This window comes from Pelophylax lessonae, assembly GCF_965119305.1.
Source record: "Pelophylax lessonae genome assembly, chromosome: 1".
Taxonomy (NCBI): Eukaryota; Metazoa; Chordata; class Amphibia; order Anura; family Ranidae; genus Pelophylax; species Pelophylax lessonae.
Genome location: NC_138768.1, coordinates 6,905,176 through 7,049,354, shown reverse-complemented (window position 1 = coordinate 7,049,354; position 144,179 = coordinate 6,905,176). Strand labels below are relative to the sequence as shown.

Here is a 144,179-nt window from a genome sequence, read left to right as displayed (position 1 = left end):
TTAACTTGTGCCTATCTTGTATGATAGTGAGCGTAGCAGTAGTGGTTCAAAACACTGTTTTAATAGGCAAAAAAAAAGGGGGGTAGCAAAAGTCCAAGTTTTTAGAATGACCTTCTTAGCTGCCAGGGTGCACAGGTATACCCATTGGGGTATATGTTCCTTATGTCGGTGATGTGCTGAAGGTCTAGGTGGGCCATTCCATCCAAAAAGCAGTAAGTGGGGAGATTTCTCGATGTTTTGGTCCGTCATGGTTTGGATAAAGTTCAGCACCTGATCCCAAAAAGAAGATATTACATGGCAATGACAGAATCTTTAATTTTTTAATATTTAAAAGAAAAAAGACCAATAATTTTGAAAAAATAAAAATAAACAATATTTTTTCAAATCAGATTTTTTTCATGAATTTAGGCCAAAATTTATTCTGTTACATGTCTTTGGTAAAAAAAAAAAAAACTTTTTTTAGTCAGACAGTGCAGAGAGATATTTCTAGCAGTGTAGGGAGGGTGAGGTTCCTGTGTGAGGTAGGGAGAGATTCATTTCTTTACATCATATCAGACCGTATAGCGCCAGTGAGTGAGTAGCAGTGTAGGGAGGGCCAAGGTTCCTGCTTTAGGTAGGGATAGACTGATTTCTTTACATCATATCAGACAGTGTAGGGAGGGCCAAGGTTCCTGTGTGAGGGATAAATTAATTTCTTTACATCAGATACCAGTACCAGTATTGTACATCGGTCAGTTTCTGCAACATTCTAAAATCTTTATAAACATCATTCCAGAGATCAACCGCAGTAACTTTTGCGCTCAGTTGGGGTTTTATCTATAGGGGGGTCACATACCTGTGAGAATACACATCATTCCCGAGATCTACGGCAGTAACCTTTGTGCTCAGTTGGGGTTTTATCTATAGGGGGGTCACATACCTGGGTGTATACACATCATTCCAGAGATCAACCGCAGTAACCTTTGTGCTCAGTTGGGGTTTTATCTATAGGGGGTCACATACCTGTGTGAATACACATCATTCCAGAGATCTACGGCAGTAACCTTTGTGCTCAGTTGGGGTTTTATCTATAGGGGGTCACATACCTGTGTGAATACACATCATTCCAGAGATCTACGGCAGTAACCTTTGTGCTCAGTTGGGGTTTTATCTATAGGGGGTTACATACCTGTGTGAATACACATCATTCCAGAGATCAACCGCAGTAACCTTTGTGCTCAGTTGGGGTTTTATCTATAGGGGGTCACATACCTGTGTGAATACACATCATTCCAGAGATCTACGGCAGTAACCTTTGTGCTCAGCATAGGCGTGCGCACGGGGTGTGCCGGGTGTGCCTGGGCACACCCTAATCACCCTGTGTCTGTTAGTGTAGGGCCAGATCTCCATCTTTGGCACTGAGGGTAGTGAGATACTTGGTGGAGAGGCGGCTGTGCTGTTGGCTCCAGCAGACAGTGAGGCTTGTCAGAGCCGTCAGGTAATGTTACTGCTTGCAGGGGGAAAGACGAGCTGTCAAAACTCAGGGGTGATGTCGGGGGTGGGCGGGACCGAACAGCTATCAAACACCAGCCAATGGGATGGGGTCTGGGCGGCCGCTTCGTTTATGTGGCTCCGCCCCTTTCTTAAGCAGCCCAATCATTGGCTGGTGTTTGACAGCTGCTCATCCCGCCCACCCCCGACATCACCGCTCAGTTTTGACAGCTGGTCTTTCTCCCTGAAAGCAGCTACATACATGAAAGTGTCACACACACAGTGGGGTACCAATGGGGGGGGCAAGCACTGGGGGGTGTCAGCCGGCATGCTCTGAGATCCCGCATCGCAGTGTGAAGGCAGCTGCAGTGGCAGCTCCTTCATTCCGTGCTGCTAGCGGGGGGGGGCGGAGCCTCAGCGTGAAGAAGGGGGCGGAGCCTCAGCGTGAAGAAGGGGGCGGAGCCTCGGTGGGAAGAAGGGGGCGGAGCTTCAGCGGGAAGAAGGGACGGAGCCTCGGCGGGAAGAAGGTGAGTGCATGCCCATTGCCCAAGTGTGTGTGCTGGATAGGAGGGGGATGGGGAAGCTGCATATAGAGGAATTCATATTTCCCTATTCTTTTCGCAGGCAGACTGAGCGCTTCTTGCAAGTCTCACTGTCTGCTGAATGTGAAACTCCCCCTCTCCCCTGTTAGTGTCCATAAGTGGTGCCCAGTAGTGCCACCTATCAGTGCCCAGTAGTGCCACCTATCAGTGCCCAGTAGTGCCACCTATCAGTGCCCAGTAGTGACACCTATCAGTGCCCACCAGTGTCACCTAATAGTGCCTATCAGTGCCACCTCATCAGTGCCCACCAGTGCCGCCTCAGCCCAGTGCCCAGCAGTGCTGCCTCATCAGTGCCTATCAGTGCCACCTATCAGTGCCCATCAGTGTCACCTAATAGTGCCTATCAGTGCCACCTCATCAGTGCCCACCAGTGCCACCTATCAGTGCCCACCAGTGCCACCTCATCAGTGCCCATCAGTGTCACCTAATAGTGCCTATCAGTGCCTATCAGTGCCCAGCAGTGCTGCCTCATCAGTGCCTATCAGTGCCACCTATCAGTGCCCACCAGTGCTGCCTCATCAGTGCCCATCAGTGACATCTAACAGTGCCTACCAGTGCTTCCTATCAGTGCCACCAATCAGTGCCCACCAATGCCGCCTATCAGTAGCCATCAGTGATGCCTATTAGTGCCCAGAAGTGCTGCCTATCAGTGCCACCTATCAGTGCTGCCAAATCACTGCCCATCAGTGCAGCCTCATCAGTGCCAGTCAGTGCTGAGAACAAGTGCCTATTAGTGCTGCCTATCAGTCCATTTCAGTAACTCACATGTAATTTCACATGTAATACACATCAAAAGGAAAATAAGGCATACATCTTTTTCAAAACTTAGCAGGGATGGTGGAACCCCTCTACAGATATTTGCCATACAATTTAACTTAAGTGCAAAAACTTTTTAGTTGGAAGGTTTACACCAGTAGAGCACTTTATAATTTCTATTTTTTAGATTGTTACACTTAATTTTAAATGTTTTAGTTACTATTATAATGTAAATTATTGCACTGGAAGTTAATTTTCCACCCCCCCATGCTAAGTCCATGTCTTTATGGACCTTGATTTGTGCACTGTTGCGCAGTCACGTTGGAACAGGAAGGGGCCATCCCACAAATTTGGGAGCATGAAATTGTCCAAAATGTCTTGGTATGCTGACGCCCTAAGAGTCTAAGGGGCCAAGCCCAACCCCTGAAAAACACCCCACACCATAATCCCCCCTACACCAAATGATTTGGACCAGTGCACAAAGCAAGGACCATAAAGACACGGATGAGCGAGTTTGGGGTGGAGGAACTTGGCTGGCCTGAGTCCTGACCTCAACCCGATAGAAAACCTTTGGGATGAATTAGAGCAAAGACTGCGAGCCAGACCTTCTCGTCCAACATCTGTGCCTGACGTCACTAATTCGCTTCTGGAAAAATGGTCAAACGTTCCCATAAACACACTCCTAAACCTTGTGGACAGCATTCCCAGAAGAATTGATGCTGGCATAATTGCAAAAGGGTGGGTCAACTCAATATTGAACCCTACGGACTAAGACTGGGATGCCATTAAAGTTCATGTGTGTGTAAAGGCAGGTGTCCCAATACTTTTGACAAGTGTGTATGTATATATATATATATATATATATATATATATATATATATATAGTGTGTGTGTATGTGTACAAAGTGTATATATATATATATATATATATATATATATATATACACGCATGCGTGTTTGAGCTTTGGGGTGCACACCCTAATGCAATAGGCTGCGCACGCCTATGGTGCTCAGTTGGAGTTTTATCTATAGGGGGTCACATACCTGGGTGTATACACATCATTCCAGAGATCTACAGCAGTAACCTTTGTGCTCAGTTGGGGTTTTATCTATAGGGGGTCACATACCTGTGTGAATACACATCATTCCAGAGATCTACGGCAGTAACCTTTGCGCTCAGTTGGGGTTTTATCTATAGGGATGACAGGTCATCCATCTATAGGATTATAGATTACATCAGATACTGTATCAGTGAGAGTATTGATAATCAGTCACTTGCGTACATCTATAGCCACCACAGCTCATCTATAGGGCTAGCAATTACATCATATCAGGTCATTGAGTATCTATTGTTCAGTTCCATATACCCAATATTGATCTGTATCAACATCATGTCCGAAAGGCCGACAAGGAGAGGCCGACGCTCACAGGCCACGAAAAGAGGGCAAGCAGCCTCTGTGTCAATTGTGAAAAGTGGTGGTCACAGTCGACATAGTGCATCCTCTGCGGGCGGAGCACGCCCGTCCTTTCTTTCCGGTGCTGCCCGTGCTATTCATCCACAAGATGTGGAAGAGTTGGTGGACTGGACCAAAAAGCCACCCTCATCCTCCTCTTCCTTTGACACCGATGCTCCCAGTAGTTTGCCTTCCACCGCAGCTGCCAAAGTGGCCCGTTCCACAGGCTCCTTCTCCACAGCTACTCCTTCAGGTGCCCCACCATCATGCACAGAGGAGTCACCGGAATTATTCGATCATAGTGTCAGTGTCATGCTCCTGGAGGATGCGCAGCAATTTGACAGCTGTGATGTTGTTTCCCAGGTTGATGATGATGAAGGGAATAACATGAGCCTAGAGAGAGGGGGTTACAATGACGGACAAGAGACCAGCAGTCATGTTGCCACAGCTGAAGCATATTGCCAAGTTGGCTCCAGTGATGAGGAGGGAGGGGATGATGAGGTCACTGACCGTACTTGGGTGCCTGACAGGCTAGAGGAGGAGGAGGAGGAGGAGGGGGAGGGGGAGGATGCACAACTGCAATGAGGCAGGATGTGCTCCATGGGCCGGCCTAGCAGTAGCCAACCTATTGCGCCACAGCACAGAGCTCCACAGGAGCAGGGTGCTGCAAAATCCCAGCGGACTCCAAAAAGTTCATTAGTGTGGGCATTTTTCAGCACCTGTGCAGTAGACCACAGCGTTGCTGTTTGCAGAATCTGTCTAAAGTGGATCAAGTGCAGCCAGAACACCAGGTGCTTGGGCTTATGACTTCCTGCCATGCAGTCCGTTGGCAACAGCACCTGAAAAAGTCACCATATCAAAACAAGCATACATAACCTTGCTCCTCATCTACGATCTGTAACCCTACTATACCTCATGCCTTCTCAAATACCAGCATTGAGAGGGATGATGATATAACAATGAGTGGCACAGAGAGTTGCACCCAATCTGCTAGCAGTACACCACCGCTTGATTTGAGCATCAGGCATATTTCACTACCCCAGTATTTGAACCGTAGAAAGAAATACTGTCCCAGCCATCCACATGCTCAGCGTCTTAATACTAGCTTAGCATTACGGTTGCTGCCTTGTCAGCTGGTAGACTCGCCTCCCTTTTGCAAATTTGTGGAATGTGCTGCACCACAGTAGCAGGTCCCAAAAAGGCATTACTTTTCACATAAGGTCATTCCGGCTCTCTACCGTCATGTGAAAGGTAGTGTTTTGGCCTCATTGGACAAAGCGGTCAGCAGGAAGGTGCACATTACTGCTGACTAGAGTTGAGCGGACACCTGGATGTCCGTGTTCGGCGGGTTCGGCCGACTTTGATAAAAAAAGTCCGGGTCCGTGTCCCGGACTTTTTCCAAACTTTACCCGGACACCGAACCCCATTGAAGTCAATGGGGACCCGAACTTTCAGGCACTAAAAGGGCTCCAAAACACTCATGGAAAGGGCTAGAGTGCTGCAAATGGCAGCAAAACGTAGTTAAGCGCATGGCAAGTGCTCTGCAAACAAATGTGGATAGGGAAATAACTTAAAACAACAAAAAAAAACCCATAAAAATAAAACAATGTTCTTCATCTGTGAAGGAGGAGGCCCATATGGAGTAGGAGGGAGGTTGAGGTGGTGGTGGATGTGGCGGTGTCATAGGCGTGCGCACAGGGTGTGCCGGGTGTGCCTGGGCACACCCTAATCACCTAGGGAACATTAGCATTATCGCTCTGTTTTCCAGTGAGGAGATGGGAAAGATCTCCCTCGGACCTGCTCTGCCATAAGAGAAGTGCCACACACTTCTATTTCACTTTGCCAGAAGGGAGAGTAATGTAACGGGGCCATATACATGTAGGCAAACACATGCATGTGTATTTAAACTTTGGGGTGCACACCCTAATGCAATAGGCTGTGCACACCTATGGGCGGTGTAGGTGGAAGCGACGGTGGAGGAGGACAAGGTAGCCAACACTGCTTTTTTTTTAGTCATTTTAAATTAGGGTAAACCCCAAAAGAGGGAGAAAGAGCAAAAATAGAACAATGGCTGGGTAAGGTCGGTATCCATCTCTATTCTGCACAAGGTACGGAAAAGTCCTGTGGGATCCATGCCTGGTTCATTTTAATGAACGTGAGCTTGTCCACATTGTCTCTGGACAGGCGGCTGCGCTTGTCTGTGATAACACCCCCAGCCGTGCTAAATACACGTTCAGATAATACACTGGCTGCAGGGCACGCCAGCACCTCCAAGGCGTAAAGGGCAAGCTCAGGCCATGTGCCCAATTTGGAGACCCAGAAGTTGAAGGGGGCAGACCCGTCATTCACTACATGTAGGCGTGTGCACACATACTGCTCCACCATTTGCTGAAATGCTGCCTCCTGCTAAGACGTTCCATATGAGCTGCTAGTGCTGCTGTTTGTTGTGGCGTGCTGACAAAGCTTTTCCACATTTCGGCCATGCTAACCCTGCCTTCTGAGGTGCTGGCGGTGCCCTGGTTGCGTTGGCGACCTCTTCCTCCTCCTCCTCCTCCTCTGCCCTGGCCTTGTGCTTCCACTGTGGCCCTGCTGTCAGGTGGGAATGCCAGCAGCATCGCGTCTACCAGTGTGCGCTTGTACTCACGCATCTTGCGATCGTGCTCCAGTGAGTGAATTAAGGACGGTACGTTGTCCTTGTAAGGGGGATCCAGCACCCAGTAATCAGCACAAGTTAGAATGTGGGTAACTCGGCGGTCGTTGTGGAGACACTGCAGCATGTAATCGCTCATGTGTGCCAGGCTGCCCAGAGGCAACGAAAGGCTGTCCTCTGTGGGAGGTGTATCGTCTGTGTCCTCTGTATCCCCCCAGCCACGCACCAGTGATGGCCATGAGCTGGCATGGGTGCCACCCTGCTGTGAACATGGTTCCATTTCCTCCTCCTCATCCTCCAGAACTGTGCCCCTGCTGGACAATTGTGTCCCTGGCGTTTGTGGGTGCAGGAACCCACCCTCGGAGCCACTTGCAAATGACTGCCCTGAAAGCCTTGGAAATGTTACCTCTTCATCCTCCTCCATCTCATCCTTTGCCAAATCCTCTATCATTATCGCCCGAATCGTTTTTTGAAGGAGGCATAGAAGTGGGATAGTTAAGCTGACAATGGCGTCATTGGCACTGGCCATGTTGGTGGAGTACTCAAAACAGCGCAACAAGGCACACAGGTCTCGCAGGGAGGCCCAGTTATTGGTGGTGAAGTGGTGCTGTTCCGCAGAGCGACTCACGCGTGCGTGCTGCAGCTGAAACTCCACTATGGCCTGCTGCTGCTCGCACAGTCTTTCCAGCATGTGCAAGGTGGAGTTCCACCTTGTGGGCACATCACATATGAGGCGGTGAGCGGGAAGGCCGAAGTTACGCTGCAGCGCTGACAGGCGAGCAGCAGCAGGGTGAGAATGCCGAAAGTGCGCACAGACGGCCCGCACTTTCTGCAGCAGCTCTGACATATCGGGGTAATTTTTAAGGAACCTCTGCACCACCAAATTCAGCACATGCGCCAGGCAAGGGATGTGCGTCAAACCGGCTAGGCCCAGAGCTGCTATGAGATTTTGCCCGTTATCGCACACCACCAGGCCGGGCTTGAGGCTCGCTGGCAGCAACCACTCATTTGTCTGCTGTTCCATGCTCCTCCACAACTCCTGCACGGTGTGTGCTTTTTCCCCCAAACAGGCAAGTTTTAAAACTGCCTGCTGTCGTTTACCCCTGGCCGTGCTGAAGTTGGTGGTGAAGGTGTTACGCTGACCGGATGAGGAGGCGGTAGAGGATGAGGAAGCGGAGTAGGAGGAGTTAGGAACAGGAGGCAAACTGAAGCGCCCTGCAATCTTTGGTGGTGGAAGGACATGCGCCAAATTGCTATCCGCCTCAGGCCCATCCGCCACTGCATTTACCCAGTGTGCTGCTAGGGAGATATAACGCCCCTGACCGTGCTTACTGGTCCACGTATCGGTAGTTAGGTGGACCTTGCCACAGATGGCGTTGCGCAGTGCACACCTGATTTTTTCCCCCACTTGGTTATGCAGGGAAGGGATGGCTTGCCTGGAAAAGTAGTGGCGGCTGGGCACGACGTACTGTGGGACAGCCACCGACATAAGGTTTTTAAAACTGTGCGTCTCCACCAGACGGAATGACAGCATTTCAAAGGCCAAGAATTTTGAAATGCTGGCATTCAGGGCCAGGGATCGCGGGTGGGTAGGGGGGTACTTCCTCTTCCTCTCAAGTGTTTGGAAGATGGAAAGCTGAACGCTTCCACGGGACATTGTGGAGATGGTTGGTGACCCAGGTGGTGGTGTTGCTGACAGATCGTCTGTTTGCTGGGTGGCAGGTGCCGGTATCACTACAGATGTGGATGGAGAGGCCGAGACTGCAGCAGAAGAGGAAGCAGGAGGAGTCAGAGACGTTTCTTGGTTTTGAAGGTGTCTACTCCACTGCAGCTCGTGCTTTGCACTTAGATGCCTGATCATGCAGGTTGTGCTCAGGTTGAGAAGGTTTATGCCTCGCTTCAGGCTCTGATTGCATAGGGTGCAAACCACTCGTGTCCTGTCATCAGCACATTTTCTGAAGAACTTCCACGCTAGAGAACTCCTTTGAGCTGGCTTTGCTGCGCTCGTTCCCTTGCTGCATTGGGCACTAGCAGGCGTAGTGTCTAGGGCACGGCCGCTCCGCTTCTGCACCCTGCTCCCTCTTCTGCTGTGCTGGTGGCTCTGTGCGACCACCGCCTCTTCCTCCAAACTACTCAGGTCACCTGCATGACCTTCATTCCATGTGGGGTCGAGGACCTCATCGTCCTCCACATCATCTTCCACCCAGTCTTCACCCCTGCCCTCCTTGTCGGTCTCCACAATTCTGAATGCCGCAGCAGTTGGCACCTGCGTTTCGTCATCATCGGAGATGTGCTGCGATGGTCCTTCCATGTACTCATCTTGAGAAATAAGTGGTTGGGCATCGCTGCACTCAATCTCTTCCACTTCTGGGGCAGGGCTAGGTGGATGGCCCTGGGAAACCCTGCTGACAGAGTCCTCAAAAAGAAGAAGAGACTGCTGTATGACTTGGGGCTCAGACTGCTTGCCTGATTTCCAAGGGGGTGAGGTGAAAGACGGTTGGACATTGGCTGCAGGTGCCAACTCTGACCTTTCTGCAGTAGACTGGGTGGGAGACAATGTGAAGGAACTGGAGGCACTGTCAGCAGCAAACCAATCTACTATCGCCTCTACTTGTTCTGGCCTCATCACTTCTAGAGGCGTATGATGCCCTACCAAATATTGCTGCAGGTTCTGTCGCCTACTCACACTTGAGGAAGGTGTTTCACTTGTGCGTGTAGCTGGCACAGATTGACCACGTCCTCTCCTTGCAACAGGAGCTCTACCAGCAGCACCACGACCCAGGCCACGGCCCCTATTTGACGGTCTCCTCATATTTCTGTAATTTATGATCTTGCCCTAGAAAGGTGTTTATTGAATAGCGGAACAAAACAACAACAGTATCGCACGGGTGTATCTCACAGTCAAATATGCAAACTATGCCGCAATTTAATTTTTTTTACCTCAAAAGGGTGTATATTGGATAGCGGAATAGGAAAAATGTTATAATACGGTGTATCTCACACGTACAAACACAGACTAGGCCCCGATTACAATTTTTTGTACCCTAAAGGCAGGATGAGGAAGAGGAGTAGGAGGAGTTGGGAACAGGAGGCAAACTGAAGCGCCCTGCAATCCTCGGCGGTGGAAGGAGATGCGCCAAACAAATTTAAAAAGGTGTATCTCACATGTACCGATACAGACTATGCCGTAATTTAATTTTTTACACTCAAACAGGGTGTATATTGAATAGCGGAATAGGAAAAATTTTACAAAACGGTGTATCTCACACGTACAAACACAAACTAGGCCCGATTACTATTTTTTGTACCCTAAAGGCAGGATGAGGAGTAGGAGGAGTTCGGAACAGGCAGGAGGCAGACTGAAGCACCCTCAAATCCTCGGCAGTATGAGATGCGCCCCAAAAATTGGAAAGGTGTATCTCACACGTACCAACACAGACTATCCCGCAATTTAATTGTTTTTACCTAAAGGTGTAGATTGAATAGCGGAATAGAAAATATGATATCAAAAGGTGTATGTATCTCACACGTACCGACACAGACTATCCCGCATTTTAATTGTTTTTACTCCAAAGGTGTAGATTAAATAGCGGAATAGAAAATATTATCAAAAAAAAGGTGTATGTATCTCAGACTAGGCAGCGATTACTATTTTTTGTACCCCCAAAGGCAGGATGAGGAGTAGGAGGAGTTCGGAACAGGCAGGAGGCAGACTGAAGCACCCTCAAATCCTCGGCAGTATGAGATGCGCCCCAAAAATTGGAAAGGTGTATCTCACACGTACCGACACAGACTATCCCGCAATTTAATTGTTTTTACCCAAAGGTGTAGATTGAATAGCGGAATAGAAAATATGATATCAAAACTTGTATGTATCTCACATGTAGAGACCCAGACTAGGCAAAAATTACTATTTTTTGTACTCCCAAAGGCAGGATGAGGAGTAGGAGGAGTTCGGAAGAGGCAGCACCCTCAAATCCTCAGCAGTATGAGATGCGCCCCAACAATTGGAAAGGTGTATCTCACACGTACCTACACAGACTATCCAGCAATTTAATTGTTTATACCCAAAGGTTTAGATTGAATAGCGGAATAGAAAATATGATATCAAAAGGTGTATGTATCTTACACGTAGAGACCCAGACTAGGCACAAATTACTATTTTTTGTACCCCCAAAGGCAGGATGTGGAGTAGGAGGAGTTCGGAACAGGCAGCACCCTCAAATCCTCGGCAGTATGAGATGCGCCCCAAAAATTGGAAAGGTGTATCTCACACGTACCGACACAGACTATCCTGCAATTTAATTGTTTATACCCAAAGGTGTAGATTGAATAGCGGAATAGAAAATATGATATAAAATTGGTGATTTATCAATAGCACATGTGAACAGCAGTGTCTTATATCAGTCAGCTCTGCTGCAGGCTATGGAGGAAAAAAAAAAAAAATCCCCTTTTAAGTTTGTAATTTTTAACTAGATTAGTACAGACTATGCCACAATTTAATTTTTTTTAACCCAAGGGTGTATATTGAATAGTGGAATAGAAAAAAGTGTATAACTTTTGAAATCACTCAATAATAGCACATGTGAACACACACAGCAGTGTATTATCACAGTCAGCACAGCAGCACTGAAGGAAAAACGCTGCACACAACTGACTGATAAAAAATACTTTTTTCTCCCTCCTCCTCAGTGGGCAGAAAGATTGTGTTCACTGCACCCCACCCACAGCAAAATCAATGTGGACCACTGACACCTGCCTATCTCCAGACTCTCCCTAAAAGGATCGATAAAATCGGTCACTGCCGGCAATGCAAACCCCCCCCCCCACACAGCAAAATCGATTGTAGAACACTGACCCTAAATATCTCCAGCCTCGCCCTAAAATGCCTATATCTCGCCCTGCCTGCAGCACTCCGACCTGTCCCTCAATTCTATTTCGGACACAATATGATTTTTTTTCCTGTCTGTCCCTAATCAGCAGCCAGCACGAATTATGTGTGCTCTGTCCCTGTACTACAGCAGAATGACGCTGCGGCGCTCGGTCTCAAACTTATAAAGACTTGGTCACATGCTTCAGATGGCCAATCACAGCTACTAATACATTTGTAGGCATGGCTGGGATGGCTTAAGGCACACCAGTTAAACGCTTGTTGATTGGCTGTTGAAAGCCCGCCATGAAAACGCACCAATACATACAAACCCGGAAATAAAATGACCGAACACGGATTTTTACCCGAATATACAGTAAAGTTTTCGGGTCCGTGTTCGGGTAACAAAAATCCAATTATTCGGTACGAACACGAATAATACAGTCTTTGTTCGCTCAACCCTACTTAAGACACCATAAGTTACTGATTTCATGCAATGTTCCTGCTTCATATTGGAAGCTATGTACTTGGTTACACATGTTATGTTGTTTTATTCTATCTCTTTGTAAATCCCAATAAAATTCCTAGAAAAGAAAGACAGTGTATATTTTTAGCACTGATTACAGTATTAGTGTCACAGGTTCCCACAAAGTGTCAGTTAGGGCCTAATTGATAGTGCCGCTATTTGGCTAACGCCGGGATTTTTGAGAACTGGCAAATTTTAAAGTATGAAATTGGTATTCAACATACCGCCGGCGGCCAATAACGTATAGTGTTTTTTTTTTTTTTTTTTGTTTTCCAATAAAGTGCTTTATTGAAGTCAAATGAAAAAGTACAATAACAACAGTAAAATTGCATATCAAGTAAAGCGCCATATAACAGTAGTGAAATGACATACATCCAATAAACGTGGTACAAAAACATGGCACATACATATGCAGCTTGTATAAACCTAGATGTACATCGAAATAATCATGGAACACATAGGGGGTATGGACTAGAGGGCCCATACCAAGGGCCTAGGCCCAAGATAGGAAAGAGAGACAGAATAGAAGGAAAGGAAAGAAAAAGAAAAGGAAAAAAGGGGAAGGGGGTATAGGGAAATTGGGGGAGAGTACACAAAGGAGATGAGTGGGCTCAGATCAAGTCAGTAGGTGGTGTCTGACCGCAGATCAGTCGACTAATGAGTAATAAGCTTTGTATAGTTGGCGGATAACGTGAATGCTATCCAGGGTCTCCAGATTTCATGAAAAGCTGTGCAATTTTCTTTTTTGATAGCAACGATTTCTTCCATTTCTAGTATCAGTTTTACTTTGTCTGCCCATTCCTTAATTGAAGGAATGGATTGAGAGTTCCAATACATAGGAATAATGGCCTTAGCTGCGTTCAGCAGGTGTCTGACCAGGGAATGCTTATACATCTTGTATGAAAGGGTGTTCACATGTAATAGACAAGTCGCTGCATCCAGCAACATAGAAGTGTTTGTTATCGTTTTAATCAGGTGAATGATCTGTTTCCAGTATGTTTGGATTTTAGTGCATGACCACCAGATATGGGCAAAGGTCCCTTTTTCCTTTAGGCACCTCCAGCACCTGTCAGAGCTCTGCGGGGACCACGATTTTAGTTTCACAGGTGTCAAATACCACTGTGTCAATATTTTAAACAAAGTTTCTTGGATCTTGGTGCTAAGAGAGCACTTGTGCGCAAATACACAAGCTTTCTCCCAAATCTTTTCAGTGAAAGAGCGATTTAAGTCTCTCTCCCATAAATTCTTGTAGACCTCTAGATCCAGGTCAGGGGCATGAGAGATCGATTTATAAGCTTGAGACGTGGTTTTATAGCAGTGTCTTTGGTCCCCGCAAATTTTCTCAAAAGCAGTTGTTGGCTTTGAAAAAAGGGACCTGCGCCTGTTATTCTGCACAAAATTGTGTAGTTGTATGTAGTTCCAGTGTGAAATTGTGTAACCCTTAGGTTTGATCTCATTGAACTCCTGTAGGGATAGCAATCTCGAGTTTGTCAGACAATCTTTCACCCGTAACGGAGTGCTGTTCTGTTGTGTATCTGTTAAATGTGCTTTAAACTCCAGTCCTGGAGGAAAATCTGGGTTTCCGGTGATTGGAGTCATAGGGCCAGGATTGGAAACCAATTGGTGTCCCGGAGCTATTTTATTGAAAATTGATAAGGTAGTGGAGACTAGGGGGTGTTTCTTGACATCAGAAGGATATTTTGAAGGGTCCGTCCATATGAGTTGGTGGGCTGGGTACCTCGATAGGCCTATTTCGAGATTTACCCAATCTTTATGGTGGGAATGGCAATGCCAATCAACCACCCTAGTTATGTGGGATGCTTGGTGATATTTGATGAAGTCGGGCAAGCCTATTCCACCTTTGATCTTAGATAGTTGTAAGAATTTCAGCTTGATTCTGGGTTTTCTGAGGGCCCAGATAAATTGTCTCTGTATGGAGAGAAGGTTGCGGAAGAAAGCGTTAGGAATTTTAATCGGAAGAGCGTGAAACAAATAAAGTAACCTTGGTAAAATAACCATTTTTAAGATGGCCGCTCTTCCGAACCAAGAGAAATTCTTATTATTCCAGCTATGTAGATCTTTCTTTATGTTTCTTATGAGTGGAATAAAATTTGCTTCAAAGAGGGATTCTATTTTAGGGGTGAGCTGGATGCCTAGATACGTGAGGGACTTAGTCTCCCATTTATAGGGGCAATTGCGTTGGGTTAGTGACTTCATGTCTGTGGGTAATGATATATCTAGGGCCTCTGATTTTGAATGATTTATTTTAAAATTAGATAAAAATCTAAATGTTTGAAATTTCAAATTAAGGTTTGGTATCGAAGTGTGTGGCTGGGTAATGTAGAAAAGTAAGTCATCTGCGTATGCAGAAACTTTGTAATCCCTGTTCCCAATCTGGAAGCCATGAATCGCCGGTTCAGCATTGACATGTCTTATTAGCGGTTCTAAGGCCAAAATAAAGAGTATTGGTGATAGGGGGCATCCTTGTCTTGTTCCATTTCTCAAATGTAGGGGTGTGGAGAAAGTGTTATTAACCTTCACTTTGGCAATGGGGTCTGCATACAGTGCTCCGATCCAACCCATCATGTTAGAACCAAGACCCAAGTGGCGACAAGTGGCCTGGAGATAATCCCAGGCCACTCTGTCAAAAGCCTTTTCGGCATCCGTTGACAAAAGTAGCCCTTCTAAGTTGTTTTTGCGTGCTTCATGAATCAGATTCAGAGTTTTTATGATGTTGTCTCTGGCTTCCGGGCCCGGCATAAAGCCCACCTGTTCTGGCCCAATGATGAGGTGTAGCAGGGGTCTAATCCTGTTTGCTAATATTTTTGCCAGCAGCTTAACGTCCAGATTGAGAAGAGAGATAGGCCTATAGTTGGCGCATAAAGTTGGGTCCTTATCCTTTTTGGGGATCACTGTTATGTGTGCTGTTAAAAATTCGGGGGATGGTTTACCGCTTTTGGAGAGGACGTTCAATGCTTTAGTTAGGGGGGTAGTTAAGGCAGATTCAAATGTTTTAAAATATTGAGAGGTCAATCCATCAGGCCCAGGACTTTTGCCACTTTTCATGGAGCTGATAGCTTGTTGTACTTCGTCAGTGGAGATATCTTTTTCAAGATTAGCAATATCCTCATTAGGTAGATTAGGGAGACCGCTCTGTTCAATATATTGGGAAATGAGAGAGGATCTCGAACCCTCAAGGTCTGCTGGGCGTGCTTGCTGTGGTAAATTATAAAGACTCTCATAAAAGGAGCGGAAGGATTCGGCGATGAACCTAGAATCGTGTATCTTATTGTTTTGCTTGTCTCTCAGGCAGGAGATGTTAGAGGCAGATTGGAGATCTTTTAGGGCTCTAGCAAGATATTTGCCACCCTTATCCCCATGCTCTTAGTAAATTGCCCTATTGAAGTATAGGGCTCTTTTAGTTTTATTATTGAGAATACTTGCCAGCTCTTTTCTAGTATCCGCCAGCTCCCGCATGAGAGATTTAGCGAGTGAGAGTTTGTGTTGGGTCTCTAGGCGTGTGATTTTGGCAATAAGGTCATTTATTTGTTTTTCCTTCTCTCTTTTTTTCCTTGCTCCATATTTAATAAACTCTCCCCTTATTACGCTTTTGTGAGCTTCCCAAGTAGTTATTGGGGAAACGCCCGCCGTGGAGTTTTCCTTGAAATAATTTATTATGGAATCTGAGATTTTCTCTTTGATTGTAGGGTCAGTTAACAGGGAGGGGTTTAATCTCCAGTTAAATATTGGTTTACTAACTTTATCTGTGGCAATCGTTATTGAAACAGGAGCATGATCAGATAACGCCGCTACACCAATCTCGGCTTCTGCTAGTTCTGGGATATCTCTCTGAGATATAAAAAGAAGATCAATCCTGGCGTATTTGTTGTGTGGTGCGGAAAAGTGTGTAAAATCCCTCTCCGTAGGATGTAGAGAGCGCCAAGTGTCCACTAGGGTCAATGATCTCAGTAAGGTCCTAATTTTTTTTATCTTTTTGTATGTCACACTGGATTTACCAGTGGAAGAATCCTGAAGTGGGTCCAATGGGATATTGAAATCTCCCCCCAGCACAATGCATCCCACTGCAAAACTCTTCAAGTCCTCAATGAGCTTAGTGCAAAAAGACACATGGGCCTTATTTGGGAAATAGGCGTTAGCTAAAGTTATTGGACGGCCTTTTAGGGTCCCTGCCAAAAAGATATATCTACCTTCAGGGTCCGCGTAGTGCTTGTCTATAGTAAAGGGGGCAGTTTTACTAATTAAAATGGCGACTCCTTTTGTTTTTGCAAGTGGATTTGACATAGTGTAAATCGTAGGGAAATGTTTGTCTGTTAATTTTGGTGTTTTGTTCCCATGAAAGTGAGTTTCCTGCACGAAAACAAATTGGGCTCTACTTTTTCTAAGTTTGTTTAGTAATTTCTTCCTTTTTTCGGGAATGTTGAGACCATTTGCATTATATGAGATTATCGTGGGTTGTTTCCCCAAGTGTGAGAAAGCCATTTTTCACCAGGATATTTCGTGTACAGCAATGGGGAGAGGGGTGGGAGGGGAGAGGTAAAGAGAGAAAACAGAAAGGAAAGGTAAGGAAAATGGAAAAGAAGAAAGACACAAGTCAAGACCGGTTGACTAGAGAAATTCCCTGTCAACTATAGTAATAGGCTTATATTCAGATAAGATATGATAAATATCAGCTGTGATAATAGCCTTTCGGGTAATGTGGAAGGAGCGAAGGTGAATGTCACCAACAGTATCTGAGATCCTATGAATCAAGATACATGTCCCGAACCGAGGGGAAGACGGCTCCTTATAAAATAGCTTATTCAACTCTATTAATTGTGTTCTGCGGCAATGAAAAATAGAAAAAAAAAAAAAATTATGAACCAGAGCAACTATAGTCCGTGGTCACCAAAAATTAAAACCTTGAAGGGGAGGTCCCAGGTACACAACAAAGGTGAAGAAAAACATAGGGAGTAGTCTTTGGACGTCAGGGACAATCAGTAAGAATCCATGTCATCGACAGAGGAGCTCACGCTTTAGTGGTATCTGTGGTGGAAGTTCACAATAGAGTGTCTTGCATGTACAACTGTCAGAATCTCTACAACAGGGGCAAGGTAGACAAACGTGTATACCCTAGCAACTGTAGAATAACAAACAGTACCTTGAGGTGGTTATTGTAGGTGAGGTAACTGAAATCTTCCTCCGTCAGCATGTCAATTTCCTGCTTACCTCTCCTGGGTTGTCCAAACTTAGTATATTTCTGAGGGAGGACTCTGAAAGTGTACCTCTTGAGAATCAGAAACAAAAAAGACAAAGGTGTGTTAGAAATGTAGAAGCATATGATAACTTCGCAAATCACCTCTTTGGAATTGTGGGTGTGCATGGAAAAAGGAGTTAGCAAGCAACAAGATTCTGTCCCTCAGGTAACCATGTCTAAGCACCAAAGGAAAAAGCATATGGTCTAATATCCAACAATAACCAGGCTACACGTTTCAGTCCCACCAGTGTCCTTCAGGGAAGCTCCAATAACATGGACATTGAGGATGGAGGTAGTCAATGTTAGTAAATCTAGCTCACACAGTAAACCATCAGATATGTGTAATTGTTTGCTTGATGCGATCCAACAGCAGTTTCCCTGTGGTAAATTATCAGCCATGGATCTATTAAACCAGAGAACTGTAGGTGAACATAGACATCCTCTGTCAATTGAATAGAGAACATGCTAAATAACTGATAGTTGTTCCAGAAAAGCATCATCTGTAAGACACATGTATTAAAGAGGTCCAAGACTGCCATCTACTGGGGAAAGTCAGAAGTGTCCTGGGAAAGAAAAAAAAAAAAAAAAAAAAGTCCCTAAGTCAAAATTAAAAGGGTGACATTATTCCAGGCTAAAGCTCATCAACGATTTATTTGTAGTTCCTGGGTCTCGGGGTTTTAGGAGGCGAGGAAGACTGAATGTGAGGACTTTTGGTTTTGGTCTTTCTCCCTTCTTTAGTGGAGGGTGATCTGTAACTAGAGGACGGTCCCTCTCGCGCCATGTGGTTGTTCAGTGAGGCTGGCAATAAAAATTCTGCGTACCATTCTGGGAGTTCAATATGATCCAGCTGAAGATTGGTACAAAAAGAGGGCAGATCCTCTGGGGTACGCAGATAGAATTGTTTGCCGCGGTAAGTAGCTTGGACGGCGAAGGGGTATTTCCACCTATATGGGATATTTTTGTCTTTCAATGCTTCAAGGATTGGTCTCACTGCCCTCCTGTTCTTCAAAGTGATTGGTGACAAATCTTGGAATAATGAGACTTGTGCCTCATTGAACAGGATTTGATCACTTTGTCTGGATTTTGTGAGTATTTCTTCCTTCAACATGTGATTTGTTAAACAGCAGATCACATCCCTGGGTGGCATGGAGTCTGAAGGTTTCTGTCTTAGGGCTCTGTGAGCTCTGTCCATCTCTATTGGGGATTCCTGCGGTGTCTCTCCAATAAGTTATTGAATATGGAGGTTAAGGCAGAACGTATATTATTTCCATCCACAGACTCCGGAAGACCTCTCACCCTGATGTTATTCCTTCTGCCACGATTATCAAGGTCTTCCAGATGTCTGTTCATCTCAATCAAATGATTGGAATGAGTGCTTGTAATGGCCTCCAGTCTGTCTATGGCCTTGTCCCTTTGTCTGCCCGCCTTCTCCACCCCTGCCATCTGCTCTTTGAGACTGACTATGTCTGCCTTAAGATCGGTGATCGCAGCTGCAAATGAGCCCTTTATGTCAGCAGCTATAGCAGTCATGTCGTTGAATGTCAATTGTCTGTCAGCAGGTGGTAGATCACTTACTGTGTCCTCCGAAGCTGCCAGTGAATCAGTTTCAAAGTCCTCCTCCATCTCCTGTGACAGTCTCCTCGCCATCTTGGATCCTGTAGTGAGCTTTTTCATCTGTGCCTGTGTCCTGAAGATTTCGGCAATCACCTTGCCGTTTGAGGTCCTGGAATTCCTCGAATTTTTGCCCTGGGAGTTTGGTTTAATGATTCTGCCCATATTCGGCAAGAATCGATGCTCGTGAGGCCGCAGAATATGCAGAAGGAGCCGCTTCAGGTCCGGCAGCCATCCACGCTGCGCGCCAAGCCACGCCCCCGTATAGTGTTATGCCTCGTACACACGCAACCATTATCGGCCGACCGGTCGTCCGTCTTTTGTCCTGAGTTGTGTTTTGTTGGTTGGAATGTGCCTAGACTGCACACGATTTTTCTCGGCCAACAAAAACCTACTTCAGAAGTGATGTCATGTGTTGGTTTACTTTCTTTGTGTTTTTTCTTCTCTGAGCATGCCCAGACTTGCTTATCAGATTTTTGTCTGCCGAAATCTGTACTGACTGACGGAAAATCGGCCGTTGTGTTGACGGCCAACAAAAATTTTATAGCCTGCACACCAGATTTTTTTTCGGACGAAAAGTCGGAGTCGGTTGTCGAAAGCATCATACTAACAAGCCGAAAATCAGCCGATCGGACGTTGGCCGAAAATTCCCGGCCAATAATCGATGCGTATGTAGGAGGCATTAGATTCATTAAAATGCTACAACGTCAGGGCGCGACTTAAAAACAGGTCAGCTAAAAGCTGGACTAATGTTTTGCCAAATTTTTTTGAGTACCCCCAAAAATCCCAAATCACTGTGGAAGGTGTGGGAGATCATTTGGAGATGAATGGCATTTAAACTGTGTCAAAAACTGACCTAGAAAGAGAGATTTCTGCAAAAGTGTAGAAAGTAAAAATAGCTCCTCAAGTCCCGAGCTGCAAGAGAGCTCATGTGCGCATGCGCAACGCCAACTAGGCTCAAAAAGTTACGTTTTCACAAACTTGAGCATGTGGTATGTTGAATGCGAATGTAAAATCCGCTGTATCGCCCATGTAAAATGGAATGAACTGGCGGATTTGAAAAACATGCACATAGTTCATACTTCTAGCATGTGATTCCTTAGTAAACACCATCACATTACCACGTTCTATACACCTTTCCTGCTCAATCATATTTCACTAGAACAATCTTATATATAGTTTTTAGATTGAATCTCAACATTATCTAGGGTATCCCACAAAATATTTAATTGGGAAAGACGTATGGGCAAGCTTTTACATTTTATATCACATTTTACTGCAGGCATATCCCCATACTTGGCTAATTAGAAAAATATGTTAAACAAATATAGCTCTATCTCTCAACATTGCTACATATTGACTTTATGTGGCATCTTTTGTATTTAGTTAATGTCTTTATATTAAGAGTTTGCTGATACACATGCCTATGTCAAACAATAGCAAAAGTATGCTAACTTTTGGAGGGTTGGAGACCTCCAATTGTTGCCCATACAGAGGGCTCATTCTGGATTCAATCTCACAAACCTACAGCAGGAAAGCAGACTCCCTAAGCATTGTGCTATTTCTCAGTTCTTACAACTCCACACTTATTAGGCTATGTTCACATCTAGGCGTTTTTGTCAGTTTTGGGGGAGTTTTTATGCTCTAGGATCAGCTCTCAAAACGCCCAACAAGACAAATCCTATTCATTTCAATGGCCCCTGTTCACATCTGAGCGTTTTGAAGCCATGAGGAAAATGCCCAACGCTCAAAAAAGTACATGAGCTTCTTTTTGGGCAGATTACAGGCGTTTTTCATTGGTCTCTAGTCAATCTACAAACGCCTGCACAAAAAAAGCCTGTAAAAACGCCTGTAAAATGCCTGCATAAACGCCCATAAAAACGCATGAAAAACGCCCATAAAAACGCCTGTAATAGCAACACCAAGATTATTAAGGATGTTTATGAGTGATGAGCATGATTATTGGCTTAGCTATATGTTCAGTCTTCATTGAAACAACAACCTGAACTCCCAAAGAAATGCCCCCCCCCCCCCCAAAATAATTTCAAAGCCCAAATTTTTTGTTCAACTTTAAACTAAAAAATATATAAATATAGATATATGTCTCTCTCTCCCTCTCTCTATCTATATATATATATATATATACACCTACATATACTTTCTTGCTTGTCTAGCTTTTGGGAAGTAATAAATAGGCTAAAAGTTGTGCTCAGGGAATGTCAGAGCTCCCCCCTAAACTAACATCTCTAGGCGCCCTGTCACCAATAACCTAAATAAGCGTGTCCATATCTTGGACATGGGCATTCTTCCAGGGAAGGCTCCTAAAGGGTTTACTCATCTCTGTGTCTATGAGACTTTGAGATGTCGTAATTTTTCCTTAAAAAAAGTGTGTTCACCTATCATAGGCCCTCACCATTTCAAATGCCCCTCCCTCCTGTCAATGAGTATGTATTGTGTTAAGTAACACATAACTAAAGTACTTAGTATACTTTTGTTTGTGGGGGGTGGGGAGAGGATCTGCTTGTCAGATTTGTAATGTGGCTTCTGCCTATGTGCAAAAAAAAAAAACAGCCGCCCCCTCTCCCCCCCCCCCCCCCAAACACTAGCCATGGTGATGTGTATAAGCCTCCACATGTTGTTATGATACTTTGAGGTGGGTATTGAATGGACAATTGACACAATGCCAACATCATGTTGAGGTAATCACCAGTGTGGGTCAACCTATGTCATGGAGCTAGATTTGGACATACAGTGCCTTGCAAAAGTATTCGGCCCCCTTGAACTTTGTGACCTTTTGCGACATTTCAGGCTTCAAACATAAAGATATAAAACTGTAATTTTTTGTGAAGAATCAACAACAAGTGGGACACAATCATGAAGTGGAATGAAATTTATTGGATATTTCAAACTTTGTTAACAAATAAAAAACTGAAAAATTGGGCGTGCAAAATTATTCAGCCCCTTTACTTTCAGTGCAGCAAACTCCAGAAGTTCAGTGAGGATCTCTGAATGATCCATTGTTGACCTAAATGACTAATGATGATAAATAGAATCCACCTGTGTGTAATCAAGTCTCCGTATAAATGCACCTGCACTGTGATAGTCTCAGAGGTCCGTTTAAAGCACAGAGAGCATCATGAAGAACAAGGAACACACCAGGCAGGTTCGAGATACTGTTGTAGAGAAGTTTAAAGGCGGATTTGGATACAAAAAGATTTCCCAAGCTTTAAGCATCCCAAGGAGCACTGTGCAAGCGATAATATTGAAATGGAAGGAGTATCAGACCACTGCAAATCTACGAAGACCTGGCCGTCCCTCTAAACTTTCAGCTCATACAAGGAGAAGACTGATCAGAGATGCAGCCAAGAGGCCCATGATCACTCTGGATGAACTGCAGAGATCAACAGCTGAGGTGGGAGACTCTGTCCATAGGACAACAATCAGTCGTATACTGCACAAATCTGGCCTTTATGGAAGAGTGGCAAGAAAAAAGCCATTTCTTAAAGATATCCATAAAAAGTGTTGTTTAAAGTTTCCCACAAGCCACCTGGGAGACACCAAACATGTGGAAGAAGGGGCTCTGCTCAGATGAAACCAAAATCAAACTTTTTGGCAACAATGCAAAACGTTATGTTTGGTGTAAAAGCAACACAGCTCATCACCCTGAACACACCATCCCCACTGTCAAACATGGTGGTGGCAGCATCATGGTTTGGGCCTGCTTTTCTTCAGCAGGGACAGGGAAGATGGTTAAAATTGAAGGGAAGATGGATGGAGACCTGAGACTGGGACGGAGATTTGTCTTCCAAGACAATGATCCAAAACATAAAGCAAAATCTACAATGGAATGGTTCACAAATAAACATATCCAGGTGTTAGAATGACCAAGTCAAAGTCCAGACCTGAATCCAATTGAGAATCTGTGGAAAGAACTGAAAACTGCTGTTCACAAACGCTCTCCATCCAACCTCACTGAGCTCGAGCTGTTTTGCAAGGGGTAATGGGCAAAAATTTCAGTCTCTTGATGTGCAAAACTGATAGAGACATACCCCAAGCGACTTACATCTGTAATCGCAGAAAAAGGTGGTGCTACAAAGTATTAACTTAAGGGGGCTGAATAATTTTGCACGCCCAATTTTTCAGTTTTTTTATTTGTTAATAAAGTTTGAAATATCCAATAAATTTCGTTCCACTTCATGATTGTGTCCAACTTGTTGTTGATTCTTCACAAAAAATTACAGTTTTATATCTTTATGTTTGAAGCCTGAAATGTGGCAAAAGGTCGCAAAGTTCAAGGGGGCCGAATACTTTCGCAAGGCACTGTAGATGTATATGTATCACCAGAAATGGGATTCTTTGTTCTCCAATATCTAAAAGACGATCTAGCATGTTTTAGGAAGAGTTAACATTTTTGAACAAAGTTTGACTCAAACATACATTGCTCTTTCCACAGCTCCTCCTCCTCCGGGGTTATGATGAGATCAACACCCACCTTCATACCAAACACAGCATCCTGTGTCGTGTCCGGATGAGGCTGCGGTGGAGATTTCGATTTGTGCCCTGTTTGTGGACATGCAGCGGGCTTGGAGTGATATGAAGCATCGTTCTCCCAGACTGCTGCGAAAAGCTGCGGACCAAATCTCCGTTAAGTAAAGATATACATTACATGTGCCCAGATCTGTGATTTTTTTGGGGGTAGGCGGGCCTGTGTTTAGGTATGCAACAATTCCCCCCCTCCCTTTGCCCCCTACCTTTGCCACCTCCATCAAGTGTCTCTTCACAACCTTTTTTACTACTATAAACATTGGTCTTTTAATTTGTCTTCTGGTTCTAGCCACAGCGGACGGACGCGAACCGGTGGTATGTTTGGTAAAGAAGGGGAGGAGGAGGACTGCCACACTGGAGTACATGGTCCCTGGGAGCGAGCCGCTACACCATCTCAGAATTGTTGATCGTAAGCAGAAACATTTTAATTGTAGAAATGTAAATTAGAAAATTTTTGGGGGATAGTGATCAAGACTAATAATGTTGGTGCATTTGTTTCAACCTATGTATTTATATGTAGTTATCTAACACTTCATGCTGAACTGTGCTAGAGCAACATGGTAACAGCAAACTACTCAGGAGTGGAGGTGTATTAGCAATGTCGACAAATTAAAGTCATTGTATAATACTCGAAAAGTGTGTAGATGTGTCCATGGTTCATTTGCCATATTTTGCTAAAAGAAACTTTACATGGTCAATGCGTAAAATCAAGGGCAGATTAACAAACTTTATCATCCGCTTTCTGGAACTCTGACTAATGTGACTGCAGAGTGAACACATGATATTGGGGGGGGGGGGGTGTGACCCATTGTGAATGGATGTTGGCCTCCTGTTTCTAAACATGTTCAATGCAGCTCATTGAAGTAAGTGCTCTTCTATGTGCAGAACTGTAGGGGCATTGAGTATGGTGCTAGCATGTTGAGAGGTTGCTGCCTATTTGTGTCCTAAAATAGTGTGTAAATTGTGATGTTGTTCTTTTTAGAAACAAGTGATGAGGATCTGGAGGCTCAGCCTTCTCAGGCCCAGTGTAAGTAATGTGGATGTGCTGGTGTGTTGTGTGTTTGGTCTAACTTTGAGGAATGAATTTTTGTTTTGTTCTCTTTTGTGGTTGATGTAGCTTCAGCGAGAGCGGAGCCTGAACAGGCAGGCCCAAGTCATGTGTCCCAGGGGCAGGAGAGCCAGGAACATGGGGACCATGGCCAGGACCATGCTGAATTGTCCCTTAGTGATGAGGATGAGGACAACAGCTGTCCTCCACACATGTGTTTGTGTGTTCAATGTGTCCTGGTACTTATAAGGGCTGTAATGTATATTTTTGCCTTTGGGGTTATGTAGTAGCTGACATTGAGGATGTTTGTTGTGGAGGACTGGGGAAGAGGGGCCGCTGCTTACCCAGTCCACTGTAACTACTACCTTCAATGTTTAGGGACTACTTTCTGTGTGCCTTTAAAAAATAGCTGTTGTTCAATGATTGTATTCTTGTCTTTGTGTTTCTAGGATCTCCAACACCATCACCCCATGCAGGGTCTCCCCAATTGTCCCCCACTCCAGGGGTGGAGGATAATTCTTCTCCAGTTTTGTCCGGCTCCCCTGAACCAGACTGTAAGTACTTTGAATGTGATTCTCACATGTATTGTGTGTGCTAGGGTGATGTGTATCTGTGCTAATCTAAGTTGTAGTCAAAGCAAGTGCAGTTTAGCTACATGTGACAGGAAGGTTGATAATGAATTTGACATGGAGGATTGGTAAGGTCAAGGATGGAGAATATACCATGAGGGTCGATGTAAGGGTGGCCATTTTTGGGTTTGGGGAGCTTCTAAGACTGATCAATATTTGGAAGGTTATATTGCACAACACTGTCAGCGTGGAAACACTATTGCTTAACTTTCATGTTTGGAAGGTGGTATTGGGGAGCATTACTGGACATGTTAGTCTTTCTTTGCTTTCTCAAGCCACCCTCCTCTAAATTTGTGTTAGTTTCCCTACAAAGGAAATGGCGTTCTTTGGACTTCTAATTTCTTTGGGGCCATGTTCATTAACTCATGTCCTGATTTTGTCAACACTTAAAATGCGTGAGGCTTGGCTTGAACATTGTGTGTGTTTCACAACATGTCAAAAATGCTCATCCCTGGGAATGTCCCACATTACAGTTCACATTTTGTGTTATTTTTGTACAGCTTCTCATGACCAAAGGCCATCTGGCTCTGTGGCCCAACTCAACATTGTTAATGGTAAGTTATGTGTGCTTTTGCTGTAATGTGTCTACTTAGTAAGTGGAGAAATGCTAACTGTGTATGTCCCCGATCAGGCTTCAAGTAGTTATAAAGGCAGCAGGTTCTTTATGTGAATGCATTCTATCCATTAGTATTCCAAGTGTTTGGTGTGCATATTCCCCCTTAGACTTACCAGGGCCCTTTTCTTACTGGACAAATTTTCGAGCAAACACTTGTCTGGTCCGGACTCCCCCTCCTCCTTAGCTGAGGTGACAGCATGGCAAGATTGCCTCCTGATGCTGTCACCCCCAAACATTGAGACCATCGGAAGGGAGGGGGGCCAGGCTGGCTCACAGCCTAGTGCCTGAACAGGCACAGGGTGCTTGGCTTCATCTCAGGTGCCTCCATAGCAAGCTGCCTGCTGTGGGGTCAATCAACAGGAGGGAGGTGCCTAGAGGGGTGTAGAGGGGCCATTTTAAGAGGAGGATTATGACTGCTCTCGTCCCAAAAAATCTACAGGGGGTAAGTATAACCTGATTTGTTTTGCCCAGCCATCCAAAAAGGAGATGTTCCCAACACTTTGAACAGGCAGGGCTGAGGCAGAAACAACATCTGAGAAACACAATCAGCACAAAAGCATGGAGTACGTATCTTTAAGGCTACAAGCTTCACCCAGAAGCATGAAACTTGGAGTGTACAAATCAGCCTCACCACCATAAAAATTCTAAACTCACACTTTCAGGGGAGTGTGGAGGGGGAAGGAGTGGGTGTTAGAGCGTTTTCATGACTGCCTAACCTACATTTAGTGTGAGTCCATTCCTTGATAAACTTTTTATTCTCTCTTAACACAGCTGTGCTGGAGCAAAGGGGATCTGGGGAGGAGAGGGATCAACCCCTGCCACCACTCGCCATCCGTCTTCCAAGGGGTGAGTCTCTACAATGTGTCTGTTTCAATCTATAGACAGTAAGAGGGAGAGAGAACTCAATCCAAATTCTGATGGTGATAGAGAGAGATGTGTGCACATGTATCGTGGGGACCAATTGAACACACCTTACATTGTTCAAAATGTTTGGTTGTGTTGACATGAAAAGCCTTTTACTTAGCTTTGGTGGAACTGCTACTAACATTCCAAGCCATATTTTGTAACCTTTTGAACAATTTGCTGTGGAAGTTTGAGTTCAGGATTTAGGTTCTATTAAAGCTGGAGCACCTAGGATTTATGTGTGTATTAAGCTTGTGAGTGTAACTATGTAGACAACAGCAATTTATCATATTTGCTCCAGAGTGTTGAGAAAAGCCACCCAATAGACTCCAAAGCATATTTGTTGAGGCACATTTATTACAATCCTTGTTTGCGTCATTTAGCCTCCAGCTAATTATCCTGTCTTTTTCTACCCAGGGCACACCCACCTCACCATGGAGGTGGCCATTAGATACCTACAGTGGTGTGGGGCTCAGCTAGCCCTCTTGGAGAGGCGGCTTGGGGTTGATCCTGACCCTGAAGATCCCTTTATTCGGGAGTATGCCCCATTGGACTGATGTTTCGTCCATGTTTGTTTTTTTAATGTTGCACGTTGCAACACAAGCTACTTTGATTTTCTTTTTTAGAAAAAATATATTTTTAAATACAAAAATGTTATATACAACATTTTTTATAAAAAATAAATATGTATATTTTCTTAAAAAATTTGTTTGTGTTTTTTTCCACATCGAATCTCTTGTGTGTTGTATTTGTTTAGTCTATTCTGAGTGGTGTGGTCTGTAATTGTTTGCAAGTTGGCTTTGGTTTATGTTCTCCATGAGACCTGTATTGAGGCTAAATTTGAAGGGAGACCTTTTTTTGGGTCATTATGTGAACATTGAGTTTAGAAAATGGAAATGTAACCATATGTTTGGAGATAGAGAAGCACATGTGTTGAAAGGCCTACATTAACCAGGGCCCTTACTTGGCCAACAACAGTCCCAAAATACCAGAGATCAAACACAAACTATAAATGTATTGCATCTCAAAAAAAAAAAAACATTATAAATAATATCCTGCCACCCTTAGATTTAAAAAAAAAAAAAAAGTGGCCCCACAATTTGGCCAATGGACACATTTATCAAGAACAAATATATAAAATAAATATCCAAAATCACAAAAACAAACAAAACTAAGGTAGTGGCTGATGAGGTGTGCATGAACCAGGAAAATAACCAATCAAAGTCTGTTGCACCAACGTGAATTTCTGCTCCAGGGTCAGCTGCAGCAGTTGTGCCAGTTGAAGTAGTTGCTGCTGTTGTGTCTGTGGCTGCTGCTGTGGCTGTGGCTGCTGCTGTGGCTGCTGCAGCTCCACCAGGCTACTTGTTGCTGCTGGTGGTGCAAGGGTTGTGAAGATGTGTCGGGACTTGTGCTGGATTGTTTGATGATGTGGGATGTCTGTGTGGTGACAAATAAGGGGGACGGCCTGGGGAGGAGTGAACCGAGAAAGGTGTGGAGGAATGGGAGCCGGTTGGAAGGGGTATTGTGGAACCAGTTCGCAAAGGGGTTGTGCAGGAGGATTGCTCATTGAGGGGTGTGAGATTTGGAAGGGACTGTGAAGTGCTGGGAGTGGCTACAGGAGGAATTGTCCCCTCCCAAGCTGCCTGCCCAGTGGCCAACACTGGCGTCGCCCTCCCACTACCACAACCTGCAGTGGCAGGCGATTGTGCTGTTTGGGAGGGCTCTGCCTATGGGGCATCTTCAGCTCCAACCAGGGGTTGGCGTGTCTAGCACCTGAGTGTCGACACTTTGCCGATCCCGTGGATGCTGGTCTGCTAACCTTAGCAAGCAGTCACGCATATCCTGTTGAACCTGTACCAAAGCTGTCAGATTTTTGGCCATAATTGATACAGATTCCTAAACAGGTAGTTTATCCATTCACAGATTTGGACGGAGCCTGAGCTGATTTTAAATATGTCTATGGTTGCAGGGGGAACCCCTACCCACTGGTGGGGGGGAGGGGGAGGGAACATGTGCTGGAACATGTTAGACACTCAACCGCTAAACGATCGGCCACCGCAGATATACTGCGGCAGGCGGCCGCTCCCAGGTGAAGTGACGTACCTGTACATCACTTGCTTGGGAGGAGCTAGGGGGCGAGCGCGCACCACCGGCGGTGCGCTTCAACCCCCGCTTGTTAGCCGGGGAGCCAGTGCGTGTGACCGGCGGCAGCTCCGATGGCCACCGGTCACTTGCAATCTCCCTCAGCTGAGAGAGAAGGACAGACGGCTGATATAAACACAAGCCACGCCCCCTAACAGTTAGAAACACGCCCCTAGGGAACACTTAACCCCTTGATCACCAATAAAGTTAACCCCTTCCCTGCCAGTGTCATTATTACAGTAACAGTGCATATTGTTAGAACTAATTACTGTAGTAATGTCACTGGTACCCCAAAAAGTGTAAAAAATGTCAGTTAGGGGTCCCATCTGTCCGCCACAATGTTGCAGTCCTGCAAAAAAAAATCGCAGATCGCCGTCATTACTAGGAAAAAAAAAACAATAAAAATGACATAAAATGACAAAGAGTTCCTGCGAGCTACCTCTCAATACCAGATTTTTAAAATGCCGCAAACACTTCACTTCTCATAAAAAGTGTAAATTATCTAAAATATAAAACTGTGTTGCGCAGAATAAAAATCTATTATATAAGATAAACATCTTCAATAAATAAACTGGTGCATATACAAGTTCAATTGGATGAATCTCTAATAATCCTCATCAATAAAAAAATCTGGTATATATAAATAATGATCAATATAAAATGTGCAAAGTGACAGGTGAATAATTCAGTATCATAAATTATATAATAAAATCTAATATACTCTCAATAAATCTATTAAAATCCTCATATAAGTGCGTAGTGCAAATACTGTGCCAAGTACATCAATATGCAAACCACAGTGCTAAACGAGTCCTAATAACGTACAACATGAATTAATCCAATAATGAAGTGCAAAATAAATAGATGAAAAATATTGGTATAAACTTAGTGTCAAAAAATAGAAAAGTCCTTGTGAATCAGTGCAAATGACAATTCCTTGCAGTGCTCAAAACCACCTGTAGGTGGCAGGTGCTCCCCAAGCTAGTGAGTGACCAGAGTGTCACGGATCGTAAAATCTCTGTGCACCCCCTTGTGAGTGGCCGATCACCTTAGAAACGATTAGAACAGACTCATCTATATGGGCTCCTTCTCGGGGATGACCCTGCCAGTGGTTTGTGACTTCAAAACACGATTTAAAAAAGCCCTTATACCGGGAATCTGGTAAATCACTCCATCCAAACCATGACACTCCAGCAGCGGATATTACCGTATTATATGCAAAAAAGAGATCTCCAATAGTGCTTATACCTTTAAAACATTTATTCCAATAAAAGAAGAATCAATGTCAACTCACAATTTTCGGTGCATCCATGCACCTTTAACGAGCAGTGTACAGTTATCCATGCAAGCCTTAATGGAAAAGCGGGAGACGCGATGGCTGTGTATCCTCTCCTCTGCCAATGCAGCCCGACAGTCTCACAATCAGTGAAGCGCTCCGTCCGTCCAGGGCCCCTCCCCTACGTGTGACGACACAGGGACCTCGTGTCTTCCTCAGGGGGACGTGATGCTAAGAAGCAATTAATGTTCGATAATCCTGGCTGATGGTGTCCTGTTCTGGAGGTTGATGTGGAGCTCCTCTGATGACTCTTCTATGGCTGGGTGACTTCTGACTCTTCCCAGCACGGTGACTGGACATGAAGGGGGAAATCTCTCCCAACTCTCGGCTTCTCTTCCTCCTGCTCACAAGTGTCCACAATCAGGGGAAAGTTCCCCTTAAAGTGTCATTCCATCTTGTGGGGGGGGGGGGGGCCTGCAATGTGCAGACTGTAGACATGAAGCTGATTCTGCTCTGACCTGTGTGAGGATCTTCTCTGTCTCTCCTCCGTGTCCCCGATGGAAGATGGAGGTTTCTTGTCCTGGCTGAGAGATGTGAGGGTCGTTCTGTGTCTGCAGCCTCTCAGCCATATAGATGAGTCTGTTTTAATCGTTTCTAAGGTGAGCGCCCACTCACAAGAGGGTGCACAGAGATTTTACGATCTGTGACACTCTGGTCACTCACTAGCTTGGGGAGCACCTGCCACCTACAGGTGGTTTTGAGCACTGCAAGGAATTGTCATTTGCACTGATACACAAGGACTTGAATTTTCTATTTTTGGACACTAAGTTTATACCAATATTTTTCATCTATTCATTTTGCACTTCATTATTGGATTAATTCATTTTGTACGTTATTAGGACTCGTTTAGCACTGTGGTTTGCATATTGATGTACTTGGCACAGTATTTGCACTACGCACTTATATGAGGATTTTAATAGATTTATTGAGAGTATATTAGATTTTATTATATCATTTATGATACTGAATTATTCACCTGTCACTTTGCACATTTTATATTGATCATTATTTATATATACCAGATTTTTTTATTGATGAGGATTATTAGGGATTCAATAAAAATGACATAAATCTTTCCCCTAGCTAGTAAACGCAATAACTTTTGCGCAAACCAATCAAAATACGCTTATTCCGATTTTTTTTTACCGAAAATATGTAGCAGAAAACAAATTGGCCTAAAAAGTTAAACATTTTTGATTGTTACATTTTTTTTTTGAGAATTTCATATAAAAAAACGTGAAAAAATATTGTAATATTTTCAAAATTGTCGCTCTTTTTTTGTTTATAGCGCAAAAAATAAAAATCACACAGATGATCAAATACCACCAAAAGAAAGCTCTATTTATGGAAAAAAAAGGACGTAAGTTTAGTTTGGGTACAGCATCACACGACCACGCAATTGTCTGTTAAAGTCACGCAGTGCCGAATCGCAAAATAGGGCCTGGTCATTGAGCAGCCAAATCCTCCGGGGCTAAAGTGGTTAATACAGACAGATGTGCCATGTAACATGTTCCAAAATTTGAACTTAAAGTATTACCTATGGAGAGTTTAAGGTACTAAAGTTTATCACCATTTCAAAGGTGCAGGTCATTTAAGGCTTGACATAACGGGGATCAGTGGCGGCTGGTGCTCAAAATTTTTTTTTTGGGGGGGGGGGGGGCAAACAGAAAAATGTAATAGGCATTGCTTTGCGGCAAAAAACGCTGTAAAAAATTGCGTGACTTTGAGGTCACAAAAGTGTGAAAAGGGCCTTCAGTACTTAAGGCATAGAGTGCCCCCTTTCAATGCACAGAGACCAGCATGCCCCCTTTCAATGCACAGGGACCAGCGTGCCCCCTTCAATGCACAGAGACCAGCGTGTCCCCTTTCAATGCACAGGGACCAGCGTGCCCCCTTTCAATGCACATGGACCAGTGTGCCCCCTTTCAATGTATAGGGACCTGCGTGCCCCCTTTCAATGCACAGGGACCAGCGTGCCCCCTTCAATGCACAGAGACCAGCGTGTCCCCTTTGAATGCACAGGGACCAGCGTGCCCCCTTAAATGCACAGAGACCAGCGTGCCCCCTTTTAATGCACAGGGACCAGCGTGCCCCTTTTCAATGCACAGAGACCAGAGTGCCCCCTTTCAATGCACAGGGACCAGCGTGCCCCCTTTCAATGCACAGAGACCAGCGTGCCCCCTTTCAATGCAGAGATGCCAACGTGCCCCCTTTCGATGCAGAGATCACTGTGCCTCTTTCAATGCAGAGTGAACAGCGTGCCCCCTTTCAATGCAGAGTGAAAAGCGTGCCCCCTTTCAATGCAGAGTGAACAGCATGCCCCCTTTCAATGCAGAGTGAACAGCGTGCCAAGCCCCCCCCCGAGACCAGTGCACTTACCTGTAGTGGCGGCTTCTCTTCAGTCCCCGGTGTCTCCTCGAGTCCTCAGTCCTCCCGCCTCCTCCTCGGCCAATGGCATGGGGTTTGCCTTTCGGCCAATCAGGAAGAGCATATCGGACCTGCTTCCTGATTGGCCAGGAGGAGGATCCATGTGACAATAGCGAATTTTCATTCGCTATTGTCACACAATGGGTGGGCTCTGGGAGCACTGCTCTGCGCCCTGGGTCCACCCTTTGCTGAAGCCTATTAGAGCCTCTGGCTCTAATCAGGTGACTAAAAAAAAAGCCCCATTGAACTCCATGCGTCCGGCGCCCTGCATGCAGATTAGGGGGCCGGATGCATGGATAGGGGGGCGGCCGCCACTGCCAGGGATCTATCTACTTAGTGCAACCTCATCTTTTATATTCTACCAAATAAGTGGGTAACATATTACATATGAATGCCCTAAAATTAACCTACTGCATCTTTTACTGAAAACAAAAGATTGCATTTGGTAAACCAGTATAAAAAGATCAGAGTAACCTTTCATTGAACCCTCTCACCTTATACTTTATTGTGTGTGGATTTATTTCAGATTTTTTGTTATTTATTTTAAAAGAGAAATCCATGTCCTGTAATGCTTGAGCCATAATGTAGACTGATATATACACTCTATAGTATGTTTCATCATCAGGAAAATATGACCCAGGTGGAAATGTCTCCAAATTGCAGTTCTTAAGAGAATATCCAGTTGTGAGTGGAATAAGGACATTTTTCATTTTGTTTTTTGAAAAGCATTGATATTGAGTTATGAAAATATCCTCCATCAGGGGGTCATTTAAGTGGCTGGAAGGATTAAAACTATGAAAATATTGCTGCAATCCTGTTATGTAGATATAGGGGTATGAGAACACCAAGCTGCAGTTAGTGAAATAAAAAAAAGATGCCCCACTTGTTGACCAAGAATCTGGTAGAATAAATGTTTTCTCTGGGTGATAAGGGACATTATAATACAAAAACTTGTAATAAACCATACTAACTGAGCCACAAATAATAAGAACTTCCGTAGTTGAGGTTTGCAGCTCTGGATGAATTTTATAAGAATTCTCTTTAGACACCAGAATCTTGAATTCAATACAAATTCCATGATTAGATAAATGTTTGCTGAGTTGTTGGATCTCCCTCTCTCCGTATTCATCATCAGATGTAAGGATCCCGACCCAGTTCCACTTCATCCTTTCCAGTAACTTTGCTATGGCCACATATTGCATCTCATCATCCGGAACTGTCCGGAAAAAGTTTGGATACATCTTTCTATCACTCAGTAAAGTGTCTCTGGCTCCATAACTAATCTAGGAAGAAAGAAAGAAAGCCGTCTGTATAAATAATGTGTAACTCTTAATATCTAAATGGAATAAAAGAAAACCTTAGAAAATGTTTAATGTTATTTTTAGAGAGCAACAAACAGAAGTTGTCATCTGAGCTTTTTTTGACAACCTGTGCGGGGTATAGTATCACCTATTCGCAATTTTCAGCATCATTTCCCAGTGTGATGTGCAGTGAGAGTATTGGTAGGTAGATGTAAGGGCACGGGACCATTGTCCTGGGGTAAAGTGCAGATCCAGATCCCGCTCCCACCTCCGCATGGATGCAGAGATCGGAGGGTCTGGCTTGTACAGTAGGAGGTCATAGAACAGGGATATGCCCTTAACCATTTAGCTAACAGAGTGATAAAATGCCCAGGCTTTGAGGGGAGTTTGTCTAGTCTTTAGGGGATGCTTTTTAAGGAAACTATGGATCCTCAATATGGTAAGGAACAAAGAGGGAGGTATGTGGAAGCGGTGCATTAGAAGCTGTGGGGTCAACAGAGTATCTTTCTCATGAAAATGGGAGAGGTCAGAGATGCCCAACGTGAGCAGTTGGGATGTTGGCAGAGAGGGTAGGTGTGCCTCTAGAAGGCACACCGGTAGGGACGATGAGGAATGAGGGACTATCCCATCACACCCCATCTGTATGTCTCCCAACTTCCGCCAAGCTATCAGGGCCTCCCTCAATGTTGGGGGAAGCCCGGAGAGTGGCCAGGGTAGCCAGAGATTGCCCGAGAGTAACAGCCTAAGGTCCTTGGTTGGTGACAAGTGGCTTTCCAGAGATTTCCAAGGGAAATTATTCTCAGAATCGAACCATGTCCTCATTTGATCCAACCTGGTGGACCAATAGTAAGTGTGGAGGTCCGGAAGTTTAGCACCCCCCAAAGCCTTGAGCCGTACCAGGATGGAGGCAGAGACTCTCGCCCTCTTCCCACACCATATGAAATCACGCAAGCCTCGAGAAAGAGCATCCAAGTATTTCTTAGGGAAAGGGATGGGGATCGTCCTAAACAAATAGAGTACTTGAGGCAAAATCATCATCTCATAGGCGGCCATCCTACCCCCCCAGGAGAGTTCAACCTTTACCATAGCGGCCATATCATTCTTTATTTTTTTATTAAGGGGTCCAGATTTGTAGGGAGGAGCTTGGCTACGCGGGGGATAATATTCACCCCCACATAAGGGATCTAGTCCTCAGTCCAAGGGTAGGGGCATTGCTTTTGCAAAAGGGCAACTACCTTCGAGCTGATTCCCACATTAAGCACTAGAGATTTCGAGGTATTCACTTTGTGGTAGGAGATTGCCCCAAATGCCAAGAGTATTTGATGGACAGCCGGGAGGGACTGAACAGGGTTTGTCAGGATGACCACTATGTCATCCGCGAATAGATTGACCTTATGGATGGTATCTCTCACTCGAAACCCCTCCACTCCGTCATCAGACCGAATGGCCTCCGCCAGAGGTTCAATCATAAGATTAAAAATTGCTGGGGAGAGAGGACATCTCTGACGGGTGCCATTGGTGATAACGAACGGACCCGAAGCGATGCCAGAGGTGAGAACTTAGGCCGAGGGGCAAGAGTAGAGAGCCAACACAACGGATAATATGCCAACGGAGAAGCCAAACTTCTACAGAGTCATCCGCATGTAAAGCCAGTTCACCCTATCGAACGCCTTCTCTGCATCCAACGTAAGGAGCAGAGAAGGCGTTCGGGAGCTCTCCGCCAAGTGGACAAGATCTATGATGCGCCTAGTAGCATCTGATGTCTGCCTACCCGGCATGAAGCCCATTTGGTCGTTTTTGATCAAGTGCGGGAGAATGGACTGCAGGCAGGCAGCCAGCACTTTGGCATAAATATTAAGGTCACTGTTCAGAAGCTAAATGGGCCTATAGTTGGCAGGGAGGCTAGGATCCTTGTCTGGCTTGGGGTAGTCATGATGTAAGCGCCTAACATTTCCCGAGGGAAGGTGGATGTTCGTGCAGCTTTGTTAAATACCTCAGAGAGAAAGGGGCTCAGAGTATGATTATGGAGCTTGTAATACTCATTACATAAGCCGTCCGGGCCAGGGGATTTACCATTGGGAAGGGAGTGGATTGCTTTAGAGACCTCCGTCACCGTGAATGGAGCTGAGAGGGACTGCAGGTGGGCTTCAGAGAGGGTGAGGAGAGAAAGCTTGTCTACAAAACTTTGAATAGCCTCGGCACTGGGTTGGGTAGTAGCGGGGTCCTAAGACAAATTGTAAAGGGAGCTATAGAAAGTTGCGAACTTGTTCGCAATGTCTTTAGGGTGGGTAAGCTTAGCCTTGGTCCTATGGTGTGTTAAGTGGGAGATGCGAGCAGATGCCCGTTTTTCTTTGAGTCTGGAAGCTAGAACTTTACCTGCCCTGTTGGCATGGGCGTTATAATGGAGTTTAAGGGATTTGAGGTGGCGATCATAGCGTTCCATGAGATGGAACCTAAGGGACTCTCTCTTTTCGGTCAGATCCCTGGCCACCGGAGAATTGGGATCACGCTTGTGGATGGTCTCCAGCTCACGGATCTCCGCAAGGAGAGCTGTGAGTTTTCGATTGTAGGCTTTGTGCATTCTGGTCGTTTGCTGGATACATACCCCACAAATGTAAGCCTTATGCGCTCCCCACAGTTACCCAGGATCCGAAACCGAAGGAGCGTTGATCTGAAAAAACTCAACCAGCTGGTCTCCAATCATCTTACCCGTGGGAGAGTCTTGAAGAACTCTAGCATCACAACGCCAAATGGAAGTCCGTTCCCTGGGTCCGCCCTCCTCCAGAACCATCTCCACAGCCGCATGGTCAGACCACGTGCAGCTTCTGACGGCCGAGGAGGAGACCTTACCCAGTAAAGGGAGATCCGTCAAAAACAAGTCAATGCGAGAGTATGAACGATGCCTGGAGGAGTAGTGAGAATAGTCTCTCTCTGAGCCGTGTTGGCACCTCCAGACATCGTAAAGTTGTTCCCTGTGGAGAAGGGAGTGCAAAGAGAATTGTCGGCCCTGGGCGGACACAGATGTGTCGAGCCCTGGGTCGACCACAGCATTAAAATCGCCACACAGTACCAGATTACCATAGACATTAGCGGATACTTGCCGAAGAAGCCTGTGAAGGAAGCGCTTCTGGTGGCTATTTGGAGCATATAGCACCACTAGAGTCATAGGAAGTGAGTTGAAGTCCCCTTGTAAGATCAAGAAATGGCCATCCGGATCACAGAACTTGACCTTGAGAGTAAAAGCAACCGTATCTCTGATCACCACCAGGACCCCACGTTTCTTCTCAGGGGCATTCGCAAAAAAGAGGTGAGGAAAGTTCTTGTGGGAGAATCTCGGTTGCTGGGTTGCTTTGAAGTGAGTCTCTTAAAGAGCTACAACATCGGCCCGGCTGGTACACATTTCAGTCCATAAAGAGTGGTGTTTGGCAGGGTGATTCAGGCCGTTGACATTCAAGGAAAGGAACTTAATGGTCATGGTGGATAAAACAGGGGTATATGTATAATCCAAATGTGAGCAAAGTTAATAAGCGGACCGTGGAACAGATAGGGGACCGAAGGGGGCATTCGAAGCAATGAAGAGTGGGAGGGTCAGTCTAATGTCAGAACAAGGACAGAAGGGGAGAGGTAGACCAACGACTGAGCCAAGCGCAGACCAGAACATAAAAAAAGGTCCAAAAGCAGGAGGGACCTGCAACAAAGAACGAGGGGCCATGGGACTGTGATGAAGACTGTGAGGAAACACACTCACCTCTGTTCGAACTCTGACTGGAGTTGGAGCGCTTGCGTGATGCTATCTGCCATTCCCCCGAAAGGGGTGCAGGTGTGGAGGATGCTGAGGGCCGTGGTGACGAATCTGCGATGATATTCCAGCGTCGCAGGAGGGATAGACCTTCTTTCATGGTAGATATGTTGACCGTGGAGCTATTGTGCGTTATGGATAGGAAAGCCGGATGCTTCCACTTGTGTGGGATGTGATGATTCTGCAGTGCCTTTGTCACCATGGCCAGGTTTCTGCATTTTTGTAGCGTATGCCTGGATAAGTCAGGGAGTATTTGGAGCTGGGGGAACTCTCCCGGCAAGGATTGTAGCTTTCTGGATGCCATGAGCACTTTGTCTTTGGTTTGAAAAAAGTGAACTCTTAGCAGGACATCCCGCGGCAAATCTTGTGCAATGAAGCTGGGTTTGGGGATCCTGTGGATCCTGTCAATCTCGAGCTCAGCTGCAAAAGGGAGGGCACTAGTGCAGTGAAGAGGGTCTTGGCCATTTTCTCCAAATGCTGTGGCAACACTGTTTCAGGAACACCTCTGATCTTCAGGTTGTTCCTGTGTGACCTGTCCTCCAGGTCCGCCACCTTGTCTTTTAGCCAGGTTAAGTCCTCCGTGTGGCTATTGTGGGCTTCCACCAGGGTATTAAGGGACAATGTGCACTTGTCCATGGAAGCTTCCACAGTGTCCACTCTCTCACCAAGGTGGCGGACTTCATGCTGCGTTTGGGACAGTCCCTGCACCATGTCAGTGTGGATGGAGGACCACAGGGAATGCAGCATGTCTTTCAGTAGGGAGGCAGGCACAGGCTGGTCACCCGCAGGAAAGACCGCAAAGGGATCTGCTGTGGCTACAGTTTGGGCCTGTGAGTTTCAAGGGGCCGCTGTGAGGTCCATGTGATCGCCATAGTAGCGGTCTGGAGTCCCGGCGGGGCTTCTGCTTGGCAGGGCTCCTGAAAGAGGGAGAGGGGGGAGTAGAGGATCCAGAGGAATTCCCGCTGTACGGGTTAGCAACTTGCCTGAGCGGGGGCGTACCATCACCCGCTTGTCTGCTGGCTCTGTCCTGTAAAGGCCGCATTGCTGTTGCTGACCGGCACCATTTTGCCGTAGACCGGCGGCGCTGGAAATGAGGAATCCGTCCATTCGGGTGAGTTGATGCGATTCCTTTTTCCCCTTCGCCATCTGGGGGGTCACCGAGAGGCAGATAGAGGTGAGTGTGTTGTCCTGGGGGGGTCTGTGGAGGCTGAAGTCCCGGGTGGCTGAGCGGAGCTGCAGAGCTATGCGGCCATCTCCAGCGCCATACGCCACGCCCCTCTCATCTGAGCTTTCTATGATAGATCTATAAGAAGATTGTAGTGGTGATTTTATTTCACCGGACTAAACAGATGAAGATGGAAAAGTAAATGTAATATTACATAAAGGATTACCGCCATCAGTGAAAGCTGCTAATATGACATAAAGGGGGGAATTTATCAAAACTGGATCAACCAGAATCTGTAGCAGCTGTGGGTGGCAACCAATCAGACTCTATCTTCAGCTTGTTGTGTTAAGTTTTGAAGATAAAAGATAGAAGCTGATTGGTTGCCATAAAAACTGTCCCAGATTGTGGCTGCTCCAGTTTTGATGAATTCTCCTCTAAGAGTTTTTCCTCCTGTAATCCCACCTAGGGGGTCTCCTGCTCATCAGTTACTGGACAGACACTCCCACTGCAAGACTGATTTTGGCTTTCGCTGGAGGTGGACAACCAAGTATAAACCAAATTACCAGCTCAGCTCCTGAACCTGTATACCCTGTATGGACCAGAGCAATGTTTACATTTCCACCATGGGTCTGTCTATTCAACCATAACTCTAATTTCTTCAGATAGCAAAGTAACATACTATACAGGTTTATATATATATCTGTTTTTGGGCTAAAAATGTTAAAATGTCTTGCAAAAAATATGTTATAGACAAAACTAAAAAAACACTTCCATCTACTTTGATCCGTCTTTTCAATACCTTCCTTGCACTGTGTACAAACATTGTATCAATCCCCAAAAACTACTTTACCAGAAACTACAGTACATAAAGGATTCAGACCTACAAGGCTTGATACTCTATATACTGTATACAGTATATATGATAGAATTATGCAGTGCTTCCACTTATACTATATATCCATACCACCACCATGTGCACAGTAATCTCCCCGACTGCTCAATGGAATATGAAATAATACAAAAATAATCAATAACAACAAACTTGTGTTAAAAGTCCTCTTTCAATTATATGTGGGATTCAAAGATCTTCCGATAGATAGTCTTCTCCTCACAACCCTGGCCTGGTAGTTTTGGTGGTCTGCAGGTGGGAGGCTTATTAGAATCTGGAAGTCCCTTTCAAAAATAAAGGGGGCCTCCAGATACCCCCCCCCCCCATGTGAATGAGTAAGAGGGACATAGTAGTAAATATTTATGTGGGGGGGAGAGAACGTGTCACAATTAGGGTTGAGTGAACCTGAACTGTAAAGTCCCAAACTTGAACCCGGACATTTTACTGTATTTCCGGGATCGAGTTCGGTGTTCGGCAATTTAACCACTTGCCGACCGCCGCACGACTATTTACGGCCTGTGAGGCTCACGGACCCCCCACGTGTGTGCCCGGCGGACCCGATGTCCACCGGGCAGTAGCGATTGTCCGTTACAGCGGGAGAAAGGCAGGCCGCTAATGTAAAAAAAGCCGCCTGTCATTCTCCCCTGTGTAAGAATGGAGATCATACGGTTCTGCTATGTAGGACCGTTGAGCTCTGTTCTTACACCTCAAGCCACATCCAATCACAGTTAGAAGCACGCCCCTAGGGACACACTTAACCCCTCCCTCTCAAATAAAGTTAACCCTTTCCCTGCCAGTGTCATTTTTACAGTAACAGTGCATATGTATAGCACTGATTACTGCAGTAATGTCACTGGTACCCCCAAAAGTGTCAAAAATGTCAGTCAAGGGTCCGATTTGTCCACCGCAATTTTGCAGTCCCGCAAAAAAAAAAATCGCAGATCGCCGCCATTACTCGTTAAAAAAAAAAAAAATGACAAAAATCTTTCCCTTATTTAGTAAACGCAATAACTTTTGCGCAAACCAATCAAAATACGCTTTTTGCGATTTTTTTTTACCAAACATATGTAGCATAAAACAAATTGGCCTAAAATGTTAAAAAATTTTGATTTTTTGATTTTTTTGGGGAATTTCATATAAAAAAAGTGAAAAATATTGTTATTGACGCTATTTCTTTTTTTTTTAGCACATGATCAAAAAATCACACAGGTGACGTCAATTTCATTTAGGTACAGCATCGCACGACCGCGCCATGGTCCGTTAAAGTCACGCAGTGCCGAATCACAAAATAGGCCCTGGTCAGGAAGGGGGTAAAATCTTCCGGGGCTTAAGTGGTTAATGGCGCGTTGAAAAAAGCTGCAGAGCAGCCAATCAACAAGTGTTTAACTTGTGCGCCCTTAGAAGCCATCACAGCCATGCCTACTAATGGCATGGCTGTGATTGGCCAGTGCAGCATGTGACCCAGCCTCTATATAAGCTGGAGTCACATAGCGCCGCACGTCACTCTGCTCTATCTAGTGTAGGGAAAGCGTGCAGCTGCTGCTTTGAGGGAGAGAATAGGACAGAATCTTGAATCAGAAATCTTGAATCAGAACAAACCTTTTACCCTGCCCTGATTCCAGTGACAGAGAAAACTAACTGTTATCTGTCTGTTAGTTAGGTGGGCAACAGCGGCGGCCATTTTATGGAATCTCAGTGCACCAGCACTGCATATGTGCTTTTGTGACATTCTAATCCAAACTTGAAATACTGCAATAATAATCTGTTTTTTAAAAAACACCCATTTTTTGCCAATACCCTCCATCTGGGGCCTCTGCCACATCAGTCAGTGTGCATTTTAAGCTACAATTACAGCTATAATTTTGTGTCTTTTAAAAAACACCCTTTTTGGGCAAAATACTTAATATTGCAGCCTTTGCTGCATCTGTCATTGTGAGATACACCCTTTACACACTGTTGTTCTATTCTGCTATTTAAAAACACCCGTTTAGGGCAAGATCCTAAATTTGAGAAATATGAGGAGACCGTCAAATAAGGGACGTGGCCTGGGTCGTGGTGCTGCTGGTGGAGCTCCTGTTGCAAGGAGAGGACGTGGTCCATCTGTGTCAGCTACACGCACAAGTAAAACACCTTCCTCAGGTGCGAGTAGGTGACAGAACCTGCAGCAGTATTTGGTCAGGCCTAATGCGGCTCTATAAATGTTGAGGCCAGAAAAAGTACAGGCAATAGTAGATTGGGTTACTGACAGTGCCTCCAGTTCCTTCACATTGTCTCCCACCCAGTCTCCTGCTGAAAGATCAGAGTTGGCACCTGCATCCGATGTCCATCAGTCTTTCACCTCAGCCCCTTACAAATCAGCCAAGCAGTCTGAGCCCCAAGTCATGCAGCAGTCTCTTCTTTTTGATGACTCTGTCAGCATGGTTTCCCAGGGCCATACACCTAGCTCTGCCCCAGAAGACGAAGAGATTGAGTGCACCGATGCCCAACCACTTACGTTTCAAGATGAGTACATGAGAGGACCATCGCAGCACGTCTCGGATGATGACAAAACACAGGTGCCAACTGCTGCGGCTTTCGGAATTGTGCAGACTGACAAGGAGGGCAGGGGTGAAGACTGTGTGGAAGATGATGTGGAGGACGATGAGGTCTTCGATCCCACATGGAATGGATGTCATGCAGGTGACCTGTTGTAAGATTCTGGTACCCTTGGTACCCTTATTTCCCATTTTCCTTCTCATATTGCGTCCCACCTTTTTAGTTAGGTAGAATGCATATACCTTTAAGCCGGATGACATCATCGCTGAGCGCCGCTCTGAGCGGCTATTTCAATCGCCGGCTTTCTCTCTCACATTGTTCATTCTAACCGCATGGTTAGTTCGCTCAAGCCGTCTGTGAAGCAGCCATACCTGATGTCACTCGCTCCTGTATCTCGCTACCTGAACTTGTTTCATTATCTGATCCTGTATCTCGCTACCCGATCACTCTTGGCATACTGCTTCCACTCTTCATTGTTACCGCATGTTTACAAGCCTTGTCTTATGCTGCCGGAGCCTCCAGCTATTTTCCTTTACCTGGAACAGACCGGAACCTCGCTACTGATCCCGTATCTCGCTACCGGATCACTCCCTCACTACTGGACCCCTCTTCTTACTAACCTTACTAGTGATAAGTACCCCACAGGGGATTCCTCCATAACTAACTTACACTATCTACTTCTGCACACTAAGGACTGTCACTACCTATGCAATACTAATTCCATCATCTGCTCTGTTATATAGATTGCTAGCTCTTGAGTCTACTACCATATCCTTGCACTGGGTTAGTCTCTCCTGTATGTCATCTGCTGTCCTTACCACCTATTACCATACATGATTGATAACCTATCTGCATTCTACCTATTACCATCTACTACTCTCCTGAACATTACTATCAAGTGCTTATCATTGCTGTCACTGTTCACACCTGTCCCTTCAGCACATCACCTTCATACTGTCATATACATCCTATCACTCCAGGAACATCTTATTGAGTGTGTGTATATCTGTATGCTGAAGCAGACAGGCCCACAGTGATGAGTCTGGAGAGTTGGATCTGGTATTTCAACACATCTCTACATGACTACTGAGTGGAGATTCTGCAGCTGCAAATCCAGCTTACTATAAAAACGCAGGAGCGTTACAGATTGAACGAACCTAAAAAATGGATTCAGCAGAATTACCCACTCAAGTGACACAATTAACACAACAAGTAAATGCAATAATACTTGCTCTTACTGAAGTAAAAGAAGAAAATCAGACTCTGAGACAGCAGGTAACCCGTCTTTCACAGCTTACCACTGCTCAGCCCCCTGAATATAAAATAAACCCTCCTCTAGTGTTTACAGGTGATCGGAAAAAATTTTGTGAATTCAAAAACGCATGTCAAATGCTTTTTTTGCTAAAACCTCGTACTTACCCTACTGATCAAATTAAAGTCTGTACCATTATTTCATACTTAACGGGTGATCCACGGGCCTGGGCAGACTCTCTCTTTGAGAAAGATGATCATCTTCTCAACTCCTATCCTTTATTCCTAGCGGAACTCGCTAGCTTATATGAAGACCCCAATAGGCAGAGTACTGCTGATATCCAACTGAGGGCTTTAAAACAAGGAAGGAGACCTGTTGAAGACTTTGTAGCTCAAAAGATGGACCCTTGATTCAGGGTGGAATGATACAGCTCTGCGAACTCAGTTCAGACTCGGGTTGTCAGAAGCCGTTAAAGACGAGCTCGCCCGAGCGGATTTACCTGGCACTTTGGATGTCTTAATACAACTCAGTATCAACATTGACAGGCGACTGCGAGAAAGAAAGGCTGAGAAGATGGGAATGCCATTGTCCAGTCCTTCTCGGATTTCGGCCGTTGACCCTACTCCTATGGAGGTAGGAACCATACGCCCACCTTTATCGACTACTGAACGAGCCAGGAGAAGATCCAGAAATCTCTGCATGTACAGCGCATCCCCGGATCATTTGATAAGCGTCTGTCCCCTTGTCCGCAAAAAAGAGGGTGAGTGTTCACATGTCCTGCTAGGGGGATTAACAACTTCCTTTACTAATCCCTATCTCTTTGTTCATTTAACATTGCAGTGGGACCAGACTAGGATTACCACCAAGGCTATGATCGACACAGGATCTTGTGGGAACTATATCGATACACGTTTTGCTACTTTAAATAAAGTACCTATTATTTCAAAACCTAAACCTGTCTCTGTTAGTTTCATTAACGGTATTCCGTTATCTTCCGGTCCAATCACCAATCAGACACAAGCACTCCTTGTCACTGCTAACGAGTCTCATATGGAGACCACCACCTTTGATGTACTATCTTCACCCCATTTTCCCATTATTTTGGGACTTCCCTGCTTACACACACATCAACCAACCATAGATTGGAAAACACGAACTCTAACCTTCCCTTCTCACTATTGCGAGATTACGTGTAACCTCCCATCTTATGGTAAGATCCTGTCTGTGGTGTCAGATGAGATTGCACCACTATGCTATCAGGATCTGTCCAAAGTCTTCCTTGAGAAAAATGCTCAAGTGTTGCCTCCACATAGGGATTATGACTGCACTATCGATCTACTCCCTAACAGCAAATTGCCTTTCGGTCATGTTTATCCTCTTTCACAGGATGAACTTTCTCATCTCAAGGAATACTTGGATGAGAATTTGACGAAAGGGTTCATCAGACCCTCTACTTCTTCCACAGCTGCAGGACTTTTCTTTGTCCGCAATAAGGATTCAAGTCTTAGGCCTATTATCGACTATAGGCAATTAAATACCATTACAATAAAGGATCGCTATCCTTTACCGCTCATCCCTGAACTCATTGAACAAGTGCGTGGGGCTACTTACTTCTCTAAATTGGACCTGAAAGGGGCATACAACCTAATCCGAATCCGTGACGGAGATGAGTGGAAGACAGCATTCAGAACCAGATACGGATTATTCGAATATCTTGTGATGCCATTCGGGTTGTGTAATGCTCCCGCAGCCTTTCAACAGTTCATAAACGACATCTTTAGAGACTTACTTGATGTCTGTGTTGTGGTAGATCTGGACGATATACTTATTTATTCTCGATCTTTGTCTGAACATATAAAACATGTAAGATTTGTGTTATCCAGATTACTCGCACACAATCTATACGTGAAATTAAAAAAATGCCTATTTCATAAAGAAGAAATATTATTCCTAGGATACATCATATCCAAAACCGGAATCAAGATGGATATGAGCAAGATATCCTGTATTCTGGATTGGCCTATACCAACAACTCGTAAGGCATTACAGCGATTCCTTGGATTTTCAAACTTCTATAAGAAGTTCATCAAGAACTTCTCTGCTATTGTGAGACCTCTCACACAACTTACAAGTATAAAGAAACCATTTAAATAGTCAGAAGAAGCAAATGGAGCTTTCCGCTTGTTAAAATCAAGCTTTACCTCTGCTCCCATACTACGCCATCCAGACCCATCCCTCCAATATATTCTGGAGGTAGATGCGTCAAATATGGCAGTAGGAGCAGTCCTCTCCCAACGACCAACAAATACTTCACCACTCCACCCAGTTGCTTTCTTCTCTAAATCATTAAGCAGCCCAGAGGTGAATTACCCAGTGGGTAAAAAGGAGTTGCTTGCCATAAAACTGGCATTGGAGAATTGGCGACATCTACTTGAAGGTACCCGATTACCAATACTCATATATACAGATCATAAAAATCTTCAATACCTTCAGACTAACAAAACTCTTTCCCACCAGCAGGTACGATGGTCATTATTCTTCCTAAGATTCAACTTCCTAGTGACCTACACGCCTGCAGACAAAAATAAAAAAGCGGATGCGCTATCACGATTAACTGAAGATAACTACGCTGAAATCCCTTCCATTCCCATAATACCCTATGAGCGTATCGTTGGTGTTGTTCGTTCCCTGAAGGAAGAGATTTTGCACAGTATAGGATTGGATTCACCTCCACCACAACTAAGTACTGATGCAGAAGGCTTCCTCTATTACAACGACAAACTCTACATACCCCCTACTATGTGCACCAAAATCTTGGAATTATCACATGATGTGCCTATGGCAGGACATATGGGTATGACGAAAACCCTTAATTTGCTTACCAGGCAGTTTTGGTTGCCTGATATGAAGACGTCTGTACAAAAATTTGTTTCTTCATGTGACATCTGTGCAAGGTCCAAAATTGACACTACAAAACCATCTGGTCTACTCTGCAGTCTACCAATACCCCAGGTTCCATCGGAAGTTGTGTCCTTAGACTTTATAGTAGAACTACCACCTTCCAAAGGATTTAATACCATTCTAGTGTCAGTGGACCATCTGACAAAGATGGCACATTTCATTGCTATTCGCAGACTACCTTCATCTAAACAAACAGCGGAACTACTAATGAAACATGTGTTTAAATTACATGGAATTCCAAAGACTCTTTTATCCGACCGTGGTTCACAGTTCATCTCCAAATTTTGGCAAGCTCTATGTCAAATACAACGGATTGAGCGAAAGCTCACTTCTCCCTACCACCCTCAGACCAACGGACAGACTGAAAGAGTCAACCAGTGTATAGAACAATATCTACGTTGCTACACATCATACCTACAGGATGATTGGGTGGACCTCCTCCCTCTGGCGGAATTTGCTTATAACAACGCAACCCACAGTACTACTAAGCAAAGTCCGTTCTACTTGAACTATGGGTTTCATCCCACACTTCTTCCACCACGCATCCTACCATCAAGTAACCCAGTAGCCTCTGACTATCTTACTCAAATAAAAGACTCTCTGGGTTTACTTAATACCACCATCTCACACGCTCATAGTCAACAAAAAAGGTACTACGACCTTCGTAGAAGACCTTCTCCGCAATATGCTATTGGGGACCTCGTTTGGCTATCGACAAAAAAAATTAAGGTTAAAGATCCCTAGCAAAAAACTTGGACCTTTATTTCTGGGACCCTTCCCAATTAAGAAACTCATTGGAAAAGCTGCAGTGCAACGCACCTTACCGGCAGATCTCAAAATACATCCCATCTTTCATGTGTCGCTACTGAAACCACATGTTCCTAACCAAGGAATAAGGCCTACCATCTTGCCTCCACCTCCAGTACAAGTTGAAGGCGGAGAAGAATATGAGATTAAGGAGATTTTGGATTCTCGTATCCACAGAGGAAGACTCCAATATCTCATAAGATAGAAGAACTATGGACCCCAAGAGGACACCTGGTTAGATACTTCTGATGTTCATGCACCTAGGCTTATACGAAGGTTTCACTCTAAATACCCGGAGAAACCAGTACTTTAGGCCTTCCGTAGCCGACCTTAAGGGGGGGGGTACTGTAAGATTCTGGTACCCTTGGTAACCTTATTTCCCATTTTCCTTCTCATATTGCGTCCCACCTTTTTAGTTAGGTAAAACGCATATACCTTTAAGCCGGATGACATCATCGCTGAGCGCCGCTCTGAGCGGCTATTTCAATTGCCGGCTTTCTCTCTCAGATTGTTCGTTCTAACCGCATGGTTAGTTCGCTCAAGCCGTCTGTGAAGCAGCCATACCTGATGTCACTCGCTCCTGTATCTCGCTACCTGAACTTGTTTCATTATCTGATCCTGTATCTCGCTACCCGATCACTCTTGGCATACTGCTTCCACTCTTCATTGTTACCGCATGTTTACAAGCCTTGTCTTATGCTGCCGGAGCCTCCAGCTATTTTCCTTTACCTGGAACAGACCGGAACCTCGATACTGATCCCGTATCTCGCTACCGGATCACTCCCTCACTACTGGACCCCTCTTCTTACTAACCTTACTAGTGATAAGTACCCCACAGGGGATTCCTCCATAACTAACTTACACTATCTACTTCTGCACACTAAGGACTGTCACTACCTATGCAATACTAATTCCATCATCTGCTCTGTTATATAGATTGCTAGCTCTTGAGTCTACTACCATATCCTTGCATGGGTTAGTCTCTCCTGTATGTCATCTGCTGTCCTTACCACCTATTACCATACATGATTGATAACCTATCTGCATTCTACCTATTACCATCTACTACTCTCCTGAACATTACTATCAAGTGCTTATCATTGCTGTCACTGCTCAGACCTGTCCCTTCAGCACATCACCTCTATACTGTCATATACATCCTATCACTCCAGGAACATCTTATTGAGTGTGTGTATATCTGTATGCTGAAGCAGACAGGCCCACAGTGATGAGTCTGGAGAGTTGGATCTGGTATTTCAACACATCTCTACATGACTACTGAGTGGAGATTCTGCAGCTGCAAATCCAGCTTACTATAAAAACGCAGGAGCGTTACACCTGTGTGGTTTTAGAGAAAGAGGAGGTGGTCGCACAGAGCCACCAGCACAGCGGAAGAGGGACCAAGGTGCAAAAGCGGAGCACCAATCCCCTAGCCAGTACGCCTGCTACTGCCTAACGCAGCAAGGGACTGAGAAAACCAAAGCCAGCTCAAAGGAGTTCCCTAGCATGGCAGTTCTTCTGACAATGTGCTGATGACAGGACACGAGTGGTTTCCATGCTGTGTAATCAGAGCCTGAAGCGAGGCATTAACGTTCTCAACCTGAGCACAACCATCATGACCAGGCATCTAAGTGCAAAGCACGAGCTGCAGTGGAGTAGACACCTCAAAAACCAAGAAAGGTCTCTGGCTCCCCCTGCTTCCTCTTCTGTTGCAGTCTCGGCCTCTTCATCCACCTCTGTAGTGACAGTGGCACCTACCAACCCGCAAACAGAGCATCTGCCAGCAACACCACCACCTGGGTCACCAACCATCTCCACAATGTCCCATCGAAGCGTTTAGCTCTCTATCTCCCAAACACTGGAGTGGAAGAGGAAGTACCCCCCTACCCACCTGCGATCCCTGGCCCTGAATGCCAGCATTTTATAATTCCTGGCCTTTGAAATGCTGTCATTCCGTCTGGTGGAGACACAGAGTTTTAAAAGCCTTATGGTGGTGGCTGTCCAACAGTACATCGTGCCCAGTCGCCACTACTTTTCCAGGTGAGCCATCCCTTCCCTGCACAACAAAGTGGGGGAAAAAATCAGGTGTACACTGCGCAATGCCATCTGTGGCAAGGTCCACCTAACTACGGATACGTGGACCAGTAAGTCAGGGACGTTATATCTCCCTAACAGGACACTGGGTAAATGCAGCGGCAGCTGGGCCTGAGGCGGATAGCAGTTTGGCGCATGTCCTTCCACCACGAGGATTGCAGGGCGCTTCAGTTTGCCTCCTATTGCTAACTCCTCCTACTCTGCTCCCTCATCCTCCACCGCCTCCTCATCCGGTCAGCGTAACACATTCACCACAAACTTCAGCACAGCCAGGGGTAAACGACAGCAGGCAGTTTTAAAACTTGCCTGTTTGGGTGAAAAACCCCACACCGTGCAGGAGTTGTGGAGGGCCATGGAACAACAGACCGATGAGTGGTTGGTGCCAGTGAGCCTCAAGCCCGGCCTAAAAATTACCCCGATATGTCAGAGCTGCTGCAGAAAGTGTGGACCGTCTGTGCGCACTTTCGGCATCCTCACCCTGCTGCTGCTCACCTGTCAGTGGTGCAGCGTAACTTAGGCCTTCCCGCTCACCGCCTCAAATGTGACGAGCCCACAAGGTGGAACTCCACCTTGCACATGCTGGCCAGACTGTGCGAGCAGCAGCAGGCCATAGTGGAGTTTCGGCTACAGCACGCACACGTGAGTCGCTCTGTTGAACAGCACCACTTCACCACCAATAACTGGGCCTCCATGCGAGACCTGTGTGCCTTGTTGCGCTGTTTCAAGTACTCAACCAACATGGCCAGTGCCGATGACGCTGTTCTCAGCGTTATTATCCCACTTCTATCAAATCGCAAAAGTGAGTCGGCGCTGGTGGGAAACAATCTCAGAAGGGGCTCAAAAGTGAGTTCCCTATTCGCATACGTGTAGTACAATCTTCTTCTGATAAAATATGGTGGGAATTATCATTTACACAATTCTGTAAAAATTGTGAGAATATATAAAAACTGCTAAAATGACCAAGTAAATTCGACTGTGAAAAAGTCTAGTAAATTCCGAATCATAAAGGCTTAGCATCCGGATCCTAAAACAAATGGTGTATTTATCTTCAATATAAATATACAGATACAATTCTGAATCCTAAAATATGTGTCCAACTCTTACAAACAGAAATATTTCTGATAAAAGTTATAAAAAGGTATGTATCCAAATCCTAAAACCAATGGTGTATCCGTCTTCAATAAATAGATCAATAATAGTAAAATCCGAATCGTGACAAGTATGTATCCGAATCGTACAACTTATACATACGTATCTTACCAACAGAAATATTTCTGATAAAAGTTATCCCTTGATAAAGTCACGTGATCTGTGATGCAACTAGTCGGGAGGCATCGGGTGACGTCAACTTCCGGTTTTACGGCCGTGGCCGGAAGTACCCAGAGGAACCAACACCGCAAGAGTGCGGCTAGCTGGATCGTTGTGCCCGTTTTATCTGTATTAAATGTGAGTGTTCCTGTTTCTTCTGATTTTACCAATAAAAGTGAGTTTTTATATACTTCACTATTTGGGCATTATTGCTTCTTTTTCCGGATTATACTGGTACCGCACAAGTAAAAGTGGGATTGACAACTATCGAATGAAAAGTGGAGGTTGGAACCACCGGAGAAGCCCAGTATCCAAAAGCTAGATACCAGCATAAAGCGCCTTAAAGGTGCAGTGAGGTGAGCGGCCACTGCTTCTATACCTACACGGCTCACTTCGGATCACATCACTGGATGTTCACAAGTTTCCTCAGAAATCCACCAATTGTCACTTTATTATATGTGCACCAATGAACTTTCTATTTTCTCCACTGCACCAACTTTAATTGTACCAGCTGTTTTATCACACATGGACTGCTAATTGCACTATATCTATCTACTTGATTTATTTATGTCCATACATTGATTTATTTATGTCCATATATTTATTGATCACCACACTAGGTTGTTTTATTTCACTTGAAGTATTTTTGCAATTCACCTGTATTTTTTATCATTTTCTATGCAATATGGATTTTATGATTTGAATGCACTGATGGATATTTATTAATATTATATTTAATTATTTATTTATTCACCCAGAATTGAATGGTTATCACATTAGTATATATTGGAGTTATTATCTGATTGTGATATCAGATCATCTGAAACTACTTTATAGTGACCACCTATTACTGCGATTTCTATCGCTTGATACTGTGATTTGGCGTTGTATGCCTGAGAGTAGAAGCTGGATATATATTTTAGGATTTGGATATGTACATGTTCTAGGATTTAGACATATATTTAAGCAGCTCCTTGTATATGTTACTCACTAGGGGGGGAACCTCTGGGTGAGTCTAGGATGGAAAGGGACCTGGGGGTACTGGTAGACAACAGGCTTGGAAGTGGCATGCAATGCCAAGCCGCTGCAAGCAAAGCCAACAGAATACTGGGTTGTATAAAAAAGGGGATTCACTCCAGAAATAAAGAGATTATTCTTCCACTCTACAAGACTCTGGTCCGGCCACATCTGGAGTATGCTGTCCAGTTCTGGGCACCGGTCCTCAGGAAGGATGTGCTGGAACTGGAGAAAGTCCAGAGAAGGGCAACAAAAATAATTAGGGGAATGGAGGACATCGGCTATGAGGAAAGACTACAAGCACTGAACTTGTTCTCTCTGGAGAAGAGACGCTTGAGGGGGGATATGATATCAATGTACAAATACTGTACTGGCGACCCTAGCATAAGGAACAAACTATTTAGAGTAAGGGAATACAATAAGACACGTGGCCACTCACTAAAACTAGAGGAAAGGCGGTTTAACCTTAAAGTGCGTAAGGGGTTCTTCACTGTAAGAGCGGTAAGGATGTGGAATTCTCTTCCGCAAGCAGTCGTATCAGCGGGGAGCATTGATAGTTTCAAAAAACTATTGGATGGACACCTTAAAGACCACAACATACAGGGGTATACAATGTACGGTTAAAAGCAAACACACACACATAGGTTGAACTGGATGGACTTGTGTCTTTTTTCAGCCTCACTAACTATGTAACTATGTAACTATGTAACTATGTTATATGATTCGGATACATACTTGTCACGATTCGGATTTTATTATTTATTTAAGACGGATACACCATTGGTTTTAGGATTTGGATACATACCTTTTTATAACTTTTATCAGAAATATTTCTGTTTGTAAGAGTTGGACACATATTTTAGGATTCAGAATTGTATCTGTATATTTATATTGAAGATAAATACACCATTTGTTTTAGGATCCGGATACTAAGCCTTTATGATTCGGAATTTACTAGACTTTTTCACAGTCGGATTTACTTGGTCATTTTAGCAGTTTTTATATATTCTCACAATTTTGACAGAATTGTGTAAATGATAATTCCCACCATATTTTATCAGAAGAAGATTGTACTACACGTATGCGAATAGGGAACTCACTTTTGAGCCCCTTCTGAGATTGTTTCCCACCAGCGCCGACTCACTTTTGCAATTTGATATTGATTGGTATTTAGTGAATTTACCAGGGCTGGCTGCAGGTGGGATAGGATTTTATCCTAATCTCATTATCATCATCAGCTGCAATACATTCCAGGAATTCCTCCTATTTGAATACCCAAGTGACAGCGCACATATCACCCCCCAATCTTTATCCCACTTCTATGCCTCCTTGAAAAACCAATTCCAGCGACGATGGAAGAGGATATTGCACAGGAGGAGGAGGAGGAGGAGGAAGAGGGATAATTTCCTAGGCTTTCAGTGGCTCCGCAGGTGGGTTCCTGCACCCACAAACGCCAGGTACACATTTGTCCAGCAAGGGCACAGTTCTGGAGGATGACGAGGTGGAGGATGAGGAGATGGAGGAGGAGGAACCATGTTCACAGCAGGGTGGCACCCAGACCAGCTCATGGCCATCACTGGTGCGTGGCTGGGGGGATACAGAGGACACAGAGGATACAACTCCCACAGAGGACAGCTTTTCGTTGCCTCTGGGCAGCCTGGCACACATGAGCGATTACATGCTGCAGTGTCTCCGCCGAGTTGCCCACATCCTAACTTGTGCTGATTACTGGGTGGCCACGCTGCTGGATCCCCGTTACAAGGACAATGTACCATCCTTAATTCCCTCACTGGAGCGTGATCGTAAAATGCGCGAGTACAAACGCACGCTGACAAACGCGATTCCGGAGGCATTCCCACCTGACAGCGGGGGCACAGTGGAAGCACAAGGCCAAGGCAGAGGAGGAGGAAGAGGTCGCCAAAGCAGCCGGGGCACCGCCATAACCTCAGAAGGCAGGGTTAGCATGGCCGAAATGTGGAACAGCTTTGTCAGCACGCCACAACAACCAACACCAGCAGCTCATATGGAACGTCTTAGCAGGAGGCAGCATTTCACCAACATGGTGGAGCAGTATGTGTGCACACGCCTACATGTAGTGAATGACGGGTCTGCCCCCTTCAACTTCTGGGTCTCCAAATTGGGCACATGGCCTGAGCTTGCCCTTTACGCCTTGGAGGTGCTGGCGTGCCCTGCAGCCAGTGTATTATCTGAACGGGTATTTAGCACGGCTGGGGGCGTTATCACAGACAAGCCAGAGTCAGTCCTGTCCAGAGTCAATCTGGACAAGCTCACGTTCATTAAAATTAACCAGGCATGGATCCCACAGGATTTGTCCTTGTACAGAATAGACATGTATACCGGCCTTACCCAGCCATTGTTGTATTTTTGGTCTTTCTCACTCTTTTGGGGTGTACCCTAATTTAAAAACATAAATAAAATTAAAAACAAAAACCAGTGTTGGCTACCTCGTCCTCCTCCACCGCCGCTTCCACCTACACAGCCACATCCACCGCCACTGCTCAAACGTTCGGGTCCCCATTGAATTCAATGGGGTTCAGGTTCGGGGTCAAGTTCGGGTTAAGTTCGGGTCCAGAACTCCAACTTTTTTGCGAAATTCGGCCGAACCCATTGAACCTGAACTTCCAGGTGTCCGTTCAACTCTAGTCACAATCAAATAAAAAATATCCTGACACCATCCCCCATTATATCATAATACCCAAAAGAGAGAAAGAGAACCCCAAGTTCCCAATCAAGGAGCCTGGAGTAGGGGAGTGTTTGGTGTGTCATATAATACACAGAAAGGTAAATATATAAAATGTTACAAAATCTTTATTAGTGTATAAAATATGATATAGGTTTGTAAATTACACAATGTGTCAAAATGGTCCACTAGGCTCTACATTGTTTCATTTACAAACCTATATTATATATACACCATATTTTCAAAAGTATTGGGACAACTGCCTTTACATACACATGAATAGTGATGAGCCGAACACCCCCGGTTTGGCTCGCACCAGAACACCACGAACATAGGAAAAGTTAGTTCGAACAAACAAACCCCATTGAAGATGGTGGTAATAATGTTGCGCTAATCCTATCAGTAAAGTCCCAGGTCAAAACTGAATATAGCAGTCCTTCAGTGTCCACTTCAAAAAAAACAGAAGATAAAAAGGTAAAAAGCCACAGGTGTGGCAGGCGCAGCACTATGAAGTGCCTTGTGCGCTGTGGCATTAGAGGAACTTAATCTCTCTGACTTCAGTCTAACCAGACTCTCTGTTACTCTATAAATTCCTCCAATACCGTTCTATGGAAAGCAGTAGGTTTAAAGAGCACACCAAACGCTTAAGATATCTTCTTTATTAACTTCAACTTAACAAAAGCCCATATATGCACTAGCAGCGCTAATCCACCCTTATTCCAAGAGCGGTGAATATTTTGCTCAATTTTATAACGAGTTGTGAATTTAATCAATAATGTTCATTATTGTTGGTCATGCAAACAATGGTGAAAAAAGTCTCTTTCTCCAATGGAATAAAGTGGGAATGGTTTAGCATAGACCCAGGATATCTCCTTCAATTTCACCAAAACAGCCACCAAGAGCCTTCACCACACCGCCGTGCTCCCCCCTAGGTAGTAAATACGTACCCTTAATGAAAAGGTCAAGAGTAGTGTTGAGCGAACACGGACTGTATTATTTGTGTTCGTACCGAATAATTGGATTTTTGTTACCCGAACACGGACACGGACACTTTACTGTATATTCGGGTAAAAATCCGTGTTCGGTCGTTTTATTTCCGGGTTTTGCATGCTTTGGCGCGTTTTCATGGCGGGCTTTCAACAGCCAATCAACAAGCGTTTAACTTGTGTGCCTAAGCCATCCCAGCCATGCCTGCAAATGTATCAGTAGCTGTGATTGGCCGTCTGAAGCATGTGACCAAGTCTTTATAAGTTCGAGGCAGCGCCGCAGCGGCGTCATTCTGTTGCTTAGATCAGGGAGAGAGCACACATCAACGTGCTGGCTGCTGATTAGGGACAGACAGGCAGGAAAAAAACATTTGTGTCCGGATAGAATTGAGGGACAGGTCAGAGTGTGTTAGGCAGGGCGAGTTGTAGGCATTTTAGGGAGAGGCTGCTGCTGAATTTTAGTATCAGAGTGTTCTACAAACTACAATCGATATTGCTGTGTGGGGTGGGGTCTGTGCACTTAGTCCTCCGTCCTGATCTACGATCTCTTCTCAATCCTGTTAGGGACAGAGTCTGCTGAATTTTAAGGTCATTGTGTTCTACAAACTACAATCGATATTGCTGTGTGGTGTGGGATAGGAGATAGGCAGGTGTCAGTGATCCACATCCATTTTGCTGTGTGTGGGCTGCAGTGAACACAATCTTTTTGGGGTGCAGTGAACACAATCTTTTTGGGGTGCAGTGAACGAAATCCTTTTGGGGTGCAGTGAACACAATCTTTGTGGGGTGCAGTGAACACAATCCTTTTGGGGTGCAGTGAACAAAATCCTTTTGGGGTGCAGTGAACACAATCTTTGTGGGGGTGCAGTGAACACAATCTTTGTGGGGTGCAGTGACCACAATCTTTGTGGGGGTGCAGTGAACACAATCTTTGTGGGGTACAGTGAACAAAATCCTTTTGGGGTGCAGTGAACACAATCTTTGTGGGGTACAGTGAACAAAATCCTTTTGGGGTGCAGTGAACACAATCTTTGTGGGGTGCAGTGAACACAATCTTTTTGGGGTGCAGTGAACAAAATCCTTTTGGGGTGCAGTGAACGAAATTCTTTTGGGGTGCAGTGAACACAATCTTTGTGGAGTGCAGTGAACACAATTTTTTGGGGGTGCAGTGAACAAAATCCTTTTGGGGTGCAGTGAATGAAATCCTTTTGGGGTGCAGTGAACACAATCTTTGTGGGGTGCAGTGAACAAAATCCTTTTGGGGTGCAGTGAACACAATCTTTGTGGGGTGCAGTGAACACCATCTTTGTGGGGTACAGTGAACAAAATCCTTTTGGGGTGCAGTGAACACAATCTTTGTGGGGTACAGTGAACAAAATCCTTTTGGGGTGCAGAGAACACAATCTTTGTGGGGTACAGTGAACAAAATCCTTTTGGGGTGCAGTGAACACAATCTTTGTGGGGTACAGTGAACAAAATCCTTTTGGGGTGCAGTGAACACAATCTTTGTGGGGTACAGTGAACAAAATCCTTTTGGGGTGCAGTGAACACAATCTTTGTGGGGTGCAGTGAACACAATATTTTTGGGGTGCAGTGAACAAAATCCTTTTGGGGTGCAGTGAACACAATCTTTTTGGGGTGCAGTGAACACAATCTTTGTGGGGTGCAGTGAACAAAATCCTTTTGGGGTGCAGTGAACAAAATCCTTTTGGGGTGCAGTGAACACAATCTTTGTGGGGTGCAGTGAACACCATCTTTGTGGGGTACAGTGAACAAAATCCTTTTGGGGTACAGTGAACACAATCTTTGTGGGGTAGAGTGAACAAAATCCTTTTGGGGTGCAGTGAACACAATCTTTGTGGGGTGCAGTGAACAAAATCCTTTTGGAGTGCAGTGAACAAAATCCTTTTGGGGTGCAGTGAACACAATCTTTGTGGGGTGCAGTGAACACAATCTTTGTGGGGTACAGTGAACAAAATCCTTTTGGGGTGCAGTGAACACAATCTTTGTGGGGTACAGTGAACAAAATCATTTTGGGGTGCAGTGAACACAATCTTTGTGGGGTGCAGTGAACACAATCTTTTTGGGGTGCAGTGAACAAAATCCTTTTGGGGTGCAGTGAACGAAATTCTTTTGGGGTGCAGTGAACACAATCTTTGTGGGGTGCAGTGAACACAATTTTTTTGGGGTGCAGTGAACAAAATCCTTTTGGGGTGCAGTGAATGAAATCCTTTTGGGGTGCAGTGAACACAATCTTTGTGGGGTGCAGTGAACACAATCTTTGTGGGGTGCAGTGAACAAAATCCTTTTGGGGTGCAGTGAACACAATCTTTGTGGGGTGCAGTGAACACCATCTTTGTGGGGTACAGTGAACAAAATCCTTTTGGGGTGCAGTGAACACAATCTTTGTGGGGTACAGTGAACAAAATCCTTTTGGGGTGCAGAGAACACAATCTTTGTGGGGTACAGTGAACAAAATCCTTTTGGGGTGCAGTGAACACAATCTTTGTGGGGTACAGTGAACAAAATCCTTTTGGGGTGCAGTGAACACAATCTTTGTGGGGTGCAGTGAACACAATCTTTTTGGGTTGCAGTGAACAAAATCCTTTTGGGGTGCAGTGAACGAAATCCTTTTGGGGTGCAGTGAACACAATCTTTGTGGGGTACAGTGAACAAAATCCTTTTGGGGTGCAGTGAACACAATCTTTGTGGGGTGCAGTGAACAAAATCCTTTTGGGGTGCAGTGAACACAATCTTTGTGGGGTGCAGTGAACACCATCTTTGTGGGGTACAGTGAACAAAATCCTTTTGGGGTGCAGTGAACACAATCTTTGTGGGGTGCAGTGAACACAATCTTTTTGGGGTGCAGTGAACAAAATCCTTTTGGGGTGCAGTGAACGAAATTCTTTTGGGGTGCAGTGAACACAATCTTTGTGGGGTGCAGTGAACACAATTTTTTTGGGGTGCAGTGAACAAAATCCTTTTGGGGTGCAGTGAATGAAATCCTTTTGGGGTGCAGTGAACACAATCTTTGTGGGGTGCAGTGAAAACAATCTTTGTGGGGTGCAGTGAACAAAATCCTTTTGGGGTGCAGTGAACACAATCTTTATGGGGTGCAGTGAACACCATCTTTGTGGGGTACAGTGAACAAAATCCTTTTGGGGTGCAGTGAACACAATCTTTGTGGGGTGCAGTGAACAAAATCCTTTTGGGGTGCAGTGAACACAATCTTTGTGGGGTGCAGTGAACACCATCTTTGTGGGGTACAGTGAACAAAATCCTTTTGGAGTGCAGAGAACACAATCTTTGTGGGGTACAGTGAACAAAATCCTTTTGGGGTGCAGTGAACACAATCTTTGTGGGGTACAGTGAACAAAATCCTTTTGGGGTGCAGTGAACACAATCTTTGTGGGGTACAGTGAACAAAATCCTTTTGGGGTGCAGTGAACACAATCTTTGTGGGGTGCAGTGAACACAATCTTTTTGGGGTGCAGTGAACAAAATCCTTTTGGGGTGCAGTGAACACAATCTTTGTGGGGTACAGTGAACAAAATCCTTTTGGGGTGCAGTGAACACAATCTTTGTGGGGTACAGTGAACAAAATCCTTTTGGGGTGCAGTGAACACAATCTTTGTGGGGGTGCAGTGAAGACAATCCTTTTGTGGTGCAGTGAATACAATCTTTGTGGGGTGCAGTGAAAACAATCTTTGTGGGGTACAGTGAACAAAATCCTTTTGGGGTGCAGTGAACACAATCTTTGTGGGGTACAGTGAACAAAATCATTTTGGGGTGCAGTGAACACAATCTTTGTGGGGTGCAGTGAACACAATCTTTTTGGGGTGCAGTGAACAAAATCCTTTTGGGGTGCAGTGAACGAAATTCTTTTGGGGTGCAGTGAACACAATTTTTTTGGGGTGCAGTGAACAAAATCCTTTTGGGGTGCAGTGAATGAAATCCTTTTGGGGTGCAGTGAACACAATCTTTGTGGGGTGCAGTGAACACAATCTTTGTGGGGTGCAGTGAACAAAATCATTTTGGGGTGCAGTGAACACAATCTTTGTGGGGTGCAGTGAACACCATCTTTGTGGGGTACAGTGAACAAAATCCTTTTGGGGTGCAGTGAACACAATCTTTGTGGGGTACAGTGAACAAAATCTTTTTGGGGTGCAGTGAACAAAATCCTTTTGGGGTGCAGTGAACGAAATTCTTTTGGGGTGCAGTGAACACAATTTTTTTGGGGTGCAGTGAACAAAATCCTTTTGGGGTGCAGTGAATGAAATCCTTTTGGGGTGCAGTGAACACAATCTTTGTGGGGTGCAGTGAACACAATCTTTGTGGGGTGCAGTGAACAAAATCCTTTTGGGGTGCAGTGAACACAATCTTTTTGGGGTGCAGTGAACAAAATCCTTTTGGGGTGCAGTGAACGAAATTCTTTTGGGGTGCAGTGAACACAATTTTTTTGGGGTGCAGTGAACAAAATCCTTTTGGGGTGCAGTGAATGAAATCCTTTTGGGGTGCAGTGAACACAATCTTTGTGGGGTGCAGTGAACACAATCTTTGTGGGGTGCAGTGAACAAAATCATTTTGGGGTGCAGTGAACACAATCTTTGTGGGGTGCAGTGAACACCATCTTTGTGGGGTACAGTGAACAAAATCCTTTTGGGGTGCAGTGAACACAATCTTTGTGGGGTACAGTGAACAAAATCTTTTTGGGGTGCAGTGAACAAAATCCTTTTGGGGTGCAGTGAACGAAATTCTTTTGGGGTGCAGTGAACACAATTTTTTTGGGGTGCAGTGAACAAAATCCTTTTGGGGTGCAGTGAATGAAATCCTTTTGGGGTGCAGTGAACACAATCTTTGTGGGGTGCAGTGAACACAATCTTTGTGGGGTGCAGTGAACAAAATCCTTTTGGGGTGCAGTGAACACAATCTTTGTGGGGTGCAGTGAACACCATCTTTGTGGGGTACAGTGAACAAAATCCTTTTGGGGTGCAGTGAACACAATCTTTGTGGGGTACAGTGAACAAAATCCTTTTGGGGTGCAGAGAACACAATCTTTGTGGGGTACACTGAACAAAATCCTTTTGGGGTGCAGTGAACACAATCTTTGTGGGGTGCAGTGAACACAATCTTTTTGGGTTGCAGTGAACAAAATCCTTTTGGGGTGCAGTGAACGAAATCCTTTTGGGGTGCAGTGAACACAATCTTTGTGGGGTGCAGTGAACAAAATCCTTTTGGGGTGCAGTAAACACAATCTTTGTGGGGTACAGTGAACAAAATCCTTTTTTGGTGCAGTGAACACAATCTTTGTGGGGTGCAGTGAACAAAATCCTTTTGGGGTGCATTGAACAAAATCCTTTTGGGGTGCAGTGAACACAATCTTTGTGGGGTGCAGTGAACACAATCTTTGTGGGGTACAGTGAACACAATCTTTGTGGGGTGCAGTGAACACAATCTTTGTGGGGTGCAGTGAACAAAATCCTTTTGGGGTGCAGTGAACACAATCTTTGTGGGGTACAGTGAACACAATCTTTGTGGGGTACAGTGAACACAATCTTTGTGGGGTACAGTGAACACAATCTCATATTTCTGAAGATTTGAGGTTGCTGCCTGTTCTATACTCCTCCTACTCCTCATCCATCCTTTTAGGGGTACAAACAATAGTAATTGGGGCCTAGTGTGCTTCTGTACGTGTGAGATACATACACTTTTTTTGATCATATTTCCTATTCCGCTATTCAATAAAAAACCTTTGGGGATCAATTAAATTGCGGGATAGTCTGTGTCGGTACGTGTGAGATCCACCTTCCCAAGTTTTTGAGGTTCATCTCATACTTCTGAAGATTTGAGGGTGCTGCCTGTTCCATACTCCTCTTCCTCATCCTCCCTTTAGGGTAGGAAAACATTTAATCGGGCCTAGTCTGTGTTTGTACGTGTGAGATACACAGTTTTTTATCCTATTCCGCTATTCAATACACACCTTTTTGGTGTAAAAAACATTAAATTGGGGCATAGTTTGCATATTTGACTGTGAGATAAACCCGTGCGATACTGTTGTTCTTTTGTTCCGCTATTCAATAAACACCTTTCTAGGGCAAGATCTTAAATTACAGAAATATGAGGAGACCGTCAAATAAGGGCCGTGGCCTGGGTCGTGGTGCTGCTGGTAGAGCTCCTGTTGCAAGGAGAGGACGTGGTCGATCTGTGCCAGCTACACGCACAAGTGAAACACCTTCCTCAAGTGTGAGTAGGCGACAGAACCTGCAGCAGTATTTGGTAGGGCATCATACGCCTCTAGAAGTGATGAGGCCAGAACACAGAGAGGCGATAGTAGATTGGTTTGCTGCTGACAGTGCCTCCAGTTCCTTCACATTGTCTCCCACCCAGTCTACTGCAGAAAGGTCACAGTTGGCACCTGCAGCCGATGTCCAACCATCTTTCACCTCACCCCCTTGCAAATCAGGCAAGCAGTCTGAGCCCCAAGCCATACAGCAGTCTCTTCTTCTTTTTGATGACTCTGTCAGCAGGGTTTCCCAGGGCCATCCACCTAGCCCTGCCCCAGAAGTGGAAGAGATTGAGTGCAGCGATGCCCAACCACTTATTTCTCAAGATGAGTACATGCAAGGACCATCGCAGCACGTCTCCGATGATGACGAAACGCAGGTGCCAACTGCTGCGGCGTTCAGCATTGTGGAGACCGACAAGGAGGGCAGGGGTGAAGACTGGGTGGAAGATGATGTGGAGGACGATGAGGTCCTCGACCTCACATGGAATGAACGTCATGCAGGTGACCTGAGTAGTTTGGAGGAAGAGGCGGTGGTCGCACAGAGCCACCAGCACAGCAGAAGAGAGAGCAGGGTGCAGAAGCGGAGCGGCCGTGCCCTAGACACTACGCCCGCTACTGCCCAACGCAGCAAGGGAACAAGCGCACCAAAGTCAGCTCAAAAGAGTTCTCTAGCGTGGAAGTTCTTTAGAAAATGTGCTGATGACAGGACATGAGTGGTTTGCACCCTGTGCAATCAGAGCTTGAAGCGAGGCATAAACCTTCTCAACCTGAGCACAACCTGCATGATCAGGCATCTAAGTGCAAAGCACGAGCTGCAGTGGAGTACACACCTTCAAAACCAAGAAACGTCTCTGGCTCATCCTGCTTCCTCTTCTGCTGCAGTCTCCGCCGCTCCAGCCACATCTGTAGTCATACCGGCACCTGCCACCCCGCAAACAGACGATCTGTCAGCAACACCACCACCTGGGTCACCAACAACCATCTCCACAATGTCCCGTGGAAGCGTTCAGCTTTCCATCTCCAGAACACTTGAGAGGAAGAGGAAGTACCCCCCTACCCACCCGCGATCCCTGGCCCTGAATGCCAGCATTTCACAATTATTGGCCTTTGAAATGCTGTCATTCCGTCTGGTGGAGACGTACAGTTTTAAAAAGCTTATGTCGGTGGCTGTCCCACAGTACGTCGTGCCCAGCCGCCACTACTTTTCCAGGCAAGCCATCCCTTCCCTGCACAACCAAGTGGGGGAAAAAATCAGGTGTGCACTGCGCAACGCCCTCTGTGCCAAGGTCCACCTAACTACCAATGCGTGGACCAGTAAGCACGGTCAGGGGCGTTATATCTCCCTAACGGCACACTGGGTAAATGTAGTGGCGGATGGGCCTGAGGCGGATAGCAATTTGCCGCACGTCCTTCCACCACCGAGGATTGCAGGGCGTTTCAGTTTGCCTCCTGTTCCTAACTCATCCTACTCCGCTACCTCATCCTCTACCGCCTCCTCATCCGGACAGCGTAACACCTTCACCACCAACTTCAGCACGGCCAGGGGTAAACGACAGCAGGCAGTTTTACAACTTGCCTGTTTGGGGGACAAACCACACACCGCGCAGGAGTTGTGGAGGAGCATGGAACAGCAGACAAATGAGTGGTTGCTGGCAGCGAGCCTCAAGCCCGGCCTGGTGGTGTGCGATAACGGGCGAAATCTCATAGCAGCTCTGGGCCTAGCCGGTTTGACGCACATCCCTTGCCTGGCGCATGTGCTGAATTTGGTGGTGCAGAGGTTCCTTAAAAACTACCCAGATATGTCAGAGCTGCTGCAGAAAGTGCGGGCCGTCTGTGCGCACTTTCAGCGTTCTCACCCTGCTGCTGCTCACCTGTCAGCGCGGCAGCGTAACTTCGGCCTTCCCGCTCACTGCCTCATATGCGACGTGCCCACAAGGTGGAACTCCACCTTGCACATGCTGGAAAGACTGTGCGAGCAGCAGCAGGCCATAGTGGAGTTCCAGCTGCAGCACGCACGCGTGAGTCGCTCTGCGGAACAGCACCACTTCACCACCAATAACTGGGCCTCCATGCGAGACCTGTGTGCCTTGTTGCGCTGTTTTGAGTACTCCACCAACATGGCCAGTGCCGATGACGCCGTTCTCAGCTTAACTATCCCACTTCTATGCCTCCTTGAAAAAACAATTCGGACAATGATGGAAGAGGATGTGGCACAGGATGAGGAGGAGGAGGATGAAGAGGTAACATTTCCAAGGTTTCAGGGCAGTCATTCGCAAGGGGCTCCGAGGGTGGGTTCCTGCACACACAAACGCCAGGGACACAATTGTCCAGCAGGGGCACAGTTCTGGAGGATGAGGAGGATGAGGAGGAGGAGGAGCTGGAGGAGGAGATGGAACCATGTTCACAGCAGGGTGGCACCCAGGCCAGCTCATGGCCATCACTGGTGCGTGGCTGGGGGGATACAGAGGACACGGAAGATACACCTCCCACAGAGGACAGTCTTTCGTTGCCTCTGGGCAGCCTGGCACACATGAGCGATTACATGCTGCAGTGTCTCCACAACGACCGCCGAGTTGCCCACATTCTAACTTGTGCTGATTACTGGGTGGCCACGCTGCTGGATCCCCGTTACAAGGACAACGTACCGTCCTTAATTCACTCACTGGAGCGCGATCGCAAGATGCGCGAGTACAAGCGCACGCTGGTAGACGCGATGCTGCTGGCATTCCCATCTGACAGCGGGGACACAGTGGAAGCACAAGGCAGAGGAGGAGGAGGAGGTCGCCAACGCAACCAGGGCACCGCCAGCACCTCAGAAGGCAGGGTTAGCATGGCCAAAATGTGGAAAAGCTTTGTCAGCACGCCACAACAAACAGCAGAACCAGCAGCTCAGATGGAACGTCTTAGCAGGAGGCAGCATTTTACCAACATGGTGGAGCAGTATGTGTGCGCACGCCTACATGTAGTGAATGACGGGTCTGCCCCCTTCAACTTCTGGGTCTCCAAATTGGGCACATGGCCTGAGCTTGCCCTTTACGCCTTGGAGGTGCTGGCGTGCCCTGCAGCCAGTGTATTATCTGAACGGGTATTTAGCACGGCTGGGGGCGTTATAACAGACAAGCGCAGCCGCCTGTCCAGAGACAATGTGGACAAGCTCACGTTCATTAAAATGAACCAGGCATGGATCCCACGGGACTTTTCTGTACCTTATGCAGAATAGCAATGGATACCGACCTTACCCAGCCATTGTTCCATTTTTGCTCTTTCTCACTCTTTTGGGGTGTACCCTCATTTAAAATTTGTGAAAAGAAGCAGTGTTGGCTACCTCGTCCTCCTCCTCAGAGCCAAATTAACATAGGGGCTATTGGAGCTGCAGCTCCAGGCCCCTACCTTTTATATAGGCCCCAGGTTGGCCATATTCACTGTTACCGCTCTTCTGTCACTTGTAAACACAGAAGTCTGGCTTCTATGCTCGCTTCCCCAGGCAGCACCCTCAGAACCTCCCCACACAACGCGAAGGCCGGACAAGGAGGGACAGTTGCCAATGCATGGATGTGTTTATGGGCTTCAGAGACAGCATCCCATGTTGAATTAGGCATGCATGGCTGCACCCTTCCTCCTCTGGGCCCCTTAAGGCCCTTCAAAATCCTCAGCACCAAGCCCATGATGCTCTTAATCCGGCCCTGGTCCTCCTCCACCGCCGCTTCCACCTACACCGCCCATAGGTGTGCGCAGGCTATTGCATTAGGGTGTGCACCACAAAGTTGAAATACACATGCATGTGTTTGCCTACATGTACATGGCCCCGATACATTACTCTCCCTGCTGGCAAAGAGAAATAGAGCAGAGCAGGTCCGAGGGAGATCTTTCCCATCTCCTCACTGGCAAACAGAGTGATAATGCTATGTGCCCTAGGTGATTAGGGTGTGCCCAGGCACACCCGGCACACCCTGTGCGCACGCCTATGACACCGCCACATCCACCACCACCTCAACATCCCTCCTACTCCATATGGGCCTCGTCCTTCAGAGATGAAGAACATTGTTTTATTTTTCTGTTTTTTTTTTGTTGTTTTAAGTTATTTCCCTATCCACATTTGTTTGCAGAGCATTTGCCATGCTCTTAATTATGTTTTGCTGCCATTTGCAGCACTCTAGCCCTTTCCTTTGGTGTTTTACAGCCATTTTAGTGCCTGAAAGCTCGGGTCCCCATTGACTTCAATGGGGTTCGGTGTCCGGGAAAAGTTCGGCAAAAGTCCGGGACACGGACCCGGTCTTTTTTTTAAAGTTCGGCCGAACCCGTCAACCCTAGTCAAGAGCTTTAAACCAAACCCAGTGATTCTCAACTGTCCAATGGCGATCCACCTTTTGATCCCGATACCAGCTTGTTAAATGGGAATCAGCGCCTCCTCATATCCTCTCACATGCAATGAAAGTAATTGGGACCCATAGCGTAACATGTACCACACCAAAATATTTATTGATAAAACAGAAGAATCACACTCACATGGGATAAAACATTTCCAGGCAGAAAGTGTACCGAAGGAAATCACCTGCTCCTCCCGCCATGAACGCTGTCTCCACTGTATCGCAAAGTCCGGGTGACTCTGTATCCGACTTCCCGGTTTGCGGCAGTCTCAGCGGCATGATGTAGGACGCTCAAACGCTGTGCAGGGTTGCCTTGGTAGCCGCGTGCTCACGCTCTGACGCGTTTCGTCATCACAGACTTCAACTGAGGGCGTCCTCTCTATATATTTCTCTCTTCAGTATCTGTACTTTCAATTGTTTAAACACTTTATGATCTCTCTGAGGGGTATATCTGATGCTTAATCAATATTCTTTCTTCTCTATTGCTGTTTGATATAACTTTGAAGCTTGGTATAACTTTGCGTATTTGTTTGAGTTCGTGTTCGGTGGAAATACAAGTGAACACATAACTAGTTCAGTATACAGCTCTAATCACATTACTAACAATAGGAACATGTATAACTGTTAATTACCTATTTTTGGCCATTTGCTTCCATAAACCTGCTCTGTGGATCTGTGTCTGTTTAGATCTCCTTTCTCTGGTGGAATGAGAATGCTGGCTGAGACTTTAGACAAAAAATGGGTATAAGGCTGGCTGTAATTGGCCAAGACTGTTGCTGAGTGTGAGATTGGCTGTGATTGGCCATAAACTCCTTATGGGTAATAAAGTTTAACTCTGTGCTTTCTGGTTTAAATTCTGCTGTGTCTGAGCTTACCTTACAGGCATATAAATGAATCTTACAGGCATATTTTGTCTTTGCTTCTGTGAACACAATATACAACTGTTATATGACATCCAAACATAAAGTCACAGTAAATAACTGCTTTTGTCTCTCACACATAAACATATGCACTGTATTAAGGTTATTAGCAGGTCTAGCTGTATATGCATGTAGGTCATATTAGCAACCTAGGATAGGTTTTAGCTGGCCAGCTACACTCCCACCAAAATTACCTATAATTCTATGTTCTCTATAGTAGGATTTGAATATGAATTTGGGGAATTTTCTATCAGGTTCTCAACTTCCAAGTGTCTTTTATCACTCTCAAGTAGAACAACTAACTGCTGTATAGGACGTTCCAACTTGAGTGGAGTAGTGAGACGTTTTCCATTTTGAACATCTGGCTAGTCTTTCAAGTATGTCATCTTGACACTTGGCTGCAGTGCTCAATGTTTGTACAACCTTTACTTCTGGATCACCTATAGACAATTCGGTGTAACCTTCACTGGGTATGATCTCCTTTTCCAAAAGGAACTCTTCGAGCTTCGTTGTTTATATATCCTAGGACAACTCGTGAGTAGAGTTGATCGGACACCTGGATGTCCGTGTTCGGCGGGTTCGGTCGAACTTGAAAAAAAAGTCCGGGTCCGTGTCCCGGACTTTTGCCGAACTTTTCCCGGACACCGAACCCCATTGAAGTCAATGGGGACCCGAACTTTCAGGCACTAAAATGGCTCTAAAACACCAATGGAAAGGGCTAGAGTGCTGCAAATGGCAGTAAAACGTAGTTAAGAGCATGGCAGGTGCTCTGCAAACAAATGTGGATAGGGAAATAACTTAAAACAACAAAAAAAAAACAGAAAAATAAAACAATGTTCTTCATCTCTGAAGGACGAGGCCCATATGGAGTAGGAGGGAGGTTGAGGTGGTGGTGGATGTGGCGGTGTCATAGGCGTGCGCACACGGTGTGCCGGGTGTGCCTGGGCACACCCTAATCAATTAGGGCACATTAGCATTATCGCTCTGTTTGCCAGTGAGGAGATGGGAAAGATCTCCCTCGGACCTGCTCTGCTCAATTTCACTTTGCCAGCAGGGAGAGTAATATGTCGGGGCCATGTACATGTAGGCAAACACATGCATGTGTATTTAAACTTTGGGGTGCACACCCTAATGAAATAGGCTGCGCACACCTATGGGCGGTGTAGGTGGAAGCGGCGGTGGAGGAGGACGAGGTAGCCAACACTGCTTTTTTTCCAGAAATTTTAAATGAGGGTACACCCCAAAAGAGTGAGAAAAAGCAAAAATAGAACAATGGCTGGGTAAGGTCGGTATCCATCGCTATTCTGCACAAGGTACGGAAAAGTCCCGTGGGATCCATGCCTGGTTCATTTTAAAGAACGTGAGCTTGTCCACATTTTCTCTGGACAGGCGGCTGCGCTTGTCTGTGATAACGCCCCCAGCCGTGCTAAATACACGTTCAGATAACACACTGGCTGCAGGGCACGCCAGCACCTCCAAGGTGTAAAGGGCAAGCTCAGGCCATGTGCCCAATTTGGAGACAAAGAAGTTGAAGGGGGCAGACCCGTCATTCACTACATGTAGGCGTGTGCACACATACTGCTCCACCATGTTGGTGAAATGCTGCCTCCTGCTAAGACGTTCCATATGAGCTGCTGGTGCTGCTGTTTGTTGTGGCGTGCCGACAAAGCTTTTCCACATTTCGGCCATGCTAACCCTGCTTTCTGAGGTGCTGGCGGTGCCCTGGTTGCGTTGGCGACCTCTTCCTCCTCCTCCTCTGCCTTGTGCTTCCACTGTGGCCCCGCTGTCAGGTGGGAATGCCAGCAGCATCGCGTCTACCAGCGTGCGCTGGTACTCGCGTATCTTGCGATAGCGCTGCAGTGAGGGAATTAAGGACGGTACTTTGTCCTTGTAACGGGGATCCAGCAGCGTGGCCACCCAGTAATCAAAACAAGTTAGAATGTGGGCAACTCGGCGGTCCTTGTGGAGACACTGCAACATGTAATCGCTCATGTGTGCCAGGCTGCCCAGAGGCAACGAAAGGCTGTCCTCTGTGGGAGGTGTATCGTCTGTGTCCTCTGTATCCCCCCAGCCACGCACCAGTGATGGCCATGAGCTGGCCTGGGTGCCACCCTGCTGTGAACATGGTTTCATCTCCTCCTCCATCTCCTCCTCCTCATCCTCCAGAACTGTGCCCCTGCTGGACAATTGTGTCCCTGGCGTTTGTGTGTGCAGGAACCAACCCTCGGAGCCCCTTGCGAATGACTGCCCTGAAAATGTTACCTCTTCATCCTCCTCCTCCTCCTCATCCTGTGCCACATCCTCTTCCATCATCGCCCGAATTGTTTTTTCAAGGAGGCATAGAAGTGGGATAGTTAAGCTGACAACGGCGTCATCGCCACTGGCCATGTTGGTGGAGTACTCAAAACAGCGCAACAAGGCACACAGGTCTCGCATGGAGGCCCAGTTATTGGTGGTGAAGTGGTGCTGTTCCGCAGAGCGACTCACGCGTGCGTGCTGCAGCTGAAACTCCACTATGGCCTGCTGCTGCTCGCCGCTCGTCTTTCCAGCATGTGCAAGGTGGAGTTCCACCTTGTGGGCACGTCACATATGAGGCGGTGAGCGGGAAGGCCGAAGTTACGCTGCCGCGCTGACAGGTGAGCAGCAGCAGGGTGAGAACGCCGAAAGTGCGCACAGACGGCCCGCACTTTCTGCAGCAGCTCTGACATATCGGGGTAGTTTTTAAGGAACCTCTGCACCACCAAATTCAGCACATGCTCCAGGCAAGGGATGTGCGTCAAACCGGCTAGGCCCAGAGCTGCTATGAGATTTCGCCCATTATCGCACACCACCAGGCCGGGCTTGAGGCTCGCTGGAAGCACCCACTCATTTGTCTGCTGTTCCATGCTCCTCCACAACTCCTGCACGGTGTGTGGTTTTTCCCCCAAACAGGCAAGTTTTAAAACTGCCTGCTGTCATTTACCCCTGGCCGTTCTGAAGTTGGTGGTGAAGGTGTTATGCTGACCGGATGAAGAGGTGGTAGAGGATGAGGAAGCGGAGTAGGAGGAGTTAGGAACAGGAGGCAAACTGAAGCGCCCTGCAATCCTCGGTGGCGGAAGGACATGCGCCAAATTGCTATCCGCCTCAGGCCCATCCGCCACTGCATTTACCCAGTGACCTTGCCACAGATGGCGTGGCACAATGCACACCTGATTTTGTCCCCCACTTGGTTGTGCAGGGAAGAGATGGCTTGTCTGGAAAAGTAGTGGCGGCTGGGCACGACGTACTGTGGGACAGCCACCGACATAAGGTTTTTAAAACTGTGCGTCTCCACCAGACGGAATGACAGCATTTCAAAGGCCAAGAATTTTGAAATGCTGGCATTCAGGGCCAGGGATCGCGGGTGGGTAGGGGGGTACTTCCTCTTCCTCTCAAGTGTTTGGGAGATGGAAAGCTGAACGCTTCCACGGGACATTGTGGAGATGGTTGGTGACCCAGGTGGTGATGTTGCTGACTGATCGTCTGTTTGCGGGGTGGCAGGTGCCGGTATCACTACAGATGTGGATGGAGCGGCCGAGACTGCAGCAGAAGAGGAAGCAGGATGAGCCAGAGACGTTTCTTGGTTTTGAAGGTGTGTACTCCACTGCAGCTCGTGCTTTGCACTTAGATGCCTGATCATGCAGGTTGTGCTCAGGTTGAGAAGGTTTATGCCTCGCTTCAGGCTCTGATTGCACAGCGTGCAAACCACTCGTGTCCTGTCATCAGCACATTTTCTGAAGAACTTCCACGCTAGAGAACTCCTTTGAGCTGGCTTTGCTGCACTCGTTCCCTTGCTGCGTTGGGCAGTATAAGGCGTAGGGTCTAGGGCACGGCCGCTCCACTTCTGCACCCTGCTCCCTCTTCTGCTGTGCTGTTGGCTCTGTGCGACAACCGCCTCTTCCTCCAAACTACTCAGGTCACCTGCATGACCTTCATTCCATGTGGGGTCGAGGACCTCATCGTCCTCCACATCATCTTCCACCCAGTCTTCAACCCTGCCCTCCTTGTCGGTCTCCACAATTCTGAGTGCCGCAGCAGTTGGCACCTGCGTTTTGTCATCATCGGAGACGTGCTGCGATGGTCCTTTCATGTACTCATCTTGAGAAATAAGTGGTTGGGCATCGCTGCACTCAATCTCTTCCACTTCTGGGGCAGGGCTAGGTGGATGGCCCTGGGAAACCCTGCTGACAGAGTCCTCAAAAAGAAGAAGAGACTGCTGTATGACTTGGGGCTCAGACTGCTTGCCTGATTTGCAAGGGGGTGAGGTGAAAGACGGTTGGACATCGGCTGCAGGTGCCAACTCTGACCTTTCTGCAGTAGACTGGGTGGGAGACAATGTGAAGGAACTGGAGGCACTGTCAGCAGCAAACCAATCTACTATCGCCTCTACTTGTTCTGGCCTCATCACTTCTAGAGGCGCATGATGCCCTACCAAATACTGCTGCAGGTTCTGTCGCCTACTCACACTTAAGGACGGTGTTTCACTTGTGCGTGTAGCTGGCACAGATAGACCACGTCCTCTCCTTGCAACAGGAGCTCTACCAGCAGCACCACAACCCAGGCCACGGCCCCTATTTGACGGTCTCCTCATATTTCTGTAATTTATGATCTTGCCCTAGAAAGGTGTTTATTGAATAGCGGAACAAAACAACAACAGTATCGCACGGGTGTATCTCACAGTCAAATATGCAAACAATGCCGCAATTTAATGTTTTTTATCCCAAAAGGGTGTATATTGAATAGCGGAATAGGAAAAAGGATAAAAAACGGTGTATCTCACACGTACAAACACAGACTATGCCCCGATTAAAAATTTTTGTACCCTAAAGGGAGGATGAGGAAGAGGAGTAGGAGGAGTTGGGAACAGGAGGCAAACTGAAGTGCCCTGCAATCCTCGGCGGTGGAAGGAGATGCGCCAAACAAATTTAAATGGTATATCTCACACGTACCGATACAGACTATGCCGTAATTTAATTTTTTACACTCCAAAAGGGTGTATATTGAATAGCGGAATAGGAAAAATGTTATAATACGGTGTATCTCACACGTACAAACACAGACTAGGCCCCGATTACAATTTTTTGTTCCTTAAAGGCAGGATGAGGAAGAGGAGTAGGAGGAGTTGGGAACAGGAGGCAAACTGAAGCGCCCTGCAATCCTCGGCGGTGGAAGGAGATGCGCCAAACAAATTTAAAAAGGTGTATCTCACATGTACCGATACAGACTATCCCGCAATTTAATTTTTTACACTCAAACAGGGTGTATATTGAATAGCAGAATAGGACAAATTTTACAAAGCGGTGTATCTCACACGTACAAACACAAACTAGGCCCAGATAACAATTTTTTGTACCCTAAAGGCAGGAGGCAGACTGAAGCACCCTCAAATCCTCGGCAGTATGAGATGCGCCCCAAAAATTGGAAAGGTGTATCTCACACGTACCAACACAGACTATCCCGCAATTTAATTGTTTTTACCCAAAGGTGTAGATTAAATAGCGGAATAGAAAATATTATCAAAAAAAGGTGTATGTATCTCACACGTACACAACCAGACTAGGCCCCGATTACTATTTTTTGTACCCCCAAAGGCAGGATGAGGAGTAGGAGGAGTTCGGAACAGGCAGCACCCTCAAATCCTCGGCAGTATGAGATGCACCCCAAAAATTTGAAAGGTGTATCTCACACGTACCGACACAGACTATCCCGCAATTTAATTGTTTATACCCGAATGTTTAGATTGAATAGCGGAATAGAAAATATGATATCAAAAGGTGTATGTATCTCACACATAGAGACCCAGACTAGGCCCAAATTACTATTTTTTTTACCCCCAATGGCAGGATGAGGAATAGGAGGAGTTCGGAACAGGCAGCACCCTCAAATCCTCGGCAGTATGAGATGCTCCCCAAAAATTAGAAAGGTGTATCTCACACGTACCGACACAGACTATCCCGCAATTTAATTGTTTATACACACAGGTTTTCATTGAATAGCGAAATAGAAAATGTGATATAAAATTGGTGATTTATCAATAGCACATGTGAACAGCAGTGTCTTATATCAGTCAGCTCTGCTGCAAGCTATGGAGGGAAAAAAAAAAAATTCCCCTTTTAAGTTTGTAATTTTTAACTAGATTAGTACAGACTATGCCACAATTTAATTTTTTTTAACCCAAGGGTGTATATTGAATAGTGGAATAGAAAAAAGTGTATAACTTTTGAAATCACTCAATAATAGCACATGTGTGAACACAGCAGTGTATTATCACAGTCAGAACAGCAGCACTGAAGGAAAAACGCTGCACACAACTGACTGATAGAAAAAGACTTTTCTCCCTCCTCCTCAGAGGGCAAAAAGATTGTGTTCACTGCACCCCACACACAGCAAAATCGATGTGGACCACTGACACCTGCCTATCTCCAGACTCTCCCTAAAAGGATCGATGAGATCGGTCACTGCCGGCACTGCAAACCCCCCCCCACACTGCAAAATCGATTGTAGTAGAACACTGACCCTAAATATCTCCAGCCTCTCCCTAAAAGGATTGATAAGATTGGTCACTGCCGGCACTGCAAACCCCCCCCCCCACACAGCAAAATCGATTGTAGAACACTGACCCTAAATATCTCCAGCCTCTCCCTAAAATGCCTATATCTCGCCCTGCCTGCAGCACTCCGACCTGTCCCTCAATTCTATTTCGGACACAATATGATTTTTGCCTGTCTGTCCCTAATCAGCAGCCAGCACGTATGATGTGTGCTCTGTCCCTGTACTACAGCATAATGACGCAGCGGCGCTAGGTCTCGAACTTATAAAGACTTGGTCACATGCTTCAGATGGCCAATCACAGCTACTAATACATTTGTAGGCATGGCTGGGATGGCTTAAGGCACACCAGTTAAACGCTTGTTGATTGACTGATGAAAAGCACGCCAATACATACAAAACCCGGAAATAAAATGACGAACATGGATTTTTACCCGAACATACAGTAAAGTTTTCGGGTCCGTGTTCGGGTAACAAAAATCCAATTATTCGGTACGAACCCGAATAATACAGTTCGTGTTCACTCAACCCTACTCGTGAGTCTGTCCAAAAGTATTCTTCATCTATTTTTAACTCTTATTCTTCTTTCAGAAACTTGCTTACTGATGCTGAAACAACAGCTGCTGTCAGTTCAAGTCTTGGTATGTCTAGGTCTGAATACTGGTAGGTGCAACTCTGGTCTTTCCCATAACCAGGGCACAGTGTATTTTTCCTTCTCCTATCACTCTGATGTAGGAGCACTGTCCATAACCATAACTACTGGTGTCTGAAAAGTGATGAAGTTCTACTTTCTTGTACTCTCCGAAATTGTGAGGTACAAAACATCTGGTTATCCAAACTTCTCTCAAATTCTGCAAGTCTCTTATCCAAGCCTCCCACCTTGGCTTCAAATATTCAGGTATGGGTTCATCCCATCCTAACTTCCGTCTGCATAATTCTTGTAGTATTTCTCTTGCTTTGAGGATTACTGGGGCCAAGAATCCCAATGGATCATATATAGAAGCCACTGCGGAAAGAATGGTATGTCTAGTTGCAACTTTCTCTTTAAAGGATGTTTCAAAGAAGAACTCGTCATTCTCTACATTCCATCCCAATCCAAGTACATTCTGAACTGGAAGATGATCATAATTGAGATCTACATTCTTCATTGTTGATGCACGTTCAGAGTCACTGATGGATTCCAGTACCTCTCTGTTGTTTGAGATGAATTTGTGAAGGTGCAGGTTTCCTCTTGCGCATAACTCTTGGCTTTCTTTTACTAGTTTGATTGCAGATTCTGTGGACTCTAGAATTATAAGACCATCATCTACATAGAAGTTTATCTTAAGAAAATTTGCTGCTGATGGGCAATCCTCTTCATTTTTGTTGGCCAGGTACTTCATACCATAATTGGCACAACCTGGAGACGATGCTGCTCCAAACAAGTGTACTTTCATTCTGTATTCTGCTGGCTCAGTATCTGTATCTCCGTCCTCCCACCATAGAAACCTCAGGAAGTCTCTATCTTCATTCTTCACATGAAACTGGTGGAACATCTTTTCAACGTCACACATGACCGCTATGGGATACTTTCTGAATCTACAGAGTACTCCAGGCAGAGTGTTTGTAAGGTCTGGTCCTTTTAGTAGATGATCGTTCAATGCAACACCATCATACTTTGCATAGTAGTTACATAGTTACATAGTAGGTGAGGTTGAGGTTGAATAAAGACAATAGTCTATCCAGTTCAACCTGTGTAGGTGTGTGTGGCCGTAATCATCTCTCATACCCCTGAATGTTCTGATCCTTGAGATGTACGTCTAAGAGTCTTTTGAAAGCCACCATACTTCCCGCAGAAACCACCTCTTGTGGTAGAGAATTCCACAATCTTGCAGCCCTAACAGTAAAGAACCCCCCACGTTGCCTGAGGTTAAAACGCTTCTCCTCTAATCGCATTGTATGCCCTCGAGTCCTCATGCAATCCCTTTGACTGAATAGCTTTTTTTCTAAGCTGAGATCCCCATTGAGATATTTATAAATTGCTATCATGTCCCCTCTCAGGCGTCTCTTCTCCAGGGAGAATAAATCAACCGATTGCAGACTCTCTTCATAATTAAAGTCCTCCAATCCCCTAATCAGTTTAGTTGTCCTTCTCTGGACTCTCTCCAGCTCCAACACATCCCTCCTGAGGACTGGTGACCAGAACTGGACAGAATACTCCAGATGTGGTCGGACCAGAGTTTAATAAAGTGGAAGGGTTATAGTTTTATCTCTGGAATACATCCCTTTCTTTATGCATGCTAATATTCTGCTGGCTTTGGCAGCTGCCGCTTGACATTGTATGCTATTGCCTAATCTATCATCTACCAAGACTCCCAGATCTTTCTCCATTTTTGATTCCCCCAAGGGATCCCCCCGTAACGTGTATTGTGCTTTTATGTTTTTAGTCCCCAAGTGCAAAACCTTACAATTCTCCACATCAAACCTCATTTGCCATGTCGTTGCCCACTCCGTTATTTTGCCCAGGTATTCTGTAGGATATCTGCTTCATGCTGTGCAGTTATTGCTCTGCCCAATTTTGTGTCATCTGCAAAAACTGATATAGAACTACTGATCCCGTCCTCAATGCTGTTTATGAATAAATTGAACAAGGTTGGTCCCAGGACTGAGCCTTGGGGGACCCCGCTTAATACCTCAGACCAGTCTGAGTATGCGCTGTTTATTACCACCCTTTGGACACGCCCTTTTAGCCAGTTCCGTATCCAAGAGCAGACCCTGCTGTCGATACCTGCAGACCTTATTTTATAAATTAAGTGCTTGTGGGGAACTGTATCAAACGCCTTAGCGAAATCCAGGTACACCACATCCACTGGTCTCCCCCCTATCCAGGTACACCACATCCACTGGTCTCCCCCCTATCTAGCTCATAGCTCACCTCCCCAGTATGTTAAAAGATTGGTTTGACAAGAACGCCCATTTGTAAACCCGTGCTGGTTACTGCTGATGATGTTGTTGTCTTTAGCAAACTCTACGATATAGTCACTTATCATCCCCTCCAGAAGTTTACATACTCAATGTCAAACTGACAAAATGGCCGCCACGTCTCCTCCACGTATCGGCGTGCGGGTGGCACTCATGGTGACGCACGCCGGAGGAGACACGGCGGCCATTTTGTTGGTGGTTCTCGTTACACAGCGCTGCACGGAGAGGAACACTCATCGCCAGATACGCCCATTATGCTCTATATTACTGTGTTTTTAACCGTGCGGGCAAATAAATAGTTCCATGCAGTCTGCGCTATGAGGAGTGTCTTGCTTTTTATTCTATGAGCTTTCATGCGGTTGAACCTGGGAGCCCTGTGTCATCTGTGAGGAGGATCGTTTTCTGCACCTAATCATTTGGCCATACTAGACCTCTGTAATAGGGGTCATTCATCTTTGGTAAGAGGCGGTGTGATCAGTGTGTTCTCCGGACCTTTTTACATCTTCTGTTTTTTTTGAAGTGGACACTGAAGGACTGCTATATTCAGTTTTGACCTGGGACTTTACTGATAGGATTAGCGCCACATTATTACCACCATCTGCTTGGATCTGTTTATTATTCCAGATTTGTGTGGCTGCTTTCCGCTCATTTATGTTTTATTTATATGTGTCTTAGCGCAGCAATACTGTTATCCAAACCCCATTGAAGTCTATGGGACTCAAACCTCGAAAATCAAATGGCCCCATTTTGAAGGCTTAAATGCAAGTTATTGCCACAAAAACTGTATGGGGGTCCGGGTCCTGACCTGGGGAACATGTATCAATGAAAAAAAGTTTTTAAAAACGATCGTTTTTTAACCACTTGCCGACCAGCCACTGTACAAGTTGTACAGCGGCAGGTCGGCTCTCCCAGGCAAAATGCTGTACATGTACGGTGCTTGCCTGGGAGGAGCTAGGGGGCGAGCGTGAGTGTGGGGGAGCCAGTGCGGGTGTGAGGCAGCTCCGATGGCCGCCGGCCACCCGCGATCTCCCCCCCGCTGACAGAGAAGGACAGGCGGCTGATGTGTATTCACATTTGTATTCAACCCCCCCGAGTAAGTACTTTGTAGAACCACCTTTCCAGCTGCAAGTCTTTTTGGGGATGTCTCTACCAGCTTTGCACATCTAGAGAGGTACATTTTTGTCCAAAATAGCTCAATATCTGACAGCAATTTTCAAGTCTTGCCACAGATTCTCAATTGGGTTTAGGTCTGAACTGGCTGGATCATTCTAAACACATGAATATGCTTTGATGTAGTCCATTTCATTGTAGCTCTGGCTGTATGTTTAGGGTTGTTGTCCTGCTGGAAAGTGAACCTCCGAACCTCCGCCCCAGTCTCAAGTCTTTTGTAGACTCTAACAGGTTTTCTTCTACTATTGCCCTGTATTTGTCTCCATCCATCTTCCCATCAACTCTGACCAGCTTCCCTGTCTCTGCTGAGGAAAAGCATCACGGTGGGAATGGTGTGTTCAGGGTGATGTGTAGTGTTAGTTTTCTGTCACACACAGCATTTTGCTTTTAGGCCAAAAAGTTTATTTTGGTCTCATCCGAGCAGAGCCCCTTCTTCCACATGTTTTCTGTTTCCCCCACATGGATTCTCACAAACTGAAAACAGGACTTCTTAGGGCTTTCGTTCAACATTGACTTTCTTCTTGCCACTCTTACATAAAGGGCAGATTTTTTTTTTTTTTTTATATTTTTATTGAAAAACAACATGTTGTACAAACAAAGTGCATAATCTAGTAAGGCAACAATAAGGTGTACGTTTTACCCCAAAATCATGAGGCATTTTGAAACTATATGGGTCCATAAGTTCACATATATGAGGGTACAAACGGTAAATACAGACTACAGGACCTCGGGGAAGAAAAGTAGCAAAGGGGGGAAAGGGGGTTGAAACATTCTCGCATGGGACGGGAGGAGAACATCAACCAATAAACATCAAAAAGACAGATACGGATGACTCTGTACTGGCCACGTAACCTGACACAAGCTATAACAGTGGTGTTGGGGGTGGGGGGAAAGAGGATATAGGAAGGTGTAGGGGGGGAGAGTTGGAATACGACCATGAGAATCAGATTGAAATGAGGGAAGAAGGGTTAAGTTACGTTCCTGAGATTGACGTGTATCTTTGTATGTCTTAGACCTTCAGACTACCCAAAGTGTTTGCAATTGAGGCGTGCAGATTCCATTTTGTATACTGGAATGAGGTCATTAAAGTTCTCCTTTCATCTTCGTGAAATTTTTGCTCAATGAATGACTGCCATTTAGCAAAAAATGTTTCCGTGGAGAGAAATTTCCTGGTCTCCAGGTCAGTCTTTTCCATATAGAGTAGGGCTTTCAAGTCGTTGCATATCATAGAGATTGTGGAGGAGACGTTAGAGATCCAGGTCTTTAGTATGACTTTCCTGGCTGCCAAGGCGCAGAGGTAGGCCCATTGAGGAGTCGTTGCAGTCGTCCTTTTAGAGGACTCTGTAGCCAAGCTCGGAGCTTCACAACCGAAAAGCAGAAAATGTGGAGACTTCTCCAGGCGAATGTCTAGGACAGAATGGATAAAGTCCAACACAAGGTCCCAGAACACCGAGATCAAAGGGGCAGATTTGTGGAATGCACAACTAATAGTTGTTGTCACGGAACCATGAACCAGACGTACAACAACAGATAAGTGAAAAATAAGAAGGCTTTATTGAAAATCAAGCTGTAAAGCAAAAGTCCAAACGGATGGCGAAACCGAGGCAGAGTCCTTGCGAAGCCAGAGGTCAGGAACCAGGAGGGTAGTCAGACGAAGCCGGGATCAGGAACCAGCAGGGTAGTCAGACGAAGCCAGGATCAGGAACCAGCAGGGTAGTCAGACGAAGCCAGGATCAGGAACCAGCAGGGTAGTCAGACGAAGCCAGGATCAGGGACCAGAAGCAGCAGCAGTCTTAGAAGCATGTGAACACAGGAGGACCAAGCAAGGAACTGAAGCCACAGACCTCCTATATATATATGAGCTAGGCATCCAGCTCCTCCCAGTGGGAAGGAGGAGCCGCAGGGTGGGAGGCTACAAGAAACCCAGAAACCAAGATGGCCGCCAGCACATGTCAAACGAAGGAGAACAGCAAGAAGGTAAGACCATGACAGTACCTCCCCCTCAAGGGCCCCTCCTCCGCGGAGTAAAGAACGGTTTCTGAGGGAAGCGTGCGTGGAAGGCTCGGAGCAAGGCAGGAGCATGGACATCTGCGGAGGGAACCCAGGAACGCTCCTCTGGACCATAACCACGCCAATGAACCAAAAACTGCACCCGACCGCGGACCAGGCGTGAGTCCAGGATATTGCACACCTCATACTCCTCACGATTGCCCACTTGGACCGGACGGGGCCGAGGAACCGAGGAAGTGAAACGATTACACACCAGTGGCTTCAACAGGGAGACATGAAACACGTTGGAGATCCGCATGCCAGGAGGAAGCGCAAGGGCATAGGCTACCGGGTTTACCCTGCGAAGCACTCGGAAGGGACCAACAAAGCGAGGCGCCAGCTTGGGAGTGGGCACTCGAAGGTTGAGGTTGCGGGTGGACAACCATACACGGTCTCCGGCCTGGTAGGAAGGAGCAGGCGCTCGTCTGCGATCAGCCTGGAGTCTCTGGCGCTGCGCAGAAACCTCAAGGGACTTCTGGATCTGTACCCAAGAAGCACGTAGGACGGAAAGGTGATCCTCCACAGCCGGAATATCCTGGGGAGAGAATACCTCCGGTAACACGGCAGGTTGGAACCCATAATTGGCCATGAAGGGAGACGTCCCAGAGGAAGAGTTCACCGCCGTGTTCCTGGCAAACTCAGCCCAAGGCAGGAGGTCAACCCAATTGTCTTGGTGATCGGAGACATAGCAACGAAGGAATTGCTCCAAGGCCTGATTGGATCGTTCTGCGGCCCCATTGGACTGAGGGTGGTAGGCCGAGGAGAAGGAGAGATGAATCCCCAACTGGGAGCAAAAGGCGCGCCAGAACCTGGACACAAACTGACTCCCCCGATCCGACACAATCTCCTTGGGCAAACCGTGCAACCGGAAGACCTCCCTGGCAAAAATCGTGGCCAACTCCTGTGCAGAGGGTAACTTCTTGAGAGGAACACAGTGGCACATTTTGGAAAATCGATCCACAATCATGAGAATGACCGTATGGCCTCGGGATGCAGGGAGGTCCACAATGAAATCCATCCCCAGGTGTGACCATGGGCGCTCCCCGGTGGCTATGGGTTGCAGAAGGCCCAAAGGAAGGTGCCGAGGAGACTTACTCTGGGCACAAACGGAGCATGCCGCTACATATGCGGCGATGTCGGAACGTAGGGAAGGCCACCAGAACAGACGTGAAACAGCCCAGGACAGCTGATTCTTTCCAGGATGCCCCGCGGTCTTGGAGTTATGGTAGGTTCGCAACAACCGAGTGTGCAACTCCTCAGGCACAAAACATCTGCCGTTGGGTCTCCCAGAGGGAGCACCAGATTGAGCCGCCAAAATCTGCTCACCCAGGGGAGAGGTCAGGCTGGTGCGAATGGCGGCCAGGATCTGATTTGGAGGTATGACCGAAGTCGGAATCGACTCCTCCCTGGACAGGTCGGAGTACTGCCGTGATAAGGCATCCGCCCTGATGTTCTTGGAACCGGGTAGGTAGGAGACCACGTAATTAAAACGTGACAAGAACAGAGCCCATCTGGCCTGACGTGGTGTCAATCTCTTGGCCTCAGAAAGGTAGGTCAGATTCTTGTGGTCCGTCAGGATGAGGACCGGAACCACCGAACCCTCGAGCAAGTGCCTCCATTCTTTAAGGGCCTGCACGATGGCCAATAACTCCCTGTCACCAATCTGATAGTTGCACTCCGCGGAAGACAGTTTCCGGGAGTAAAACCCACAAGGAAGCAGAGGACCCTCTCGTGTTCTACGCTGAGACAGAAGGGCGCCTACTCCCGTCTCAGACGCGTCCACCTCGAGGACAAAGGGCAACCCAGGGTTGGGATGCGACAGAATCGGAGCCGACACAAAGGCGGACTTTAGAGCCTCAAAAGCTCGGATGGCCTCGAGCGGCCAGACCTGGGAATTACTGCCCTTCCTGGTCAGATCCGTGAGAGGCTTGGCTAGCATGGAAAAGTCCCTGATGAACTTCTGATAATAATTGGCGAAGCCCAAAAAGCGCTGCAGGGAGCGAAGACCACTGGGCTGGGGCCACTGTAAGACAGCCGAAACCTTCTCAGGATCCATGGAGAACCCCTCAGCGGAAATGATGTAACCTAAGAAGGTTACCTGGGATCGGTGAAATTCGCATTTCTCAAGCTTACCGAACAGCTTGTTCTCTCGTAACCGTTGCAACACTCGTCTGACATCCAGAATGTGGGTCTCCATGGATTCAGAATATACCAAGATGTCATCCAAATAGACCACCACACACTGCTGCAACAGGTCACGGAAAACATCGTTAATGAATTCCTGAAAGACTGCGGGCGCATTGCACAACCCAAAGGGCATAACCAAGGATTCATAATGACCGGTCCTGGTGTTAAACGCGGTCTTCCACTCATCGCCCGCCTTGATCCTTACGAGGTTATATGCCGCCCTCAGGTCGAGTTTGGTAAAGACCGTGGCCCCTTTAAGGCGATCGAATAGCTCGGAAATCAAGGGTATCGGGTAAGCGTTCTTGATCGTGATGCGATTGAGACCCCTGTAATCGATGCAAGGCCTCAACTCACCGCCCTTCTTTTCCACAAAGAAAAATCCAGCCCCTGCCGGGGACGAGGATTTGCGAATGTGTCCGCGTGAAAGCGCCTCCTTCACGTACTCCTCCATGGCCTCATTCTCCGCTACCGACAGTGGATAGACCTTGCCACGAGGAGGAACGGCACCAGGTTGTAACTCGATGGCACAATCGTATGGGCGGTGCGGAGGTAGGGCAACCGCGCGCACCTTATCGAATACATCCCGGTACTCCTCGTATTCAGGAGGCAACAGAGAGTCCGAGGAAGTACACAGCAACTTGACAGGCCCATGGATGCAACTGGCCCCACACTGCGGTGACCACGAGAGGATCTCGGCCGATCTCCAATCGAAAGTCGGATTATGCTTCTGGAGCCAGGGGTACCCCAAGACCACCGAGTAGTGTGGAGACGAAATAACCTGGAAGCAGACCGACTCTCTGTGAACGGCACCAATGGCTATCCCCACTGGAAGGGTCTCATGAGTCACGTGTGGCGGCAGAAGGGGTCTGCCGTCTATCGCCTCAAGAGCCAGTGGAGAACCTCGGGCCTGCAGGGGAATGGAATTGGCGGCAGCGAACACACTATCAATGAACAAACCACCAGCACCAGAGTCCACCAACGCCTGGGTCGTCACTGAGCCCCCGACCCAGGAGAGGACAACAGTGATCAGTGGTTTGTCAACACGGGAAACCGGGGACGAGGAGACTCCACCCAAGATCTGCCCCCGACAGGATCTCAGGTGCGAGCGTTTCCCGGACGGTTCGGACATGCCAACCGAAAATGCCCACCGAGACCACAGTACATGCATCGACCCTCACGTCTTCGGAGTACCCTCTCCCCCTCGGACAGGCGAGCAAAGCCCAGCTGCATGGGTTCACCCCCAGCCAAGTCATCCCCAGGAGGCGTGGGAGGAGAGGGAGGCACGGGTGGGACAGCAAAGGTAGGCGCCAATCTGTTAGGAGGCCTCCGCAGACTCTCCTTAAAGGAAGGTCTCTCCCTGAGTCTGGTGTCAATCAAAATCAAGAAAGAAATAAGAGACTCGAGCTCCACTGGTAGGTCCTTAGCTGCAACCTCATCCTTCAAGGCATCCGAGAGACCATGAGAGAAAGCAGCGACCAGAGCCTCATTATTCCAGCACACCTCTGCTGCCAGGGTACGAAACTCAATGGCGTATTCAGCTACGGATCGTGAACCCTGTCTGATGGACATAAGAAGCTTCGCAGCAGAGGCAGCACGAGCCGGCACATCGAATACCCTCCGAAGAGAAGCAACAAAACCGGAAAACTCGGCAACCACCGGATTGTTGTTCTCCCATAAAGGGCTGGCCCAGGCCAAGGCCTTGTCCGAGAGCAGCGAAATTAAGAAGCCCACCTTTGATCTCTCAGTAGGAAAGGCATGTGGCAGCAACTCGAAATAAATGCCCACCTGGTTAAGGAAACCTCGGCACTGAGTTGACTCTCCCCCAAAGCGCTGTGGAAGGGGGGCAGAACCGGTCATACCCCGAAACACTGCAGGCGCAACAACAGGTGTCGGGGTAGACTCTGGCGCAACAACCGGAGCGGCAGTAGGAGCGGGCCCAGGAGCGACAACCGACCCATCGGCAACGGGAGCGAAATGAGCCGTGCGTTCAAGCAGGGTTTGCAACGCCACGGCGAACCGACCCAACAGGTGATCCTGCTGATCAAGTCTGGCAACCAGCGTGGGTAGCGAGGATGGCCCTGTACCGTCAGAATTCATGGCTTGGTCCTAATGTCACGGAACCATGAACCAGACGTACAACAACAGATAAGTGAAAAATAAGAAGGCTTTATTGAAAATCAAGCTGTAAAGCAAAAGTCCAAACGGATGGCGAAACCGAGGCAGAGTCCTTGCGAAGCCAGAGGTCAGGAACCAGGAGGGTAGTCAGACGAAGCCGGGATCAGGAACCAGCAGGGTAGTCAGACGAAGCCAGGATCAGGAACCAGCAGGGTAGTCAGACGAAGCCAGGATCAGGAACCAGCAGGGTAGTCAGACGAAGCCAGGATCAGGGACCAGAAGCAGCAGCAGTCTTAGAAGCATGTGAACACAGGAGGACCAAGCAAGGAACTGAAGCCACAGACCTCCTATATATATATGAGCTAGGCATCCAGCTCCTCCCAGTGGGAAGGAGGAGCCGCAGGGTGGGAGGCTACAAGAAACCCAGAAACCAAGATGGCCGCCAGCACATGTCAAACGAAGGAGAACAGCAAGAAGGTAAGACCATGACAGTTGTCCTGTGTAGTGATGGATGAACATCGCCCGGGGCGGTTCGCGAACGCGATCTGTGAACTCGCTCAAATGTTCGCAAGTTCGTGGCGGGCCCCATTCATTTTAATGGCAGGCGAACATTAAAAACCTCCAGGTCATGTTTGCAGCCACAAAATACTTACTAGCTGTGCACACATAGTCGCACAACATGGACACTGTCATAACAGAAGTATTAAGCGAGTCTGCGATCTACTAATAATGTAATAGCACTGCCTAAATCAGCCAGAACTGACAGCAGCCGGTAAATACATGTCAAATACATATAGGGTCCATTCACACATCTGTAAAATGGGTCCGCATCCATTCCACAATTTAGTGGAACATTTACAGACCCATTGATTTTCAATTCCAGTCTGAAAAATGAGGCATTCACAGGATAAAGAAGTAAGTGTCGGCCAGTACAGGCCCCAAAAATTAGCCAACAGGCATTCACATGACAGCAAAGAATGTTGTATTATGTGGCTGGAGGTACATTAGGCATTCACAGGATAAGTAAGTAAGTGTCGCCCATTACAGGCCCCAAAAATTTGCCCACAATGGTTCACCTGACAGCAAAGAACGTTGTATTCTATGGCTGAAGGTACATTAGGCATTCACAGGATACAAAAGTAAGTTTCGCCGGGCCATTACAGGCCCCAAAAATTAGCCCACATGCGTTCACCTGACAGCAAAGAACGTTGTATTCTGTGGCTTGAGGTACATTAGGAATTGACAGGATAAATAAGTACGTTTCGCCGGGCCATTACAGGCCCCAAAAATTAGCCCACATGCGTTTACCTGACAGCAAAAAACGTTGTATTTTTTGGCTGGAGGTACATTAGGCATTCACAGGATACATAAGTAAGTGTAGCCCATTACAGGCCTCAATTACAGTGCTGGCCCATCTCTCCCTCTGAATGCTCCTCCTCTTCCTCTCTTGTGGGCACCCACATGACGTCCATAGACACGTCATCATCGACGTCACCTTCCCCACCACTAACATTCAAGATCTCGGAGTAGGCAGCAACAGTGGGGACCAACCTCCTTGGGCTGATCTGGGTACTGTCGTCAGACTGCTGAGTGGCGGCTGTTGCTACCTCCTCTTCCTGATCCAATGCCAAGAATGGCTGCGCATCGCAAATGTCTTGTGATGGATTGGAAAATAATTCCAGTGACTCAAGCGAAGCGTATATGGTGGTGGTGGTGTTGATGGTGGTGTCTTTGGGGGTGCACACAGCAGAGAGTGAAGAGGGTGCAGATAGATAGGATGAGGAAGGTGCAGAAGAGGAAGGCTGAGTGAGCCACTCAACCAAGTCTGGTGCGTCCTTTGACGTAATCGAACGCACCTTCTGAAACTTCCCACTTTGGCTACGGCCTACTGCTCCTGCCCTACCCCTACCTCCCCTGCAGAAGGGCCTGCCTCTTCCTCTATAGGGGATAGGGTTGATACCAGTGCTATGGAGTTTCAGTACATTGATTGGACTGGAATTAGTGTAACCAATGTGATGTAAGCTGCCTCCAACCTACCTCTGAGGTAGTGTGAAGTGAAAAAGTCCCGGGTTGTTGGTATCAGCGCTAGTGATGTCGCGAACCTAAAATTCGCCGTTTGCGAACGCGAACATCGGCAAATGTTCGCGAACCGGCGAACCGGGCGAACCGCCATAGACTTTAATAGGCAGGCGAATTTTAAAACCCACAGGGACTCTTTCTGGCCACAATAGTAATGGAAAAGTTGTTTCAAGAGGACAAACACCTGGACTGTGGCATGCCGGAGAGGGATCACACAAAAAAAAGTTCTTAAAAATTGTAATTTTTTGATAGAGAGCCAATTATTGGAAAAATTAAAAAAAATAAAAAAATAAAAAATTTCTTTGGATTTAGCATCTGGGGGGTCTAAAAAGTGTACCTGTGAAGCTTCAGCTCTGTAGCATGTCCAGAACCAGAAAAAAAAATAGAATTAGGGTTAGGGCTAGGGTTAGGGTTAGGGTTAGGGTTAGGGTTAGGGTTATTTTTATGGCTAGGCTTAGAGGGTTAGGGTTAAGGTTAGAGGGTTAGGGTTATGGTTAGAGGGTTAGGGTTAGGTTTAGTGTTAGGGGCTAGGGTTAGGGTTACGGTGAGATACTTAGGGTTAGAGTTAGTAGCCCTACCCCTACCCCTCTAACTCTAACCCTCTAACCCTAAGCACTAAAAATAACCCTAACCTTAGCCCTGACCCTGACCCTAGCCCTAGCCCTAACCCTAACCCTAACCCTAGCCCTAACCCTAATTCTATTTTTTTTCTGGTTCTGGACATGCTACAGAGCTGAAACTTCACAGGTACACTTTTTAGACCCCCCAGCCAATAAATCCAAAGACATTTTTTTTTTTTTAAGTTTTTTTTTTTTTTTTTTTTTAAGTTTTCCAATAATTTTCTCTCTATCAAAAATGAAAATTTTTAAGAACTTTTTTGTGTGATTTCGTGTATAGGGGGTCTAAAAAGTGTACCTGTGACGTTTCAGCTCTGTAGCATGTCCAGAACCAGAAAAAAAGATAATTTTTTAGTAGAGCAGGGATGGTGGGAACCCCTTTTACACCTATATGAATTTTTTTTTCTGGTTCTGGACATGCTACATATATATATATATATTAAAAAATACTCAAATATCAGCCCTCAAAGGGGCTTTTGGGGACAATATATATATATATATATATATATATATATATATATATATATATATATATATATATATATATATATATATCTCACAGAACTAAAAAAATTACACAAATACCAGCCCTCAAAAGGGCTTTTGGGGACAATATATATATATCTCACAGAACTAAAAAAATTACACAAATACCAGCCCTCAAAAGGGCTTTTGGGGACAATATATATATATATATATATATATATATATATATATATATATATATATATATATATATATATATATATCTATCACAGAACAAAAAAAATTAAACAAATACCAGCCCTTAAAAGGGCTTTTGGGGACAATATATATATATATATATATATATCTCACAGAACAAAAAAAATTACACAAATACCAGCCCTTAAAAGGGCTTTTGGGGACAATAAATATATATATTGTGAGGGATTAGCTCGGTAGCGGGTGTGGATAACCCCTTTTGGGGGGGGTTCGTCACACAGGGAGATAGCCGAGGAGTGGTTGAAAACAACAGTTTATGGTTTATTCTTCCAATTTCTTCAAAACAGTGCATGCAGCAAAAACATCAAAATAAAATAAAACACAAAATAAATCCTGGCCACTGTGGGCGTCTACCTTCTCACACACCGGAACCTATCTAAGGAGTCTTCCCAACCTACTCTTTGGGCAGACCCTGCTGGTTCTACAGCAGACACTCAAATGTCCATTTGTGTTTTCTTTACACAGAAAAAAATTCAACACCTCACCTTTAGAAGTCTCTCATCTGACTGCTCTCCCCAGCTTACACAGCCTCAGGAGACAGCAATCAATAGACTCCCTTTGGACAAGTTATAGAGATCTTAATTGCCTCATTCTGAACAGCTGAAAGTGTTCTCAACTTCCGTACACCTTCCTGCCTACCTCTGCAGCCGACACCTGATAGCAATTAGTGAATTGTCTAAACCAAGCAGAAATATATCTCCCGTCAGTGACAACACCCATAGATTTTCCTGACTTCCTGTCACATACCCCCCCCTCTTGTTTCAACCCTAGGGTTGGGACACAGGTTGACAGGCACGCATGTGCACGGGACAAACCATCTGCATTCCCCATTTGAAGACCGGGGCGATGCGTTACCACAAAACTAAATTCCTGAAGGGCCAGAAACCACCTATTTATTCTCCTATTGGTCTCCTTGTTCTGTGCCATCCACTTCAATGGGGCGTGATCCGTCACCAGTTCAAACTGTCTACCCAGGAGGTAGTATCGGAGAGAATCCAAGGCCCATTTCACCGCCAAACACTCTTTCTCAATGGTGGCATAATTCTCTTCATGGGCCTTCAACTTTCGGCTGAGGTACATAACAGGGTGTTCTTCCCCATTGATAATCTGGGACAGTACAGCTCCTAAACCCACATTTGATGCATCTGTCTGGACCACAAAGTCTCGTGAAAAATCAGGCGACTTTAAAACTGGCTGGCTACATAAGGCCTGTTTTAAAGCCTGAAAAGCTGTTTCTGCCTCGGGAGTCCATTTGATCATGACAGACTCCTTCCCTTTGGTCAGATTGGTCAGGGAAGCAGCCTGTGAGGCAAAATGGGGAATAAAACGGCGATAATAACCTGCAATCCCCAAAAATGCACGAACCTGTTTCTTGCTGGTGGGACGTGGCCAATCCTTAATAGCTTCAACTTTGTTTATTTGGGGCTTGATTAGACCTCTACCAATGGTATACCCCAGATACTTCGCCTCTTCTAGCCCAATGGTACATTTTTTTGGATTGGCTGTAAACCCAGCTTTCCAGATGGAATCCAACACAGCCTGAACTTTTGGTAAGTGTGAGTCCCAATCCTCACTGTGAATGACCACGTCATCGAGGTATGCAGCAGCATAGGCTAGATGAGGCCGAAGGGTCTTATCCATGGTGCGTTGGAATGTGGCAGGAGCATTCTGTAACCCAAAAGGCATCCTCCGATATTGGAAAGATCCGTCTGGAGTTACAAATGCTGTTTTTTCCCTGGCCGACCCCGAGAGAGGAATTTGCCAATAACCCTTGGTAAGGTCTAACGTGGTCATGTACCGGGCAGTGCCTAGGCGATCAATTAGTTCATCTATGCGGGGCATAGGATAGGTGTCAAACTTAGTGATTTTATTCAGGCGGCGAAAATCATTACAAAACCGCCAACTTCCATCTGGTTTGGGCACTAAGACAATGGGACTGGACCAATCACTATTTGACTCTTCTATCACCCCCAACTCAAGCATTTTTTTTACTTCCTGGCGAATGGCATCTCGCCGGGCTTCTGGAATTCTATAAGGCTTTAACTTGACCTTATCCCCTGGGGTGGTGATAATGTCATGTTTAACTCCCGAGACCCAACCTGGCAGGTCTGAAAACTTCTCCCTATTACGGAGCACAAATTCTTTAACCTCCTGTTTCTGAAGTTTGGACAGAGTCTCTGCTATCCCAACTTCAGGGACAGCCAGGTGAACTGGAGCAGAAACTCGGGTAGTCTCAGCGACCAAGGACTCTCTATCCTTCCATGGTTTTAACAAGTTCACGTGATAGAGCTGCTCAGGTTTTCGTCTTCCTGGTTGGCTAATTTTATAATTCACCATCCCTATTTTCTCCAATACTTCATAGGGCCCCTGCCATTTGGCTAGGAATTTACTTTCGACCGTGGGGACCAACACCAACACCCTATCACCAGGTGCAAAAGAACGGACCTGGGCCCCACGATTGTAAATCCTTTGTTGAGCCAACTGGGCTTGGGCTAAATGTGCCTTCACAATCGGCATCACTTGGGCAATTCTATCTTGCATTTGGGCAACATGCTCAATCACACTTCGATGAGGGGAACTCTCACTCTCCCATGTTTCCCTGGCAATGTCAAGTAGGCCCCGGGGGTGCCTCCCATACAGCAACTCAAACGGAGAGAACCCTGTGGATGATTGGGGAACCTCTCTTATGGCAAACATCAGATAAGGGAGCAGATAATCCCAATTCTTTCCGTCTTTATCCACCACCTTCCTCAACATTTGTTTTAACGTTTTATTAAACCTCTCCACTAACCCATCTGTTTGAGGGTGATATACTGAGGTACGTAACTGGGTCACTTTCAGGAGTTTACAAAGTTCTCTTGTCACCCTGGACATAAACGGGGTGCCCTGGTCAGTTAGGATTTCCTTAGGTAGACCCACCCGGGTGACAGCTTGAAATAACTCCTTGGCTATGGTTTTAGCAGAGGTATTTCGGAGAGGAATCGCTTCTGGGTAACGGGTGGCATAATCCATTATCACCAAGATGTGCTGGTGCCCTCTTGTGGACTTCAGTAAGGGCCCAACCAAATCCATGGCGATCCTCTCAAAAGGAACCTCGATAATGGGCAGGGGTACCAAAGGACTACGGAAATGGGGCATGGGTGCATTAATCTGACACACTGGACAGGAAGAGCAGTACAATTCCACTTCCTTAGTGATCCCAGGCCAATAAAACCTCTGGGTGATTCTCTCCCGGGTTTTTTCTGCTCCCAAATGTCCCCCAAGAATGTGCCCATGGGCCAGTTCCAAAACCATCTTGCGGTACGGTTTAGGCACTACCAGTTGCTCAACAGTGTCCTCTATCCTCTGTGACACTCGATATAAGAGGTCCCTCTCAATAATGAAGTAAGGGAGGGCAATCCTCTCGTCAGGGTTAACTAGCTCCCCATCTATCTTCACTACATTCTCCCGGGCTCTTAGCAATGTGGGGTCCCTCAATTGCTCAGTGATAAAATTTTCTCGGTGCACTTTAAGGTCATCCAACCCTAACGGCCGCTGTTCCTCTTCTGAGGTAGCAGGCTCCTCCCTAGGGACTGGTGTTTCCCCGGCTAAGACTGAGCACGGAAACTCAGGATAATCCTCACAGTTAGAGGATTCTGGAGTAGATGGTTCAGGCTCAGAAGAACCACCTACTGGGGAATCTGGGCAATCCCAGAGTTCCCAGAATTTTGGGAAATCCCTTCCCACAATGGCGTCATGTGGCAGTTTGGGAACTAAACCCACTTGGTGACACAAGTTACCGAGGGAGGTTTCAAAGGAAACTGTAGTCACCGGATATTCTCGAGTGTCCCCATGTACACAAACTACCGCCATTTTCCTAGGATGTACGTTTTTTTTCACCACTAGATCACTTCTCACTAAGGTAACCAGGCTACCTGAATCCAACAATACCACAACATCTTTACCATCTAAACACATTCTATATAAAGGTTTCTCATTCCCCTTTACTGCAGTGTATGTGGTTGCAAAAAAGGACTGTCGTCTCTCTGTCAGAAAGTCACAATGCATGGGTTCATCATCCACTGGGCAAACCGCTGGGCAAACTGCTGCTACATGTCCCTCTTCCCGGCAACGGTAACAAATCAACCTTCCAGTCCTCTCCTGTGGGATGGGTCTTCCAGGTCGCTCTCGCCAAACATTAGTAGTAGTCCTACTAACACCTCGAGTTGCTCTTTGGATCCTCTCTCACCCCCATCCCCTGACGCAGTCTTACTTATAGGTGGGGAGGGTCTGGTCTTGGGGTGAAAAGTCTGTGCATCTCTGGAAAAAGAGGTCAAATTCTCAGTTGTTAGGTACCTTTCGACCAGGTCTACTAATTTGTCTGCGGTTTCCGGACCACCATGGCTTACCCATTTCTGCAGGGTGTTAGGAAGAGACCTAAGAAATTTGTCCATGACTACTCGCTCCAAAATTTCTGGTCCGGACAGAATTTCTGGCTGCAGCCATTTCTTAGCCAAATGGATGAGGTCATACATCTGCGACCGGGGTGGTTTCTTCAGCTGATAACTCCAATTGTGGACCCGCTGAGCACGGACATCCAAGGTTACCCCAAAACGTGCCAATATTTCCACTTTTAATCGATCATAGTTTTTTGCATCTGCAAGTTCCAAGTCAAAATATGCCTTTTGGGCTTCTCCAGCTAATAGGGGGGCCACTAGTCCAGCCCACTGTTCTTTAGGCCAACTCTCTTTCTCCGCTGTTCTTTCAAACGTGGTCAGAAACATCTCAGGGTCCTCATCTGTAGTCATCTTTGGCAATAAGTGGTTTACCCGAAAAGTCGGTATGTTACTGGCCTGACTCCCAACCTCGGTCTGCTGTCTCTGAAGCTGTTTCACAATGGCCTCCATTTGCTGCTGGTGTCTCTGTTCCACGCCTTCAATGGCCTCTCGGTGAGCTTGTTGTTGAGCTGCAAAGCTCCGCTGAAAATCCGCATTTGCCTGCTGTTGAGCTGCATTTGCCTGCTGTTGGGCTGCATTCGATATAATCAGTTGTTTCAGTATTTCCTCCATTTTTTTGGGTTTACTTTAACTGCCCGCATCCTCCACCATATGTGAGGGATTAGCTCGGTAGCGGGTGTGGATAACCCCTTTTGGGGGGGGTTCGTCACACAGGGAGATAGCCGAGGAGTGGTTGAAAACAACAGTTTATGGTTTATTCTTCCAATTTCTTCAAAACAGTGCATGCAGCAAAAACATCAAAATAAAATAAAACACAAAATAAATCCTGGCCACTGTGGGCGTCTACCTTCTCACACACCGGAACCTATCTAAGGAGTCTTCCCAACCTACTCTTTGGGCAGACCCTGCTGGTTCTACAGCAGACACTCAAATGTCCATTTGTGTTTTCTTTACACAGAAAAAAATTCAACACCTCACCTTTAGAAGTCTCTCATCTGACTGCTCTCCCCAGCTTACACAGCCTCAGGAGACAGCAATCAATAGACTCCCTTTGGACAAGTTATAGAGATCTTAATTGCCTCATTCTGAACAGCTGAAAGTGTTCTCAACTTCCGTACACCTTCCTGCCTACCTCTGCAGCCGACACCTGATAGCAATTAGTGAATTGTCTAAACCAAGCAGAAATATATCTCCCGTCAGTGACAACACCCATAGATTTTCCTGACTTCCTGTCACAATATATATATATATTGTGAGGGATTAGCTCGGTGGCGGGTGTGGATGACCCCTTTGGGGGTGCGTTTTCACAGAGAGATAGCCGAGCAGAGGTTGAAAACAAGACTGATTTATTCATGCAATTTACTTCACACAATTGCAAGCGTCAAAACAGCCAAAATAAAATAAAAGACAAAATAAATCCTTGCCTCTGTGGGCGGCTACCTTCTCACGCTGGAACCTACCTAAGAAGTCTTCCCAACCTACTGTTGGGCCGACACTGCTGATCCTACAGCAGACACTCAAATGTCCATTTGTTTGCTTTTCACACAGCACAAACATTGTCCATTGAACATGTCCCTTTGTTTTCTTTCACACAGCACATGTTCATTTATAACAGGATCCTTTACTCTTCAGATCCTTCACATTGAACACAGTTCATTTAACAGGTCCCTTTACTCTTCACACTCTTCACATGGAACACTTTGTCTTCTCACCTTTGAGACGTCTTCACTCGTGGTTACCCTCCTTAGCTTCACATCGCTGTAGGGGGTCTTCTCCCATGCTCACCAGCTTGTCGGGAGGCACACATCCGACTGTCCCCCTCTCCCAGCCTACACGGCGACAGGCGGCAGCAGTCCTTCTCCCATGCCCACCAGCTTCGGGAGGTACACGTATGTCTGTCCTCCTCTCCCAGCCTACACGGCGACAGGAGGCAGCAGTCCTTCTCCCATGCCCACCAGCTTCGGGAGGTACACGTATGTCTGTCCTCCTCTCCCAGCCTACACGGCGACAGGAGGCAGCACTCAATAGATTTTCTCTGGACAAATTATAGAGGCCTTGATCTCCTCATTCTGAACAGCTGAAGGCCTTTCAACTTCCTGCTGGCTAGCTCTGTAGCCAACACCCTAAATTAATTAATGGACTTTCTAAGTCAGCTGGAAATGTATCTCCTTCCTGTGACTACATTCCCAGATTTAGCTGACTTCCTGTTACATACCCCCCCCTCTTGTTTCAACCCTAGGGTTGGGACACAGATTTCCAGGCACGCATGTGTCAAGCACTGCTGACTCACTGATAAGCCTCCTATTATCCTCAAGCTTCCGGATGAAACTGTTTTGTCATCTTCATTGACGGATTTCTCATAAATGCCACACAGTTTGTCTCTCATCTCATATACACATTCTTCAACTGCATTTTTGGCATCATTTCGCTCCTTCTCGTTTCTGTCATCTTCATTGACAGCTTTCTCATAAATGTCAGACAGCTTGTCCCTCATAACCGTCTGTCCAATCCACCACGGAGGACCGTGATCCATAGGCAACTCAATTGGGCTAGTCTTAATGTCTTCAACATTCTTAAGACGCCTCTCTCTGCAATCCATAAATGTTTTCCACAAAACTTTGAGAACCTTTGCTTCACTAAGCTTTGTTCCAAGTAGGGACTCTTGACATCCCTCTGTGACTTGAGTTGCCTCTCCATACATCTGTACACAATCATTGACTTTTTGTTGTAAAAGGGAATGATCTTCCTTCTTGAGCTTTGCTTGCTCTAAGATGCTGTGCAGAGGATTTTCCAATTGAGACAACAGGCTGTCACACATTTCTTCAAAGTGACCCCTGTTCCTTTTCCCAGAGATATCAATATCATTCAAACATTTCATATTCATAGGCAGATCTGAAGCATTTGCACTCATCAACTTCTTAAACTTTTCGCCCTCCTGAGCGAGTCGCAGTAAAGGCCTACTATTTGATTTGATATTCAGTTTATATTTCTTGCCAAACTCTTCACAGAAGAAGCCAACCAGAACATCATCAACTTTCCTTCCACCAACATAGGGGTCAAAGGCAACAACACAGTTGAACCCAGCGATCTGGGTGGTATCCATTATAGACCTCCTCTCTGCATCAGTGAAGAAGCATGGAACTGCAACACATTCTTTTACAGGTTTCTTCAATGCACTTTCTGCTGAACTATTTGACCACTCAAGGTCACCTAGTTCTTTTTCTCTATCTGAATTCCACATGGAATGCATCTCAAGATCACGATCAAACTTCTGCCACCCGTCTTTTACCAGTTTCATTTTAGAAATATTCTCTGAAAGGCACTTGAAATTCATTTGCTTCACGTTTTCACCAACAGCCTTAGTTTTCTCCACTAGGTGGCGTTTGCTTTTTCCTCCCAGATTTATATCACTTGCTTTAGTTTTCTCCGCTTTAGTTTTCTCCACTAGGTTTTCAGCCTGAACTGAGAAATCATCACATTTCTTACACAACTCCTTTATTTGCTGAAGTTCTACTGATACATTTTCCAATGCTTGAAGTTTTTGAAGGAACGGTTTATTCCAAAGGGGTGATTCAAGCCACGTGTCATCACATTTCTGAGGCTCACTCAGGACAGACCCCAAAACACTGATCCTTTTAAAAACTGCATCAGGCACACTATCCCCTCTTTGGGACAGATCCTCTGTTGCCTGGAATTCCTCTTCCAGTTCCTGCAACGGAATCTTCATCTCTTCTACTTGCTGTTCTAAGGCTCGTTTAGACTTTTCTAGCTCCTGAACGCTTTTCACAACATCATCCTTGGAGCTGACCAATTCTTCCATTTCTGTACGCAGCTGTTTGTTAACACTTTCTAGTTCAGCCTTACACTCTAGAACTTCCTCCAAAGAGCGAGCCAAGAACAGGGCTTTGCTCTCGTTATCACGCGCCTCCGTTTTTGCACGGTCGCGTTCTTCTGCATATTTTGCAGACACAGTCTTCTCTTCACCAAGCATCTGATCAAACTTCTTTTTCACATCTTCAACACACTGTAATGAACCAACGCTTTCTTCCATGCGTTTTTTCATATCCGCTATCTGAGCTTGCAATGTTGCGACTTGCTCTGATAGGTTTTTCTTTGCTTCCGCCTCCTCTTTTAATTGTTCCAGGAAGCCATTTTTCTCATCTTCCATTTGTTTGAGCTTTGTGCTAAAACTCAGCCTTTGACACCTCTCTTCCTGTAAGAGTTCCTGCGTGTCTTGCAGCTGCGATTCCAAGATAGAAAAATCTTCCGCAATTTCTCTAGATTTGCTGTCTGCTTGAGAAAGCTGATTTGTAACATTGTCCAACTCAACCTGCAGTCGGTTTGCCTTCTCTGACAGCTTAGCACACAATCGGTCACCTTCTGACACCTTGACTTGCGATTCCAGAAGCTGTGCCTCTACTTTTTCCCTCTTATGTTCACAATCTCCTTTTCCCTGCATAAGAGCCTTCACCTCATTGGCTAGCATCTGGGAATAAGAATGTAATTCTGCCACACAGGCTTCTTTCTCCTTTAACTGCTGCTGGAAACGTTGGGCTTCACCTTTCCAACTTTCACAGTCTGCACGTAATTCATCTACCACATTGCTCAAAGTAGTGAGCTCATACACAGTACTCAGTAATTTAGCCTCTCTTTCACTTTTCTCTTTGTCGCTGAGAGACAATGTCGCTTTCAGAGCAACATTCTGTTCCTGCGACTCCTGCAGGTCTATTTTTGTAACTTCCAAACACTGAAGACTTTTTTCCAGCTGATTACGCAACTCCAACATTTCACACATACTTTGCTTCTGCAAAGTCTGAATTTCACTTTCCTTTTCCATGAGGATGGTATCTTTCTCCATTATAGTCTCTCTGCGTTTTTGCAACTCGACCAAAAGAAGAGCAGTGGATTCTTCCCACTGTAACACATGAGACTTTAGTAGTTCATTCATTTCCTGCAAGTTTCTATGCTCCATTTTAAGCAATTCCAAGGCTTGTTCCTTTTCTTCCATTTTCCGTTGCAAGGCATCCAACTCAGCCCTGCACACATACTCGGTTTCCTCCAAACCGATGGCCTCCATTGGCTGCTGGCGTCTCTGTTTCCAGCCTGCCATGCTCTCTTGGTGATCCTTTTGTTGAGCTGCAAAGCTCCGTTGTTTCAGCATCTCCCCCATTTTGGGTTTACTTTTCATCTGAGAACCCTGCGTCTCCAAAGCAGTTTCATTTGCCCCAGTGTTGCTAGGAACAACAACTTTTCTCTTTAGCCGATTCCGTTCAGGCATGGATGGGGCTGGTTCAGACGGCAACATCCCCTCCATCCATAGAATCCGGTCTCTCATTTCATCTATCTTTGCATTTTTCAGGCGTTTGGATCGCCCCATCTTCAATAACTCCACAAATTTTTCACAGTCCAGCAAAAAATTTTCAGACCACTGTCTCTTTAACACATGTAGTTTTTCTCTCTCTTGCAAGATCTCTTTTCCTGCACACACAGTTTGTGCAGTCACTTGCACCAGACACAACAAAGTTCATCAAATAATTTTGAGACCGCTGTCTCTTTAAAACACTTTTTTTTTTTTTCTGTCAGGATCTTCTCTCCTGCACACATAGATTGTGCAATCTCATGCACCAGACAAAGTTCATCAAACATATGCACTCCATTGCAGGGATCTTGCTGCTTCTGCCCACTGCATATCTCCACCATATGTGAGGGATTAGCTCGGTGGCGGGTGTGGATGACCCCTTTGGGGGTGCGTTTTCACAGAGAGATAGCCGAGCAGAGGTTGAAAACAAGACTGATTTATTCATGCAATTTACTTCACACAATTGCAAGCGTCAAAACAGCCAAAATAAAATAAAAGACAAAATAAATCCTTGCCTCTGTGGGCGGCTACCTTCTCACGCTGGAACCTACCTAAGAAGTCTTCCCAACCTACTGTTGGGCCGACACTGCTGATCCTACAGCAGACACTCAAATGTCCATTTGTTTGCTTTTCACACAGCACAAACATTGTCCATTGAACATGTCCCTTTGTTTTCTTTCACACAGCACATGTTCATTTATAACAGGATCCTTTACTCTTCAGATCCTTCACATTGAACACAGTTCATTTAACAGGTCCCTTTACTCTTCACACTCTTCACATGGAACACTTTGTCTTCTCACCTTTGAGACGTCTTCACTCGTGGTTACCCTCCTTAGCTTCACATCGCTGTAGGGGGTCTTCTCCCATGCTCACCAGCTTGTCGGGAGGCACACATCCGACTGTCCCCCTCTCCCAGCCTACACGGCGACAGGCGGCAGCAGTCCTTCTCCCATGCCCACCAGCTTCGGGAGGTACACGTATGTCTGTCCTCCTCTCCCAGCCTACACGGCGACAGGAGGCAGCAGTCCTTCTCCCATGCCCACCAGCTTCGGGAGGTACACGTATGTCTGTCCTCCTCTCCCAGCCTACACGGCGACAGGAGGCAGCACTCAATAGATTTTCTCTGGACAAATTATAGAGGCCTTGATCTCCTCATTCTGAACAGCTGAAGGCCTTTCAACTTCCTGCTGGCTAGCTCTGTAGCCAACACCCTAAATTAATTAATGGACTTTCTAAGTCAGCTGGAAATGTATCTCCTTCCTGTGACTACATTCCCAGATTTAGCTGACTTCCTGTTACAATATATATATACAAAAAAAACCTCAAATACCAGCCCTAGGAAGGGCTTTTTGGGGTGCTGTCCTTACAGCAGGAGTGTACCAAGAACACTGGCTAACAAGACCGGGAACTGTCCCCAGCTATACAATTTTGGTTTGTGGTGCGCTTCAGAAGTGGACATAAAGTAAAATAAAGTGAATGTATAAACTGAAGTGGTAAAATGTGTTCTAGTGATAAAAAGTGTTGTCACTGGATAATACAAGGAGATCAAATTAATTCATATATAAATATCAATATAAGTAAACCATTCCAGTATATCTTCTATACAATAAAGTGCTAAGTATTAAACTTTCCTAAGAGATGTCAATAAATATGCCGTAGACAAGATGTAAATATAAATAAACTTCAAAAAAGGTACAAAGTGCTATGTGCTATTTTTCTTCAATCAAGAATAAATACATAGATTAAGTGCTGTGTTTATAGTGTCCATATATACAAAAATCCAGAATCAGGTGTAATTCCCTTCGATATCATCAAATAAAACAAAGTGCTCTCATGCAAAATATGGGTGTTGTGACTTGTTGCCTCCACCAGGTGTCACATCTAGGTGCTCTATATTCTCACCTCAATAAGGTGTGTATTGCGCCTGTATACAAAGCTTAGGAAGTCACGTGATGTGACGTAACGCGTAGGAGGAGCCGCCAGACTACCGGAAGTGACGTTAGAGATCGGAGCGATAACGCTCCCCACGTTGTATTGATACTTTATCTGCAAACAAATGATCTACAAATTGTAAGTGCAACTACGTTTTTAATAATAAATCTGATTTGACATACTGCACCATGATTGCCCTCTGTTTTCACTGAGCCCGAGGCCACGATAAGAAGTTAAGGACGTAAAGTTTATGCACCCCAAAATACTAACAGGACAGGACAGGAAACACTCGGAGGTTGGAACAAGATACCGGAATAAGTAAAAGCCTATATGATACTCGGAGGCTAAGCTTTGTATACAGGCGCAATACACACCTTATTGAGGTGAGAATATAGAGCACCTAGATGTGACACCTGGTGGAGGCAACAAGTCACAACACCCATATTTTGCATGAGAGCACTTTGTTTTATTTGATGATATCGAAGGGAATTACACCTGATTCTGGATTTTTGTATATATGGACACTATAAACACAGCACTTAATCTATGTATTTATTCTTGATTGAAGAAAAATAGCACATAGCACTTTGTACCTTTTTTGAAGTTTATTTATATTTACATCTTGTCTACGGCATATTTATTGACATCTCTTAGGAAAGTTTAATACTTAGCACTTTATTGTATAGAAGATATACTGGAATGGTTTACTTATATTGATATTTATATATGAATTAATTTGATCACCTTGTATTATCCAGTGACAACACTTTTTATCACTAGAACACATTTTACCACTTCAGTTTATACATTCACTTTATTTTACTTTATGTCCACTTCTGAAGCGCACCACAAACCAAAATTGTATACATTGTATTAACTGGTTCCTGGTACCAGTACTGTGGTGCAGCAGCAAGAAGGGAAACACACACATCCTCAGATAGCGCAGGAACCACCCATACATATAAGAATGTCCCCAGCTATAACAGCAGCAGCAGCACTTTCCCTGCTCTCAGTAACACAGAAATGATCTAAAATGGATGCTGCCCATGCTTATTTATAGGAGGTGGGAGGGTGTGGGAGGGAGGGTATGCTGATTGGCCTGGAATGTGTCTGCTGACTGTGATGTTCAGGGTCAAAGTTTGCCTCAATGATGATGTATAGGAGGCGGACCGAACATCGCATATGTTCGCCCGCAGCGGCGAACGCGAACATGCGAAGTTCGCCGGGAACTGTTCGCCGGCGAACAGTTCTATACATCTCTAATCAGCGCTACCACATATAAATTATTGAAGATAAAAAGTGTGTGATGTGCGTATTGGTGAAGATAAAATATATAAAACATTACGTCCTTAAGAAAGTGCATATAGTGCATATAGTGCTTTTAGTAACCCATGTACTATCGCCACTTAAATGCAAAGTGCTTAGTGCCAATGTACTTAAAAACCATCAATAAAGTGCATAGATTGTGTTCAGTAAAACCATATCATATTGCCACATAAATACAAAGTGCTGAGTGCTAGTCTGTGCACTTGTGTAGTATTGCACCAAGTGCTCGGTTGCGTGCCTTTAAATAATACACCTTGCGCCTGTGGATCTCCACCAGGTACAAACAATGCTTACTGCACGCTTTATGGCAGATGACTCAGGTTTCTTCAGTCGCTGAAACAAAAAATAGCCTCCATTGCGTAGTACATGGTAATCAAATCAAAGCAAGTTAGCATCCACTCACAGTTAGGGAGTTCACTTTCAGTGTATGGTGTCCGCCGGGCTGCTTCCGCGTTCCACCGGTCCGAACCACCGTTACCGGAAGTGACGTACTGACGTAATAAGCCATGCCCTCTTCCTCTGCCTGTCATTTTTTAAATTACCCTGTGACAAAAGTCTCTAGAGAAGCGCAGTATATGTGGAAGAAGGTATATAACACAACGCTTCAATCTGTCGTTTTGGGGGGCCACTGGTCTATCACACCAGTGATAAAAAAAATTGGCCAGTAACTGTTGTCACTGTGTGTAGCACAGTTAACGCAGCCGAAAAGGCAACATTTCTGCAGTACCCAAATACAGTATTATGAAAGTATATATAACAACCCACTTCAATCTGTCGTTTTGGGGGGGGGTCGACTGGTAAATCACACCAGTTATAATACTTTTTTAAAGTTGCGTTTGTCACTCTTTGTAGTTGTAGTATCGCTGCAGAAACGCTCACCACACCAGTCACAATGCTGCACAGTGCACAATACAAATCCACTATAATATGCTTTCTATATTAGAAAGTATATTATAAGTTTATTACACCCCTATATACTGCACACCAAATAATGGTACACCTATACCAGTCCTTAAAAGGACTTTTGTGGACCTATTAGCTAGGGATTTGTGTCACTGACAATCTGTCCCTGTTCCACACAGCAACCTCTCCCTACACTGAAAAAAGGCAGAATGTAAAATGGCAGCCAGGTGAGGTCTATTTATAAGGTAGGGGGTGTGTCCATGTGCTGAAATGTCTCAATTGGCTGTCCTGTACCACCTGATAGATGTGTCATGGGTCAAAGTTCTTCACAATGTAGGTGAATATGGCGGCCGCAAACATTGCCATATGTTCGCATGTACAGCAAAACGCGAATGAGCAAAGTTTGCCGCGAACTGACCGTCGGGCGAACTGCAAGGCCATCTCTAGTCCTGTGGACAGATTCTCCCACCTGAGCTGTGGATCTCTGCAGCTCCTCCAGAGTTACCATGGGCCTCTTGGCTGCTTCTCTCCTTACCCGGCCGGTCAGTTTAGGTGGACGGCCATGTCTTGGTAGGGTTGCAGTTGTTCCATACTCTTTCCATTTTCCCATGATGGATTGAACAGCGCTCTGTGAGATGTTCAAAGCTTGGGATATTTTTTTATAACCAAACCCTGCTTTAAACTTCTCCACAACTTTATCCCTGACCTGTCTGGTGTGTTCCTTGGCCTTCATAGTGCTGTTTGTTCACTAAGGTTCTTTAGCAAACCTCTGAGGGCTTCCAGAACAGCTGTATTTATACTGAGATTAAATTACACACAGGTGGACTCTATTTATTAATTAGGTGACTTCTGAAGGCAGTTGGTTGCCCTAGATTTTAGTTAGGGGTATCAGAGTAAAGGAGACTGAATATAAATGCACGCCACACTTTTCACATATTTATTTGTAAGAAATGTTGAAAACCATTTATCATTTTCCTTCCACTTCACAATTATGGCCACTTTGTGTCGGTCTATCACAAAAAATCCCAATAAAATACATTTATGTTTTTGGTTGTAAGATGACAAAATGTGGAAAATTTCAAGGGGTATGAATACTTTTTCACTCATTGTGAATGAGTAGGGGCACTGTAGTACCATTACTCATTCACCAAAAAAGTAACCTAGAGATAAAGACACCCAAATGTTTGACAAGTTCTTTATTAAAAAAAAAAAAGAAAAGAACCCAAGAAAAGCCACTCATTGTAAAGTCATTATTATTTCTGATGTCTGCCGCCTGAGAACTTGTCAAACTCCAAATCCAACAAACTCGGTGCACATAACATGGAAGAGATGGAGACTGCAATGACATCATTGACCAAATACGGCCATGGCCGGGGATTAACAACCGTGTAAGCCAATGACATTGGTGACTTTGGCAATTCCAAGCTAAAATACTACTTCTATATATGATCAACGGGGGGCTGAATGGGAAAAAGTTCAAGCATTTGTCCAAAAGCCAAAACAGTCAAAGATTGGACTGAACCATTGGCCCATCCCTTAACGGCACTGCCATCTTTTTTTTTAAACAATGTTATACTTTGTGACGCTTTGCCACAAGGGCTTTTTGTCCCCCTTTGACCCACCTCACCATAAAACGACTAGCAGTCCTAAACGTATGTAAAATAGAAAATTCTGCTGTTCTTACCTGGGTGTAACCATACAGATTCAACAGCTGTGCCATTTGGAGAGTGGTGTCAGACTGGAGATCTCCAATGAAACCAGCCAGAGCCCCCCGCTCCATACAGGAATAATTTGGAGCTTCCTTTGTATGTCCAGACAATATCTGTAGAACATCTTTTATAACTTTATTCACATATCCACAAGAATCATACACATGGTATCCCAGAGTTATGTTGGGAAGAAAATCTGGATTGCTGTTTATCTCATCAATAGCAAATATAAAAGCCAGGAGATGTTTATATTGTCTGAGATAAACCCTGTAGACAATGGATAGTTTAGCAATGGTCTAAGCACAAGAAAGTCTTTGTGGCAAATTGTATGACACATTTTAATTGCAGATCTATGGTGGGATTGGTGGCCGTGTGCATTGCATTGTTACTTAAAGTTACATAGTTGTTGAGGTTGAATAAAGACAATAGTCCATCCAGTTACATACCCGTTACATAGTTACATAGTTACATAGTTTGTGAGGTCGAAAAAAGACATCAGTCCATCCAGTTCAACATATGATGTGTGTGTGTGTTTGCTGTTTACCGTACATTGTATACCCCTGTATGTTGTACATTGTATACCCCTGTATGTTGTACATTGTATACCCCCTGTATGTTGTGGGGTGCCCATCTAAGAGTTTTTTGAAACTATCAATGCTCCCTGCTGAAACGACTGCTTGTGGAAGAGAATTCCACATCCTCACTACTCTGACAGTGAAGAACCCCTTACATATTTTAAGGTTAAACCGCCTTTCCTCTAGTTTTAGTGAGTGGCCACGTGTCTTATTGTATTCCATTCTCTGAATAGTTTGTTCCTTATGCTAGGGTCACCAGTACAGTATTTGTACATTGATATCATATCCCCCCTCAATCGTCTCTTCTCCAGAGAGAATAAGTTCAGTGCTTGTAGTCTTTCCTCATAGCAGATGCCCTCCATTACCCTAATTATTTTTTTTGCCCTTTTCTGGACTCTCTCCAGTTCCAGCACATCCTTCCTGAGGACCGGTGCCCAGAACTGGACAGCATACTCCAGATGTGGCCGGACCAGAGTCTTCTAGAGTGGGAGAATAATCTATTTTTTTCTGGAGTGAATCCCCTTTTTTATACATCCCAGTATTCTGTTGGCTTTGCTTGCAGCGGCTTGGCATTGCATGCTACTGCCAAGCCTGTTGTCCACCAGTACCCCCAGGTCCTTTTCCATCCTAGACTCACCCAGAGGTATCACCATCCACAAATACTGAGATTGTACTCGATATCCCGTCCTCTAGATCATTTATGAATAAGTTAAACAGGATTGGCCCCAGTACAGAACCTTGGGGGACCCCACTTTTCACACCCGCCCAATCCGAGTACTCCCCATTAATCGTCACCCTCTGGATAGTGATGGACAAACATCGGCCGTGGCGGTTCGCGAACGCCAGCCGCAAATTTTCTCAAAAGTCCGCGAACCGCGAGTTCGTGGCGGGCCCCATTGACTTAAATGGGAGGCGAACATTAAAAACCTTTAGGTCATATTTGCAGCCACAAAAGACGTACTAGCTGTGCACAAATAGTCCCAGCACATGGGCAATGTCATAACAGAAGTATTGCAATTGAAAAAGTTGCCCTAATTTTTTTTTTTTTTACTGCAAAACATATATATATTTTTTTCATAAATCAGCCAGAACTGACAGCAGCTGGTAAATACTTTGTCTAATACTTATAGGGTCCATTCACACATCTGTAAAATGGGTCCGCATCCATTCCACAATTTGGCGGAACCTTTACAGACCCATTGTTTTTCATTTTCAGTCTGAAAAATTAGGCATTCACAGAATACAGAAGTAAGTGTCGGTCATTCCAGGCCCCAAAAATTAGCCCACATGCGTTTACCTGACAGCTAAGAATGTAGTATTCTGTGGCTGAAGGTACATTAGGCATTCACAGAATATAGAAGTAAGTGTCGGCCTGTATAGGCTCCAGAAATTAGCCCACATGGGTTGAACTGACAGCACAGAACTTAGTTTTTGATGGCTAGAGGTACAGTAGGCGTTCACAGTATACAGAAGTGTCGGCCTGTATAGGCCGCAAAAATTAGCTCACATGATTTGAACTGACAGCAAAGAACTTTGTTTTTCATGGCTAGAGGTATAGTAGGTAAATGTCGGCCTGTATAGGCCGCAAAAATTAGCTCACATGGTTTGAACTGAAAGCAAAGAACTTCGTTTTTGGTGGCTAGAGGTACAGTAGGCATTCACAGTATACAGAAGTAGGTGTCAGCGATGTCTGTATTCACATACATTTAAATATATATGTTGTTCTTTGAGTTTCTCCAATTAGTAGCGTGCAGCCACATTAGACAATACCAGATTTGTATGCGGTCCGCATTACAATCTTCTCTGTTTTATATTTCCAATTAATCTACAGGTCACTATGGTGCCCCCATTCTATGGCCATCCCGGCACGGTGAGACACATCGCTCACGTAGCGATGCATCCCTTTGGTCCCAATCCATCTCGCGCTGGGCCCGCCCCAGGACAGCATGGACCAATCGGTGCTCCCGCACTTCCGTTTTTGTTCCCCGTGTCGGTGGAACGCAGGCGCCGGTCCCGCCCACACCACGTCACGCCGCAGCCTGATCCATACGTGGTCTGGGGGCGGGCCCGGCATCGGCGATCCAGGATGCCCTTCCTGGACGCCAGCTGTTGCCCATTTTTTTCATCAGACACTGCTCAAAAGCACACCTCCCCCAGCACACAGACAACACACTTGTCTGCTGGTTGCTGGCTGGAGAGAACGTGCAAATACATTTTGAACCACCCTAAGGTAACACAAGCGGTCCTTTCAAAACTAGGACTGCTCAATCTTTTGCTTTTGAGCTATCCCTATCCATTTAAATTATGCTTAGTATGCTTTACTTTCCTGCTATGTTCAGGGAAAAAGGGTGAAACCTAAAAAGCTTTTTTTTGCCTATCTTCTTAGACTGGCTTTAACCATATTGGATGAAAATCTGCAAAGCACCACCCCTGGCTTCCTACCTATAGGACTTCAGATGGTCATATATCTGTGGGCACATACTTGACCTTGCCCCCTGTGGTTCCATAAATCTGATTAGATTACAATCAAAATCGTCATATACATCGCCAGTTAGATCCAGACCAACCAGATGTTTTTACCCTTTTACAAGCATGTAAAGTCCAGATATGATTAACTCTGTAAGTACTCTTACCTTACACATTATCTACATTGTGAACTGCAAAAGTTGTGTATATGCAGATTTTACTATTCATGGCACTTATGCTCATATTCTTGTATTAATAGAGTACCGCTATGAACTACCCCTGAAGAAGGAGAAAGTATATATCTTCGAAACATGTCGGGTTGCTAGGTTCTAGCGTTTGAGTTTTTCTCCTATCTGTCCAATGCTTGTATATTGTTTTTTAACTCCATTTTGTTTTCTATTTTTGTACCTAATAAAGTTATTGTTGATTACACACTAATTTTCCAAACAATATGTGCCTGAAAAGTCCCAATTAGGGGAACCCCCTCTTTTTGTATTCTGTTTCCTAAGTTGCCCCATATTTCTATATCCGTGATCAGGTCAGTATTGTTGGTAATCAACAACCTGTGTAGGTGTGTGTGGCCGAAATCATCTCTCATACCCCTGAATGTTCTGATGCTTGAGATGTGCATCCAAGAGTCTTTTGAAAGCCACCATACTTCCCACAGAAACCACCTCTTGTGGTAGAGAATTCCACAATCCTGTAGCCCTAACAGTAAAGAACCACCTGCGTTGCCTGGGGTTAAAATGATTCTCCTCTAATCGCATTGTATGTCCACAAGTCCTCATGCAATCCTTGCGACTGAATAGCTTTTTTTCTATGCTGAGATCACCATTGAGGTATTTATTGCTGTAAATTGCTATCATGTCCCCCCTCAGGTGTCTCTTCTTCAGGGAGAATAAATCAAGCGATTGCAGACGCTCTTCATAATTAGGTTCTCCAATCCCCTAATTAGTTTAGTTGCCCTTCTCTGGACTCTCTCCAGCTCCAACACATCCCTCCTGAGGACCGGCGACCAGAACTGGACAGAATACTCCAGATGCGGTCGGACCAGAGTTTTATAAAGTGGAAGGATTATAGTCTTATCTCTGGAATGCATCCCTTTCTTTATGCATGCTAATATTCTGCTGCCTTTGGCAGCTGCCACTTGACATTGCATGCTATTACCTAGTCTATCCTCTACCAAGACTCCCAGATCTTTCTCCATTTTTGATTCCTCCAAAGGTTCCCCCCCTAAAGTGTATTGTGCTTCTATGTTTTTATTCCTTAAAGCGGAGTTCCGGCCACAAAAAAAAATTTCAATAAACATACCCTCGGGACAGTCAGGGCTAGTACATTCCACAATGGATAGCCTCTGATCTGTCCCGGTTCGCACTTACCTGCAAGAAGAAATACTCACTTTTAAAAATTCTTCTCCAGCGTTGCCATCTCTGTTGTGGGCAGCTGAATCCAGCACGATCCTCTTCTTCGTCCTCTTCCGTGTCTTCTTCTCCCAGAATGTGCCTTCACCGGCCCCTCTCGTCACTTCCGGTGCGACGCTGCATTCCTCCACAGCTTCTGGGCATACCCAGAAGCTGTTTAGCAAGGAATGCGGCGTCGCACCAGAAGTGACGAGCGGGGCCGGTGCCGTCGCATTGATTCCTGGGACCGATGACGTTCAGCTCCCAGGAATCATTGCAAACCGGAAGTGAAGGCGCGGGCCGCGGCCACCGAGGGAGGAAGTGGAAGACAGGTGAGTATATCGTTCTACAATTACAAGGTAAGTAAAAAAAAAAAAAATCCTAACTATCCAATTCCTTTTCAGGTGAAGAAAAGCAAGCGGATGGCCACAAAATCGGTTATGTCAATTTTGTGGCTGGAACTCTGCTTTAAATGCAAAACCTTACACTTCTCCACATTAAACCTCATTTGCCATGTCGTTGCCCACTCCGTTATTTTGTCCAGGTCATTCTGTCGGATATCTTCTTCATGCTGTGCAGTTATTGCGCTGCCCAATTTTGTGTCATCTGCAAAAACTGATATAGAACTACTGATCCCATCCTCAATGCTGTTTATGAATAAATTGAACAAGGTTGGTCCCAGGACTGAGCCTTGGGGGACCTCACTTACCACCCCAGACCAGTCTGAGTATGCGCTGTTTATTACCACCCTTTGGACATGCCCTTTTAGCCAGTTCCGTATCCAAGAGAAAACCTTTCAGTTGATGCCTGCAGACCTTATTTTATAGATTAAGCGCTTGTGGGGAACTGTATCAAACGCCTTCCTTCAGAAGTGGTAGCTGCAAATACAGTGAAGGAGTTTAAGCATGCATGGGATAGGCATAAGGCTATCCTTCATATAAGATAGGGCCAGGGACTATTCATAGGATTCAGATATATTGGGCAGACTAGATGGGCCAAATGGTTCTTATCTGCCGACACATTCTATGTTTCTATGTTTCTATGTTTCTTAGCAAAATCCAGGTACACCACATCCACTGGTCTGCCCCTATCTAGCTCACAGCTCACCTCCTCGTAGAATGTTAAGAGATTGGTTTGACAAGAATGCCCATTTGTAAACCCGTGCTGATTACTGCTGATGATGTTGTTGTCTTTAGCAAACTCCATGATATAGTCCCTTATCATCCCTTCCAGAAGTTTACATACTATTGATGTCAGACTGACATGCCTATAATTTCCCAGGACATTCCTCTGCCCTTTTTTGAATATCGGTATCACGTTAGCTTTCCTCCAATCCCCTGGTACATTTCCTGTCATAATACTGTCAGCAAAGATCAGGAACAGTGGTTTAGATATAGACTTACTAAGTTCTTTGAGTACTCTTGGATGTATGCCATCCGGGCCTGGTGATTTGTTTGTGTTAATTTTATCCATCCTTTTCCTGATTTCACCCTCTGTTAGCCATAGTGGCAAGTCCTGTGAATTACTGCTAACCATACAGTCATGGTCAGTGTACCCCTCCTTTTCCTGTGTAAAGACTGAGGAGAAAAAAAGCATTAAGCACGGTTGCTTTTTCAGTGTCCTCTGTAACCATCCTTTCATCATCGTTAATTATGTGTACAATGTGCTCTGCCCTAGTTTTTTTGCTGTTGATATATTAAAAATTTTTTGGGTTCTTTTTACTATCCTCCACTATTTGTCTCTCAAAGTTGAGACACTATAGTGAAATTCAATCATTCCTGCACTTATATGAGGTATAGAAGTGGTTGGCAATTTAGGAGGCATAGAGGACCTCAGCTTCAGCCCCTGACATCACCAAGTAACCGCACATTATATTCAGCAGATGTAATGCTACGGAAGAGGGTCAGAGAATGCAAACTTACTAGAGGAAAGGGTCAGAGACAGGGCTGGTTGGAGCCTACAGACAATGGCTTATGGCGCTCCATGGGTCGGGGGGGCTGCAGATGGACCTGATAATGGACCACACCAGCTCCAGCCTACACTGCACACCATACCCCCCTTTCCCCCCGGTCACTTGCTCACTCACTCTGTGCTTCCCCTGGACTGGCATGTGGAGGCGGCGGCTTCCACTTCAGTCTCCTCCATGTTCCTCTTCATTGGTTGGGCTTCCCCTGCATCTCCTCCCTCCTCCTCCTTCTCCAATAGGATGCCTTTATCCAATTATGGCTCAGGGGCCAAGTACAAGCCCCACACTACAAAAAGAGAACAGCCGCAGCGTGTAATGTCATTGTGCGACGATCAGACAGGGACAGGCACGTGATTTAGGCAGGGACAGAGTCGTTTTTTTTGTCAGACAGTGCAGAGAGACATTTCTAGCAGTGTAGGGAGGGTGAGGTTCCTGTGTAGGTAGGGATATATTGATTTCTTTACATCATATCAGACAGTGTAGGGAGGGCCAAGGTTCCTGTGTGAGGGATAGATTAATTTCTTTACAGATACCAGTACTAGTATTGTACATCGGTCAGTTTCTGCAACATTCTAAAACCTTTATAGACATCACTCCAGAGATCAACCGCAGTAACCTTTGTGCTCAGTTGGGGTTTTATCTATAGGGGGGTCACATACCTGTGTGAATACACATCACTCCAGAGATCAACCGCAGTAACCTTTGCACTCAGTTGGGGTTTTATCTATAGGGGGGTCACATACCTGTGTGAATACACATCATTCCATAGATCAGAGTTGCAGTCCGTTGGCAACAGCACCTGAAAGATTTACCATATAAAAACAAGCATACATCACCTTGCTCCTCATCTGCGATCTCTAACCCTACTACACCTCATGCCTTCTCAAATACCAGCATTGAGAGGGATAATGGTATAACAATGAGTGGCACAGAGAGTTGCACCCAATCTGCTAGCAGTACGCCACCGCTTGATTTGAGCAGAAGGCAAATTTCACTACCCCAGTATTTGAGCCGTAGAAAGAAATACTGTCTCAGCCATCCACATGCTCAGCGTCTTAATACTAGCTTGGCCAAATTACTAGCATTACAGTTGCTGCCTTTTCAGCTGGTAGACTCGCCTCCCTTTCGCAAATTTGTGGAACGTGCTGCACCACAGTGGCAGGTCCCAAAAAGGCATTACTTTTCGCGTATGGCCATTCCAGCTACCGTCATGTGGAAGGTAGTGTTTTGGCCTCCTTAGACAAAGCGGTCAGCAGGAAGGTGCACATTACTGCTGACTTTTGGCCCAGCATGCATGGACAGGGACATTAAATTTCTGTCACGGCGCACTGGGAAACTCTGCTGGCAGCTGGGAAGGATGCAGGACTGGGTTCGGTGCTGGAGCTTGTTTTGCCACCACACCTCCAAAAAGCTGGTACTGGTTCTGCCACATCTGGCTACTCCACCACCACCTCCTCCTCCTCTTCCTCCATGTCCTCTTCTGCGCAATTCTCCTCTGAAGCAGTAGTGCTCCCAAAGACTACACAAGCAGTCAGGCTAAAAGATGCCATGCTGTACTTCAGTTGGTCTGTCTTCGGGATAGGAGTCACACCGGTGCAGAGATTCTGTCAGCTCTGCAAGGGCAGGCTCAGAGATAGTTGACGCCATGAGAGCTTGAGCCAGGAATGGTTGTATGCGATAATGGCACCAACCTTCTCTCTGCCCTCCGACAGGGACACTTGACACATGTTCTGAATTTGGTAATGCAGCATTTTTTGAGCAGATACCCGGGCTTCCAAGATCTCCAGAGGCAGGCCAGGAAAGTCTGTGGCCATTTCCGCCGTTCGTTCAATGAACTTACTCAATATGCAATGGAACTACTGGCCTGTCCTGCTTCCAGCGTCCTTTCCGAACGGACGTTCAGTGACGCTTCAGGTTTTATGATGGACAAAAGAGTGCGCCTGTCCACAGACTCTGTTGATCAGCTGACTTTCATCAAAATGAACCAGTCCTGGATCAACAAGAGCTATCAAGCCCCTGATGCTGATGTAACTGATTGAATTTGCTAGGGGTCTGCCATCCCTTGAAGACTGCATATGCTTCCTATCCTATTCCTCTACCTATATTCTGCTAGCTTCCAACAATGTTTTTGGTTTAGGTCACTACCAACCCCCAAGGCCTAATTTTTCTTCACTTGTATGACAGGTGCATACAATTTAAATGTCATATGTCATTTTTAATAGCAGGCCCTGTCCCTGTGCCCTGCTAACTGTGAGGGTTTACAGTTTTTGGGCACCACCAACACCAAAGGTCAAATTTTTGGCAATTGTGTAATACATGTAATTTCAAAATTGTATGGAATTCTTACCAGAAGGTCACATTCTTGCACAAAGCAAGAGTAACTGTGAGGCCTTGGTTATGGTGTTCAGATACCACCTTCCACAAAGGCCCAATTTTTGGCACCTGTATAGCACATGCAATTTAAAATTTGCATGGAATTCTTACCAGCAGGTCCCATTCCTGTACCAAGCAAGAGTAACTATGAGGGGTTACGGTGTTCCGGCACCACCTTCCGCAAAGGCCCAATTTTTGGCACTTGTATAGCACATGCGATTTTAAATTTGCATAGAATTCTTACCAGCAGGTCCCATTCCTTCACCCACCAAGAGTAACTGCGAGGGGTTACTGTGTTCAGGCAGCATCAACAACCAAGGCCCAATTTTTCTGCACCTGTATGACAAGTACATGTGATATGAAATTTGTATGTATATTTGTATATGACATTTTTTGCTTTAGAAATGTCAGTATAGCTGCAGCAGGCTACATACATCGCAGAGATGCACTACTTTACAGGAACATTCAGGGGACCCCCCAGGCACGATATTTGAAGACATTTTTCTTTTTTTATAGTTTCACTTTAAGCCTCATTAAAATCAGTAAATCAGTGCTCCTTTAAAAACGATCGTTTTTAAAAACTTTTTTTTTCATTGCTACATGTTCCCCAGGTCAGTACCCGGATCCCCATACACTTTTTTGGGGAAATAACTTGCATTTAAGCCTTCAAACTGAGGCTGTTTGATTTTCAAGGTTCGAGTCCCATAGACTTTAATGGGGATCGTTTGTTCGAACAAACTTTTCCTCTGTTCCAGGTGTTCTGGTGCGAACCGAATCGGAAGGTGTTCAGCTCATCACTAATAGGGGGCATGTACCAATACCAAAATAAAAAAGTGTCTCTCCCTACACAGTAGTTTCAGCTCTCCATAACAGCTCCCGCTCATACACATTATGGCTGATGTAAGCGCACCTTATTTTCTTCATAAAGCTGGCCGGGTTATTGGTTCCCTTATATTATTGGCTCTTGTGACCAGGATAATGACTAGGGAGGAGCTTCCGGTTCGGTTGCAGGGTCGGACCAAATGTTTTCTTGTTTGGATGATAGGCAAACAGCTGAACTAATTTGGTGTTTGGCCCGGTCAGACCTCCGGCAAGGCTGGAAGAGATACATTTTGGTATCAGTATTACTACCACTGATAAATGTGACCGCTTCCCTTCTGGCTGCTTATTAGGAAACCGTCAGCTTCCAAAATAATCCGCTCTGTCCCTAAATTGTGTTATCAGCATAAATCTGAAATGTTGGACAAACTGATTGATGATGGATTTACATTGAGAGATTTTTTACTTTTTCTTTTAATTAATGGACATGTCAAAAACTGCGGTGGGGTTATTTATTTTTACATTTTCTATGAATAAATATGGGTACCGTGTACAACTTACTCATTCACATAGGTGAGAGGGTCTGTATCTGGGGTTTCCAATAATCCCCCCCAGCATACAGAACCCCACAACCACCAGACCAGTGTAGTGTAAAAATGGCCTGTGTCCTCATCATTCTGGTACTTTACCAGTGGGACCCTCCTGGCAAGGTACCCCCCCCCCCATGATGAGGGCATGTGGCCTGGTATTGTTCAGGTGGGGAGGTTGAATTCCTACTTCCCTTTTCCTGTCCTGACAGGGGGATTGATCATATACAATGTGTCAGGTGTGGATTTTGGTTGGAACCTATTGTTTGTTTGTTTTTTTGCCTGGAATTTTCCCTTTAAATCCATACCAAACTCAAATGGTCTGGTATGAATATTTATGGGGGGAGGCAATTTTTTGGGGGGTCCTTCTTGATTTCTGACCCTCATCAGGGATAAGGATCATTTATGCATCCTTAGGGGGAATTATACATTTTTTTGTTTTGTGTGGGGTCCACCATTATTACCCATCCCAGACCCTCACCTGAGAATGTTAATATTGCTGTAGTAGGTTTTATACATCATGCAGATGTGCCCCTTCACTGGCAGGGCCAGGGCACCCCCAAGGAGGGTTAGTTATTTTTTTTCCTGTTCAATCTGCTTATATTTGGATTTTATCTTTGACAACAAAGCAATCCTCCCATATTGTAGAGTTGAGGAGAAGGGGAGACATTCTATAGTGCAGAGCTGTCAGCCCACAACAGGAACCGATCGATGGGAATCTTCCTGTGACTGCATTGTCTTTAATCCTTTCACGGTCAGAGCCGCTTTTGTGTGAAATAATAAAATCCCTGATGATTAGTTAAACCCCCCAAATATTATTTATTGTATGAAAGCAAAGTCCCTGCAGAATACAATGGTGGTAGCTCTAAGGTTTTATGATATTAGAGGAGCTGTTTATGAAATAAACACTTTCAGTAAAAAATACAATAAAATAAATCTTACTGAACACAAACGACTTTGGAACAACTTTTTGGTAAAATATAAAATATGAAGTTGTTCCGAGTAAATAGAAACCCAACATGTAAAGCCCTAAAATTGTGCAGCCGGTGAAAAGGTAAATGCAATGCCGGCCATCAGAAACAGAAATATTATATAATGTTATTGTGGCGCCTTTCCAACCAAAACCTTTTTTCTTTTGGACGGCCACTTTCCGGGGCTCCATTAGAGAGATTTTCCCTCACTTCCTGTCCTGCAGATAACAGATTTACCAGACAGGAAGGAAGGAAAAATCTGCAATAGGGACACAGACAGAAATAAATGACTGACAGGGATTCCAGCCTTCCAGTACTTTACTAAAACTGTGTTCATTTCTGTGCTGCTATTGGAGAGATTCCCTCACTTTCTATGGTAAAATGTTATCTGCAGGACAGGAAGTGAAGGAAATCTCTTCTTCCTTGTAGAAGTCACATGTTTCCTGGAAACAATTGAGCTCCAGTTTGCAGTCAGATCCTTCTGCTTTTATGGAGCCCCAGATAGCAGTAAAAACCTGACAGGGATTCTTTATCCTTCTCTACTCTATTCGAACCTAAAAAAAAAAAAGATTTGGGGTCATTATGGGAAAAAGTAATTTCAGGTCCCACTCACACTTGTGTATTGTGGCAAAAATGCTCTCCTTAACACGTAACAATGCATGGCAAAGCACCTTCTCTATGGGCAGTGCAATGCGGTGTCATTCATTGTGAATTGCACCCCAATGCATTGTACAGTAGATCCCAACACACAACGCACCTCTAGGCACCATACTACACATACCATGCACTGCGGGGTGCTGATTAATTAAAGATGGGCCATGCATGATTTTTCATCCATTGTGGTGGATTGGCAGCTATTCATAATGAATGAATGTGACCATTAACGCAAAAGAAGACCTAAATGTGAATGGGCCATATGTGGTTTTCATGAACACATTGAAGGATATGCTTTAATTTTATATAAATGCAATGTAACAGACTGAATGAGTCCTGCAGATTATCACACAAATCTCCTAAAGACACAGCTCTGTAGATCAGATTGGAAGTTTTACATTTCATATTTCACTTACGCTGCACACATGAGATTCCTAATAAGACTTCCCTTCTCCTTCCACTCTGTCACTAGAGAATGTACAGCGAATATCCCTCCTATAATGAGGTCTCCATCCTGAGAATACTTGTACTCAAATGTATAATTCCTCATAGTCATATCACAGCGGTGAGCAGAGTTCTGGGTGTCAGATGTGCAGGGGGTCACACACAAAGACAACAACCACAATATTCTAAGTAGATATCTGAAGACAACATGGCCGAGTCTCTGATAGACTCCAATGACTTCTTCCTCTTCTCCCAACCTCATTATCACTGACAGCAGCACAGGATCCTGACACTGATTTCATGGCTCAGCTGAAGGCTGTGAGAGTGTCGGGTTTATAAAGAATAATTCTGTTATTTATTACTGATAGACTGGAATATGAATCTGCTTATAGAGAAGAAAAAAAAGCCAAACACAAAATATACAGAATCCATCTTTGTCAGCACTGTAGAAAGTGAAGGTTATAAAAATATCATTATGAAACATTGTACATGAAACAGTAAAAATTAGAAGTTTGATGGCCAAGAATGCTATATTTATTATTATTATTATTATTATTATCCTCCTCCATCCACTAACTCACTCCCAGGATATCGCCAATCACTTAAAAAATAAGATTGGGGTAGAGTCTGGCCGCAAATCAAGATGGCCATGTGATCTCTCCTCGCTACAGCCATGGGGGAACAAATAGTGTCCACAACCCACACCATCCACCGAATTAATACCACTGGCAGAGCACTGACCCTTGGCAACAATGCTGACATGTCCAGGAAGCAAAATCCGCCCACTGGGTCCCGCAAACTAACAGAGTTCTTCAGCGGCTCGGAGCCCCAAGATTTCCAAGATGGCACCAACTTGAGACATAGAGCAGCGCCTCCGGCTGCAAACCGAGCCTCTCCTCCGACCCCTGCATGCTTCTTCAGCAGCGTCCATGGGCTGCACTACCCCAACAGGGAATCACTCCAAGGACAGCCATAAAAGAGCAGTAACATCTCCATTTCCCTCACCTTCACAGCTAGCTCTGGTGAGTAAGAAACATCTCTCCTTTCAACACCCTGATGCTTCTGACCATGAAGCTGACTCTGATGAAGAACATGAAGCCTTCCTAGCTGGTCTGCACACCACTGACAATCCAGTGTCTGAGACTACCCTGAAACACTTGCTAATATCGCTACAAAAAGATCTCAGGATGGATCTCCACAGGTCCATATCCCATATGCAATCCTAAATATATGACCTGGGAGATCGCACTGATACTGAGGAGAAACAACTCCATTCCTATGTTGGGGCCTATAATGAATTGGTAGACGCATATCAAGCCCAATCAGAGGAACTCCAACGCATGTCTGCTAAAATAGCAGATTTTAAAGACCATTCCTATAGGAACAACCTCAAATTCAGAGGTATTTCAGAAAATGACTCCTCTGCAGATCTTACTACATATCTTCAGCAAATCGGTCACCATACTACAACTAAAACAAGGCATGAAACAACTGCAAAATGTGGGCTTATCCCCTTCATCGGGACTTTCCAACTCTTACAACATGCCCTCAGCCCGCATCCTTGAGCCCTGACACTCTGTGAACAACACCTGAGTTTGCCTCTGCTTGGGATTCACCTTGACATACTACGGCCTTACAGTATCTCACAAAACTGAGCACACCCCTCACATTTTTGTAAATATTTTATTAGATTGTTTCATGTGACAACACTGAAGAAATTACACTTTGCTACAATGTAAAGTAGTGAGTGTACAGCTTGTATAACAGTGTAAATTTGCTGTCCCCTCAAAATAACTCAACACACAGCCATTACTGTCTAAACCACTGGCAACAAAAGTGAGTACACCCCTAAGTGAAAATGTCCAAATTGGGCCCAATTAGCCATTTCCCCTCCCTGGTGTCATGTGACTCGTTAGTATTACAAGGTCTCAGGTGTAAACGGGGAGCAGGTGTGTTAAATTTTGGTGTTATCGCTCTCACTCTCTCATACTGGTCACTGGAAGTTCAACATGGCACCTCATGGCTAAGAACTCTCTGAGGATCTGAAAAGAATTGTTGCTCTACATAAAGATGGCCTAGGCTATAAGAAGATTGCCAAGACCCTGAAGCTGAGCTGCAGCATGGTGGCCAAGACCATATAGTGGTTTAACAGGACTGGTTCCACTCAGAACAGGCCTCACCATGATCGACCAAAAAACTTGAGTGCATGTGCTCAGCGTCATATCCAGAGGTTGTCTTTGGGAAATAGACGTATGAGTGCTGCCAGCATTGCTGCAGAGGTTGAAGGGGGGGAGTCACCCTGTCAGTGCTCAGACCCACACTGCATCAAATTAGTCTGCATGGTTGTCGTCCCAGAAGGAAACCTCTTCTAAAGATGATGCACAAGAAAACCCGCAAACAGTTTGCTGACGACAAGCAGACAAAGGACATGGATTACTGGAACCATGTCCTGTGGTCTGATGGGACAAAGATAAGCTTATTTGGTTCAGATGGTGTCAAGCGTGTGGGGCAACCAGGTGAGGAGTACAAAGACAATTGTGTCTTGCCTACAGTCAAGCATGGAGGTGGAAGTGTCATGGTCTGGGGCTGCATGAGTGCTGCTGGCACTGGGGAGCTACAGTTCATTGAGGGAACCATGAACACCAACATGTACTGTGACATATTGAAGCAGAGCATTATCCACTCCCTTCAGAGATTGGGCCGCAGGGCAGTATTCCAAAATGATACTGACCCCAAACACACCTCCAAGACGACCACTGCCTTGCTAAAGAAGCTGAGGGTAAAAATGATGGACTGGCCAAGCATGTCTCTAGACCTAAACCCTATTGAGCACACCACCAGGCCGCACACCACCAGGCCGGGCTTGTGGCTCACCGGCAGCAACCAGTCATCAGTCTGCTGTTCTATGCCCCTCCAAAGCTCCTGTGCGGTGTGTGGTTTGTCACCCAAACACATGAGTTTTAAAATTGCCTGCTGACCTTTACCCTGGGCTGTGCTGAAGTTGGGGGTGAGGTTCTTTCAATTAACCGGATGTGGGGATGGTAGAAGAGGAGAAGGAGGAAGAGGATGATGCGGAGTAGGAGGAGGAAGCAACAGGAGGCAACGAATAATGCCCTGCGATTCTCAGTGGTGGAAAGATATATATATATATATATAGAGCCCTCAAAAATTCCACTCGTCTGTGGAATTCGAGTGGAATTATGAGGATGGCGAGTAAGCAGTGGTGGGATTCAGCCGGTTTGCACCGGTTCCACAGAACCGGTTACTAAACATTAGGAAGTTTGCAGAACCGCCTTACTGTGACCATCTGTATATCATCAGCTCTGGCTCTCTCTGTCCCTGCCTGTGGCCACGGCGGCGGTGCTCTCTCTCTGCGGGGAGGTGGCCGACGCCCACATACAGCACTGGTTGCTAGGCTAGAGCCCTTAGCCTCTAGCAACCAGTGACATCACCCCTTTCTCCTCCAGGCCGCCGCCTCCCAGACAGTCCCTGCCTATTACAATTTGGCTCTAGTAGGCTTCAGGAAAGGGTGGACCCGGGGCGCAGAGCAGTGTCATTGAAAGGGGGCCACGCTGTGGTCACTCTGGCCACTGAAAGGGGGCCACGCTGTGGTCACTCTGGCAATTGAAAGGGGGCCACGCTCTAGTCACTCTGGCCATTGAAAGGGGGCCACGGTGTAGTCACTCTGGCCATTGAAAGGGGGCCACGCTGTGGTCACTCTGGCCATTGAAAGGACATACGCCAAACCGCTATCCGCCTCGGGCCCAGCCACCACTACATTTACCCAGTGTCCAGTTAGGGAGATATAGCGACCCAGGCCGTGCTTACTGGTCCATGTATCTGTGGTTATGTGGACCTTGCCACAGATGGCGTTGCACAGCGCACACTTGATTTTATCCTCCACTTGGTTGTGCAGGGAAGGGACGGCTCACCTGGAAAAGTAGAATAACGTACTGGGGGACAGCCACCACCATCAGCTGTTTGAAACAGCCCATCTCCACCAGACGGAATGACAGCATTTCAAAGGCCAGTAATTTTGAAATGCTGGCATTTAGGGCCAGGGCTCGAGGGTGGGTAGGTGGGTATTTCCTCCTTCTCTCCAATGTTTGGGAGATTGACAGCTGAATGCTGCCGTGTGACATGTTGGAGATGCTTGGTGATAGTGTCGTATGTGGTGGTGTTGGTGGAACATCCTCTGTTTGCTGGTCGCCAGGTGCCACGGTGACGCCAGAGGTGGAGGGAGAGGCCGGGGCAGCAGCAGAAGAGGGAGCAGGAGGATCTTGAGAGAGTTCCTTGTTTTTAAGGTGTTTACTCCACTGCAGTTCATGCTTTGCATGTAGATGCCTGGTCATGCAGGTTGTGCTCAGGTTGAGAAGGTTTATGCCTCGCTTCAGGCTCTGATGGCACAGCGTGCAAATCACTTGTCTCTTGTCATCAGGACATTGTGTGAAGAACTGCCACACTAATGAACTCCTTGGAGCAGGCCTTGGTGTGCTCGGTGCCTGGGTACGGTGGACAGTAGCAGGCATACTGTCTCTGGAATGGCCGCTGCGCTTTTGCACCCTGCTCCCTCTTTTGCTGTGCTGTTGCCTCTGTGCTACCACTGCCTCTTCCTCATAACTGCACGCCTCACTAGCACGACCTTTAGTCCAGTCTGAGTCTAGGACTTCATCATCCTCCACATCATCTTCCACCCATTCATGACCCCTCCCCTCCTTGTCGGTCTGCACATTGCAGAAAGCCACAGCAGTTGGCACCTGTGTTTCGCCATCATCAGAGACGTTTTGTGGTGATATTCCCATGTCCTCATCCTGCAACAAAAATGGTTGAGCATCAGTGCATTCAAGGTCTTCCTCTTCTGGGGCAGGGCTAGGTGGATGGGCCGGGGAAACAGAGTTGGGACCCTGGCAACAGAGTCATCAAAAAGCATAAGACTTTCCTGCATGATTTGGGGCTCTGACGGCTTGGCTGATTTGCAAGGGGGTGAGGTGTAAGACTGATGGGCATGGGCTGCAGGTGCCAACTCTGAGCTTTCTGCAGAGAACTGGGTGTTAGATACTGTGAAGGAACTGGAGGCACTGTAAGCCACCCAATCCACTATGGCGTGTACATGTTCAGGTTTCACCATCCATAGAGCGGCATTTGGGCCTATCAAATAACGCTGCAGATTCTGTCGCCTACTCGCACCAGAGGGAGGTGTTTGACTTGGAGCGGTAGTTGGCTCTGAAAGGCCACGTCCTCTACCAGCAACAGGAGCTCCACCAACACTACCACGACCATGCCCACATCCCTTATTTGATGTTCTCCTCATTATTTGCATTTACCGACCAAGCTGAAAGATTGGTCTCTCTCCGGTGTCAATTTACCTGGCAGTAGTCGACAATTATGTTTGCTAAGGCAGTGCCTGTGTCATAAAAATGCTCTGCGGACCCAGATTAATGTTTTTAGTGCCCAAAATACACTGGTTATCAATTTCTATGCGAAAATGTAAAAACAATTTTTGGTACGCTGTATGCACAAGTGGTTTGTGGAACAAGAACAAGTATTTTTGTAATAAAATACAGAAAATTTGTATTTCACTGCTGTAAATTGAAATGAATTATTTATACGCCGGATGCACAACTGTTTTTTCGGCCTAAAACACATCTGACAATGAACAATGACTCAGTGGGTCAGAAACAATTAGAGCAGGTCCCTCCCACTCCAGGGCGTGTGCATAAGGTGCCCGAACACAGGCTCCCATCTATTGTGGATAGAATCATAAGCCAAAAGGCAGGGGAGGGCATAATCAAAAAAATATATATAATAAATAAAATGTAATACTCAGGTAACATCTGAGTGGTCGACTTAAAATAGATACTTGCTGTGAAACATGTAGAGAGAGAAAAATATTTTTCAATATAAACTGATTGGAGTTGCACTAGATTGGAATGTGTTTGCAGCTGAGACTAATCAAACTGATATCACTGTTGCTAGCATCACTCACAAACTCAAAAGCCAAAGCAGTAATCAAAAGACAGACTCCAGGTAGATCTTTTGAGTAGCTCACATGGGTTGAACAGACAGCAAAGAACGCAGTATATGATGGCTAGAGGTACAGTAGGCGTTCACAGTATACAAAAGTAAGTGGCGGTCTGTATAGGCTCCAAAAATTAGCTCACATGGTTTGAATTAATAGCAAAGAACTTTGTTTTTGATGGCTAGAGGTACAGTAGGCATTCACAGTACACAGAACAGTAAGTGTCGGCCTGTATAGGCTGCAACGATTAGCTCACATGGGTTGAACTAAAAGCAAAGAATGTAGTAAATGATGGCTAGACATACAGTAGGCATTCACACAGTATACAGAAGAAAGTGGCGGCCTGTATAGGCTCCAGAAATTAGCTCACATGGGTTGAACTGACAGCAAAGAACTTTGTTTTTGATGGCTAGAGGTACAGTAGGCGTTCATAGTATACAGAAGTAAGTGTCGGCCTGTATAGGCTGCAAAAATTAGCTCACATGCTTTGAACTGACAGCAAAGAACGTAGTATATGATGGCTAGAGGTACAGTAGGCATTCACAGTACAGAGAACGGTAAGTGTCGGCCTGTATAGGCTCCAAAAATTAGCTCAGATGGGTTGAACTGACAGCTAAGAACGTAGTATAAGATGGCTAGAGGTACAGTACGCGTTCACAGTTTACTGAAGTAAGTGGCGGCCTGTATAGGCTCCAAAAAATAGCTTACATGGGTTGAACTGACAGCAAAGAACTTTGTTTTTGATGGCTAGAGGTACAATAGGCGTTCACAGTATACAGAAGTAAGTGTCGGCCTGTATAGGCTCCAAAAATTAGCTCACATGGGTTGAACTGACAGCAAAGAACTTAGTATATGATGGCTAGAGCTACAGTAGGCGTTCATAGTATACAAAAGTAAGTGGCGGCCGGTATAGGCTGCAAAAATTTGCTCACATGGGTTGATCTGACAGCAAAGAACGTAGTATATGATGGCTAGAGGTACAGTAGGCGTTCACAGTATACAGAAGATAGTGGCGGCTTGTATAGGCCCCAAAAATTAGCTCACATGGGTTTAACTGACAGGAAAGAACGTAGTATATGATGGCTAGAGGTACAGTAGGCGTTCACAGTTTACAGAAGTAAGTGGCGGCCTGTATAGGCTGCAAAAATTAGCTCACATAGGTTGAACTGACAGCAAAGAACTTAGTATATGATGGCTAAAGGCACATTAGGCATACACACATTATACAGAAGTAAGTGGCGGCCTGTATAGGCGGCAAAAGTTAGCTCACATGGATTGAACTGACAGCAAAGAACTAAGGTTTTGATGGCTAGAGGTACAGTAGGCTTTGACAGTACACAGAACAGTAAGTGTCGGCCTGTATAGGCTGCAAAAATTAGCTCACATGGGTTGAACTGACAGCAAAGAATGTAGTATATGATGGCTAGAGGTACAGTAGGCATTCAGAGTACAGAGAACCGTAAGTGTCAGCCTGTATAGGCTGCAAAAATTAGCTCACATGGGTTGAACTGACAGCAAAGAACTTAGTATATGATGGGTAAAGGTACATTAGGCATTCACACAGTATACCGAAGTAGGTGGTTGCCTGTATAGGCTCCAAAATTAGCTCACATGGATTGAACTGGCAGCAAAGTACTTAGTTTTTGATGGCTAGAGGTACAGTAAGCGTTCACAGTATACAGAAGTAAATGGTAGCCTGTATAGGCTCCAAAATTAGCTCACATGGATTGAACTGGCAGCAAAGTACTTAGTTTTTGATGGCAAGAGGTACAGTAGGCGTTCACAGTATACATAAGAAAGTGGCGGCCTGTATAGGCTCCAAAAATTAGTTCACATGGTTTGAACTGACAGCAAAGAACGTAGTATATGATGGCTAGAGGTAGAGTAGGCATTGACAGTACACAGAACAGTAAGTGTCGGCCTGTATAGGCTGCAATAATTAGCTCACATGGGTTGAACTGACAGCAAAGAACGTAGTATATGATGGCTAGAGGTACAGTAGGCGTTCACAGTATACAGAAGTGGTGGCCTTTATAGGCGGCAAAAATTAGCTCACATGGTTTGAACTGAAAGCAAAGTACTTCAGTTTTGATGGCTAGAGGTACAGTAGGCGTTCACAGTATACATAAGTAAGTGGCGGCCTGTATAGGCTCCAAAAATTGGCTCACATGGTTTGAACTGACAGCAAAGAACTTAGGTTTTGATGGCTAGAAGTACAGTAGGCATTGACAGTACACAGAAAAGTAAGTGTCGGCCTGTATAGGCTGCAAAAATGAGCTCACATGGGTTGAACTGACAGCAAAGAATGTAGTATATGATGGCTAGAGGTACAGTAGACATTTACAGTACAGCGAACAGTAAGTGTTGGCCTGTATAGGCTGCAAAAATGAGCTCACATGGGTTGAGCTGACAGCAAAGAACGTAGTATATAATGGCTAGAGGTACAGTAGGCGTTCACAGTATACAGAAGTAAGTGGTGGCCTTTATAGGCGGCAAAAATTAGCTCACATGGTTTGAACTGAAAGCAAAGTACTTCAGTTTTGATGGCTAGAGGTACAGTAGGCGTTCACAGTATACATAAGTAAGTGGCGGCCTGTATAGGCTCCAAAAATTGGCTCACATGGTTTGAACTAACAGCAAAGAACGTAGCATATGATGGCTAGAGGTAGAGTAGGCATTGACAGTACACAGAACAGTAAGTGTCGGCCTGTATAGGCTGCAAAAATTAGCTCACATGGGTTTAACTGACAGCAAAGAACGTAGTATATGATGGTTACAGGTACAGTAGGCATTCACAGTATAAAGAAGTGGCGGCCTGTATAGGCGGCAAAAATAAGCTCACATGGGTTGAACTGACAGCAAAGAACTTCGTTTTTGATGGCTAGAGGTACAGTAAGCATTCACAGTATACGTAAGTGGTGTGCCTGTATAGGCGGCAAAAATTAGCTCACATGGTTTGAACTGACAGCAAAGAACATAGTATATGATGGCTAGATTTACAGTATGCATTTACAGTACAGCGAACGGTAAGTGTCGGCCATTATAGGCTGCAAAAATTAGCTCACATGGGTTGAACTGACAGGAAAGAACGTAGTATATGATGGCTAGAGGTACAGTAGGCTTTCACAGTTTACAGAAGTAAGTGGCGGCCTGTATAGGCTGCAAAAATTAGCTCACATGGTTTGAATTGACTGCAAAGAACTTTGTTTTTGATGGCTAGAGGTACAGTAGATATTGACAGTACAGCGAAAGGTAAGTGTCGGCCTGTAAAGGCTGCAAAAATTAGCTTACATGGGTTGAACTGACAGCAAAGAACTTTGTTTTTGATGGCTAAAGGTACAGTAGGCGTTCACATTTTACAGAAGTAAGTGTTGGCCTGCAAAGGCTGCAAAAATTAGCTCACATTGGTTGAACTGACAGCAAAGAACTTAGTATATGATGGCTGAAGGTACATTAGGCATTCACACAGTATACAGAAGTAAGTGGTTGGCTGTATAGGCTCCAAAAATTAGCTCACATGCGTTGAACTGACAGCAAAGAACTTAGTTTTTGATGGCTAGAGGTGCGGTAAGCGTTCACAGTATACAGAAGTAAATGGTAGACTGTATAGGCGGCAAAAATTAGCTCACATGGTTTGAACTGACAGCAAAGAACGTAGTATATGATGGCTAGAGGTACAGTAGGCATTCACAATACAGAGAACGGTAAGTGTTGGCCTGTATAGGCTGCAAAAATTAGCTCACATGGGTTGAACTGACAGCAAAGAACGTAGTATATGATGGCTAGAGGTACAGTAGGCATTCACAGTATAAAGAAGTGGCAGCCTGTATAGGCGGCAAAAATTAGCTTACATGGTTTGAATTGACTGCAAAGAACTTAGGTTTTGATGGCTAGAGGTACAGTAGAAATTGACAGTACAGCGAACGGTAAGTGTCGGCCTGTAAAGGCTGCAAAAATAAGCTCACATGGGTTGAACTGACAGCAAAGAACTTTGTTTTTGATGGCTAGAGGTACAGTAGGCGTTCACATTATACAGAAGTAAGTGTTGGCCTGCAAAGGCTGCAAAAATTAGCTCACATTGGTTGAACTGACAGCAAAGAACTTAGTATATGATGGCTGAAGGTACATTAGGCATTCACACAGTATACAGAAGTAAGTGGTTGCCTGTATAGGCTGCAAAAATTAGCTCACATGGGTTGAAATGACAGCAAAGATCTTAGTATATGATGGCTAGAGGTGCAGTAGGCGATCACAGTATACAGAAGTGGCAGCCTGTATAGGCAGCAAAATTTAGCTCACATGGTTTGAACTGACAGCAAAAAACTTAGGTTTTGATGGCTAGAGGTACAGCAGGCTTTGACAGTGCACAGAACACTAAGTGTCGGCCTGTATAGGCAGCAAAAATTAGCTCACATGGGTTGAACTGACAGCAAAGAACGTTGTATATGATGCTATAGGTACAGTAGGCATTCACAGTACAGAGAACTGTAAGTGTCAGCCTGTATAGGCTGCAAAAATTACCTCACATGTGTTGAACTGACAGCATAGAACGTAGTATATGATGGCTAGAGGTACAGTAGGCATTGACCGTACACAGAACAGTAAGTGTCGGCCTGTATAGGCTGCAAAAATTAGCTCAAACGAGTTGAACTGACAGCAAAGAACGTAGTATATGATGGCTAGAGGTACAGTAGGCATTCACAGTACAGAGAACGGTAAGTGTCGGCCTGTATAGGCTCCAAAAATTTGCTCACATGGGTTGAACTGACAGCAAAGAACATCGTTTTTGATGTCTAGAGGTACAGTAAGCGTTCATAGTATACAGAAGTAAATGGCAGCCTGTATAGGCGGCAAAAATTAGCTCACATGGTTTGAACTGACAGCAAAGAACTTAGGTTTTGATGGCTAGAGGTACATTAGGCATTGACAGTACACAGAACAGTAAGTGGCAGACTGTATAGGCTGCAAAAATAAGCTTGCATGGGTTGAACTGACAGCAAAGAACGTAGTATATGATGGCTAGAGGTACAGTAGGCATTCACAGTACAGAGAATGGTAAGTGTCGGACTGTATAGGCTGCAAAAATGAGCACACATGGGTTGAAATGACAGCAAAGAACGTAGTATATGATTTTTAAAGGTTCAGTAGGCATTCACAGTATAAAGAAGTAAGTGGCGGCCTATATAGGCGGCAAAAATTAGCTCACATGGTTTGAATTGACTGCAAAAAACTAAGGTTTTGATGGCTAGAGGTACAGTAGGTATTGACAGTACACAGAACAGTAAGTTTCGGCCTGTGTAGGCTGCAAAAATTAGCTCACATTGGTTGAACTGACAGCAAAGAACTTAGTATATGATGTCTGAAGGTACATTAGGCATTCACACAGTATAAATAAGTAAGTGGTGGCCTGTTTAGGCTCCAAAAATTAGCTCACATGGGTTGAACTGACAGCAAAGAACATCGTTTTTGATGTCTAGAGGTACAGTAAGCGTTCATAGTATACAGAAGTAAATGGCAGCCTGTATAGGCGGCAAAAATTAGCTCACATGGTTTGAACTGACAGCAAAGGACTTAGGTTTTGATGGCTAGAGGTACAGTAGGCATTGACAGTACACAGAACAGTAAGTGGAAGCCTGTATTGGCTGCAAAAATAAGCTCACATGGGTTGAACTGACAGAATAGAACATAGTATATGATGGCTAGAGGTACAGTAGGCATTCACAGTACAGAGAACGATAAGTGTCGGCCTGTATAGGCTGCAAAAATTTGCTCCCATGGGTTGCACTGAGAGCAAAGAATGTAGTATATGATGGCTAGAGGTACAGTAGGCATTGACAGTACACAGAACAGTAAGTGTCGGCCTGTAGAGGCTGCATAAATTAGCTCACATGGGTTGAACTGACAGCAAAGAACGTAGTATATGATAGCTAGAGGTACAGTAGGCATTCACAGTATAAAGAAGTAAGTGGCGGCCTGTATAGGCGGCAAAAATTAGCTCACATGGTTTGAATTGACTGCAAAAAACTTAGGTTTTGATGGCTAGAGGTACAGTAGGTATTGACAGTACACAGAACGGTAAGTGTCGGCCTGTGTAGGCTGCAAAAATTAGCTCACATTGGTTGAAATGACAGCAAAGAACTTAGTATATGATGTCTGAAGGTACATTAGGCATTCACACAGTATACAGAAGTAAGTGGTGGCCTGTATAGGTTCCAAAAATTAGCTCACATGGGTTGAACTGACAGCAAAGAACTTAGTTTTTGATGGCTAGAGGTACAGTACGCATTCACAGTATACAGAACAGTAAGTTTCGGCCTGTATAGGCTGCAAAAATTAGCTCACATGGGTTGAACTGACAGGAAAGAACGTACTATATGATGGCTAGAGGTTCTATAGGCATTCACAGTACAGAGAATGGTAAGTGTCGGACTGTATAGGCTGCAAAAATTAGCTCACATGGGTTGAACTGACAGCAAAGAACTTAGTATATGATGGCTAAAGGTACATTAGGCATTCACACAGTATACAGAAGTAAGTGGCGGCCGGTATAGGCTGCAAAAATTAGCTCACATGGGTTGAACTGACAGGAAAGAACGTACTATATGATGGCTAGAGGTTCTATAGGCATTCACAGTACAGAGAATGGTAAGTGTCGGACTGTATAGGCTGCAAAAATTAGCTCACATGGGTTGATCTGACAGCAAAGAACGTAGTATATGATGGCTAGAGATACATTAGGCATTCACACAGTATAAAGAAGTAAGTGGTGGCCTGTATAGGCTGCAAAAATTAGCTCACACGAGTTGAACTGACAGCAAAGAACGTAGTATATGATGGCTAGAGGTACAGTAGGCATTCACAGTACAGAGAACGGTAAGTGTCGGCCTGTATAGGCTCCAAAAATTTGCTCACATGGTTTGAACTGACAGCAAAGAACTTAGGTTTTGATGGCTAGAGGTACAGTAGGCATTGACAGTACACAGAACAGTAAGTGTCGGCCTGTATAGGCTGCATAAATTAGCTCACATGGGTTGAACTGACAGCAAAGAACGTAGTATATGATGGCTAGAGGTACAGTAGGCATTCACAGTACAGAGAACGGTTAGTGTCGGACTGTATACGCTGCAAAAATTAGCTCACATGGGTTTAACTGACAGCAAAGAACGTAGTATATGATAGCTAGAGGTACAGTAGGCATTCACAGTATAAAGAAGTAAGTGGCGGCCTGTATAGCCGGCAAAAATTAGCTCACATGGGTTGACCTGACAGCAAAGAACTTAGTTTCTGATGGCTAGAGGTACAGTAAGTGTTCACAGTATACAGAAGTAAATTTTAGCCTGTGTAGGCGGCAAAAATTAGCTCACATGGTTTGAACTGACAGCAAAGAACATAGGATTTGATGGCTAGAGGTACAGTAGGCATTGACAGTACACAGAACAGTAAGTGTCAGCCTGTATAGGCTGCATAAATTAGCTCACATGGGTTGAACTGAAAGCAAAGAACATAGTATATGATGGCTAGAGGTACAGTAGGCATTCACAGTACAGAGAACGGTGAGTGTCGGACTGTATAAGCTGCAAAAATTAGCTCACATGGGTTTAACTGACAGCAAAGAACGTAGTATATGATAGCTAGAGGTACAGTAGACATTCACAGTATAAAGAAGTAAGTAGCGGCCTGTATAGCCCTGAAAAAATTAGCTCACATGGGTTGAACTGACAGCAAAGAACTTAGTATATGATGGCTAGAGGTACAGTAGGCGTTCACAGTACACAGAAGTAAATGGCGGCCTGTATAGGCTCCAAAAATTAGCTCACATGGGTTGAACTGACAGCAAAGAACTTAAGTTTTGATGGCTAAAAGGTACATTAAACATTCACACAGTATACAGAAGTAAGTGGCGGCCTGTATAGCCGGCAAAAATTAGCTCACATGGGTTGAACTGACAGCAAAGAACTTAGTATATGATGGCTAGAGGTACAGTAGGCGTTCACAGTACACAGAAGTAAATGGCGGCCTGTATAGGCTCCAAAAATTAGCTCACATGGGTTGAACTGACAGCAAAGAACTTAAGTTTTGATGGCTAAAAGGTACATTAAACATTCACACAGTATACAGAAGTAAGTGGCGGCCTGTATAGGCTGCAAAAATTAGCTCACATAGGTTGAACTGACAGCAAAGAACTTTGTTTTTGATGGCTAGATGTATAGTAGGCATTCACAGTACAGAGAACGGTAAGTGTCGGAATGTATAGACTGCAAAAATTAGCTCACATGGGTTGAACTGACAGCAAAGAACTTAGTATATGATGGCTAGAGGTACAGTAGGCGTTCACAGTACAGAGAAGTAAGTGGTGGCCTGTATAGGCTCCAAAAATTAGCTCACATGGGTTGAACTGACAGCGAAGAAGTTTGTTTTTGATGGCTAGAGGTACAGTAAGCGTTCACAGTATACAAAAGTAAGTGGCGGCCTGTATAGGTGGCAAAAAATAGCTCACATGGTTTGAACTGACAGCATAGAAGGTAGTATATGATGGCTAGAGGTACAGTAGGCATTCAAAGTACAGAGAACGGTCAGTGTCGGCTTGTATAGGCTGCAAAAAATTAGCTCACATGGGTTGAACTGACAGCAAAGAACTTAGTATATGATGGCTAGAGATACAGTAGGCGTTCACAGTATACAGAAGTGGAGGCCTGTATAGGCTCCAAAAATTAGCTCACATGGTTTGAACTAACAGCAAAGAACTTCGTTTTTTATGGCTAGAGGTACAGTAGGCATTCACAGTACACAGAATAGTAAGTGGCAGCCTGTATAGGCTCCAAAAATTAGCTCAAATGGGTTGAACTGACAGCAAAGAACTTAGTATATGATGGCTAAAGGTACATTAGACATTCACACAGTATATAGAAGTAAGTGTCGGCCTGTATAGGCTGCAAAAATTAGATCACATGGTTGGAACTGACAGTAAATAACTTAGGTTTTGATGGCTAGAGGTACGGTAGGCATTGACAGTACAGAGAACAGTAAGTGTCGGCCTGTATATGTTGCAAAAATTAGCTCACATGGGTTGAACTGACAGCAAAGAACGTAGTATATGATGCACTAGAGGTACAGTAGGCATTCACAGTACAGAGAACGGTAAGTATCGGCCTGTATAGGCTGCATAAATTAGCTCACATGGGTTGAACTGACAGCAAAGAACTTTGTTTTTGATGTCTGGAGGTACAGTAAGCGTTCACAGTATACAGAAGTAAGTGGCGGCCTGTATAGGCTCCAAAAATTATCTCACATGGGTTGAACTTACAGCAAAGAACTTAGTATATGATGGCTAAAGGTACATTAGGCATTCACATAGTATACAGAAGTAAGTGGTGGCCTGTATAGGCTGAAAAAATTAGCTCACATGGGTTGAACTGACAGGAAAGAACGTAGTATATGATGGCTAGAGGTACAGTAGGCGTTCACAGTATACAGAAGTAAGTGGCGGCCTGTATAGGCGGCAAAAATTAGCTCACATGGTTTGAACTGACAGCAAAGAACTTAGGTTTTGATGGCTAGAGGTACAGTAGGCATTCATAGTACAGAGAACGGTAAGTGTCGGCCTGTATAGGCTCCAAAAATTAGCTCACATGGGTTGAACTGACAGCAAAGAATGTAGTATATGATGGCCAGAGGTACAGTAGGCATTCACCGTACAGAGAACGGTAAGTGTCGGCCTGTATAGGCTGCAAAAATTAGCTTACATGGGTTGAACTGACAGCAAAGAACTTAGTATATGATGGCAAGAAGTGCAGTAGTCGATCACAGTATACAGAAGTGGCGGCCTGTATTGGCGGCAAAATTTAGCTCACATGGTTTGAACTGAGAGCAAAGAAGTTAGGTTTTGATGGCTAGAGGAACAGTAGGCTTTGACAGTACACAGAACAGTAAGTGTCGGCCAGTTTAGGCTGCAAAAATTAGCTCACATGGGTTGAACAGACAGCAAAGAACTTAGTATATGATTGCTAAAGGTACATTAGGCATTCACACAGTATACAGAAGTAAGTGGTGGCCTGTATAGGCGGCAAACATTAGCTCACACGGTTTGAACTGACTGCAAAGAACTTTGTTTTTGATGGCTACAGGTACAGTAGGCGTTCACAGGATACATAAGTAAGTGACGGCCTGTATAGGCTCCAAAAATTAGCTCACATGGGTTGAACTGACAGCAAAGAACTTTGTTTTTGATGGCTAGAGGTACAGTAGGCGTGCACAGTATAAAGAAGTAAGTGGCGGCCTGTATAGGTATCAAAAATGAGCTCACATGGCTTGAACTGACAGCCAAAAACTTAGTTTTTGATGGCTAGAGGTACAGTAGGCGTTCACAGTACACAGAACCACAAGTGTCGGCCTGTATAGGCTCCAAAAATTAGGTCACGTGGGTTGAACTGACCGCAAAGAACTTCATTTTTGATGGCTAGAGGTACATTAGGCGTTCACAGTATACAGAAGTAAGTGGCGGCCTGTATAGGCTGCAAAAATTAGCTAACATGGGTTGAACTGACAGCAAAGAACGTAGTATATGATGGCTAGAGGCACATTAGGCATTCACACAGTATACAGAAGTGGCGGCCTGTATAGGCTCCAAAAATTAGCTCACATTTGTTGAACTGACAGCAAAGAACTTAGTATATGATGGCTAGAGGTACAGTAGGCATTGACAGTATATACAGAAGTAAGTGGCGACCTGTATAGGCTCCAAAAATTAGCTCACATGGGTTGAACTGACAGCAAAGAACTTTGTTTTTTTATGGCTAGAGCTACAGTAGGCGTTCACAGTATACAGAAGTAAGTGGCGGCCTGTATAGGTGGCAAAAATGAGCTCACATGGTTTGAACTGACAGCCAAAAACGTAGTTTTTGATGGCTAGAGGTACGGTAGGCGTTCACAGTACACAGAACCACAAGTGTCGGCCTGTATAGGCTCCAAAAATTAGCTCACGTGGGTTGAACTGACAGCAAAGAACTTCATTTTTGATGGCTAGAGGTACATTAGGCGTTCACAGTATACAGAAGTAAGTGTTGGCCTGTATAAGCTGAAAAAATTAGCTCACATGGGTTGAACTGACAGCAAAGCTCTTAGTATATGATTGCTAAAGTTACTTTAGGCATTCACACAGCATACAGAAGTGGCGGCCTGTATAAGCTGCAAAAATTAGCTCACATGGGTTGAACTGAGTACTGGGTTGCTGGAGGTACATTAGGCATTCACAGAAAAATTATTGTCGGCTCTAAATGGCCCCAAAAATTTGCCATTCAATGGACATGAAATGCCTTTTATGCCGCTGTATGTATCGAAGCCAAGGACCAGGAATTGTTGTGGGTGGATGGCGGTCTGGCGGATATTTGTGGCCTGGCATGAGGAATTTCAATGAAACCTGGTCTACTGGTCACATGTGTTGAATTCCTCAGAGATCCATGCCTCATTCATTTTTATAAATGTGAGGCAGTCTACACTGTCATGAGCTAGGCGAGTGCGCTTATTGGTCACGATTCCCCCCTACTGCGCTGAACGTCCTTTCGGACAGGAAACTGGTTTGGGGGCAAGTCAACATTTCCATTGCAAATTGTCCAAGCTCTGGCCAGAGGTCAAGACTGCCCACCCAGTAGTCCAGGGGTTCATCACTCCTCAGAGCGTCCACATCGGCCGTTAACCCGATGTAGTCGGACACCTGTCGGTCTAGGCATTCCCTCATGCTGTATCCGGAGTACAGCTGTCGATGGTTCGGCTGAAAGAAGGATCTAATATCTGATGTGACCAAGACATCTTCCAACCACCCTCTTATTGCAGGCGCTGTTGGATTGCTACCCGCAACTGTCTCTCTGTGACTGGAAATTCCTCTGCCAGCGCACAGAAAAGCAGAATGCAGCATTTCCCGCAGCAAGGCCTGGAAGTGCTGCATTCTGACCGCCCTCTTTGATTGTGGTAACATTTGCGCCATTTTGTGTTTGTACCGGGTGTCTAAGTACATTGCCACCAAGTACTGGTCCTTGGCCTTTATGCGTTTTATATGGGGGTCCCCCTTAAAAAACTGCAGCATGTAGGCCCCCATTCGCACTAAACTGGAAGCGGTGTCATGGCCTGCTTCCAGCTCATCATCCAGGATAAAAGTCGTCCTCGTTCTACTACCACCATACACGGATAACACCAGGGATCCCAGAAAGGTTTAAAGCATGCTCTTCTTGCTCATCCTCATCCATCCCAGCACCATCCTCCTCTGACTCCTCTTCAGACTCCTGCTGTTGATTTGTCTCATATGGAGTAGCACCCACTGGGAATTCATCCAACATTGCGACTTCCTCATCTTCCTGCTCCTGCTCCTCGATGGCTTGATCAATGACACGAAGCAATGAATGCTCCAGAAAGAAGGCCTAAGGTATGATGTCACTGATGGCGCCCTGGCCGTGACTGACCAGTTTGGTGATCTCATCGAATGGCCGTAGAAGTCTGCATGCGTCCCGCATGAGCAGCCACTGGCGAGGTGAAAAAACCCAAGCTCCCCACAACCTGTCCTGCCGCCGAGTTCCAGCAGGTAGTCATTAACTGCACATTTCTGTAGGAGCAGCCTATCGAGCATATGTAACCTTGAGTTCCATCGCTTCGGGCAGTCACAAATAAGATGCCTGAGGGGCAGGTTGTGTCGCCGTTGAATGTCAGCAAGACCTTTGGAAATGGGCAGAAATTTTCCTGGCCTGCCGCAAGACATCCTGGACCCCAGGGTATTTGGCAACGAATCGCTGAACCACCAAGTTCAGGACGTGTCTCATGCATGGCACATGTGTTATTTTGCCCTGTTTCAGCACACTCAGCAGATTGGCACCGCTGTCGCACACCACGTTACCAACTGTCAAATTTAGCGGTGTCAGCCACTGATCTGCCTATAAACGCCAAGCTGAAAGGATTGCAGGACCAGTGTGGCTCTTGGCTTCCAGGCACAACAGACGCAGTATAGCATGGCAACGTCTCACCTGGCATGTGGAATAGGTTCTGGGGATCTTGGGCCGCGCAGGAGAAGAGACGGTAGCAGCAGAAAAGGAGGAGTCAGCCAAGGAGGAGAGGGAGGATGGAGGAGGAGGAGAAGAAGAGGCAGGCCTGCCTGCAATCCGTGGCTGTACAACTAAATCTACACGGGTGCCACGGGTTACATGCTTAACGGCCGTCAGAAGGTTCACCCAGTGGGCAGTAAAAGTGATAAACCTTCCCTTGCCGTGTTTGCTAGACCATGTGTCTGTGGTCAGATGTATCTTGGCACCAACACTGTGTGCCAGAGATACAGTGGGTACGGAAAGTATTCAGACCCCCTTAAATTTTTCACTCTTTGTTATATTGCAGCCATTTGCTAAAATCATTTAAGTTCATTCTTCTTCCTCATGAATGTACACATAGCACCCCATACTGATAGAAAAACACAGAATTGTTGACATTGTTGCAGATTTATTAAAAAAGAAAAACTGAAATATCACATGGTCCTAAGTATTCAGACCCTTTGCTCAGTATTTAGTAGAAGCCCCCTTTTGATCTAATACAGCCAGGAGTCTTTTTGGGAAAGATACAACAAGTCTTTCACACCTGGATTTGGGGATCCTCTGCCATTCCTCCTTGCAGATCCTCTCCAGCTCTGTCAGGTTGGATGGTAAACGTTGGTGGACAGCCATTTTTAGGTCTCTCCAGAGATGCTCAATTGGGTTTAAGTCAGGGCTCTGGCTGGGCCATTCAAGAACAGTCACGGAGTTGTTGTGAAGCCAATCCTTCGTTATTTTAGCTGTGTGCTTAGGGTCATTGTCTTGTTGAAATGTAAACCTTCGGCCCAGTCTGAGGTCCAGAGCACTCTGGAGAAGGTTTTTGTCCAGGATATCCCTGTACTTGGCCGCATTCATCTTTCCCTCGATTGCAACCAGTCGTCCTGTCCCTGCAGCTGAAAAACACCCCCACAGCATGATGCTGCCACCACCATGCTTCACTGTTGGGACTATATTGGACAGGTGATGAGCAGTGCCTGGTTTTCTCCACACATACCGCTTAGAATTAAGGCCAAAAAGTTCTATTTTGGTCTCATCAGACCAGAGAATCTTATTTCTCACCATCTTGGAGTCCTTCAGGTGTTTTTTAGCAAACTCCATGCGGGCTTTCATGTGTCTTACACTGAGGAGAGGCTTCCGTCCGGCCACTCTGCCATAAAGCCCCGACTGGTGGAGGGCTGCAGTGATGGTTGACTTTCTACAACTTTCTCCCATCTCCTGACTGCATCTCTGGAGCTCAGCCACAGTGATCTTTGGGTTCTTCTTTACCTCTCTCACCAAGGCTCTTCTCCCCCGATAGCTCAGTTTGGCCGGACGGCCAGCTCTAGGAAGGGTTCTGGTCGTCCCAAACGTCTTCCATTTGAGGATTATGGAGGCCACTGTGCTCTTAGGAACCTTAAGTGCAGCAGAAATCTTTTTGTAACCTTGGCCAGATCTGTGCCTTGCCACAATTCTGAGCTCTTCAGGCAGTTCCTTTGACCTCATGATTCTCATTTGCTCTGACATGCATTGTGATCTGGAAGGTCTTATATAGACAGGTGTGTGGCTTTCCTAATAAAGTCCAATCAGTATAATCAAACACAGCTGGACTCAAATGAAGGTGTAGATCCATCTCAAGGATGATCAGAAAAAATGGAAAGCACCTGAGTTAAATATATGAGTGTCACAGCAAAGGGTCTGAATACTTAGGAACATGTGATATTTCAGTTTTTCTTTTTTAATAAATCTGCAACAATGTCAACAATTCTGTGTTTTTCTGTCAGTATGGGGTGCTATGTGTACATTCATGAGGAAGAAGAATGAACTTAAATGATTTTAGCAAATGGCTGCAATATAACAAAGAGTGAAAAATTTAAGGGGGTCTGAATACTTTCCGTACCCACTGTATATTCACTTGCCGCTGAACATGGCCATACAGCTCTGGAATGCCCTTCTGCGAGAAATATTTCCTGCCTTGGACCTTCCATTGTGGTGTTCCAATGGCCACAAATTAACGAAAGGCCTCCGAGTCCACCAGTTGATATGGCAGTAGTTGGCGGGCTATCAGTTCCAACAAGCCAGCAGTCAAACGTTTGGCAAGACGGTTATCCGTCGTCATCATTTTTTTGATTAACATTAGCTCACACGGTTTGAACTGACTGCAAAGAACTTTGTTTTTGATGGCTACAGGTACAGTAGGCGTTCACAGGATACATAAGTAAGTGACGGCCTGTATAGGCTCCAAAAATTAGCTCACATGGGTTGAACTGACAGCAAAGAACTTTGTTTTTGATGGCTAGAGGTACAGTAGGCGTGCACAGTATAAAGAAGTAAGTGGCGGCCTGTATAGGTATCAAAAATGAGCTCACATGGCTTGAACTGACAGCCAAAAACTTAGTTTTTGATGGCTAGAGGTACAGTAGGCGTTCACAGTACACAGAACCACAAGTGTCGGCCTGTATAGGCTCCAAAAATTAGGTCACGTGGGTTGAACTGACCGCAAAGAACTTCATTTTTGATGGCTAGAGGTACATTAGGCGTTCACAGTATACAGAAGTAAGTGGCGGCCTGTATAGGCTGCAAAAATTAGCTAACATGGGTTGAACTGACAGCAAAGAACGTAGTATATGATGGCTAGAGGCACATTAGGCATTCACACAGTATACAGAAGTGGCGGCCTGTATAGGCTCCAAAAATTAGCTCACATTTGTTGAACTGACAGCAAAGAACTTAGTATATGATGGCTAGAGGTACAGTAGGCATTGACAGTATATACAGAAGTAAGTGGCGACCTGTATAGGCTCCAAAAATTAGCTCACATGGGTTGAACTGACAGCAAAGAACTTTGTTTTTTTATGGCTAGAGCTACAGTAGGCGTTCACAGTATACAGAAGTAAGTGGCGGCCTGTATAGGTGGCAAAAATGAGCTCACATGGTTTGAACTGACAGCCAAAAACGTAGTTTTTGATGGCTAGAGGTACGGTAGGCGTTCACAGTACACAGAACCACAAGTGTCGGCCTGTATAGGCTCCAAAAATTAGCTCACGTGGGTTGAACTGACAGCAAAGAACTTCATTTTTGATGGCTAGAGGTACATTAGGCGTTCACAGTATACAGAAGTAAGTGTTGGCCTGTATAAGCTGAAAAAATTAGCTCACATGGGTTGAACTGACAGCAAAGCTCTTAGTATATGATTGCTAAAGTTACTTTAGGCATTCACACAGCATACAGAAGTGGCGGCCTGTATAAGCTGCAAAAATTAGCTCACATGGGTTGAACTGAGTACTGGGTTGCTGGAGGTACATTAGGCATTCACAGAAAAATTATTGTCGGCTCTAAATGGCCCCAAAAATTTGCCATTCAATGGACATGAAATGCCTTTTATGCCGCTGTATGTATCGAAGCCAAGGACCAGGAATTGTTGTGGGTGGATGGCGGTCTGGCGGATATTTGTGGCCTGGCATGAGGAATTTCAATGAAACCTGGTCTACTGGTCACATGTGTTGAATTCCTCAGAGATCCATGCCTCATTCATTTTTATAAATGTGAGGCAGTCTACACTGTCATGAGCTAGGCGAGTGCGCTTATTGGTCACGATTCCCCCCTACTGCGCTGAACGTCCTTTCGGACAGGAAACTGGTTTGGGGGCAAGTCAACATTTCCATTGCAAATTGTCCAAGCTCTGGCCAGAGGTCAAGACTGCCCACCCAGTAGTCCAGGGGTTCATCACTCCTCAGAGCGTCCACATCGGCCGTTAACCCGATGTAGTCGGACACCTGTCGGTCTAGGCATTCCCTCATGCTGTATCCGGAGTACAGCTGTCGATGGTTCGGCTGAAAGAAGGATCTAATATCTGATGTGACCAAGACATCTTCCAACCACCCTCTTATTGCAGGCGCTGTTGGATTGCTACCCGCAACTGTCTCTCTGTGACTGGAAATTCCTCTGCCAGCGCACAGAAAAGCAGAATGCAGCATTTCCCGCAGCAAGGCCTGGAAGTGCTGCATTCTGACCGCCCTCTTTGATTGTGGTAACATTTGCGCCATTTTGTGTTTGTACCGGGTGTCTAAGTACATTGCCACCAAGTACTGGTCCTTGGCCTTTATGCGTTTTATATGGGGGTCCCCCTTAAAAAACTGCAGCATGTAGGCCCCCATTCGCACTAAACTGGAAGCGGTGTCATGGCCTGCTTCCAGCTCATCATCCAGGATAAAAGTCGTCCTCGTTCTACTACCACCATACACGGATAACACCAGGGATCCCAGAAAGGTTTAAAGCATGCTCTTCTTGCTCATCCTCATCCATCCCAGCACCATCCTCCTCTGACTCCTCTTCAGACTCCTGCTGTTGATTTGTCTCATATGGAGTAGCACCCACTGGGAATTCATCCAACATTGCGACTTCCTCATCTTCCTGCTCCTGCTCCTCGATGGCTTGATCAATGACACGAAGCAATGAATGCTCCAGAAAGAAGGCCTAAGGTATGATGTCACTGATGGCGCCCTGGCCGTGACTGACCAGTTTGGTGATCTCATCGAATGGCCGTAGAAGTCTGCATGCGTCCCGCATGAGCAGCCACTGGCGAGGTGAAAAAACCCAAGCTCCCCACAACCTGTCCTGCCGCCGAGTTCCAGCAGGTAGTCATTAACTGCACATTTCTGTAGGAGCAGCCTATCGAGCATATGTAACCTTGAGTTCCATCGCTTCGGGCAGTCACAAATAAGATGCCTGAGGGGCAGGTTGTGTCGCCGTTGAATGTCAGCAAGACCTTTGGAAATGGGCAGAAATTTTCCTGGCCTGCCGCAAGACATCCTGGACCCCAGGGTATTTGGCAACGAATCGCTGAACCACCAAGTTCAGGACGTGTCTCATGCATGGCACATGTGTTATTTTGCCCTGTTTCAGCACACTCAGCAGATTGGCACCGCTGTCGCACACCACGTTACCAACTGTCAAATTTAGCGGTGTCAGCCACTGATCTGCCTATAAACGCCAAGCTGAAAGGATTGCAGGACCAGTGTGGCTCTTGGCTTCCAGGCACAACAGACGCAGTATAGCATGGCAACGTCTCACCTGGCATGTGGAATAGGTTCTGGGGATCTTGGGCCGCGCAGGAGAAGAGACGGTAGCAGCAGAAAAGGAGGAGTCAGCCAAGGAGGAGAGGGAGGATGGAGGAGGAGGAGAAGAAGAGGCAGGCCTGCCTGCAATCCGTGGCTGTACAACTAAATCTACACGGGTGCCACGGGTTACATGCTTAACGGCCGTCAGAAGGTTCACCCAGTGGGCAGTAAAAGTGATAAACCTTCCCTTGCCGTGTTTGCTAGACCATGTGTCTGTGGTCAGATGTATCTTGGCACCAACACTGTGTGCCAGAGATACAGTGGGTACGGAAAGTATTCAGACCCCCTTAAATTTTTCACTCTTTGTTATATTGCAGCCATTTGCTAAAATCATTTAAGTTCATTCTTCTTCCTCATGAATGTACACATAGCACCCCATACTGATAGAAAAACACAGAATTGTTGACATTGTTGCAGATTTATTAAAAAAGAAAAACTGAAATATCACATGGTCCTAAGTATTCAGACCCTTTGCTCAGTATTTAGTAGAAGCCCCCTTTTGATCTAATACAGCCAGGAGTCTTTTTGGGAAAGATACAACAAGTCTTTCACACCTGGATTTGGGGATCCTCTGCCATTCCTCCTTGCAGATCCTCTCCAGCTCTGTCAGGTTGGATGGTAAACGTTGGTGGACAGCCATTTTTAGGTCTCTCCAGAGATGCTCAATTGGGTTTAAGTCAGGGCTCTGGCTGGGCCATTCAAGAACAGTCACGGAGTTGTTGTGAAGCCAATCCTTCGTTATTTTAGCTGTGTGCTTAGGGTCATTGTCTTGTTGAAATGTAAACCTTCGGCCCAGTCTGAGGTCCAGAGCACTCTGGAGAAGGTTTTTGTCCAGGATATCCCTGTACTTGGCCGCATTCATCTTTCCCTCGATTGCAACCAGTCGTCCTGTCCCTGCAGCTGAAAAACACCCCCACAGCATGATGCTGCCACCACCATGCTTCACTGTTGGGACTATATTGGACAGGTGATGAGCAGTGCCTGGTTTTCTCCACACATACCGCTTAGAATTAAGGCCAAAAAGTTCTATTTTGGTCTCATCAGACCAGAGAATCTTATTTCTCACCATCTTGGAGTCCTTCAGGTGTTTTTTAGCAAACTCCATGCGGGCTTTCATGTGTCTTACACTGAGGAGAGGCTTCCGTCCGGCCACTCTGCCATAAAGCCCCGACTGGTGGAGGGCTGCAGTGAAGGTTGACTTTCTACAACTTTCTCCCATCTCCTGACTGCATCTCTGGAGCTCAGCCACAGTGATCTTTGGGTTCTTCTTTACCTCTCTCACCAAGGCTCTTCTCCCCCGATAGCTCAGTTTGGCCGGACGGCCAGCTCTAGGAAGGGTTCTGGTCGTCCCAAACGTCTTCCATTTGAGGATTATGGAGGCCACTGTGCTCTTAGGAACCTTAAGTGCAGCAGAAATCTTTTTGTAACCTTGGCCAGATCTGTGCCTTGCCACAATTCTGAGCTCTTCAGGCAGTTCCTTTGACCTCATGATTCTCATTTGCTCTGACATGCATTGTGATCTGGAAGGTCTTATATAGACAGGTGTGTGGCTTTCCTAATAAAGTCCAATCAGTATAATCAAACACAGCTGGACTCAAATGAAGGTGTAGATCCATCTCAAGGATGATCAGAAAAAATGGAAAGCACCTGAGTTAAATATATGAGTGTCACAGCAAAGGGTCTGAATACTTAGGAACATGTGATATTTCAGTTTTTCTTTTTTAATAAATCTGCAACAATGTCAACAATTCTGTGTTTTTCTGTCAGTATGGGGTGCTATGTGTACATTCATGAGGAAGAAGAATGAACTTAAATGATTTTAGCAAATGGCTGCAATATAACAAAGAGTGAAAAATTTAAGGGGGTCTGAATACTTTCCGTACCCACTGTATATTCACTTGCCGCTGAACATGGCCATACAGCTCTGGAATGCCCTTCTGCGAGAAATATTTCCTGCCTTGGACCTTCCATTGTGGTGTTCCAATGGCCACAAATTAACGAAAGGCCTCCGAGTCCACCAGTTGATATGGCAGTAGTTGGCGGGCTATCAGTTCCAACAAGCCAGCAGTCAAACGTTTGGCAAGACGGTTATCCGTCGTCATCATTTTTTTCCACTCCAACATTTGGACCACAGAAGCCTGCCTTTTTCAAGAACAACGTGATGACGGCATCATGGAAGGTGAATTGGAGGGCAAATGTGAGGAGAGAGGAGAAGGAGAAGGGGCTGGACGGTGAGAGCCTGGAGTGTGGCTTTGTGGGTTCTGACGGTGTTGCTCCCACTGGACTCGGTAATGGGAGTTCAGGTGCCTTCTTAAGGCGGTTGTCCCTAGGTGAGTGTTGGGCATACTGCGACTTATGTGTTGACTGCAAAAGCTGCAGATGGCAACACATCAGCAACGTACACATTAAAAAAAGCCCACACTGCGGAGCCATGTGCCGGCGTCCTGGGAGCGCCAGATGTGACTGTACATGGTTGATGGCTCGCTCCTGATACATTTGCAGTCTGCTTTGTACCTCTTGTGCAATGCAAGAAGTCTGCCTGCCTCTCCTCCCTATCTGCCGGTCCGTCTCTCCCTCTGAACTCCCTTCCTCTTCCTCTCTTGTGGCCACCCACGTGATGTCCATAGACTCATCATCATCCACGTCACCTTCCCCACCACTAACATTCGAGATCTCGGAGTAGGCAGCAACAGCGGGGACCAACCTCCTTGGGCTGATCTGGTCACTGTCGTCAGACTGCTGCTACCTTCTCTTCCTGATCCGATGCCAAGAATGGCTGCGCATCACAAACATCTTGTGATGGATCGGAAAATAATTCCAGTGACTCAAGTGGAGGGTATGTGGTGGTGGTGGTGTTGGTGGTGGTGGTGTCTTTGGGGGTGCACACAGCAGAGCGTGAAGAGGGTGCAGAGAGAGAGGATGAGGAGGGTGCAGAAGAGGAAGGCTGAGTGACCCACTCAACCAAGTCTGGTGTGTCTTTTGCCGTAATTGCACTCGCCTTTTGAAACGTCACAGTTAAGGCCCGTACACACGTACCGATCGTCGGCATACAAACGTCGGTGGACGAAGGATCTGCCGATTGTACGCGTGTTAGTATGGTGCCTCCGACAGATGTCTGCGCACAATCCGCGGACAAAAGTCTTTCGTGCAAACATGAAAATATTTGTATGCCGACACCAGAACGGATGATTGTTCGCCTGTCAGTACACAATTCGGCCGACAGACCGCAGATTTGCAAGACTGGGCATGCTCAGAAAATAGAAAACACAGGGAAAGTTAACCATTACATGACATCACTTCTGCAGTCGGCGGACAAAATTCTTGTGCTGTCCTTGTGCTGTCTTTGCACTTTTCAGCAGACACCGACATCCCGGGGAGAAAAGAGGAACATTTGTAAGCCGACCATCGGTACGTGTGTACGGGGCTTTAGGCTCCGGCCTACTGCTCCTGCCCTACCCCTACCACCCCTGCGTACGTCTCTGCCTCTTCCTCTGCCTGTAATGTTTTTTAATTACCCTGTGACAAAAGTCTCTAGAGAATCGCAGTATATCTGGAAAAATGTAGATAACACCCCACTTTAATATGTGGTATTGGGGAGCCACAGGTTTATCACACCAGTTCTACAAATAATTGTCCAGTAACTGTTGTCACTGTGTGTAGCACAGTCAACACAGCAAGAGAGGCCAAATTTTTGCAGGACTAAAATACACTCTTAGAAAAGTATAATTTTAAATATCACCCCACTTCAATATGTAGTATTGGGGGGCCGCTGGTCTATCACACCAGTTGTTGAAAAAATTGGCCAGTGAGTTTGACACTGGGTGTATCAGACTTCACTAAGCAAAAGAGGCAATATTGTTGCAGGACACAAATACACTTGTAAAAATATACTCAGATAACACCCCACTTCAATATGTGGTATTGGGGGGCCATTGGTCTATCACAACAGTTCTACAAATAATGGGCCAGGGAGTTTGCCACTGTGTGTAGAGTTGCTGCAGAAATGCTCAGTCTCACCACCACAGCTGTCACAATGCTGCACAGTGCACAATAATACTACTAATCCACTATAATATGCTTTCTACAAAGTATATTATACTGTGGATTAACCCCCTATCCCACCCCACCCCCCCCTTTTTAGTGCACTGCACAGCAATACCAAAAAATTTGCAGCACTTTAAATGACTTTTGTGGACATTGACAAAGCGAGTTGTGTGTGACTGCATCCGATCTCTAACTGCCCCTAAAGCAACCACAGGATACCTGCCCCTAAGCTCTAAAGATACTAGACCTATACCGAAATACCAGCCCTCAAAAGGACTTTTGTAGACATTGACAGAGCGATTTGTGACTGCAGCCGATCT

At 45.6% G+C, this 144,179-nt stretch overlaps 2 protein-coding genes across 2 annotated transcripts in view; both read right to left on the bottom strand.

Moving 5' to 3' along the window:
- The window catches only part of LOC309567936 (vomeronasal type-2 receptor 26-like), a gene marked incomplete at both ends in the record, with an annotated part of 47,419 nt that extends 47,170 nt beyond the window's left edge, over nucleotides 1-249 (bottom strand). Inside the window, one exon of the mRNA XM_082273485.1 lies at nucleotides 112-249. Coding sequence (XP_082129611.1) covers nucleotides 112-249 — 138 coding nt within the window. The remainder of the gene's footprint in view (nucleotides 1-111) is intronic.
- Nucleotides 250-28,105: 27,856 nt separating this feature from the next.
- LOC309551965 (extracellular calcium-sensing receptor-like) lies at nucleotides 28,106-115,745 on the bottom strand (the record flags this gene model as incomplete). The annotated part of the gene is made up of 4 exons (XM_082252696.1): nucleotides 28,106-28,399; nucleotides 33,334-34,122; nucleotides 103,360-103,651; nucleotides 115,612-115,745. The coding sequence occupies 4 exons, from the start codon at nucleotides 115,743-115,745 to the stop codon at nucleotides 28,106-28,108; spliced, it is 1,509 nt and encodes a 502-aa protein (XP_082108822.1).
- Nucleotides 115,746-144,179: the final 28,434 nt, after the last annotated feature.